A 144,179-nucleotide genomic window follows, 5' to 3' on the forward strand; every position below is an offset into this window, starting at 1 on the left:
ATTTTTAAAAGCACCTTTGAACAAGTTCTGTAGATAGCCTATCATAGGGGAAAACACGGTAGCAGCACTTCAGGTGTTAAGCATAGTATTCCTCAGTATAGCCGCTAGGCCCATATCAATGAATTTGATCACGATAAGATAATCGAAACACCAACAAATCCTTTCAAACTGATATTGTTCGAACTGGATATCAAGGATTAGACTCAATCTGGAGAATGTTATTCTAAAAAAAAAAGAAAAAAAATGATGGAGGGAGCATGAGTGATTATAGAAAATTTTCTAAGACAAGTAAAAACCAAAAAATGTTCTGCAGTAGGATTGATTGATTCATTTGGTTTATTTTGCTTCGCTTTTCTGCCACTTTTGGCTAATCGCGAACATGAGGATGATTAGAATTAAGAGGATATAGTAAGGGAGCAAAATGTAGAGGGGAACAACTGCACCTCCCATGCCCTTCTAATCACCGCCACTGCCAGAGACGATACCAGAGCAGGACGGACAACTCCCTCATCAGCCGATCCGCCCCTGCCCCAACAAACAAGTAAAACTAGATAAATAAATGCTGTTTTAGCCCACATACACGATGTCTATATAGAAAATATATCTCCCCTGCCCTTCTGCCGCTCCCCACGTAGCCTATTATTTTTTGGTGTTTTTGTCGAGTCCTACAACGTAGTTTACCCCCGTCCATGGTGAAGCGATTTCGAAACAAGTTCCAGTGTATTGAAAATCACCAGTCAGCTTCAGGGTCAGTAAATGACGTGCGATATAGCCTATGGAACAAATGGCAGCATTTTATTGGCATTACCGGTTGAAGACAAGGATGGATGTTCAGCGTTGAGGTAGCAGGGAACAATGCACAATCAGCGTACCATTATAAAACACACGAAACAGACTTCGGACTTCGTAACAGTAGCAGAACGCAGAAAACAATGACAGGATTAATCCAGCCTTTGCTACGTGGTATAGTAACAAGATCAAGTTACAAGCACCACTTGACGACTGCAAGGTGTTCATGAGAGAAAAGATTTGAGTGTCGTACCAAATACAAATACTCTTTTTACAAGAAATTGTTATTAACCAACATAGGCGTGTGCAGATCCTCTGATTAGGGGGGCAAAAGCCTGGATGAAAGTTCAGTCGAGAAAGAAAAACCTATTTTTATCTCACTGTTTTAGTTTCATTGCATTGATGGGTGTGTGTCTGTGCGCGCGCGCGTATGTACGTATGTATATATATATTTATATAAATATATAATGCAACAACATAAAGGCATCATAACGAATAAATAAATTATCTCTAAAATGTGTCACGCTCCTTTTCCTCCAAACAATTGTGTTCATACATTTAAGACCAAACTGTTTAGCAGCAAAAGTCTGAAGCACTTAGTAGTTCATTCTCTGGCAATTTAGAATGTACATGTATTACAGAAAACACCAAAATAGCGACCGAAGCGAGCAAGAAAATTTTTAGATACAAATTTTTGCAAACTGAAAACAATATTGATTTAATATAGTACAAAAAAATTAATGGGGCGCCATTTTTTCATCTTGATCGTTTGGCGCCCAGAGCCAACTTCCGCCGTCCCTTAGCTACAGCTCTGAACTTCAGAACACTGTAAGAAAAGAAGGAATTAAGAAAATTTTACGAAATGTATTTTTATTTGTATAAAATTTGATATCAAGGGGGACAATTCCCCATTGCTCTTGGGCGTCTGGAAGAAATAATACAAGAAAGACGTGAAAAGTAATTCAATCTTGAGTATCCTCTTGTGCCCGACCCTGTGGCCGAGTGGTTAGCACATCGCGCTGCGACGCCAAGGGTCCCGGGTTCGAATCCCGCTCGGGCTTGGTTGTTTGTGAATGTCCATTCATCAATTTCATCATTTCATCACTCATCCCCATCTTCGCAAATTAGCCAAGAGGCACAAAACGCGAAGTAAAATAAACTAAATCAAATAAAAAAAATCAAAGTATCCTCTTGTCTTGCTACTCTTAGATTCTGTTAGTCTTGCTTTCTTTTACCTCAATGTTTGCCCCCTAGAATTGATTTCCGTCCAAGGTTGGGGAGTGGCAATGCCCATTGCCCCCCTGTGGTTGCACCACTGCATCCCCATCCCCCGTAGTTGCTTTGAACTTTGAACTTTATACTCAAGGAATGCTTTATACTGAACGCAACGCGATCAGTTGAATTGTCTTCGACTGACATCGCGCATTTTCGTGTCACAAGGTACCGAACGTTTTGCGCGGGACGAAACAAATGAGCGTTGGGTCCACCACATGTTGCCAAACATACTGCAAAGCGCGAGAGAGTTTCTCGGGCAACGATTTTGCCAGCACGAGAAGTCAGTGGGGTGTTAATGGCACAACTGCACACGTGGTCCAACACGAGGAAGTTTCACACGCAAGCACGCATATACACAACTGGCAAAAACAGAAGCACGCTTGGCAACGTTGCTTCGGGAGAGCGATGTGACCCCTTTAGCTTTTACTTCGTAACTGAGTTTGTTGACACCCATCGAGCCACACCCCCCGAAGACGATTGGCGGACAGAAAGGACCAGAAATAGCCGTCAAGGTCAGCCGCCAGTTGGAGTTGCGTTCAGTATAATCGGCTTGAAATTACTTTATTTTTTCTAAGAGTATAATATCGTTTAATAACGGCGATAACATTCCCTAGACTAAATTTGTAGGTGAAAGTATAATAATGAAGGGACATGGACGTCTGGAAGGGGGAGCAAGGATGGTCATACCTCGCCCTTAAAAATCGAATGTCAATCTAAAAGTATATATTTCACACAAATTTGATTTCAGTCATAGTAATTTACGTTAATGCGATAATTGCTAATTGAAGTGGTGATTTTAAAGGGACAACACTATTATCGGGGTAATTACCCCATGGAAAAAATACCTTACTTGTCTCTCCGCGAAAACAAAATTGATTAGGGGGACAATGTTCTCACACAGAATCTTCAATTAAGTTATGAAATTTTCATAACACAAATAATATTTGCTGCAAAATGAAGTAATGTTGAAAGTTACACATTGGGCCCATTATAATTTGGGGGGGGGACTACAGTTTCAGCGCCGCTGGAGACGGATTATATCTTCTCTGTTACGAAAATCCGGGGCAGATAAGCCAGTGGAACGTTAACTCGCCTCGACCAATCGTATTCGTGATAAGTAAACAGCGCATGGCGCAAATCACGTGAGCAGAGGGGGACAAGTGAACATCGATCGGCCAGCTGGGACTTCACTCCAGTTGCTACTCTGTTGCGCTGGTCGCGGAGCCAAGTACTCTCTCCCTGTTGTGCTACACAGGAGAACATGGACTCGCTGGAACGTGTGAACAAGAATGAAACCATCAGGCTACGGAAGCGACACATAGGGTAAGTGAGCATTGCTCTTGTCTTTAATGAGTTAGAAGGAAGACTGTTGCCCTGTGGTTAAATTTAAAACGGTGTTCATGTGTATTCTTAGCTTACGAGACTCTTGTAATGCTTTTATTCTTGTAACCGACATTTGAGAAAATGCATTAAGCCAGAATTCTGACAAAAAATTAGAAGGCTGGGATGTAAAGTGGAGTTGACATTGGTTTGTGGCTGACTTCTTAGTTTCGTTTGCGAGTTTCAATGGGATTGAGCTCTTAAGTTTAGAAGTCAATATACAGGAATTACATGTTTTGAATTTGAATTTTTAAGTCCACATTATGCACAGAAAGGCTAATCGGGACTGGACCCACAGTTTAAAGAGTGATCTGAGCCACTCTGTGCCTCCACCGAGTATCGAACCCGGAACCTCTTGATTACAAGGCGATGACGTTACCACTACGCCATCCAGGAGGTCAATCGTAATTTTTATACGAGGTGTAAGGGGTGACCTTTTGAGAAGGTAGCCACAACCTCACTTCCACGTACCGATAACTGCGATGTTGCGCCGCTGTGGAGGTTTGTGATGTGTCGTCCATATGCGTTAGTTGATTGATATGGTTTATTTTACTTCGATTTTCTGCCACTTCTGGCTGATTATTGCGAGGATGAGGATGAGTGATGATATGATGGAATTGAAGAAGGGACACTCACAAAGAACATTCATGCCCAGGCCGGGATTCGAACCTAGGACTTCTGGTGTCGTAGGGTGATAACCACTCCTTCACGGAGGTGAACCATTTGTGGTGCGATTGTTCCTTGTTCCACTTAATTTTCTCACCATTCATCCCCATCGTCGCGATTACCAAAAAGTGGAAGAAATGCGGCGTTAATAAACTAAAACAAACCAAATATTTAAACGTCAAGAAGGGGGAGGGGACTTTATCATAACAGTTTTAAGTAGCATAATGGTAAACCTAACCTAATTAAGTATTTGTTCGAAGTTTTAGGGGCGTGTTCAATTTACCGCTATAAGGAAAAAGCACCGTCTGAAGTTTCTAATAATAATCTTCTTCATTACTCCGAGCAATGTAATGTTTGCTTCGTCATTGTTACGCGATGCGTATTGCACTCGCTTGGTTAGCCATCATTAAGGAATGGATCAATGTTACTCCAAAAGCAAACGTGAATAGCTTAGCTTGTACTTTAATTCGGAACTACATTACCGCAATGCGCTGCCTTAGGCTGTTTGTAAGCCTTCCCAATAGCGTAACATAACTTTTTAGAATGGTTGGGAGACAAATCTCGGTCTCGTCTCAAAATTCGAGACGAGAACGAGTTGAAACCCTCGATATTTGTCGAGACGAGACCGAGAAAACAAAGAAGTTGAGTTTCTGTTTTAAGTCCACTTTATGAACAGATAGGTTACTCGGGACTGGATCTACACCTCTGCCACCACTCGCCACTTTCACTTATTATACCTTCTCACTCAGCCATCATTTGTCGTTGGTGCTTCTGCTGAATGCGGTATTCTTCGTGTCCCTGGGGTAAAGGATATACTTTGGAGTGGTTAACTATGTTCTGGGAATCTCCGCTTCTACTCAGTTTAAATAAGAAGATAAACGAGTAATATAAGTCTCGGTACCTAAGATAGAACCGAGATGTTTGAAATTAGAGTTTGAGAATCTAGAGAAGTTTTCAAGAAGCATACATAAGTATAATATAGAATAAGATTCATATGATAAATATAAAATAATATATAATAGGAAAAATATAGAGAGAATAATTCAGGGTCCAATAGGGGCCGTAGAAAACTGGAGTGGCCTTCAAATGAAGGCCACCAGGAACAATAGATAGCATGGAATAATATACAGTAAGAGAGAATATAATAATACAGAAAATTTACAAGATGAGAACTGCGGGCGGACCAAGAAGACCCATCACAAGATGCAGAATATAAAATAAAGTGGACTAAAGGCTCTCCCAGAAGCTTAGGGAGTGCCTGGTCATCTTCTGCTGCACAGCATCCACTCGTGTTGGAATCAGGTCTGCACTACGAATCTGCTTCGAGTTCTTCCAGCTGTTTACCTCTAATGGAAGTTATGAAGAAACGTCTTCTTAAGGGAAGTTGGTCCTGTCTCGTAGTACCTGATCTCTTCTTGCTGATGATCTTCCTCAGTGGTCACAGTAATGGCTGATCTCAGTACTCGGGTTGATCTCCTAGGTACATCCTGAGCTGCGACAGTCCTAGGTATAGTAGAGCCAAGAGTTGGGTCACATCTTCTATACTCGAATTCCTCATAGCTTGATATTATATCTGCAAGCTTGTTGACGATAATGAAGGTCTGCTGGCAGCTCGCCATCTGCTGGAATGAGCCTCTTCTTAAATTGGACTGGATCTACAGTTTAAAGTAGGGTCAGAACCACTATGTACTTCCACTGAATATCGAACCTAGCAACCCTGAACAACACTTTGTAAAAAATGGAGGCCGGACGAAACTCGACCTGTACTGCTTGGTTGCATATTATATTCATGATCAGCTCTTGAAGTGGACGATGTTAAGTGTGTGTATGTGTGTGAGGGGGGGGAGGGGATGCTTCTATGTTTATCATGGAGATAATGGGATAACTGGTGGAGTGATTCACTTAAATCTTCATAGCCTGTGGAATATCAACTATTCGCAATTTACAGCACTATTCGGGATAAAATTCCATTCTTAGAGGGTTTGTAGCATCGAAACAAGAAGTGAAACAGAAAAAAAATGTGATAAAGATGTGAAAGTTTGGGCCCTGTTTCGCTGTATATGTTGTTTATCTGTCTTCTATCTATATATCTATATAAAAATGGATGTATGTGTGTGTGTGTATTTGTTTGTTCCAGCATAACTCTCGAACACCTGGAGCAATTTCAACCAAACTTGATACACCTATCACTTGCAATCTGGAAATATATACTGTGGAAGTAAGACACCCCTGGCACCCCTAGGGGTGGAGTGGGAAGGGCTGACATGTAAAAATAATCGAGAACCACCAATATTAAATTCCGCACAGACATCCGTGAATCTATGCAATCCGCATAACGATAGTGTTTCTCGGGTTGTCTAACATTCAGGCTGTGTTGTGAATGGAATCCATAGTTTTCGTGACACTCCCAATGCGGTTCAACTTCATCACCTATCGGCATGGGAGAAGGGGGGGGGGTGAGTGGGGGTAAAAAATAAAATGCCACAAATTACCTAGGTTAGTGTCGAATCCATAGTACGCACTTAGCCAAAACTAAAGCTAGCATATTTTAAGAATGTGAAATCGGGACGTTTTTACTACTCTATTCCTATGTCTCAATGCATGACAGCATGCGCGTGCGCGTACACGTAAATGATACATATGTTATTAATTAATCTACCCTCCGCCTGACTAACATGCAAGAAACAGTTTCTTGCACCTTATCGTTTTCTTTATCTTTCGCAATCAACAATGTTTTGTGGAATATGTGCGTTTGTATGTTTATTGTGACTGAGTAAACACTAGACAATTAAAGAAAAAATAGCTTGCCAAGAAATCGAGACATTTTTGACGTCCCGAATGAGGTCAGGAAAAAGTCGGGACACGGACTGAAAAAAGGGACTGTCCCGACTAAATCGGGACATCTGGTAGCCTTAGCCAAAACTCTAGTTAAATTGAAGCAGAAATTGCAAAAGCGAAAGTTTTCCGCCAGATCTTTGTAGGGTTTACGGAACCGAATTCTAAGATAGTGCCTTTTGAGTAGAGCTACTGGATTCCTTACTCATCGACCTTGAAATGAAACAAGGATAAGAAACCACGTATTATACTAGTAATGAAGCGGTAGATTTTCAGGCTTCAGCAGTTCGCAATCCAAAGTACAGGTCTTGCGTTTTCACCCGATCCGATACGTCTCATTTTTCAAGGGCACCTTTACACAGCAAGCTGAAGTTCAACATAGCTAGTGCTCTAGTGAATTATAATAAAATGAAAGGGGCGATCCTTTCTGAAGTTGCCCAAACGTTAAAACTCTCTTCCACGTATCACAGCATGGATTGCATTCTTACAGACTAAACAGGCTCCCGCGTCTGGCCTCCCAGTCAACAAAAATTATCTGCGAGGTTCATGTTGCGTACTGCCCACGTGAGTTCGTGACGTAATTTCATCAATTTCATGCTGCCACTTCTCACTCCAATCTTCACGATTAGCCAAAACTGGCAGAAATGCGAAATAAAATAAAACAATTAAATTGTTTGTTATTGCCGCCTAAGACAGATTGATATACGGAGTTCATAAGATATTCGGGAAAATCAACACCATATTTTCATTCTCACATTAAAATCTTTCACAAGAAGACCGAGTAAATTTATATTTTTAAATACTTTAATTTTTAAATTTCAATTTGAAGAGAATGACAAGTATAGTTGTTGCAAAATGCAATAGCAATATTTGAAAACAGAAAATTGTTTGTGTGAAAAAATGAATGAGTCATTTTGTTTTCAATACATTAATAGATTTTAGCTGGATTTAATAGCAAGAACACTATATCTGAGAGAGAGTGAATTTCCTTGTATTACATAATATACATTCCTTGTTTGACTCCGAACCTATCAATGTATAGTTTTCCCCTTCCCCAAAAAGCAAAAAGGTCAATGCACCTACTGATCAAAATATGCAGCAAATAAGCAGACACGGAAATAAATTCACTACGTTGATACAAACGAATTCCAAGAGAGGAAGGAGACCAATTTTCAGGACAAAACCAGGAAGTAAAACGAATATGGATATCCGTGTCCGTCGTGCTTTTCTTTTGTCTTTATTTGCGTGATGTCATCTGTTATAAGGCAAATAACGAAACTGGTATTAGGAGCACGTAAGCGGTGTTCACGGCTAATGCGTAGACAAGAGTTCACTTGTTTGTACGGTCACGTGCAAAGGTGTACAGGAGTGGAGACATAAAGCGAAGACAAAGGTGACTGCGATCTGCAAACCGCATAACACAAGATATTTACATGTTAAAAATATGAAAAATATATAGATAAAAATATTTAATTAAATCTGTGTATGCTATATAATTATCTTTAATATTTTTTAAAAAATAATAAGTTTTAATATGACGCCTGTTGTTAACAACTCCAAAGCTCGAATGGAAATTCTTCGTTTTCTATCCATCTCTCCACGAAATAGTCCAAAAATTCAGAAAGTTTTTCATTGTCAGGCACTCTGGAATGTATTTCCAGCCAGCCGTCGGGAACATCCTCAGGCCGAAGAAACGCCAAAGCAGCACACATGCGGATGATCATTCTCATTTCTTCGTTCTTCATATACTCACAAGCAAGTCCCAAACCTAATCTGTGTCCCAAAATGTCCTTACTGAGAGAAAGCGGACCTAGCGGGCGGAGAGGAAGGTTCTGTGGTCATTGCCTCAGGGGAGGGAGGGAGGGAGGGAGAGAGGGGACAGCGGGTCACGCGCAGCTAATAGGCTGGTGGCGATTGTCACAAATTTTAAGCTGGTGGCGAATGACATGTATTCGATACAAATATCGAAATTAGTAAATGTCGATTCAGTGCAGAACAATCAGACTGATACTTATTTATGAGAACTCCCATTAATCCTCAATGGTGGTGTAAAACGACTATCGGAAACGAGATATTATGAATTTGAAAGTCGTTAGTTTTTGAAGAAAAAAGCCTAGAAAAGCAAACTACTACTAACGAGTGCATTTCAGATTTTAACAGAAGCACAGGCCACGCCAGGATCTAAAATCTTTGGGTGCATGTTGGGTACCGAGCTTGCTGCGAGAGAGGGGTGCAAAATTTATATAGTAATTGAAAACACAGGAATTTATATATTTAGTTAACCTCACACAGTGACTCAGCGTGTCAGCGTTATTTATTGTTTGCAGCAATGTTGCACTTAGGCTTGCATTATTGATTTTTACCCTACACACATTAAAAGTATAAAGTTAATATTTATTTGCTTTTTAATTATTAAAAAAGCTAGGAATTATTATTAATTGCTTGAAATTTGTTATTTGAATAACGACTATTCACAAGAAAAGAGTAATTTCGAAAATAATTTATATAATCAACTAATTATATAAAACAGTAACAAAAATCATGTTTTGAAATCGATCGTTTTATGAATAGTAATTAAAAAACAATAGTTATATTTTACAGAGCCTAATGGAGACTGGATTACACTTTGGACATGCATATCAGTCACCTAAATTACTGAAGCAGATCACTTTATTGCAAAATGTTCTGTTGTAAACTCGCTTCCATACATATTCATTTATAATTTTTCTTACTACTGTATTACTATTTAGATGAAAACTAGGGGTGCGGAAGGAGTCACTGACAACGGGTATGCAAGCAGCCCCTCTGACCCCACGCGCCTGCGAACAGGACTATACATATCATACAGCAGTCAGAAAAGGGCATTTGCTTTGATTGATTTAGTTTATTTTACTTTGCATTTTTGCCACTTTTGGCTAATCGCGAAGATGATGATGAGGGATGATGTGATGAAATTAATGAAAGGCCAAGAATCGAACCCGGGACCTGTGGCGTCGGAAAGGGACATTTGCAAACATGTAATAAAAAGGGACCGAGTGCTGGGCCTATATAATTTTTAATGAATGTTGAAAGAAGGTAGAGAAAATACTAAGTGCAATTATATCAGTAAGGACAATTTTAATATGCATTGATCGTTGCTCGTGCATCTTAAATTAGGTTCAGACAAGTTTTATATTACACACTACTTTCGAAACCCCTGAAGTTGAACCAGTTTCGACTAAGTCCTTCGGCAGGCGTTGTTTTTCCTTCTGCAAATTTTTGCAGGCAGGAAGAGTTGATTATATACCATACTCAACGGCAGTTGCACAACAAGCCACTTTCCAAAGCATGATTTATGTCTTGAATTTCAATGAAACTGGTTTTCGTCCATCCAAACACCAGGTAGCGGGTCAGTCCTATGTCTGGGCATCCTCAAATAGATTAGCCTACTTTGCAAAGTGCAAGTGACAAAGTAAAGAGCTTCTCTCCAGACATTAGGAGGCTAACTGAAGTCCACAACATGCACAAGAGAGATTTCATCACCATTGTGTGTGCTAGAGGGGGGAATTAAAATTCAGCAATTTATCCCTGATTTTCAGTGCAGACGATGTACGTTCGATTTTGGACTATGTGAATATAAATTTCGAGTTATAGTCGACGCGCTAGCTACGTTAACGACCGGCTGGATTTGAAGTCCACGGAGCTCGCCCACGAGCTCCAACAATCACATTCAACGCAAAGTGTTGCCACACATCTACTCTACGCCACCTTGTCCCTCCGCGCACAAGCACCTTCCCACGGTCTCCACATTGAAGTTGCAAAGTACGGCAACAGCGTAACCGCAGTCATGTGACTGAGACTCCACGTGGAGTAGACGAGCAGAATGACAGCTGCGCCCATTGGCTCAAGGACTCCACGTGGAGTAGACGAGCAGAATGACAGCTGCGCCCATTGGCTGAAGGTTGAGTGTGATTGGACGAAAACAACTCGCCCGCTATTTATCCCCACCCACGTTTGTGGCGGCGGCTTTCTTCAGTTCTTTGACGTTAACGAAGTAAACGCGTGGACTATAAAATATTCATAAATCAAACAAATGGTGTTGGGTTACCAGCATAAGCGTGCGCAGAACTTCTAATTGAGGGGGGGGGGGGCAAAAACCTTGATGAAAGTTCCGTCAGGAAAGAAAAACCTCATTCCATCTCACTGTTCTAGTGTATTGATGAATACGAAACAGGGGCGTATATAGTGTGTGGCCGAATTCACTGGGAATCTCCTTAGTGTAATTTTAGGCGTATCATATATGTGTGTGTGTGTGTGTGTGTGTGTGTGTATTAAACGCAGCAACATAGGCGACGAATAAACCTGTGAGATTGATTGTTAATAATTATACATTTTCCAGAGAACGAAGCGGGATAGTTCAAGTACGTACATAGGAAATAATGCACACCCTTACCCTGTAGTTACTTGGAACTTTCTTCGGCTTGAAAATACTTCATTTTCCTTAAGAGTATAATATCGTTTAATAACGGCGATAAGATTCCCAAACGCTAAATTTCTAGGTGAAAATATATAGGGGCATGGACGTCTGGAAAGGGGAGCAAGGATGGCCTACGCCCCTGGAAAGTGAAAGTCAACGTAAAAGTATATTTCACACACATCATTTGATTTCAGACAGTAATTTACATTAATTATAATTAATTAATCCATTATAGTGTTGCCCTTTCAAAAAACACAACTTGAGTTTGAAATTATCACGTTCCCGCATCCGCATTATAATAGAGGGCAACATCATAATAGAGGCAATATGAGGCGTTTAACCCCATAGAAAAAATATCTTGCCTGCCCCTCGCTGGAAAAAAAATCTGTAAAATGTCCATGATTAGGGCTGCCTTCAACCCCCCCCCCCCACCTTGCGCACATCTATGGTTACCAGCCAGGTTAATTCTGCTTTAGCGTCTGTTTTGAGCACATCCATTACTTTCATAATCAGGGATGCGCTCGAATTGATGCGCTTGAAACGTTGAATGCTAATGCCAAATTAACCTGGCTGGTAACCCGAGAGCACTTGTTCGAATCACGTTGCCAGGAAAGCTGAAATTCCAACAGTAAAACAGGCCATCATAAAATATTTTAGGGTGAGGCTACGGAAAATTTGGGTAGTGGGCAGTGGCTAAGGGCATGTAAATAAATCACTGTCAAGATGGATGCTGGTTCAAAGTTCGAAATTCTCAGATGAAATATAATCCCAAGTTCACAAGGAATAAGTGCGTATTTAAGCATACATAATTCTTGTCTTTCTTTTTACAGTAACGATCCTATAAGAAAGTGGTGGATGAGCCGAGAGAACTAGGGTATTTCCGGGATACTGTTACATTTTATGTACCCATCAATACCACAAAAATACATATTTAGGCTAATATAGCATATAAATACTTTACCCAGCTTCACTTGTTTGCTGGGAAGGTAAAAGGGTGGACTATAGGTCTTTTCCACTCTTACGGCGGCCGGTCCTAGTTCTGGTAAGGGCAATGGGCAGCGGGGATTACGCCGCAGACCAACAGCAGTGGCGTCGAGAGACACGACGCGGCAGGAAGAAGTACTACGTAAACCTCGTTCTACTGACTGCTGCGTTTCTTATCGTGCTGGATTGGTCACTTCCCCGCCCCCACTTCCCTTGCCACATTAGGATCGGCCACCGTAACAGTAGAAAAGACCTTTAGTCGGCCAGGATTGGAAGTTGGGGAGATTTCAACGTACGTACTTGCCTCCTTGATTGATTTGGTTTATTTTACTTCGCATTTCTGCCACATTTAGCTTATCGCGAAGATGAGGATTGAGTGATGATATTGATGAAGGGACATTCACAAATAACACCAATGCCCAGGCCTGGATTCGAACCCGGGCCCTCTGGCGTCGTAACGTGCTATGCTAATCACTCTGCCTTCTGCCTGGCCTTTTCAGTTATTTCGTGTCATACTTATTTAGTTGTTGTTAGAACACTATCTTGAAGTGAATTTGCACGCACCATGCTTATAATTTTGAAATGTGTGACCTAACAGTATTTTTGCATTCTTTTCCCCCTTGGCAACTGGCATGGCTTTTAACATAAAGATGGGTCATTCACTACATAAGAAGCTTAGAGTCAAGCAAGGTTGTAGATTTCGCAATGTTGGCAACAAGCACAAGCAAAGATCATAGTGATAAATTATCTCGCACACATTTTGTAATATCTTCCTCTTTTCGAAACGAAGCTGCGTGGAAACTTACCGAGGAGAACCTATTTTGTTTTTGTTTACTTGTCTATATCTGTGTCTATTTGCACAGCGTCTGGCAGACCTTTAGTAACATCTACAAAACAAGGGTCTGTAGAACCTGTAAGATAACTTGATGAGTTGATACGTTCGTGTTCTTGAATAATGCCCCTGAACCTACAAGTAATGCTTATCACTCGCATACGACTCATTCTTCAGTTGATACGATCCGTTTCGAAAACGTGAGTCAAAGTTCAGTGGATTTCATAATCACTGTTGATTCAAGTGAGTTGTAAGGATCACTGAAACATTCTACCATGAACTTATCTAAGGTCAATTAAAAAGTACAAGTATCTTACAAGTTGACAAAAAATGCAGTAACCCAAAGGTTATGTGTTGGAGGAAATGCCTAATTCATTATAAGCTTATTGTTCGCTAATCACTTTTCAAATCGCGGAGGGACGGGAACTTCAGAACTTTTTTTTCATTCATTTTTTTAGTAGTGATCAGATTTCATGTCCCATAATACATAACGACAAAAACATTTTGAAATGTAATAAGACTATTTAATGTAGAGCCGAAGCCAATCTCAGTTGAGTAGTTAACGTAGCTGCTGCGAATGCAGGGATCATTCGTTGTTATTGTTCCTTAATCTATTTAATGAATTCACCATTTATCCTCATCGTCGCGGTCAGAAACCGCCGTTAGGGGTGTGCTGCCGCACAGGCCCTCGCGCATCCTACATGTTTAAGGAACGTAAATTTGAATCTGGATTAAGGAAAGGTTAAAACAGAAAAAAAACATGCGTTTTGAAAAGTCTGAAAGATGCTTTCGAAAAATGTTACTACCGTTAAATACCGTTCAACAATGCATGAATTGAGTGACCAGTCGGTTTTTCTGGTAGCTGCTTCTCTCGGCTAGTATCCTTGTTTTCTTAGTGCTCGTAGCGCCGAAACAAGGCATCAACTAGCAAAAATATTTTAATGAAAAGTGTTTGTCTTGTTCACTACACATTTTGAAATTTGAATTGTGGTTCACAGCGAAACCTTCTTCATCGTTGTCTGTCAGTCATATTTGCACTGCAACTTCCAGGCTTTTCGATCTTGCGCCTTACGCTTCAGATCAGTACATAAGATCCACATAATCTATTTTCTGACATCTTCCTCGAACCTTTTTCCCGTTACCCATTTCTTTCACTCCGTCTTTTAGCCGGCGGCGGTTCCTTCATGGCCAGTTTCTTCTTTTGTTTTCTTGATCAGTTATTGCCCCTCTTTCACCAACCCTTTCCAACACAGTGGTTTCGATCCAACTTTGAACTGTAGGCCCAGTCCTGATTAGCATTTCTGTGCATAAAGTGGACTTAGAACAACAATTCAAATAAATTCAAACACAACATCAACACGCTATTCAAGTGTAGAATTTTTATGAAAAATGGGATTTGTCAATATTTTTCACTTTCAAAATGTAAGGACCTAATGTTTTCTGACGACACCCCTGTTATAAGGATTATCTTATCCTGAACCTGGTACAGATATATTAGGATCCCATACACCCAGTGCTCAAAAGTGCAGAGGGATGCAAGGGGATGGTATACCTCCAGCCAGGCGAGAGTTTACACAAAGATCCCCAGCTGTCTTGTTGCCTGGATGTTAAACATAGGAGCACCTCCCCCCCGCCCCAATTAGTCCAAGGACTGGAGCAAACATAAGCTTGCCTACCTAACAATTTTCACTTCGAGCACACTCAAAGTCAAAACCAAAATCGAAGATGTTACTTCACTCTAAATATAATGTTTACAACATGAACTAAGTTTGAACTGATGTTGATTAGTTTTTATCATAATTTTACTGTGCTTATATATATATTTTTTTTGCAGCGGGTCCTGTAAGCTATTCTTCAGGGACAATCCTTTGAAGATTGTACGAGCTGAAGGGCAGTACATGTATGATGAGAGAGGCCAACAGTATTTAGATTGTGCCAACAATGTAGCTCATGGTGAGTTTCATTCTCCAACTTTTAATATTCTCATAACTTTTCCTTTATATTACAAATTATGACACATAATCAAATGGTATATTTTAGGCTTTTGAGGTACACTAACAAATTCATTGCAAGTTCTGAAACCACTTAAAATATTACTAGTTCACTTCTCATTATTTTATTTCTCCATGCACTTTGTTGTGTCTAAGAAGGAAATTAATGTTAAATAATACTGTAATTGAAAATTCTCAGACAGTTCTACAAGTATAAGGGAGTACTGGAGTACATTGTATCACTCAAAATTTTTAGGAGGGGTAAAGAATACCCCATACCCATTCATTCACATTGTATCCCCTGAAAATTTGTCTAGAACAAGTGCACTGCAAATCGTTATAGTTGCTAGAAGTAGATTTTAATTGTATAAAACATGATTATTTTGCATACATTAGCTCCAAAAGCATCAATTCTCATTAACAAATATTATTCAAATTTTTTAAAAAAATGCTGCCATGTTTTCAATACAGAGATTTTTTGAACGAGATGTCAAGAAATGTTAATTTTCAAATGGTGTGAAGTTAGAAAACACTTTGACCTAATTTGAAAGCTAAATAAATGGAAAAGTCTAATAAACCAAAAACATGTTCTCTAGGTTCAGTTTCTGAGGTTATACCAGTATTTTGAAAACAGCAGTCTTTTTAAATGTGTATATTGTTTAGCACGGTGGAGGTGTTCACATGTGTGTGTGTGAGAGAAAGACTTTTTATTCAAGTGAACTTTGTACCTCCTCAAATAGAAAACATCCTCTGCACTATTGCTCTCATATAATGTAATATTATATGTACTACACACACACACAGATATATATATATATATATATATATATATATATATATATATATATATATATATATATATATATATATATTGCAGTAATAAACAATGACTTTAGACATGTACTAAGTACTAAGCACCTTGTAAATCTTTCCAGTTGGACACTGCCATCCACACGTTGTGAAAGCAGGGTGCGAGCAGATGGCAATTCTCAACACAAACAACAGATTTCTCCATGACAACCTTGTGCTTTATGCGAAAAGACTCACCAAGTTGTTGCCTGATGCATTGTCTGTTTGCTATTTTGTGAATTCTGGTTCAGAGGCAAATGATTTGGCATTGCGTCTTGCAAGATCTCACACCAAAAACTATGATGTCATCACATTGGACAAGTATGTATTCTCTCTATTTTGTAAAAATATTTCCTTTTAAATTTAAATAGTGCAGGGGGAAACATCTTCAAATTCACATTTATTTAGAACATACATGTGGAACATAGGTTGATAATATAATATTAATTAGTTAGTAAAATAAGCTTTAGGTCACACAAATTAATCTAACAGTTTTCATTACTAAATGTGGGGCACAGGTTCAATTTCCGTATCTCAGGTTTGGATTTCACCATAGGTCTAACCCCAATTAACCTATCTGCACATAAAGTGGATTTAAAATTTGCTTTGTAAAGATAAATGGGCACTGTATTGAAATCAACAACTGTCATGCTTAAATTTCTGCATTTTGTATTTTTGTTATTTTATGTCGTTTTTCTGCCATTTTTGGCCAATGTAACAATGAGTATGAGTGATGGTAAAATGAAATTGATGAAGAGACACTCATAAACAACATCCATGTCCAAGTTGGGACTTAACTTCAATAGTGAGAACAAAAGTCAACTACTTATTGTGCTCTGCTGCCGAGCCAGTTTTCAATTTTTCTCTCTCTTTCTCCCTCCCGCTCTCTGTCACCCCTACTATTTTCAGCTTAAATGAAAATCCAAGTGCAGTATTATCCATCCAAATGTTATAGTGCAACAACTTGTTTTTGTGTATAAGTATGTATGAGGGAACTCGGTGATTTTCTTTTTGAGTTAGATGAACACCCAAAAATATTAGTCCTGATTACCCGTTTCTTGGAACGTTTAAATTGAAGAATGCAAAGATCCTTGGCTGCTTTGGCCAGTCAGCATACAAACGAGGATCAGTGTAGCACACACACTGGGAGAACTGTATGTCCACAACCATTCAGGGTCTAACCGTTGCACGTAAGCGGCACTGAAGGAGCATTGCATCTTTTGGGCTTGATTCCCAGCGGTATCAATCCTTTGACCAGGTGGAGCTTGGGCCACTGCAAATTAATCCTCCCTGGCAACCTATATAGAAAAACAGTCTTGATGTGACCACTTGACGAATTGGAACCTGGGCCACTCATAACTCTCCCTGGCAACTCCATGTACAAGGGGTCCTTGTAACCAACAGACAAGGTGGAGCCTTGGCCACCGAGAATAATCCTACAAGGCATCAATTTATTCTCTATATAGACACCATCCCCAAACACATCATGTGTCCAGGGATTGCAATGTGATTTAGTAGATCACACACTATCCTGAAGAAGGAGGCAGAATCAGCCTCCGAAACGTTGGTAATATTAAAAATAACACAGTGGTTAAAGGTCCAAAACTAAGAAAGTTTCAGCAAAGAAGTTATTTACTTTTTAATTTCTTTTAAAGTAATATTAATTTGATACTGTTATGTCATCAATCTCTTATTTCAAATATTTTACGTCACATTGGTGGTTTAACATATTGCATACTGGACAATGCAATCTTGCCACCAATGTTGTGAGTGTCCTTGACCATTTTCATCTAATCATCTTTTATTCTCATAATTGCAATTAGCCAAAAGGGGAAGAAAAGTGAAGTAAATAAAGAAAATACAATTTCAAACCAAATAAATATATATTATATAATTTTGAATTTGTGAATGTAATATTAATTCAAATTATAATTTCAGGAAATTATATTTGAGTAATAAAAATCTTTCTAATTTTTTGTTAATTTTTCATTTCAGCTAAATATTTATATCAGGTGAAGATAATGCAGAGAACGTTGCTCAGAGAGAGAGGCACGGTGAAGTGAATTATTCTCTTGCTTGTTGGAGTCAATTTCCTTTGATTTTCAGCTACTCTTTATTATCCCCATTGAAGAATTTAAATGTACTCAGCATTGCATAAAAATGCAAGCTCTATGCATAGTTGAAGGAGATGAATGTCTAAGATCATTTTGTACAAAGTTAAAAAATAAACAAAGATGTGTTTGTATCTCAAAATTGTTAAGAAAAGCAGTTGTACAACTGGCTTAACATTTATTGATGTGTAATTTTGTAACTTGTACGTGTGGGACAAATCAGAAGATCAGAGTCATATTTGCTTCACAAGTGAGAGGCATTCAGAAGTCAGACCACCCAAATCAAAAATGCACCCTGCATAACATGTAAGTTAATCAAATCTCTTGTTGAATTGATATTTTTCTGCAATTACTTTTCTTTGTCAGTAGCTTTGATGTTTAGCATGGTATTTTATTTTTCAGTTACATCTATATTGGATTTAGGGACTGCAAGTGTTGTTCCTTAATTCCTAATTGAATTCTAACAAAAAGTACAGAAAATTGATGATTTAAATCTGAAAGGTATAGAGTGTTCATATACAGAATACTAAAATGTAGGTTTTGAAAATGTCTGGAAACATTTACGGCAAAGAAGCTACAGCTATGTGGAAATTGCAATATACATGCATTATCAAAACTTTGATGAGGATTGTTCTAAATGTTGAAAGTGATAAGGAGTCTGTGAGAAAATTAGATGGGATTTATCATCTGTTTTGCTGAAATATGTGTGGAAAAAAATCAGTAAAATTAAATCTTCTTACTGAATATATACAGATAATACCACATCCACTCTGAGACAGTAACATACAAAAACTACTTTTCTTACATTGTTAATTATTTTTTTCAGTTCTGTTGATTTCTTTCTCATTTCACTTTTTGTGCCCACAAGCAAATATAACATTTTAGAACCTGATTCATAAATATGAAAACAAAATATATCTACTAAGAATAAGATTTTTAAAATCACTGTTCAAATTAGCATCAAAATGCATAATATTTCCATACATATTTGAGAGTGTGTGTATATTTCTTATGTTGCAGGTAAATATATGTATATTTTTTAAAAAATCTTGTGTTAGAAAGAAAACAACATTTGCATATTGTTTTTCTTGTATGTCTAACTTGAAATCTAGTGTTTCTTTTAGGGTTTCATTTTACTATTTCTTGCTAGTTGTTGTGACCAGATCATAGTTCCTTCCCAGGAAGGACGACGATAGAAAATGATTGATTGTAATGCATGTGCACACAAGGACATTCCATGTAAAATATTTTCAGCTCCTAATGGAATTTAAACCTACATGCTCTGTGTACGACTTAAAGAAAAATCAATCTGATATGATATCTAACTAAGTATATTGGAATTTCTTCTAGTGCTTACCATGGTCATCTCTCCACACTCATTGATATTTCACCTTATAAATTCAACCACCCTGGGGGCCATGGAAAACCAGAATGGGTGCATGTGGTAAGTGACAATCAAATTTTAATATTTGGCATTATTTAGTATTTAGCTGTTTTTACATTTTCTTAAATATGATCAGGGGCGGATCCAGGATTCAGTTTTTTTTTTGGGGGGGGCACCAATTTGCAAAAGTGTACACATAAATACTAATGAAGATTGCAGTACTACTTTAAATTAAATTTTACCATGGTGAAACAAGTCTTTTATACTTTAATATTTCTTTAAGTACCAATTCCAGTCATCTGTACATGCAGCCAAGTTATTAAGAACAAATATATTTAAAAATTACATTGTAAAAAAAACAATATATTAAAAATAGCGTATTCCTCATGAACACAGAAACGCACAAGTTACAGAAGTATTTTCATATTAAAAACAGTCTGTTTTACTTCATTTCTTAATTATTTTTTGCTTTATAGTTAGTTTAATGTAGCTCCCAAGTCCTTTTCAGTAACATGCATGATACATGATAAAGCTGCTAGTAATTTGGACACCAGTTTAACTTTTCAATCATGAAATAATTTTAACTTACTAAAGACATTTAACTGACCCTACAAATACTGTAGCTGTAGTTTTCGTGAATGTTTTCTTGCAAATATGTCAATAACCACCTCTGGTTTCACTTCGTATTTGTCTTTATGGATGTTCAGAAGAGCAAAACCATTCAATCGTTCATTACCCATTGTAGATCTAAGGTAGGTCTTGATTTTTCGCAGATTGGAGAATGAACGCTTAGCTGTAGCCGCACACACAACAGGTGAAGCAAACTTCTAATGTTGGGATACAAGGAAGAAAATTCATACGCCTCTGCTGGACTATCTGGGGTAGATTTTTCCAATAACCAGAATTGTCTCCATAACTTGAGTTCCCCTTCTAATGCTGAAATAGGCTGCACATCATCTTCATAAAATTTAGCAGCCTCAATTATACCGTGCGTTCATTTCGATCTTCGGCCGAGAGATCGGGAGAAGCGTGGCGGGCGGCGCTGACGGAGATGCCGACATTTGCGGCCTGTAATGCCCGCTTATTTTTATGGACATATGCAGACATTTATATAAATATTGCAAAACGAGCACTAACCTTTGTTATAAGAGTACGGTTTTAATTTTTGTACCTTAGTGGCTGTATGTGCTGATGATTTTGACATGCCCATCTCCTGTGAAACACGGCGTAGAGGTTTGTTTGGAGAACGTTCTAACGCTGCACCAATTTCATCGAGTTTTGCTTCAGTTAGAATCACTCGTTTTTGCTTAGGTGTTTTAAAATTTAACGATCCAGTTTATCGTAATTTAAGGACAAGATGTCTAACCGTATCTCTATGTGGAGGTGAAACGCTTGGGAATTTATGTACAAATTGCCTACACACTTCCCGACACGAGTCTGTTTTCACGTGTCATACATAAAAATTCTTTGTTCTAAAGTGAAACTTGAGCTGGCATTCCAATCGTCTCACTGACACAACACACACACACACTGCAATAACACAAGTAACGACAAGTAACCAAGAATAACACTCTTGCGCACAGTACGAAATTAACACGCTCTTGGTATACATCTGCTCGCCACTATATTCACAGCTCTGTCTTAATCTAGTCGTGAAGGAACAAAAACTCGAGCTCGGAGATTTCGGATTGCAAGGAAGCTCACGAAAACCATTGACTTTTGACGGTTTCGTCTGCAGGGTAATCTTGATACAGTGTTGCACATTCGAAACCTCCAAACGATCCCCATCGATACAAAACTTTTTCAAGGATATAAACTTAAGCAGGACGTTACTGGTCAAAACTATGATTAAAATGTTTTATTATCTGTGGCTCTTAACATCGTTTCTAAAGCGTATTTATTTGTGTGATGAATTACAGAAGAACTTTTGCGTGTTATAACACAGGTTAGTGCTCGTTTTGCAATATTTATATAAATGTCTGCATAGTCCATAAAAATAAGCGGGCATTACAGGCCGCAAATGTCGGCATCTCCGTCAGCGCCGCCCGCCACGCTTCTCCCGATCTCTCGGCTGCAGATCGAAATGAACGCACGGTATCTTTAGCTTGGTCATCTTCTTCAACAATGAATTTCGGAATTACTTTCTGTAGAGTGCTTAAGACTTCAATCTGGTTTCTTTGAAATCTATAATCAAATTCAGATATTAAATAATCGAGAAAAGGGATGAACACAACACATCTGAAATAATCAATGACATTCTTTGAGGGAATATTTGACCTATGTCTTTGATTCTGTGCAATTCTTAGGATTTTTACATCAACATTCAGCTGTTCAGCAAGTGCTTTACTTTCCTGAAAGACTTTATCAAACTCTTGAGCACTATTCTTTCTTATATCCAATAGAGATGAGTAAACAAGCTGAACCAAGTTTGATGATTGCGTTAAATCCATTTGCTTGCTCTGTAGTTAGATTGAGAAAGGAAGAGTAATGGACAGGAATTTTGCTAATATTTTCAAACTGATCAGAGGCACCAACTTTCAACGATGCATGTAGGCACCAACTTTCAACGATGTTTGGGGACACCAACTTCCAATGGTGTATGGGGCACCAACTTTCAACAATGCACAGGGGGCACCAACTTCAAATGATGTTTGGCACTGAGCAATTTTTAACGATATACGAGGTGCACTACTTTTCAAAAGTGTACACATAATTAATAAGTTTTTTATATAAATTATGTAAATTACATATTAGGAGTATAATTTGCTCGAGTATTTGGGGGGGGGGGGGCATGTGCCCCTGTGCTCCCCCTCTGGATCCGCCACTGCATATGATATTTAAATTCATTCATTTGATGAGAAATTTACATTTTCCTGCATCATACATTCAATCTTCATGGTCTCAATAAAGGTTTATGCTATAATTTTTTTTCTGGATTTTACATTTTTTCATATTTTAAGTTTTTTCATCTTGTTCTTCCTGTAAAACATAAAACTTAGGTTCCATTGTATCACCTTTTATCACGATCATTATTTTCTCACTTTATTAATGCTTATTTAAAGTTGAATAAGCCAAAAGCTTGCATGAAAGTTATTCCTTGTTTCCCATAATGGACAATCAAAATACTTGCACTTAGTATTGAAGTTGTTAGTTAAGAGCAACATACGATATTTGAAAACAGATAAAAGTAATTAGAGAAACAAACAGAAAGGGAGGGGGGCTGGGTGGAAGAGGATTGGTGTTCTTATACTGCTGATGAGATATCTTTGAAATACCAACAGATGTGTTGATACTCATTCAGAAAATTAGCTCTGTATGTATTTTTCAAGACAAATGCCATTGTTTTAAGGAAATACCATGTTGTTTCACAGGCTCCACCTCCTGATTCATACAGAGGGATATTCAGGGATGTGTCACATCCTGGAGAGGATCTTGGAAAGAAGTATGCTGATGAGGTGAAAAATATTTGCAAGAAGGCCAGAGAAGAAGGGAGGACCATTTGTGCATTCATCGCAGAAAGCTTACAGAGTGTTGGTGGACAAGTTATTCCACCTCCAAATTATCTTCGTAATGTTTACAAGTAAGTTATTTGTTTTTTCTTTACAATTATTCAGTGTTGTTACAATTTTACAATTACTTCAACAGGTAACATTACACCATTTTACACAAGTTACAAGGAGTAAGGGGTGATCATCTTGAAAGACACTCATGTGTTAACCTCTCTTCTACACATCATCCTGAAAACAGCTTTGTAGCAGGCTAATGAGACTCTTAACACCCCGACACATAGTTAGTATATAATCATGTGTGGTGTATGTTTAGGGCATTAAGTCAAAATATAAGGCACAATCATTCACACTAGTATCTAATATACAGAGGAAGGCCAAAAAGCTCTTACCTTCATCATGTCGTAAGTATGCTCGAGATTTGTACAAATCAGTCCACACATGGCATGAGCTGTGAACAGAAATGAAAGCAAGATGAAAGTTAATCTTACAAGGATATTTGTAACTAGGGGACTGCAATGTGTTTTACCTTTGAAAATGAAACTTCATATGTAGACTTCTTGACAAAACTGGGCCTATATCCCTACTGCAAATTCTTTTTACTGTTTTCAGTAGATAAATAAGTGTTTTGAAACGCATACTGTTTTTAGTTGATGAACTGTACTGCTACTGTCTTCTACTGTTTTTAGTAGCCCAACTGTGCCTACTGTTTTCAGTAGCTGAACTGTATACTGCTAATGTTTTCCACTGTTTTTGGTAGTCCAACTACTGTATATCTCCTGTCTCAGGTAGCTGAACTGTACTCTTAATATTTTCAGTAACATAATTGTACAACTAACATATTTAATTGGGTTCAGTACATTGCTATGTGAGTTGAGTTGGTGTTTTAAGTCCACTTTATGCACAGTAAGGCTAATAGGGACTGGAACTACGGTTTAAAGTGGGATCCGAACCACTGTGTCATGTTCCTCCACTGGGTATTAAACCCGGGACCCCTTGATTACAAGGCAACGACGCTACCACTACACCATCGGGGAGGCCATTGCTATGTGAAAACAGTACTATTATCAGTAATGAAAAAAAAATCTGATCTATAAAACTCAAAATGCAATGAAAATATTGTACAAACAACTAAAATAAATGTATGGTAAATCATGTGGAATTATTACTTAGGAATGCTCTCACACAACAAGAAATTGAATATAGTGAACACGTTTTTAAGTGTGTAGCTTCATTGTGGTTAACACACTTGTAAAAAATTGAAAACGTACTGTTTTAGACATATTGTTCTTCCTATATTCACACGAAAACAGCAAAAAAATAGTTTAAACAAATGCCTGACCCTAAATGCTTGAAAAACCAACAAGCAAACATTGTCGACTATGTGGATCAAAGATTACTAATTTCTGCAATTGCATTACACAGACATGATAATAACCATGGGAATTCCGTACTGAAGAAAAAAACAACTGATATGAACATATATTCAAACCGCTAACTGCTATAAGATTGAATTATTTCTTAAGAAAGAGTTCCATTAATTTATTCATTAAGATATATATCTGACTTCAGTAGTATTCATTAGAAAAACCAGTTCATGTACAGTTTTTCCAATGCACTTCCAAATCACTGAACATGTAGTGTTAAAAATGAAAGTATATATTCCTGGAGTCAATAAAGTGATTTTATAACATATTGTACCAAGTATTATGTATTATTACTCACATTGTTTTATTAGTACAGTAGCCCTACTGTTGCAGTACAGTAGCTGTACAGTAAACCTACAATTACTTTTCAGTACATTTCATAGTACACACGCATTTGAAAATAGTAGAAATTTCCAGCATGGATGTTTATATTCAGCACTCAAAGTGAAAATTCCTAGCTGGGGAGATGCTTGGTCAAGCTTCGGATAGTGGGAGATTTTAATTTTAATTTGAATTTTATTTTTCTTCCGTTGGCCCTTGTTTAAAAGGGCATGGAAAACGTCAAGATACATAATGAAATAATAATTAGTTAAATACATCATAACAAAAAAGAAGAAACATTGTGTAGTACATTACATCACTACACCAAAGTAAAAATGAAAAAATACACTTCATTACACTACAATAAAAATAAAAAACACATTATCATTGTTGCATGATTGAAATAAGAATACAATTAAAATACATATTTTTTAGTACATTGGCCTTCTATTGTCTTGTTCCATGAATTCTCAGATACTGTAGAGAGCTCTATCTGTCAAATATTTTTTTATTGTTTGTATTTGTTTATCTTTTGAAGATATCAGTTTTATGTCATGAGGCAGCTGGTTGTAGAATATTTTTCCGGCATTCATTGGTGATTGTTTTGAGATATTGAGTCTGTGTTGGTTCTGGTAATAATTATCTTGCTTGTATTGATCAACATGAAGACAATGCAGAATGTGGGAGGGAAGCCTTTGCAAATTATTCCAGCTGGGAGATGCTTTATGAACATTGTCTTAACTGATATATAGCACCCCTCTCACATTCTTTCACTTTGAACACTGTTTATATTTATAAGAAGAGTAACAAAATGGCTATTGAGACATATTGAATCAGTAAAGTTACAGATTATCAGATCTACTGAATGGTGCACAAAAGAGTAGTCCGAGACAGTAGCATATGCTGCTGACCCAGGCTACTTTTTTGTACGTGACCCTGAACCTACATTAACTGACATCAATGGAGTACTCATTAATCTCTCTCATCCATAATAAAAATACAGTTTAAGTATTCTAAAACTTTCACACTTTTTACAGGTATGTAAGAGAAGCAGGCGGCATATGCATAGCAGATGAAGTCCAAGTAGGTTTTGGCCGAGTTGGGCGAAGTTGGTGGGCTTTCCAATTGCAGGGAGATGATGTGGTGCCAGATATTGTAACAATAGGTAACAATCATATTTATATCACTAGGAATGGTAATAATGCTAGAATGCCCTTCTTTTACGCTTTCTTTTTGTTTGTCTCCACAAATTAAATAAATGAAAAAGATATGCTCTGCATCATGCAGGACCAGATTTAGGTACAGTGCCCCACAAATTTGCTGTGACAAAAGTTCCCCAACTTAATGTGATCCAGGTGCTTTCTTATGTTTCGGATATTCTTGTCAATAGTTATAGTGATGGAGAGTTGTTATTTCATTTGGAAATAATATATGGTTTAAGGCAGTAACAGCTCTGACCTTGCCCTTGGAAAAAATAATTATGGCATCCAAGTCTTTATTGCTAAGTACGCCTATCTGTTGTGAAAAATCATTTTTGAAAAGTGGCATTTCAGAAAACCTCTTTCAGTTCCAGCTCTTCGACTAAGAATTTTAGACTCACAGCAGTGTTTTTTCTTCTCCTTGTATCTATTTTGGAGACCCGAAAAAAATGTGTTTTAAGAGTGGTCCAAAGACTGAAAAAAAATATGCTCATTGCAAACCATTTTCTCGTTCATTTCTGTGTTGCATAAAACTATGTTCAAAAATTAGTTTCTCTGACAAATATCTTAATAAACCCTGGCGACTGTAGTTTTTTTCTGTGGCTTGCTTTAATTTCTCCAGGTAAATGTACGCAATCTCTAATGAGGGTTATCCTATGAGTCCTATCATAAGGTCAAACCAATATTATAAATTATCTATATAATTAATCAACTGTTGAACTAATTCTTTAATAATTCACATCCTTACAAAGAACCAAACCAGTGGCCCATTCTGAAAATTTGTCCGGATATACCGCAAACATTTTTATTTATTGTATATATTTATTATATATTAATTAGACATAGCATGTCACAAGTATGAGCTGCTTTCCTTCCCAAATGTAAAATACAATATTATAATTCATGAAAAAAAAGATCTTAATCTATTTTGGTTTGACTTGTAATGGGCATGATAAATAATGCTTTGCTTTCCAGAATTAAATGACCCCTTTGGTCTGTGTCTAACGCTGGAGATGAATAATATACAAGCATTGCACAAAGCATCAACACCACCAATGCATGGGACGATTAAAATGTATGTTAGTGGAAGGAAGTAACAAGGGCAAACATTTTAAATGGAAAAGGGGTCGAGTGGCATCTGTTAGTGTTCTTAATGACAAACTAAACTTGTGGGAAACATTTTTTTTGATCAGGTCTCATAATAAGCAATCAAGGGAAATCAAATTGGACACGAACTGATATTTTTAGATATTGTATTGTCTTCTTCAGTCCTAGAAAAAGTAGTTTGTTACAAACTTGTGTATACAGAAAACAGCTCCCCATACCAACAAATATTTCCTACAAAAATTTGCTTGAAAAATAAGAGACCTATGCAACAAGTGTGTTTCATTTTCTTAAAAACCCCTAAAAGTCGTAGAACAAAATAAGGACAGTGTACCATGAATCACCTGTAATGTCAAATTGCTGAGGAGAATTAGAGATAAAGCATTACGAAAGTTCAAACAATCCGAGTGACTGACAGCATTATAAAGAACTCTGCAACTTTACAACTGCCAAAAGGCAAGAAAAGAAAACCCATCTTACTTTCAAGTTTGGTGGGTGGAAAAAATATAACAGGAATGAACTGAAGCAACTGGGTATTGTTAGCAATAAAAATCTCCCAATAATGCATATTCAGTCATAAGCACTATTGATGATGTAGATGCTACCTAGGTATTATTAATGCTCATTTTGGCTTCTTCTTCTTTGTTTTTTTCAGCCAACTGCATACCTCTGATCTTTTCCCTCACATTCAAAATCATTTTTCCTCATCCCCTTCTCGGGAGAGGCATATAATTTTTTGTAGGAGAGTGATTCATACACAACATCATGTGAATTTTCACCTCCCCCTCCCCTACCACCACCATTCTGGTGTGTCCTTTCTGGGGGATCGCCAAACTTCAAATTTCGTAAAAATAATTTTTTAAAGCTTTGTTCCTGTTGTTCTAGTGAATGCAACAAAATTGTTCTCGAAAAGCATGTACTTGTAATGTAGTCAGTATAGAACAAAACAAGTAAAGTCTTGTAATGCTATAATGCTACAATTAATACTTTCAGAGATACCAAAGTGTCTTTATAGAAAGTACGGAATTTCAAATTTCCTGCTGAAAAACAGCTCCATATTTTGTACAAATACCAGAAAAACAATTCCATATTTTGCACAAATGCCAGGAACACAGCTCCATAGTTTAAGGGTTAAACATTTCAATACAGGGCAACTTGAAAAAAAAAAATCAATGTGAAGGTCAGCCTCAGCAATTGTGCTCTTAAGTCACTACCAAGTTAGTTTGTCAACTACAGATTTTCTTGTTTGCTGGGGGTGAAGGTGATTGAGCTGGTAGTATCCAGCCTATCACGGATAGTTTATGACTTGATTGTTCGATATTTCCACTATCCTCAAGAAACAGGAATGATATTGATAAGTCCAAAATATCAGTTGCCTGTAAGCCATATGTATTACAAAATAATACAATAAATGTTACTTTTAAAGTGATTTTTATTTGAGTAGTGATGTTGCATTCTGGCTTCCCAGAACTTTTTCTATCTTAAACTGCCAGATATAATGGAGATAGAATTTAATAATACTTAACTTTGTAGGAAAACCAATGGGAAATGGACATCCTGTAGCAGCTGTGATAACAACTCAAGCTATTGCGCGAAGTTTCCAAAGTACTGGAATGGAGTACTTTAATACAGTAAGTAACCTACAATATACAAAAATATTCACTGTCCGTGAAAGGAGAGATGATTTTTTTTCTAAAGTTAACCACATGCATCTTTCTATGCTATTTCCTAAAAAAACACTGGCATATATTTTCTTTCTGTGGACACCTTTTAGGTAAAATATGTGGAGCTTCTAGTGAAAATATCCAAGAATGCAACATAATCAGGGTGGCTACAAACATTCCCGTAGCCAGGAATTCTTTGTAGGGGGGGGGGGTGAAGTCAAACCTAGAGGGGGCAAATTTTTAATATATTGTGTCGCATTGGCAGATATGGCAGGGTACACAGAGGCACTTGCCCCTCCTCCTAAAGAGATAAGTAACAGAAAAGGGATGATATCTTGAAACTCCAGGGAACAAAAAAAACTTCGAGCAACATCAAATAGCAATATTTCGATAATGAGCTTTCCAGATTGCCAAAGAACATAAAGTTTAACATAAATAGGCTAATAGGGACTGTATCTACTTGATATTCACAGGCCGATAATGTTAATAGATGATTAATATGTACAAACAGCTTTGGGCCTCTCTGCAGAACTGATTAAGGGAGTCCTTTATAAATCATGCTTTATAATGATTCCCTCTAGTTTCCAGTATGCAAGATATTTATGCACAAAGGAATCTAACGAGAATCCAACAACACCATTGTGTTGTGTTATGCAAGAAAAATCAAATTAATTAAATAATAATGGTTACATTATCTACACTTTGATGAATTGTGTAAATATTTGTAATAAATTTCTTGTAGGCCTACTTGCTAAAACATTAAAACATGGGTCCCTTACTCCACCATGGATTATATTTGCTTCAAATGAAAGACTTGCATCATTACAGACAATGTTTGTCTACTGGTTACGTTAATCATTTTGTAAAATATTGTGTTGTTGAAATACATGTGTTGGACACCCGAAAAACAAACAGGAATCCCTTGATTGATCAATGACTTCTTGGATTACAGTGTCATCATTAATATTTCATATCAAGTTTTATAGAGGGAAATGTTGTATCCTCTTTACATTATGAAAAATACCTTCCTTAATGACTATGGTACGAAACCGAACGATATAAGGGGCCTCCTTCGCCTTACCCCATTTCCGCAACACGAGATCTCTGGGCCGCTTATCGCCACCACTTTTTGAGCAGAAGCGTACAAACCCCAAATATCAGGTTTTTTTAATGCTGATACTGATTTCTGCCAGTCACAGAATGGCTTAAGATATATGAATAAAATTAGGAGAGTCCTCTCGATAGCAGAAGAGTTGACATAATTATTTGTCAAAAAATTATGTTGTGCCTGAGGTACTTTAACAGGCAACGTATGCTACAGGAACAATGTATTGTCATTTTCTTGAACCTATATTCATAGGGTGCTGCCTGATAACACCGACAACTTTCACAGCATGTACAGGACATCAAGGCAAGCAACTTTTCTCAGTCACTATTTGCTCGTCTAATTCTTCTTTCGATGTTACAAGCAATCGAAGTATGGCATCTTCTCTGTCCTTAATGTATGCAATCCCATTGATAGCTTCGCAGTTGCAAATGTCATTTATTTTTACTGTCTTTTCAAATTCTGAGAGCAATATATAAGATGCTATGGAAACAGTCAGGGTTAAGACTTAACTTTTCCTTTATAAAATGGATATCGTAACACACACCTATGTTGTTTATCTTATTTGTGTATGCTAGTGAAGCAAGCAAGAAAATTTTACGAAATGTACTTTTATTTGTATAAAATTTCAAATCGAGGGGGCAATTACCCCTCTGTGCCCCCTGCAAGTGCCCTTAGCTGTCTGGAAGAAAAATCAAGAAACACTTGAAAACTAATTCCATCTTGAGTATCCATTTGTCCTGCTAGTCATGTTTCTTTACTTCAATGTTTGCACCCCCTAGATTTGACTTCCGTCCAAGATTGGGGGGGACAAGGCCCCTGCCCCTCTGTGGTTGCAGCACTGTTTGTGAGTGCCTCTTCATGAATTTCACGTCATCAATCATCAATCATTGTCACGATTAGCTAGATGTGGCAGAAAAGCAACATTAAGTAACAAAAATCAAATATCCACTCCCTCTCTCTATCACATGAATCGCTATTACCAAAAGCTACACTTGGGAAACAAAAAAATTATGCAGTTCAAACTTCATAGCAACACATCCAAGAAAAACATCCAAATACATTAGGCACCTTTAATACAAGACTACTCAAAATGTCACAACTGTTCTAGATACTGAAAATTGCAAAATCATTTCACGAAGTCGAATCTGGAAGGGATCCCCCCCCCCCCAATCCTGATAGGACATTATATGGAATCCCACACACCTTCATAAATCACAAAATCAATAAATGTCTTTGTTATGTTGCTAGAGTTATACAGGATATAATTGTAAAGATTAGTGAGAATTCCAGGTAGGAATGTTTTCTGTATTTTTCACAGGGGGGGCAAAGCAGGCTCTTAGGGGGGCAGTTGCTCCCCTCTAGCTACGTGAGTGGCTACAAACAAGCAGAAATGAAATTCCCTGACTTTTCCAGGTTTTCCAGGACAAAATTTTCATTTTTCCCTGACAATTACAAACTAAACTAAATCGATGTTCTTGCAAATGGAAATAATAAACTCATACAGATCCAGGTATGGATTTGTTAAGTACCAATATTATCTTCTATGAAATTGACAATTTCTCTATTCTCTATGATTTTAATTCAAACTGCAAAATAGTGAATTTGGAAAATTATTACAATTCACAAGGTAGGTAAGGATTATGGAATTTTATCATACGCAGTAAGTTTAAAATAAAATCCTTGATAATTATTTTAAGTTACGACTAAATGAGATTAGAGTGAAGAGTGATTGATTAAGAAATACATTTTATAATTTATCAGTCTTCTTACTTATCCATTCTCGGTATTATATGTTGATATTTCCACTGAGATTTGGAACCCTCTGCTTGCATGAACCATGAGTGCAGACTCATTTTTAGATGCATAAAGCTACTTCTCTCTTCTCTGTAAAGCAAACAACTTAACTCTTGCATATAAGTGAAACAATTGAATTGACAAAAGAAAGTGTCATATTACCTTACATTATCAATGGAATTTCTGCTTTAGTAAGGTATATCCAAGTGAAGTACTGTCAAACTGACAACATGCAGTTATCATGTTATTGCTGACGAAAAGGGTATGTAGGTATTATAAATTTAACACCCGGAATTTATAGAATTGCATTGTATAGGTACCTGATTTAGCGAACCAAACATTAAAACAGGAACACTCAGTTAATAACAGCTTCTGAAAGATCATATACGGGAGGCGTCCTAAAAAAAGCTACAATAGTACCAGCACTAGTGGCCGGAGAGCGACACACACATGCAGGCAGGAGGAACTGGCATGTAGATGTAATCTGGTACAGTCGCAATGCAGCCGTTTTAGGGCAGTTCTAGGTTAAAGATTGCAGCTCTCATACAGTCTCCCACCGACTGCAATGTAGCCTACGTGTAGTAATCAGATTTTTGCATGCTCAGAATTTGGCACATAACCACCGCCAATTGTGTGAGGTGTGCAGACTGGATGTCGTGAGTGATAGTATGGTCAGGCGATGGTGCAGACAATTCACAGAAGGCCAATCGAATGTGCACAAGCCCATACAGCTGAGTACACGCGGGCCCTTTGCATCACTTCAAGTGAGAGATCTTGGAACATTCCCTGTCGAGCCCTGGCCTTGCATGTACCAACTTTCATCTCTTTGTTCAACTGAAGAGGTTTCTGGCAGGACAAGGATTTGACACCTACGCTGTGGTAGAGAGTAGGTTCCAGTCTTTGCTGTCGGATACATATGTCACGGGCATACAAAATTTAGTGCCGCACAATGACAAATGCCAGAACAACGCTGGTGATTATGCTGAAAATTAGGTTAGGACTCAATGTTACTAATGCAATAAATTACTATTATTGTTTTATTTATGCCTAATCAGTAGGGACCTTGATTTTTGTTATTTGTCTTTCAAATTTGTGTATTTTTTTTATTATTCAGTGTTGGAGCATATCTTTCTCGCTCTACTCAAATTCTTCCGCATTTCTTCATTTTTATACCCATTTTTTCTACCAATTCCAAAAATCCATGTTCCAATTCTTGAATGAACAATAAAGCAGACATGTTGCAAACTACCCAGAAAAGTTCTGAAATCTTTTAAGTGGTATTGTCAAAATTATTGCATGCATATTCAATCGTCAAATACAATTTTAAATGTTGAATAAATACATCTATGTATTTAATGTATACAGATTTCATTTAATATACACGTTGGTGTTTGTGTACTCATGCAAACAACATAGGGAGATACATTGCATATTTGACTGTACCGTAGCTTTGAAATACAAACTTACAATTTTTTTTAATCATTGCTTGACACATATGCATGAAATATATTTCACAAAACTATTAAAATGACCATATTTGTATTCATCAGGATCTCATGTTCAGTCATGGACACTTTGAGATTGCAACAGTACCCTTGACTTTCAGTAGAGTCTTTATAACCCTGAGGTGTCCATGAATGAAGACCTAGATTTATGGTTTGGGGATGGAGAGAGAGGGCTTGGTAGGGCTACAGCACTGAGCCTACATCTGTAGCAGGGGAGGGGGTATGCTTTTAATAACATGTGGTAAAAGTGTACTGTGCAAAGTATAACTAACCATCTGACATAACTTAGCCTAAATGCTATAACCAAAATTATATAGGGGCTCCTGCGCATATAAATTCAGGCCTGGATGACTGTATCTACATGTTACATCCTGTAAGCATGTTTATTGAATATTCCATATCACGCTATCTGACCGAACCTGATCTTTGTTTTCTCTCTGTTAGCATAATGAAAATGTATTTCTTAGCAGATTGCTTTTACTAAAGTACGTAGTAGTAAATTTAACTGTAATCTGTTGTTATATACTTCGTGTATAAGTGTGTGAAAACTTTTAGAATGACATAGATTTTTTTTTCCAGTATGGAGGGAACCCTGTCTCCTGTGCCATTAGCAATGCTGTGTTGGATGTGATAGAGAAGGAGAGATTAAGAGAACGTGCAACAAGGGTGGGAAATCACCTTCTGAATTCTCTTCGCCGATTGGCAGACAAGTTCCCAATCATTGGGGATGTCAGAGGAGTCGGTATGTTTATTGGAATTGATTTGGTGAAGGACAAGGAGTCTCGAGAACCAGCAACAGCTGAGGCACAGCATGTGGTGACCAGGTGAGATGTGATATCGTTGAATTTCTTCTAGTTCATATATGTTTGTGTGTGTGTGTGTGGGAGGGGGGGATATGCCATAATGATGCTATTGAATGAAGAAATGCAGAGCTTATCTTCAGCAGTTCATTGTATAATAAAGGAAAAACTTGTCAATTGCAGGGTGGTTTACAGTCAGCTGATGGCCAGTATCATGAAAGATAGTCACAATGGGGATGGGGCAGAGTAATCTGTACTCTATTGGTATCGTCTGTGGTAAAATGACTGATAATTACAATTTTGCCAAACCGATATATCGTCACACATCCTGTAATGTAGTGCAAAATTCTGCCATCTTGTCATTTTTTTTTATGGATATATATTTATTAATATATCTCACTTTTGTATGTAAATGCCTGTAGTTCCTTTTTCAAAGAAAATGCTACTGCAATTCCTTGTTTACATACACACATAAACCATTCATGTTCCTCAAAGAACATTTACAATTTTATATTAGATTGGTAAAATATTGGTTATTTGGCTTTGATAAATTTGGCAAAATTTGATATTGGTCCATCCACAATTCACAAGTTAACCAAACAAAAAGAAAGGAACAATTTATAATTACTTTGAAATGAATAGTGTTTGGATTATAGTTAAAGGACAATACTTACTTCATGCAGAAGCTAAAGAGGAGTGGACATAATGTAATATTTTTCAAATTGTTTTTAAAGAAAACTACAAAGTTGGCAGGCAGCCTGAATTAAGATACATTTATCTGCGACAGTAAAGTAAAGAAGAAAAAAAAACAGAAGTTAAGGATCCAGGACTGTTTATGTACATTTTGTTTACAAGTGAAATATTGTTTGATAGTATGTGATATACAGGGTGTCCTGGAAGGAAGTGGCAATTCTTTGGTAAATGGTAGTATGGGTGATTCTAAGCAAAAAAGTTCATATGAACATGGGTCCAATTTTGAACAAGAACTGAGATATGAACAGAAATAAAAATGCCACCAACAACATCAATGCACTCACATATAGGGGGTGTGGGGGTAATGCCCGACACTTTCTTGACCTAGTCGTGAGTGGGGGTGATGTGGTCAGCAACATGTCCCTAACTGCCTTTGTTGAAAATTAGTCCAAGGTAACAGGGTGCGAAATCATTGAAAACTGGTGGGGGGGGGAGAAAGTTCTTAATCTACAACCCCCCTCTCAACATGTGTGTATTATTAAAAATATAAATAAATTACTCAATTAAAAATATATTATTATTATTATTATTATTATTATTATTATTAATTACATATAGGAAATTAATTTGTTACTTTTATACATAACAGCAGTGATCAGAAAGCTACATTTTAAAAGTAGCTTCGCTACAGCTACAGTTACTGGTCCAAAATGTAGCTTCGCTACAGCTACAACTACATTTACTAGAAAGTAGCTCACTACGCTACTTAGCTATTTTTTTTGCGCTACTTCTGCATAAGGAAAAAAAAAAACTTGAAACAAGCACATGGATATTCAAAAGAAGCCCCTAGTATGATAGTTGTACTTACTAGAAAATACGATCATTATACGCTCTAACTCTGCGGATAGCTGGGGGGTGCTTCTTTGGTATAGCTAAATGAGTGACAGGTGGAGGAGATATGCTTTATGTAAGTTTCCTGTTGGGAATGCTTCCCTGAAGGCACAGTGGAAATGTGCCAGCGACTCTAGATAAGATAATAACAAAATAAACCATTCATCCTCATTGCCGTGATTAGCAAAAGGTACAGAAAAGTGACGTAAAAGTAGAAGAATTACATACATTTGGAAACTGTATATTAACTAAAGAAATTTATCGTTTCTGCAGAAAAGTTAATATCTCGTACATACTTTTTACAATATCATAAAATATATTGAGGAAAGTGGTGTGTAAACTTGAGTGTTGTAAACGTATTGCAGTTTTAAAATTTCTGAAAAAATATTATATTGAAAATAACTGTAATTCCAGAAAGTGTATTTCTATCATTCTTGTAACAATAATTTATTGCTGGTGAGATCCTATATGTTAACAATGATTAATGCTGAACCATTGATTGCTGGCACTATTGCTTTGTCATTGTAGTGGAGACTGGATCACTCGTTTTTGCGCTGCAAGTTGTGTTTTACACAGAGATTAATTACATTTACCTGCCTCTTACACCATGGATATCAACAGGATTTGTTCCTGGGGTGGCGCAAATGAGGTCTTTTTTTTAGGGTTGCTGCAAACGAGGCATGTTTCTCCCCAAAATAGCGATGCAACTAAAAAAAAACGTAGCCATTAGCCAGAATATATTCATATACACCAGTTCAGTTTAGTTATCTGGATATTAGATTTATTCTATACTAATGGAATATATTATGCAGATACCTATAATCTGCGATATCAAGATATTTATAATCTAGATTATAAGTATTTCCATGTATTAGACTGTCTTTATGAACCTCCTCCAAAAGTAAACGTATTGTCGATTTTTTTTAACACTGGTCACTTTCAAATGTTTCCTCATAATGCAGAGAAGAAATGTAGCTGTACAGGAATTTTGTAGCTTTGCTACAGCTACAGCTACAATTTTCAAAATGTAGCGCCGCTACAGCTACCGCTACAAATTTTGTAGCTAGCTACAGTAGCGACGCTACAAGTAGCACGCTACTTCCGACCACTGCATATCAGATATTGCAAAGCAGCTAACTAATTTCTTTAGTAACTGGTAAAAGATGCTAATAAATTATGAAATAGTTGAAGTGGTTTTATTATGTGTAAGTTTTTGTTATGTTTGTGCTTTGTTAAAATAAATCAATTAGATTTCATAGTTATAATTTTCTTGCATTCTTGTTTTACTTTAATTGTGCATATTGATGTAGATTTGTTGATGATCTCTTGAGAGAGAGAGAGAGAGAGACCATTCAATACTCACAACTACACTAATTTGTGTGTGTTTTCGATATTATTCTTAGTAAAGTATATTTCAAATTAAAAGTAATTGCATATCTTTTGTTTGTTATAACAAAAACTCTCCCCCCTGGAAATTTTTGGTGGGGGGGATTATTGAGGCCAAGATTGTTGGTGGGGGGAAATCCCCCATCCCCCTAGGATTTTGCACCCTGCAAGGTATGTTTTTGTTCCACTACATTTTATTTTTTACAAATTGGCAAATTGAATTTATTTACTGGATGACCCCTGTATTATCCATAAATTTATTATCTGCTATGTATGAATAAATATCTTTTATTACACAGAATGAAAGAAGAATTTGTGATAGTTAGTGCTGATGGTCCATATAGAAATATTCTAAAACTGAAACCACCAATGGTGTTCAGCCATGAGAATGCTGATCATTTTGTAAAACTTCTAGAAGAAATTCTATCAGAAATGACAGATGAAGAGGTAAGTTCAGAGGTGTATATGAAAGGTAAAACTATGCCTGTGCATTGCACAAATTTTATTTATATGAGTTGAGGTCATGTCTAGTTAGTATTTCATCTTGCCATAACTTGTTTTCATTATTTAGCATAGAGCTTAGAAATTATATATTTTTTTTTTTAAGACTAAACTTTAAACAGATACACCCAGTACATAAACAAGTTGAAGAAACAGTTTCTTTTTAAAAAGATCAACACTGATATTTCTAACCAAAAACAAACAAAATGGTTTAACGAGGAATTTTATTTTGAATACTCAGTGATACAATTGTATGTTAAGAAACAAAGACAGAATCAATTTGCTTTGTGCTATTTCATCCAAAATTTAACTGATAGAAATGTTCTTTAGAACATTTGAATTTGAATTTTTGTTATTTAGCATCATTAATTGGGACCATGAGAGTGATTGATGATTAGATGAAATTGATGAAGGGACACTCACAAAGAACAGTCATGCCCAAGCTGAGACCAAACCTGGAAATTTTGATGGCAAGATCAAAAGTCCACCAATTAACAAGGTCGACCATTGAGTTGCTGTGCTCTAGAGCAATTCCTTAAAGTAGAGGCTGACCCATGAATCTCTGGTGCGGCGCAGATCCCAATTTTTGTTTCGTGTCCCTTCCTCTTAACATCACATGTTCTACCCTGCTCGCCAACCTTGACCATTGTTGCCAATTGTCATTCCATTCCTGGACACATTCAGCCAAACATCATTGAAAACAATTGAATAACGCTCTAGCTCACGGTTCACACCGTTCGACAGTGATGTTAATGTGGCAGTATAACATGACATAATGGTTGCTTCTTTTATGCATTGCATTTTCATTGGCTAGTTAGTAACTAGTATTGCCAACTGTATTAATGATGTACTATTTCTATCATGGAAGGACAAAGACAAAGTGACTGTGAGTTTTGTTGGATTGGAAGCATCATAATATTATTTTAAGTACTTGACCGGTTTGACGTTGTTTGCGTGTATTGCATATGTGTGTATGTGGAAGTGCATGTGTTTGGTTAGTGAACATTAAATTCCATAATGCCTTCAATACTATTGTTCATATTTCATCACTTTAGAATTGCTCAAAATAAATAAATTATGTGGATGCATGAGCATTTCAACTCTCAGCTACGGCATGTGTTCCTGTAGGAATTATATGAAGGAAGGAAGTTGTTATTTTTGTTGCTTAATGCGATGCATGTTGTTTTCTTTGTTAAAATTGGCATGCTTTGATGGGTGAAAAGTTCATAACAAAAGAAAAAGCCATGCCGCTTATCGTCTGGTGGCAATATATGTACTTGTTATTCTTGTTATTCTTACGGAAGCAGACATCGTTTGTGAATGTACAACAAAGGCAGCCGACTGTCCCCCTTCACAGAGAGGCAATAATACTGCTTAAGGAGGAGTGTTTGTGCTCCAATTGTCGAGGTTTAACACGTTCGCAGTGCAAGTTATTAGTTCTCAAACCAGTGGTAGTGTCACTCATGTATCACATGTCGTTGCAGTATCGGTTCCAGTGTGGATGGGCTTATTGGGAGTGAACAGTTAAAATGCCACCAGGTCCATTAATGCAATGGAAAAATAATACATTGTTTACTTTAATTGAAATCACACAAATAATGAATCACTATGAAGAAGTCTTCTTTGCATCATTTTGGGTAATTTTACTCATGTGTTAGTCCATATTTTAGTCCATATTAAGCAAAGTTTTAGTCCATATAAAGCCACTTGTTAGCACATATTAATCCCAGCCCTGGTTAATACATGGCATTTTAAAACTAAACATTAGATAAAGCTGAGTTCTCTAATTTCCTTGTTCTATGAACAGCTGTGCCTCAGCGCACTGTAACGATTTTTCTATCAAACAGATTAACAACACTGGTTCTCACGTTCTGCTGCGCTGATCCTGGCAGAGATTCGTGGGTCAGACTCTATCACAATACAGATGGAAACAATATATTTATTTGTCAATATCATATAGGTTATCACACTTTTAACCACAGTAATATGTGTATATATAGAAATAGGATAACAATTATACATCTTTTTCTTTTCAGTTGCCAGAAAAGCAGGTGACCATTAGAATTGAAAATGGAGAAAAACAAAAGAAGTTGGAAAATTCAGATTTAAATGATGAACCACACGAGAAGAAACTCAAAAGAGATGAGGTAAATAAATGGTGAACTTAATGGAAATAATATTTATATGCAGTACAGGCTACTTAAGTAATCGATTTTACTAACTCCTGGAAGATAATCGATTTTACTAACTCGTTGAAGATTTTTATAATTAACTAACTACACTAAATCTCTTGCATTCCTTAAAGTGGCAGTTTATTGCCACAGCCACACAAGTCTTCTATAGTTTCCTCATTCTAGGAAAGTTCAAAACAATCTTTACCATTCTTGCCGGTTTCAGGTCTGCCTCAACATTGTCCTTCAACCTGTTACATTGTCCCCAATCACAGTAAAACAACTTACCAATAATTCATGGAGAACAGTGAGATGTTTCAAGCCTGCTCTGAGGTCATCTCAGATGTGGTATAAACTTTGACTCTCTCGATGAATTATCGTAAGCATCTACACTACCTGCCTATTCAATACAACTCCCGCTGATGTTAATGCCGCACAATCTACACACACAAAGGAAATTCAGATTCAGGAGGAAACAGTATTAATCTTAGAAACTTTCCTACAATTACACTATTCAAAAATCATACATTTAATCAACTTACATCATCCACACTAATAAACAACTAACTTCTCCTAGCAACCGGAACAGAAACTTTCAGATTAGTGAATAACCATTTGACTGAATTACAAAATTGCATCAAATTTTCACATCATAATATGCCACAAGCATTTATTTTACATTTTAAACATCGCATTATTATATCACAAGGGGGAATAACAGACCTTTCTCTTGGTGTAAGTCTTGAAGCTTTCCTCGCAACGAATGATGAAAAGATTCTCTCAGGCTATCGAGCAGGGGAGTTGTGGAAAAGATTCCAAGCTAACGTCACTCTTATCTTCAGAAGTGCCATCCTGTGCATCACCCCGGTGTATATATATTCGTGGAGGGGGGTTCCCAGTGAAGATGGTGTGCTAATCGTGTGCTGTGTCTGCTGCATCCATGCTGCTAGTTGACTATCGCTAGCCAAGTTGGTCCAGTTTGAGCCCCGTGTCGCGAACTCAAACTGGACCCAGCTTGGCTAGCGATAGTCAACCAGCAGGAAGGAAGTAGCAGACACAGGACAGCATTTCTGAAGATGAGAGTGACGTTCTCTCTCGAAAGCTTGGAATCTTTTCCATAACTCAACTCGTCGATAGCCCGAAATAAAATTTTCATCTTTCTCTTGGTGTTCTAAGAGTCTCTTACCACCTGGTTTTCCAACATAAGTTCGGTAAAGATTTCTTTCCTTTTGCACGAATTCCACATGGCCTACCAACCAATGTCTCCTAGATTAATTGTTCTAATAATATCAATACGTCAAAATAGATTATGCAGTTCAGTAATATCTATTCTTCTCTGCTCCCCTGTAATTTGTAAGGAATCATGTTTCTCGTCTGTACACAAAATTACTTTTTAGTAGATTTGAACATCTAAAATCTTTGATATTAAATCAGACAATAACAGTTTATGAACTCAAAAGTAACAAGCATCAACTGAATTAAGTCTGTTTAATTTTCTCTAACATATTTTTTAATTATTCAATTGTTAATTTTCTCCTGATGTATTGAACTTGGAAACTGATTGGAATGTTTTTGTCAAGAATCAAGTTTTGATTTTATTATCTAACTACAGACCCAGTAGCGCCAGTTTTGCTCCGGCACTATGCTAAACCTTATCTACAAAGGGAAGTATACTGTCTTTGCCCACAATAGGCTGGATGTCATCTCACATATTGTATCTGTTTTATCACATAAGTGCAATTTTTAATATAATTTTATGATGTTATAAGTCTTACCTTTATATGAGTATTATCTGTCAATATTTCATTTAATATTTTAATCCATTACAGAATACGTACGTATTGTCTTTATATTGTAACCTCAACATGTTTTGCTGGTGTTACTCTTATGTGTAGACTGTATCACTAATACACACATTCTAGCATAAAACTGTAATAGGGTAAGGTATGATTTCATTGTACGAGGGTTATTTTTTAAGTAAGGTCCGTTTTGCAATAAAAACGAAGTGAGTAAATGTTTTTCAAGAAAACATTTATTTCCAGAATTTACATACACTTCTCTATTTGGTACATAATTTCCTTGCTGGTTTAAACATTTATCATAACGAACTATGAGTTTTTGGATAACCTCCTCATAGAAATCATGGATGATGATCTGATCGAATCTTTTAGCTGGGAGATATTTGATCATCCACATACAGTCCAGACCTTGCACCTAGCAGCTACCACCTCTTCCGCCATCTGAAGACCTTCCTGGGTGGCAAGCGTTTAGACACTGATGAAGAAGTGAAAACGACAGTGAGTAATTGGCTATCTCACAGGCGGCAGAGTTCTATGAGGAGGGTATCCAAAAACTCGTAGTTCATTACAATAAATGTTTAAACCGGCAAGGTAATTATGTAGAAAAATAGAGAAGTGTATGTAAATTCAGAAAATAAATGTTTTTTTTTAAAAAACATTTACTTACTTCGATTTATTGCAAAATGGACCTTACTTAAAAAATAAACCTCGTATATTACATTATTTTATTTCATTGTATTAGTACAGTAAAACCTGTCTATCCTGGAACATGATGGTTCCGAGCAAAATTTTCCGTCTTAACAGTTTTCCTTCTTATACAGGGTTGACTTTAAATACAGTATAGAGCACTGCAGGAAATAATGGAAAGACAGATTTACATTTCACATTACTTATAATGTAGAGTACTAATGCATGTACGTACCTGAATAAAAATGCGATACAGTCGCAATAAGCATAGCAGAGATTACAATTATGTAACTACACAACATGTTGGTACACTTTTTACAGTATTGTAAGAACGCACAGTATGTACTTATGTATCTTTTCGAACTGGGGACCCCTGGCGTCGTAGCGCGATGTGCATAGAGGGAAAGAGAAAGATTGAAAGATGAAATAAGAGAGGTGAAGAAAGATTGAGATAAAAGTGAAAAAATAAGAAAGAAACAAAGAGAGATAACAAGAAAAGTAGAAAGATGATGGAAGAACAGAGGAGAAATAGACAAAGAAAGGTGGAGAAAGAGGGTAAGAGATGAAAGAAAGAAATGGAATCGTACAGCTATGAGTATTGTAGCGCATTCTTTTATATCGACAATGTTACCGATAAGCGAGTGGTAACAGAGAGGTGTTCCACTTACAGTATTGCATTGTTTTCTTGCGATCAAAAAAAATAAAGGAAGAAATTTCCGTCTTACTGAGAATAAAAACATCTCGTTGGCCTTTAAATGGTTTTCCGTTTCCATGTTAAGGACATTTCCACCTTAACTCTTTCGCTGCGCTCATTGCATTTATGCACAGCATGCCAGGTGCCTTGCTCCGCGGAAGTCGCATTATTGCGAGTTCATACTTCCACTCACTGCGGTTGTTGCATTTCCGCAGTACATCGCTTTTAGTAGCCTTCAGACATCTGTTGATACTATTTGGAACTATTTGAACTTGTAGTTTTGTTTATATCCGTATAATGTCGCTAATTACTCCTCCGTTTAGAATATGAGCGTTGAGTGCTCTGACATGTCAGTTTCAAATGCATGTTCGAATGTAAACAACATGGCTTCGTCAAGTCGTCAACACTTGTCTGATAATGATGTTACTCAACTGTTGAATCAGAAGGTGAATTAAGTTGTGACGATAATAGCGACAGTTTTTATGAGACTTCAAGTGGTGACAGTGATTGTGTAGTGTCTGATGAAGAATTTGTACCGCCGTCCGTAACATCATGGAGCAGAGTGCAAAGCAGCATTGATCTAGGTGCGGGAAGTTCGACACAGGCAAGTGCTAAGTTACTTGGTGACAGTACAGTATTTAGCACACCATTTTCTTGTTTTATCAAATATTTCCCCCGCTCAGTATTTGAACACACAGCAGAACAAACTGAGGTTTTGCCACCCAGTATCTTGATACTACTTATGAATTTCCACGCCGCTCCACCACTCTGCGTCATCCTGTGTTTTGAGAAATACCATACCATCAGGGACTACAGAATGGTTTGCCAGTGCAAGGAATGACTTTTGTAATTTCTCTATAACATATTTTGCAATGTAATTTTTTAAAATTATTCTTTCTAAATTTTTTTTTTTCAAAATTTCAAAATTTTTCAAAATTTCAAAATTTCAAAATTTTTCAAAATATTATACCACCAGGGACTACAGAATGGTTTTCCAGTGCAAGGAATGAATTTTGTAAGTTCTCTCTCATATATAACGCAATGTAATTGTGAAAATTATTTGTTTATAAAAATTTTTTTTTTCAAATTTAATTACGCAGCCAAGGGATATTGTGTGCCAGAGAATTCCGCAGCGAAAGAGTTAAGCAGGTCATTTTCAGGTATAAAATCTGTCCGTTCTGGGGACTTTTTTCCCCCCACATTTACAGGTTTCCTTCTTATAGAAGTTCCAGGATATGCAGTTTTTACTGTATATTGTAATGTTTGACTGACATGCCCAATATCACAGCATGTAAATGCAAACTTGATTCATGGATGAAATAAATCTAATCTAATCACTTGGTTTGGCCTGTAAACCTGTATTCAGTTTTCTCTGCGATACCTTCCAAACCTTCTTTGCTGTTTTTAAAATAATTTTACTATAATTCTAAATTGGATTTATGTTGTTCCCTAGTAGTGTTAGGATCTTGGATCCAGGGGTGCATATGGTGCGCAGAGCAGAGCTTTCTATGAGGGATGCAATAGAGATCTCATCAGAAGGAACACTACCAATGCATATTTATTTAGTCTTGAAAATAGTAGCTCACAATCAGATTATATTCTTATTCTTAGTCTCATTGTAGAGAGCTTTTAGCACTTTAAAATCACCATTAAATTATTGTGGTTTTTGCTTAAGCATATATGTTTTCTGCATCTGTTATGATGGAACATGTACCAGCTTTTGTGGAACAAGCACAAAAAGAGCGCAATATTACGATTTGCACATTTCATATGCTAATACAACCAAAATACAGAATATGAATGAATGAACGAATAAATGAGTTGAAATTTTTGGGTCCGTCGACATGTATTACCATTTTACACCCTTCGAAGTATATGAGAGAATAAACCTCTTATCCAAAAAATGGGGTGTGTTAGGCTGTAAATGGATTTTCACAGGACATACACAACACATGAAAAAGATAATGAGAGACTAGACTTCCTCATAAGTAGTATAAGAGGCCCACTCTTTTCAAAAAGCTAAAAACATTTGTTAAAACACTGTCATGCTCGATTCCATCACATCCACCACATCGTCTCAGACGAGAGAAGACTGACTATGTAGAATGACTGATCCTTTCTTGGTATTGATAGTGATCTGCCTGGCACATCTCAACTTATTCCACCTATTCCCACTTGCGAATTTCCTGCACCTTTCATTGACCTTTCTCTCACTGCCCTCCCAAATGCAGAAACCCCAATAGTCGAATACCAGTAGCAGTTTTTAAAGCTTCGATCCCAGTGCCCCAATCTTACTGTCTTTAATACGGATGTGTCCAAGTCAGTCGAATCAGTTGGTTGCCCCTTGTTGTGGACTCTGAAAGTTAAAGTTATGCATTACATCCTGCCTTTTTCATATACACAGTAAAACTCCATGGAGTCCTAAAAGCCCTGGACTTTCCAAGGAGTCCTTATTTGACTGATGCAATCAGTGTGCTCCAGTGTCTCGAATTGCAGGCATCCTATAGCACAGTGGCGATGCAAATCTATGGCTCGTGTCCTTATGTGCCAGTGCTGAATTCCATTTCTACTAGGTTCCCCAATCATATGGCCATCAAGTGCAATGAAGCAGCCAAGTCTGCTGATGCAGAAGGCGATGCTCTTGTCCACCTCTGTTAGCTAGAGACCTGCGGAATGTTCAGCGTTGCTTCCTTCCATTTTGATGGTTCAACCTCTAACATCTTCAAATGTCATTGGTGCTACAGCACTATCTTTATTTCTCATGAAACATTTATCCTAGGTCTTTTGTAGACTGAAAATTGCAACATTGAGACAAAATCACAGGTATTTTTGTCAGAGAATTGCCTTCTGGTGAGAAGGTGATAGTTCATATTAGAAAACATAGATCAAAATCAAAGAATTAGGAACTTTCATGTTCAAGGCAAATTACATTTATTTTATTTTTTCAGATCAAACAACATAAAAAGATTTCAACGTGAAGCAAGTTACAGCATTCACTCAAGAAGAAACATTATATGTGTAAAAGTGTATTTACAAAATATATATCATTTATTTCATGAGAATGTTCATGAATTGTTTAATACTATATGTCTGTTAAAAATAAGACAATAGAGATTATAAACATTCTTAGTTTGTCTTACATGAACTGAAATATTCAGTTTGACAGTAATATGAATTGACTGCATCATTAGCTGAATTTATGGATATTCCTGTGATTTTCATTGCAAAGACTCTACAATTGTAAAATGTACAATAAAAGCTTGTAAATTCTTGGAGAAATAAGAATAATTCAGAAGTTAATATCTTAATGGTCATATGTATTGCTTTGAACTACTTTCCATATCAATGACAAAAATATAGATCCAAATTAAAATGGACTTAAAAGTTATCAATTTTTTAAAACAAATTCTAGATGGTACGTAGCATGTACATTTATTGATATAATGCTTTCTTGCTACAAAAGTCGTTACCTTTTTATTTCTATTTTAAAAAAAACTTCTATACAATTAGCAAGTTTAACAGAAAATTCCAAATTTACAAGTGGATTTTAAATCGTAAAATTAAGTTGAAATAAAACTGTTCAAATAAATATGTCAAAAATTCATATTTTTTATACTTAATAGTTAGTGAATTGAAATAATAGGGAATGTTTACATTCTGATATTTTAACACTTTGGAGAATTTATAGTGACTGTTAGGTGCAAAGTAGTTGTCACATTTCTCAAAGTGTTATGTTAAAGTATTATTAATTTTTAAGACAGTGGCTAATTATTCTCTGTCAATAGGCAAGAAGTATAAGTGGGTGAGCAAAAGAGTGTGTCTGTAAGATAGAGTAAATGTGTATTCTTCCCTACATGTATAATTTCTTTGAAATTGAACTTTTAAAATGATATTATCATTTATGATATTTATGTAATTTTACATACTGTAAATATATTTTATTTACTCATAAGGTGAAAAAGTTGGTTTTATATATAAAATGAATGACCATGTGATATATTCAAAATTACATTGTTGAAATTTTTTTTTTCCAGAGCACAAATTGGTTTAGTTTATACTGTTACTCAAAGGCTAAGTTATTGCACTGTGATTTTATGTGCCTGAGCTTTGAAATAAATTTTATTATATTAGAAATACCCTTGTAAAGTCATTTCCTCATGCAAATTTCTTAACCTTCAATTAAGTTACAAGATATTGGTGATAGCGACAATATTTTAAATAATCATAAACATGGGCATATCCAACGAGGGGCAAGGTGGGCACTTGCAATTAAAAAATTGTTTGCCCCTCTGGAAAAAAAAAGGTTTGTTTGCTGCCTCACCCTGGAAAAAATCTGTGCTATGCCACTGTGGGCTCTCCAAATTCTGCCAGAAGAAAAAGTGTGTTCTGTGGATCTTTGGACAAGCAGCTAAGAAGGAGAGTAATGAAGTGTTTCATGTAGAGTGCAACGTTATATGATGCAGAAACCTGGATGCTATGAAGAAGTGAGAAAATGGATGCTTTAGAAATGTGGTTTTTGTAGTAATCGTTATAAAAGGCAAATTGGTAAGTTCAACATGATTTTTTATAACTCCACATTACAAAACAAAACTCCATAATCAATAACGAAACACATCTATCCTTACTTAGCAACCAACACACTGTATCTTTATATTTTCTTCATCTTCTTCTCAATCTCTTGTCAACTACCCCTCCCCTCTAAAAAAAAAAATTGATAGGTCTTCTTACCAAAAGTCACTTTCAGTCTATGTATTCCTTGCTTGTGAAGTGTTCCAGCTGTCTCTTGTTCTCTAGGTCCTGGTGATCTACAGGTTGGGTGTCCCAGTGTAACAAGTGTCCCAGTTAACTGTGGAGCAGGGCTGTGCATAGCGGTAGAGGAGGAGGGTAATCGAGTGGTGAAAGCACAGTGTTGCCAACCGTATGGTCCTGACTGTACATGTACGGAAATTTCACGACATGCTCGGATGTACAGTCCAGACCTTAGTCCGTACGCTAATATGTATGGCTTGTCAAAATTTACACTTGCTGTTTTATGCCTTATATTTCCCTAAGAAATTCTTAAACCCTACGTACAGACCTGGAGACAAAATGCAGTCCATTTGCCATGTGCGTACGGTATTATTATTTTCAAAAGTTTGCAACGATGCCAGAGCAAAGCCTCCAGTCATCCATTATGCAATCCCGTTTCTCTCACTGTTCATTGGTGGAGCCATCTTGCATCACTACTAGTGCAGAGACTTGTTCTCGTTCACCTAGTCTACAATTAGCTGGTACAGGGTATAGGCATTGAAAATTTTCTGTAGTTTTTGCAATGTTTAAGCATCCTCAATGAAATTTTCTGTACATATACATTATGGAATAGGATTACATATGTGCATACAAATTTCACAATATGATGATGTTTGGTCCATGGTCCATATATTCTGTATGACACCATGAATGGAGAACGCTACCTAACAATGTTGCATGGGTATGTCGGTGAAAGTTTGATTGAGATTGCTTAAATATTATAATATCTACAACAAATTTTCAATGCCTAGTTACTTTTGACCCACTCTGTAGTTTCTGAGGAACTTGCAAACACCCAAACATCATCTGACACCTTTTCATTCTTCTTTGCCTTCATTCCCTGATCTTTCCAATTTCCCCTTACCTTACCCACTTGATGTATGTGTAACCTTTTTTATAACTCCACTTTTGAGTTTAATTTCTAAAAGTCTTGATTCCCTGAGCAGTTACAGATTTAGGGGATGGTGATGGAAAATTATTTACCCAAACTTCTTCACTGGCCCTAGGCATTCAAATCTCTTCCTCCCATGTATCATTATCTGGCATTCCTCCATTTGGCAATTGAGTAAGTTAAATATATTTCTAAGATTATAACTCAAAACTCTCTCTGCTGGAGACATCCCTAATTGTTGCCACTTGGAAAATCTTAAATAGTACAGAGCATTCCCTGACATTTGCTACGAGACTTGACGGCAAGCGGCCCAGTAACAGCGCTTGTCTTTCCCAGTGAACGGGGTCCTCGACAGTCGCAAGCTACAGTCTGTTTTTTTTTTGCTCTTCCTGCTTTCGCTCTCTTTCCCTTTCTGTTGACGTTGCAGACTGACGCCAGTATAATCCTCCCTCGGAAGTTGTGTTGTGTCGTGTCTGTGTGTTGAAGATTGTGGCTTAATATGGCAGCACAAAAGTTTACATTACAACAAAGGATTTATCTTGTCGACTGTTACTTCGGAAAGAGGAATTGTGGAGAAGTGCGACGATGTTTTGCAACGAAATTTCCTGGTGTTCCCGTTCCACATAGGACCACTATATTAAACCTCGTAAAAAAGTTTAGAGTAACAGGGTCAGTTCTGAATGAAAGTGTAAAGAAAAATGGGGAAATCTAAAATATAAAGTATACAAAGACAATCCGCACACCATCCGTGAGTTAAAAGAGAGAGTATTGTACGAGAAATCGGGAGAATTACAGTAGACGAACTTGCACGTGTAAATGCCAATTTCCTTCGGAGATGCCAGGTATGTGTTGCAGCAGAGGGACATTATTTTCAACACCTTCTGTAGTCAAGGTTAGTACACAATATGAAAACTGTAATGTTAATAGCCGAATCTAGCGACAATCTCGATAAGATATCTGCTACATTGACTTGTTTAGTATATACAATTGTGCAAGAATATTGAGATAGTGGCAAAGCCCATCTTTGTAAATGTGAACATGCTAATGATGGAATAGCTGTTGTCTGGCCATAAATATATTTGACAGGCAATGAGCTGTAAGATGCTTTCCATAAAGATATTTATGAAATTTCTTAATGCCAGTGACTAATGGTAGGAACACCACTCGAAGCACAATCTTCTGTTCTGGATCATACGGATTTAATATCTCTGCCTTTTGCAATACTTTTTTTGATTCAAAAATTTATTTTTTATATTGCTCTGTCCACGACCACACTGCTCCTTCTCTTAGCAAATAATAAAGATGTGGTATCTTCATAGCAAAGTTATGCATACATCTACCATAAAAGGAAATCATTCCTAAGTACAATTTCAATTCTTTAATATTTGTTGGTTCAGGACAATTCAATATTGCTGCCATGTTTTTCACTAGAGGCTGAAAACCATTACTGAATAACATGTAACCTAAATAGTCTACTTTTTTTTTTGAAGGACTGACAATTGTCAAGATTAACTTTTATATTGCAATATGTCAACCTATCCGAAACTAGCTTTGTATTATTGAAGCATTCTTCTTCTCCATGGCCTGTTATAATTAAATTGTCCAAATAACATTTTGCAAATGGGTAATCTAAGAATACTTGATCATTGTCTTTTGGAAAATCTGAGCAGTCCCCATTTAGTATTGAGCAAGTCTCCTCTAGTAATAACTGAAGATATGCTTTAGTCATGTCCAACACTACATACCTATGTATTCATGCTTAAAGCACATGTTGTGCCCCTCCCATAAAAAAAAATTCTGGATTCGTCTATGTCTGCTGGGCTGTATAGTATATCATTTCTTAACTATGGAAAAAACACTATTCTGATGTTATTTCTTGAATATTTTGAAGCAAAACTGCGGACAATTGATGCTTACAATTGGAATGGAATCCTCTATACTTTGAAAAACTCTTAATTGGTTATTAGTATCGGTGGGAATTGGGAAGAGTATGGGTATCGGTTCCAAGTGGTACCGGCTCAGCCCTAGTCTGTACTGAATATAAATAAAAAAAAGTTAGTACTTTGCTATCACCCTTATGATTCGGAAGATAAATCCTGGATCATTTATTTGTGTGTGAGAGATTTAAGTTAAGTGGCTGTTAGGGTTTAGGCATGATATTGACGAAACTTAAAGCACAGAAGGTTCATCTGGAACACTTCTTGTCACTCAGTATTCAGTCGTCTGCTGCCAGATCTTACCAGCCATCATGCCAGTGGTTCCACCCACTGAGGGTGCTGGAGACAGCACGTGATTTGTTCAAGACAACCGACAGGTAGAGAGCAGGTATTTCTGAAGGCGAGAGTAAAATAATTTACCCTCTTAGGACTTGAACATACTATTTGCTTGCCCTTTCAGAATCTCTTGCAACAGTACAGTCCAGGCAGGCACGTAGCCAGGGGGAGGGCTAAGGGGGCTGAAGCCCCCCGAAATCCTACAAATATCTAATTTAAATGTTATTTCTATTGTTAATAACAGAAATAAAGTTATAACCACAGTAAAAACTGCATTCCATCGAAAAGAAATTAGTGTATAATAGAGGAACCAGGTTATTATTTCAAATTCTACAATTTAATCCAAAGAATGAATGGATTCATAGCTTCCAAAACTTGTAGTTTTCTTTGTGAGAGGTCACAGAATATAAACTTTATGAGTAAAATTTACCACTAACTGTTAAAGCCTTTTTTTTAACGATTGTGTAAAAGTTAATAACAAAATTCAATAACTATGATTTTCAGTACACTAACTACAAAATATAAGAAAATAATGGACAACAATTGCGTTAGATATTTATTGGTACGGTGGATCGAGTAGCAAAGACTCTCCATTTATATAGTAATAACAATAAATTTGGATTGAAATTAGTGTATTTTTAATAACTTATAATAGTTATTGTAAAATAATAATAATTATTGTCATTATTATTTCTAGTAATAAAGTTTTGTCAATGGCCTGAACCCTCTACAAATATTTCTGAGGACGCCCGTGCTGATAAGGGATGACCTCCCCCCAAAATAAAATTCTGACTAAGGGCCTCGTACAGTCGCCAATGCACCAAACATTTGGCAATAACAGTTTGTCTCATCTAGAGTCTCGAAGTGCGTAGTATAAACAGAATATGCACAGCATGTCACCATAGAAACTTTCACAACGTAAGAGGATATTAAAGGGAACACCGTTTTCTAATTTGATGCCTCGTTTCGATGCTACGAATCCTAGAAGAACATAATTTTGTCCTGAACGCTTGCAATCACTCGACACAGGTTCATAACTGTCACCAATGGATTAACTTTGAAATTACGATAAAATGTTTGTGCAGTATCTCTTAATGAACGAGGCCAGTGTCGTCTCATCTCGATTTTACATAGGTCTGTCTCGATCTCTTCCAGCGCTTGAAGTGGAAAATGTTAGCTGGGAGGGATGTTTGGTCGAGCCTTGGGGTTAGCAGGGGCGGGGGTTCTCCTGGTTTAACATGGTGACAATGAAGCAGCTGGGGGTATGTTTTGCAAAAATATTGCTAGCTGTGGAGGATACCATGCCCCTCACTTCGAGTACTGATCTCGTCCCGAAAGGGTTTAATCAAGAATTAACGTTTAATGACACACACCTATTTCCCTCGTGACTATGAAGTTCAAGCATGCATTGGTATGTGGATCGAATCATATCGGGGCCACAAAAACAGACGTTTCTAACATGTCTAACATTCACCAAATAAAATTAGGGATGTGCGGGACACATTTTTTTTTGGGACGGGATCGGGACGGGAAATTTTTTAAATCCCGACATTGGGGACGGGAAAAATTCGCAATTCCCCGAAGCTCTGGAAATCTCGAATTCTACACGTCATTTTCACCTTACGTGATTGTTTTTGATCCAGACATTTACAAGGCAAGAAACGTCGAGAATTAACACTTTTTAAAATGACCATTCGGTATATCCCGACTGCTCGGGATCCCGAAAAGTCGGGAAGTCATTTCACGAAGTAGGGACCGGGACGGGAATTTTTTTCCGATCCCGGTCCCGACTTTTCTGGATCCCGCACACCCCTAAATAAAATTGAAATTAATTACTTTATGACTATGATTTACGATCTTATTGATAACAATGAACCACTGTCGTTGTTCACGAAGAAATTTGTTTACAAAGTTAATCAGTATAAATTATTATGACATAACTTTCTCATTGCTTGGAGCTGTGTTTTGTTTTCTTAAAAAAGGGGGAAATGTCACTGAACGGACTCTCTACTTTCTTACAATATGCCATGACAATAGAAAAATGATTATCCTATGCTGCTTAATTATTTGTGAGTGACAACTGTGGTTAGGTGAAATTAATTGACTTTTAAATAATTACAATGGTTGACGTATTTGATTTCAATTTTATTTGTTGACTGATGCAACAATATTCATAAAAATGATTTTGTCTTCTCTTAAAATCACCTTTAACCAGTTCTTAAAAATCATATTCTTTCTTTCAAATGTGTTGATAGCTGGTTTACAGCATTGTTCATTCTTTTGTTCAGTTTTTTTCCCTCGCCCCTGGCCTTGTTGCAGGCCATCCAACACATCGGTTCGCTGCCTCACTAAGCGGCGGTAAATCTGGTCCGCGGGCTCAACGGAGATAAACATGTCCTAAAGGGGTATAAATTAAGTAAATTGGCTTTTTGTAGCGTCCATACATTACTTCCACTTCTGGAATGGAACTCCGGGAAAAGGAAGGGGGAAATAAAAACAAAGGAATAGCGCCTCTCTTGGTGTTCAGTCAATGTAAAAATTGAATTAATCCTATGACAGAAATTCTATGGTGTGGTTCGTTGGAGCGGCCTAAAGCTTGCAGCTTCAGTTGGTTCGCCGGGCAAAGTCTTCCCCAGACACAATAAAAAAAGAGGGTTTAATTATAGAAAAAAGAATGGGAAATTGGCAGCTTTAGCAAGAACGTCTCAGGAGTTCTAAAAGTTTGGTATGCTAATAAAATCACTGAGGGGAAAGAGATATTTCAGCTGGAAATGTGCTTTTGAATTTCTCGGAAATGGAGACGTTAAAAGGGGCAGCAATAAGTTAAGAGAATCAGCATTCGCTTATCAGGATACTAAGTATATCTGACGAGTCCTGACTAGACATCTGATTCTAGGTTTTTAACCTATTTTTTTTCCTTTGCAGGTAAATAAGAAATAACAAGTTATATCAACGTTTCATTAAAAAACAAAACATCTGACGAAGTTTTATAGTGCCTAAAATAACCTATTTTGCTTGTTAGTGTAAGCCTTGTTTTGTTGTGTGTGTGTTCTTATCTATACATTTACAAGACATACAAACACGTAGGTTCAAATTAACAACGTAACTTTAATACATGGAAGCCATTCACGTACATCTTACACACTGATACTATAACAACCAATCAATAACATGCTATAGAATACATATTCTTCTTCTTCCTCTTATCATGCGTCTATCATCTCCTCCTTGAGTCTCTTTTTGTTTTGTTTTAAGTGCTGGTCTCACCGTATCTATCAGGAGGTCTCCTAAGTCTATTCGATCTTCTGATTGGTGTGTGTCAAGCGTCTGTATATGGTTGGTTTTGGTTATCTCTTCCCTCTGCATCCTCCGGCTGTCCTTCTGGTATCGATTCAAGGTTTGGATCAGGTAGATCTGTTGAGGGGTTTGGTTCACACTCACGTTTTCGTAGCCACCTGACGTGTACCGTTCGTGTCGATCCGTCGAACAACTGCACTTTATATATTAGGCTGTTGCAGACTCTAGACAATACCATTCCTGGTACATGCTTGGGCGAATTTACCTTCGGGGTCTGCACCCAGACTGCATCATTCGGAAGATATGCAAGATAAGTTTTGTCAAGTGTCTTCCTCTCTACTCGGCTCCGCCGTGATCCAAGAAATGGTGGGCGATCCATTCGCCTTTCCCGCTCAGTCATATCTGTTACCATCCACCAGAGTCTTGGTTGAAATCGCAACACGGAAGCAGAAGGCAAACTTTGAGTTTCTCCTAATCTGGAATTTCTCAAAAACAGAAGAACTTCCGCGATCCTCGCGTCCATTTGTAATGAACTTAAATTGGGGTGTTCCAATACTAATTTTCTCAAGTGGTCTTTAACGGTCCGAATATATCTCTCGGCCATTCCGTTACTCGGACTATGGTACGGAGGTATGGTTAAGTGCCTTATTCCATATTGTGAACAGAAGTTCTGGAAAGTTAGGCTACTGAACGCAGGACCATTATCTGACACAATATTGTCTGGTAGGCCTAAGTAAGAACAAGATTGTAATATCCAACGTATGGTTTCCGCCGAATCTAGAGAATGAACTGGCCATATGTCAACCCATTTACTGAATGCGTCGACTAGAATAAGAAATTTCTTTCCTCCGAAGAAAAAGTGGTCTACGTGTATTCTCTCTGCTACGCGTGAAGCTTCTGGCCACTCATTTATAGGGCCTTTTCTTACTTTCCTCCGTTCCGATTGACAAATATTGCAATTATCAACATATTTGTCTATGTCCTTGAGCATCTTTGGCCACCAGTATATTGACGAAGCTGCATCTTTCATAACACGAGATGCTGAATGATTACAATGTAGTAATTTTAATACCTTTTCACGTAATATGGATGGTACAACAATTTTTCCCATCCAGCTAAGGTAATCATCCTCCACAGATAAAAGACGTCGTCGCTCGAAGAAAACACCCAATCCGGATTGAATATCTTCTACAGATAATCTATTTGGCCAACCATGTTTGGCAAACAAAATTACCTTGTTTAACAGTGGGTCTTCTAATGTGGCTTTATTAAATTCATTCAAAGAGATTTTTGAATCACGTGTGTCAACGCTGTTGCAAGTTGTCGCGTCTATGTCTATTGGAGCTTCACTTTGTTGTGGTAACCGACTCAACATGTCCGCCACAGGTACATGCGATGAAGAAACTACACGGTAATTATACCCCGATAAGAATAATGACCATCTTAATAGTCGGTTCGATGTGTGTTTCGAGATACCTCTATCAGGATTAAATATATACTTAATAGCACTGGCATCTGACACAATTTCAAACTGTTGACCCTGCAAAAACTTATGGAATTTCTTAATTCCAAAAATTACACTCAATGCTTCACGTTCAATTTGAGCATAACGCTGCTCGGCTTCTGACAACGTTGTAGATGCACATGCAATTGTTTGAATTTTTCTATCTACTCGATGACAAAGTCTTGCTCCGCATCCATAAGGTGATCCATCGCAAATTAACACTACTGGTTTTGAAGGATCATAAGGTATTATAGGTTGTAGTTCTTTAAGTTCCTGTGATATGTGAGCAAACTCTTGAACGCACTCTTTCGACCAATCCCAAGTTACATTTTTCTTCAAAAGTCCTGTAATATGGCGTATCTTGGCCGAAAGATTAGGGATGAACTTTCTAAAAGTGTTCAACATTCCCAAATATGAACGTAGCTGCGAAGTATTCTGTGGTACTGGACAATTAACCACTGCGTCCCAATTCTTCTCAGATGGAATAATTCCATCTTTACTAATAGTGTATCCGAGGTACTCAACTTGAGAGGCAACAAATACACATTTCGTTAAACTTGCTTTTACGTTATGTGCATCTAATTTTGACAGTACAGCACATGTTCTATTGTAACACTCACGTTCCGAAGTTCCACCGATGATTACATCATCAAAATAAAAGGAAACACCAGGAGTATCTCCTAAGCGAGGATCGCGGAAGTTCTTCTGTTTTTGAGAAATTCCAGATTAGGAGAAACTCAAAGTTTGCCTTCTCATGCGTCTATCAGTTAGAACCTATGTTAGGTTCATGTGCCTTAAATTAAACCATTTTTTAGGTTTTTATATATTTTTTAAGGTTTTACAGGATTTTTATATCTCACAGGGGTATTTACTAGGTTTGGTGGTGAAATAATTCAATGATTGGCGTGTTTGAAAAATGTTTTCTGTCGATTTCCCTCCCTCCAAGTATATGACTTTATCAAAGCATTAAATAAAAAAAAGTCTGACGTCACTGTTATCTGCAGGTAACAGTGACGTCAGAAAGAGGACAGTTCCTCCATACTTTTTACCCCTGCACTATAGAATATACAGGGTGATTCTAAAGGTAGGGTACAAACGAAAACCACAGATACCTCCCATGAAATAGAGACGAAAATGTCCCTTCCACTTTGCCGAGAGATGCCTCCGTGAGGAGCTAAACAACGCCGAAAACGTGTGAAAATGAACTTTACACCGCTCTACAGCCAGTACCAGTGAAGATAGAAAGGCGGAACAAACACCAAAGTCGTCCATCCGAAAAACACCAGGCGGCAGCTGCGCAACGCACGCGCATGGGTTTCCACAAAGGAAATAGGAGTGTCCCGCAAGACAAGTGAAGGGAAAGAGTAGCGATCGACAACGGTAGGGACAAAAGAAGCAATGAAGCATGAAGTAACAATTGCACAGCGGGAAACAAACACCATGACTGAAGCAGAGCAGTCGAGAAAAGTAGTGTGGGGTTGTAGAACCACGGGAGGACGACGCAGGACGAAGAAACACACCGAGAATGCAAGCAAAGTGGTCCGTGACACTCGACAGGCAACATACGCGTACATGGTTCGGGTCAGAAATGGCTGGCGGCGCTAGCGGTGCAGAGCATGGGGTCCCCAAACACAGTGGAGAGACACCGCAGCAAGAACAAAGCACGGTGCAATAAAAGAGAAAGAGGACCGGACGTGGAATGGTATGCGGGACGAGGGATTCCCCGTAGCAGCACCGAGGGGATGTCACACAGAGGTCGTGCGCCAGCAGGACAAACACAGCAACTACGGGCACAGGAGGTTATTGCCAATGAAAGGTGCACGTACAGATAGGACCACGTACCCCGTACAGACGTTGTTTCAAACGTCGTGATGGGGCCCAATTGGCCTCCTATAAATGAAGCCGGAGGCATGTCGCTGGGTGGGAGGGGGCGAAAGGTTGCTGGAGTGTCGTACGGACCCCACCACTCCGTACGGTGGACGACACCAATGGACGAGGTCGGAAAGTGTCCAGCCCGATCACCAGGTCCACCGTTCCCAGACCTGACGCGGCTACTTTCTTCCGAGCCCAACCCCAGTCGAACAACTCGAGTCCCTCCTCGGCCGCAGCCTTCCGCTACGAAACCAAGCGTGGCCTCACACCACCGCAGCCGCACACTGCCGCGTGGGTGTGGAACCGGGCCGAGCGAAGCTGGACAGACAAACTGCGTGGGACAGCCGTGGAATGAAGCTACGTGGGGTATGCACGTCTGTTCAACTGCTGGGTCACCCCACATTGGTGTACACAAACACCACACGATCGTACGTAGTGCTCCCCGTTGGCTCGAGCAAGACGGACGAAGTACGTGTTGTGGGCGAATGGGGCAAGAATGAAGGACGCTACATGTGTTTCACGATGACAAGCCCCCAGAGTACATGGCCCCACCTGACGGCAGTGGTCAGGTAGTGAAGAGCACAGGCACGAGTGGTTCGGGAACGTCAGCTGATTGTACAGTGTCTCTCAAAAGTTTTAGGACAACGACATTTTAAACTAGGCAACCCAAGAATAGATAGAATTTACACAAGCCGTTGGTGGGTTGCGTGCAGAGCTAGGCTCAATTTCAGGGTTGCCACATGCACAATAGATATTTATAAAATATGCGAAAGAAATATAAACAAGTATTATTGTATAAAATTATTAAAAATATCACTATTATATCGCAAATGACAAAATTCTTTCTGAAAGAAAAAAATAGCTTTTTTAGTATGTCATCGCTGATGAGTCTACAGTAAGGAAAAGAGGTGAGAGGAAACGAAAGGTTACAAAGGAGAGGAGAAAGAGAAAGCGAAAGGAGAAGAGGAAAAGTAGAGGAGAGAAGAAAGAGAGGATAGACGAGGAGAGGAGATGTAGTGAGCAGAATGAAAAAAGATTCGAGGAGAGATGAGGAAAAATGAAGAAAGAAGTGAAAAGAGGAGGAAAACGAGACGAGAGGAGAGGAGGAGACGAGAAGAGGGAAGTGAAGAGTAGAGTAAAGGAGAGAAAAGGAGAAGAACGCAAAAGATTGAATAGTGCAGTAGAGTCGGAAATCTAAGACAGGAAAGGAGATAAGAGAAGTGGAGAAGAGTGGGATGGAGATAAGATGCGAGAAAAGTATGGAAGGCGACATGAGATAAAAGCATAACAGAAAGAGGGGAGAGAAGAAGGAGAAGGAACTGGAGAGAAGAGGTAGTTGCAGAAAATATCCTCTGAGCGTCAAGAATGGATGCTTTGATCAAATTATCGACATGAAACATTCAATAACATTTTGAAATGTATTGGAGAATATATTAGATCGGTGCGAAATGCCTTTTGTCTGAGTTCAAAGCAAGTTAAAATCTTCCATGTAAGATCTTTGATTTTACCTGCGATTACACCACTAAAATAATGAACGTAATTTTTAATATTTATAATAATTATTCAATGTTTCTCCACTTCTCGGTTAGTTGAAATGGAGATTTTGTAATTCAATATTTCCCCTCCCCCCATCGTTAATTCCAAACGGAATCATTCCGTTTCACACGGACAATGAACACAATGGGATATGTCTAAAACTTACGAAAATATTCTGTCACCGGAAGGGTTTGAACCTACGACCATTTAGATTGACAATCCTAAGGCTACGGCCAGACGAGCGATATTTACTGCCAGAATTCTGCCGTAAATGTCGCAACTACAATTATGGCAAGTGGGTGGTCACACGGTAGCTGTAAATGTCGCTCTACTCTGCGTTAAATATAGCAACAAAATTTCTGCCCCGGCCAGACGAGCGACATTTACTACGAAAAGCATTGTGTTCAAAACGTGTCTTGAGTTTGCTGAAAGAAATTGCTCCATTCATAGTGGCATGTAACAATGAATTGCCAGTCGAAAGCAGCTCTGTGCTTGCTTCTGATTCGTCGTCGTCGGCAAAAGCGTAAGCGACAGTGGTGGATTCATCCTATTATTAGTGAAAGATCGTACAAAGGAAAGTTTGTGCTTCTTCATAGGAAACTGAAAGACTATCCAGATAAGTTTTTTGAATATTATAGAATGTCTACAAGCTCCTTTGAACTGCTACTTGCAACTGTGAGTGGTATCCTGAAAAGAGAAGGTACAGTTATGAGGGACTGCATAAGTGTGGAAGAGAAACTCGCAGTTACATTACGGTAAGTTTAGTTTAATATTACTGAAAGTAAAAAGGTAATACATACTACACAGACATTGATAAAACTAGAACATAACAAGATAAAATGTTCTCTACAAATCAAAGAAAGATAACACTGACTCTGATTCAACATCTGATTCAACGGTAGTTCTGGATGATGATGATCTGCATGAAGTTTGGGGAAGCAAATTTGTAGGAGAAACTGCTTGAAATGAACCCCTGCGTTCAGCAGCATCATCGTAAGACTTGAGCAACTGCATGACCTACACAATTTTGTTAGGAAGAGAGATGGGTACAACTTTGAGGATACACTTTCATGTCCACTAGAGAGTATACCTGCTCAGGGAACAAGAGAAAATAAAAGTGGTGTTCGGATGAGAGATGCTTTCACTACCTATTTTTGTTCTGATCAAGGATCACTTCCCTGGCAAAACGATTGCTTGTAAAGCTGTTCTCAAAATGTTCAAAACTTTTTCTATACTATGCTCCCCCACCCCTGCATGGAACACACCATTGGCATTGGCTGTAATTATTTACTTTCGTTTAACCCACTTATGAGCATAGTAATACATTATACTATGTTTTCATTTACTATCAATATCATTTCATTTCGTCTTGTTCATTGCAATGTTTGTAGTAAACAAAAATCCTAACCTGCTAATTGACGTAATAGTGTAAAAAATAATAACTATGTACTTTGTATTTTCAATACATTTTGATTCGTTTCAAGTACTTACCTATGTCGTTTCTTTCTTCAGAGGTCATATCTCCCCACTTCTCACCAACCACATCCATTGTCACTTTCATCCACGCATCCATCTTCATGTTTCTGTTCTTGTAGTCCTCACAATTCGTGTCAAACAAACAGGGATACTTTTGGACTTCAATTATTACATGTTCACTGTCAATTTAAACCATAGTTGTACAGTTCGACAGTTAAATTACCGCAGTAAATGTGGCAGCCACTCTCACGCGGCAAATACTGCGGAAAAAATGGGTCCCGGCGCATTCCTTCGCGACACGACCTTGAAGACGCGCCAAACTGGCTACAATTATTACTGCTGCTTCTGGCCACTCCCATTTACGACCTAAGGGTGCATTTCTTCAGCTACATTTACGGCAGAATTCTGGCAGTAAATGTCGCTCGTCTGGCCGTAGCCTAAATGGTAGCCACTACCCTACAAGCTTTAGCTACTTAAACCAGGTAGCAGAACCACTACACCACGCCTTTATCTTCGAATGAAACAACAATTGTTTTTACGTATTCTGTCCCTCCAATATTGTAAATGTCGTTTGGTATACGTGTAGTTGAACTTTTACTTTAAATTTATTTGCTTTCTTGTAGTATAACCGATATCATCGAGAAATAATTTTCGAAGTGATTAAAAACGAGAATATTGGTAGTTGTGAAAATGCGAGTTATTTCTTCTAACTTATTATTGTGATTATTATTAATGGAAAATATCTAGAGGGTTGAACATTACAGGACGATGTTCTTTTCCTCTGATACTGTAACAGACAAGATGCTTGTTTACTGATGCAAGTCTTGTGTCCAGAACAGTCTTATGAAATGTATTTGCTGTTGCGTAAGGTAACACGAAATAATTACACCGTGTGCGAACTACCAAATCTGCGCAACGTTATACATAAACAGGCGGAAAATTTTATTCATAAAATCATCTCACATTTGACAGTATGAGTCAAGAGAGACTCGTGGGACACTGTGTTAAGGTGCTGGACTAAATCCTTCTAATTTTTCTTCCTCGAAGAACAACAATTTCTAAGGAAAAGCAACAGTTATGCTCTTTCTTATTTCTTTTAAATGCTTACACTTTCCTTTAATTGGGTTAAAAATAAATAAGATCATTGCTTGCATTTCTGTCATTGACGTAGACCAGGTCCGTACGCAGGATTTATTTGAGGGAGGGGCCAGACCCAATTATATATATATATATATATATATATAGACAGAGAGAGACAGACAGACAGATATTACAAAATAGTTCAAATAGTGCGAGCTCCATTAAAAAGTCATGATAATTCTATGTTTAGAAAATAATATGTTTATAAATTAAATGTTGCGTACTTAGAATTATTCATAAAATAAAGATCATGTCTAATTGTGAGTTAACAAAAAAAACAATAATAAAGAGACATTTTCGCATCACTATTGCAGTTCGAAAAAGTCGGGACAGGGATTGAAAGTAACTTACTGTCCTGACTAAATCCGTGAATCGGACGTCTGGTAGCCTTGGATCAATGATTATAAAACTAAAACCACCCAATATTGCAGCTTGAAGACTTTTGCGCAAGCAACAGATTCATTTATGCAAGAGCAAAATTGAAATTTTACACATTTCAAAAATCGACTATGTAATTTTCGTATTTATTTATTATTAGGTTCACATTTAAATATTTTAGGGTTCGAGGGGGAGCATGGCCCACATGGCCCCTCCCCTGGGTACTGACCTTACGTAGACAGTGGAAGAGAAATTTTGGAGAACCTTTCTATTAAATTTAGTATTTACATTCACCTTATGCTCAGATAGGTTAAACCGTTTATTGACAATCGTGAACTTTTCGTTTAATAGATAATATTTGGTTTTAAACGACGGGAGAACATTGGTCGAATTTCCTTTCTTGTTCTTTTGGGAGAATATATAGTTCTACAATAGCAATCGCGTTCGGAAACCGTGAAAAAAATGACTTGGTTTTCAAAGGCAGACAAGCTTGGTAGTCTAGCTTGCTCGCGATCAAAGTGACTCACTCACGCTATTCAAGGCCGCTTCTTATCGCAAAACACTGTGCTTCGATGCACAGTGTCTGCACCCAGCACGTTACAAGTGACCAGAGTCGAATTTTAAAGAGAATCTGAAGAATGGTAGATTTCATCAGAAGCGGCTAGGTAGGCACCAGCTCAACATGCAATAGTTTAAGTGATAATTCCTGACAAACAAAAAACCGTATTGAATAATTATTGGATAGTAATACGTGTATCCGCTTCTTTTTAACAATGTAAGCTCGAAGACAAACTGTAATCCATTTATTTATATTGGCAACTTGGTCAACCGGAGGTTATTTTATCGCCTTCGATAATCGAATTGTCTGATCGATTATTTTTTGTTTACCCAGGAACATGCCCCATAGGTGATTTCCGAGACCGGGTTAGGCTACACACTCGTAGCTCCCCAATTTCTTTACAATGGTGGGTTGCTACCGGTCCCATACACAGGCCGAGAACCTAGAGAGTGAGCATAGGTGGACTCGAATCCATGCCGTCCTGCAGTAGGAGTCCAAAGCACAGCTCCTTAGACCGCATGGTCACGGAGGAGGACTTTTCTTATTTTACCTTTGGCTAATCGTGACGATGAGGATGAATAATGAATATAAAAATAAAGAAGGTCACGCACAAAGTAGAGGAAGATCTTCAACCTCTTAGGTGACGAGTTCAAGCCCTAAATGTGAGGATTTCAACCTTAGACGACCTCAATTTCAAAATTATTAACAAAATGCCTACTTACACTAAACTTCTCATAAAGACCAAAATAGTTTGTAACTGTGAAACTACCCCTGACTACAAATTGACATTGTTTTTCCATGTGAGTAAGAATTAAATGTGTGGCATACAGAGATAGATGATACCTTTTGAGAAACAATCAACTGTATTCTGTCCCAGCATCTCTGGAGCAAAGCCGCGCATAGTGGAAGAGAAGTGGAGAGAGGAGAGAGGGGATCTCGTGGACAGAGCGAATCAGTGCACGCTGCTGTGAAGGCTGGTAACTGAAGTGGGTTTCCTCCCTCCACGCAATCCCGTTCCTCTCACGTGTTCATCCCTGCTCAGATACTTGTCTTCGTTCACCTGCTCCAGAGATAAGTGGGACAGAGTGTAGTTCGCATACATGTAGCAAGTAAAGAAACTTATCCCAGAATGAAAATTCCACATAGTTTTAAAACGTTTGTTTAAGCAATGAATGACTGGAAATGAATCACACATAATTCCCTTGCCAAAATCTAGTGGTCGAAAATTAATTTCAAGACATTTCATATCTATTCACCATATTCCAAGTTATAATGAACTATTTCGTAGATGTTCATGAAACCGTTATAAAATTACAAATAAAATATATTCACAAACTTAGATATACTAATACGAAGAAAGAAATTCAGAGTTAAATTTCAAATGCATGTGAATAAAGTAATTCTAGAAGTACAGAGCTATATCTGAGTATTTAACTTCTTTTTTGCAGATGACGTTTACAATATTGAGGCGACAGAATAATTAGGAACTGTAGCTCCAAGAGAAACAAAGGGCGTAGTGTATTGGTTAAAGTTCTTGAAAGCATTGCGGTCCCACGTTCGATCCTCCACACTAGATGTTCCTTAAAAAATATCCCTTCCATTAAACAAGAGCATGGTAACATTATTTATAATAGCAGTATATAGTGGCTACATTGTTCTGCATATGGAATTTATAAAAAAATAAACAAATAAATGAATTGACACACGTTCAACGGGATATTTTTATATATAAGATCGTAAATTTTGATAGTCTAACGATAATTGTGTACTGCTTCCAAGACATTGACAAATATTAATGAAATAACTATTTATATGTGTGGCAATTCAGCACATGCTAATTTTACACCTTTTCCCACTCAGGTTCAATGCAAGGATACCTCCGCAAATATCGAATGAAAAGTTCTCACCATGTGCAATTCTCCATTAAATGTTTTCGCCGAGTCGTACTACTTTCGTTTTCTTTGTTACAAACAATACTTGTTTGCACGTTACATGCAGGAGAGTTACATCTACATTTCTCATTGGTCAGCTCCTTCTACCTGGCTTAAGGAGCGAAAGCTTGTAGGGTAGTGGCTACCATTTAGTATTGTCAATCTGATGGTCGTAGGTTCAAACCCTTCCGGTGGCAGAATATTTTCGTAAGTTTTAGACATATCCCATTGTGTTCATTGTCCGTGTGAAACGGAATGATTCCGTTTGGAATTAACGATGGGGGGAGGGGAAATATTGAATTACAAAATCTCCATTTCAACTAACCGAGAAGTGGAGAAAAATTGAATAATTATTATAAATATTAAAAATTGCGTTCATTTTTTTAGTGGTGTAATCGCAGGTAAAATCAAAGATCTTACATGGAAGATTTTAACTTGCTCTGATCTCAGACAAAAGGCATTTCGCACCGATCTAATATATTCTCCAATACATTTCAAAATGTTATTGAATGTTTCATGTCGATAATTTGATCAAAGCATCCATTCTTGACGCTCAGAGGATATTTTCTGCAACTACCTCTTCTCTCCAGTTCCTTCTCCTTCTTCTCTCCCCTCTTTCTGTTATGCTTTTATCTCATGTCGCCTTCCATACTTTTCTCGCATCTTATCTCCATCCCACTCTTCTCCACTTCTCTTATCTCCTTTCCTGTCTTAGATTTCCGACTCTACTGCACTATTCAATCTTTTGCGTTCTTCTCCTTTTCTCTCCTTTACTCTACTCTTCACTTCCCTCTTCTCGTCTCCTCCTCTCCTCTCGTCTCGTTTTCCTCCTCTTTTCACTTCTTTCTTCATTTTTCCTCATCTCTCCTCGAATCTTTTTTCATTCTGCTCACTACATCTCCTCTCCTCGTCTATCCTCTCTTTCTTCTCTCCTCTACTTTTCCTCTTCTCCTTTCGCTTTCTCTTTCTCCTCTCCTTTGTAACCTTTCGTTTCCTCTCACCTCTTTTCCTTACTGTAGACTCATCAGCGATGAAATACTAGAAAAGCTATTTTTTTTCTTTCAGAAAGAACTTTGTCATTTGCGATATAATAGTGATATTTTTAATAATTTTATACAATAATACGAGGGTCGTTCAAGTCAATCGGGACTTTTTTTTTTAAAAAAAAAATAGAAGAACAAATTTCAAAGTGAGGTAACTGGATTTATTTTTCCACATAACCTCCTGCTACAGTTATACACTTATCCCAGCATTTAACTAACGCCTGGAATGCTTCGGCATAGAAAGATTTATCATTACGACGGAACCATTGTAGGACAGAATTCTTCACTTCATCATCAGTGTTGAAATGTTTTCCTCCAAGGAATTCCTTCAGGGGTCCAAACAGGTGAAAATCACTTGGCACTAAGTCAGGACTATAGGGGTGTGTGGTAATATCTCCCAGCCGATTTCCTGGAATGTGCGTTGAGCGGTATGCTGTCGTGCATTGTCTTGCAAAAAGAGAACACCCTTTGTGATGAAACCCGGACGTTTCTTCCATAAACTCTTATGCACAGCACGCAGAACACTGCAGTAATACTCACTATTGATAGTATAGTATTGATACTTGCAATTTCACGACAGGTTATGCGACGATTGTCCAGGATCAGCTGCTCCACGCGCTGAATGTTCCCAGGAATGACTGGCGTGGGCTGTGATCCACCACGACCGGGATCGTCAGTAATAAAGATACGGCCATCTTTGAAGCGCTTACACCATTCAAATGTCTTACTGCGACAGAGTGTCTCGTCATCGCACTGAGCCTGAAGTCTTCTGTAAATTTCAGCAGGTTTTCTGTCCTCGTTCACTAAAAAACTTCATCACAACACGCTGTTCCATGTAGACGTCCACACTGTTGTCCGCCATCTTGAATAACGGTCTATGCAGAAGCGCGGGAAATAAGCGCCGCCTACCAGTAACAGCACACAGTTGCCAGTTCCTACTGCATACAAAACCTGCAGCCTAGGCGTCTATTTAAACCTGGAAAAAAAATAAGTCCCCGATTGACTTGAACGCCCCTCGTACTTGTTTATATTTCTTTCGCGTATTTTATAAATATCTATTGTGCATGTGGCAACCCTGAAATTGAGCCTAGCTCTGCACGCAACCCACCAACGGCTTGTGTAAATTGGGTTGCCTAGTTTAAAATGTCGTTGTCCTAAAACTTTTGAGAGACACTGTACCACAGCGCCGTGCGGACGTGTGGGCTGCAGGCGTCTGTTCTGCGTACACTGTTGCAGATTGGAAGTGCAGCGTCAGGAAGAATGTCAGTGAAAGAGCCGGTGCGGTGGTGGTGTGCTTGACGTACGACAGTTGAGTACGTTGTTTCGAAGCCGTTGTGACTAGTGTGTGTGTGTGTGCCACCTGTGCACTTCAGTACAGTATTCCATAATTGGCACTGTCCTCACCGTACTATGGAACGCTACACATTTGTAGAACTCAGGGACATGCATTTTGTCTACGGCCTTGCAGATGGCAATGGTCGAGGAGCTGCACGCCTGTATCGCGAACGGTATCCGGACAGGCGACACCCCGACAGCAGGTTGTTTTCGAACGTGCACCGTACCCTTGGTGAATCGGGTGTGTTACGTGCAGGCCATCATGTCGGTCACCCAAGACATGTGCGCACCGCGGCGGTCGAGGAGGACGTACTTGCTCGCGTGGACGACACACCGTCCACTAGCACCCGTAGCATTGCACGTGCAGTGGGAGTATCACAGTCGAAAGTGTGGCGTGTGCTTCATGATGATCTACTGTATCCCTATCATCCACAGCGAGTCCACGCGTTGCTGGCTGGAGATTACCCACGACGTGTTGAATTCTGTCAACGACTGTGAGCGACGATCCCCGTTTCTTGCGCCATGTGCTTTTCACGGACGAGGCATCATTCACCCGTGAGGACATCTTTAATTGCCGAAACAGCCATGTGTGGGATTATGAAAATCCATATGCAGCAGTCGAGGTGCACCATCAGACCCAGTTTGCAGTGACTATCTGGGCAGATATCATCGATGAACAGATTATCGGTCCATACCTGCCGCCACCACGTTTAAATGGCCGCCTCTATCGCACCTTTCTTGCATCAGTCCTTCCAGAGCTGCAAGAAGATGTACCCCTTAACGTGCGACATCGCATGTGGTTTCAATTGGATGGAGCGCCTGCACATTTTGATGGCACAGTGCGAACCCTTTTGCACCGTACCTACCCACAGAGCTGGATCGACAGAGCGGGCCCCGTTCCGTGGTGCTGCTACGGGGAATCCCTCGTCCCACATTTGTTGTCTCCTTGGCAGGTACCATTCCCTGTCCGGTCCTCTTTCTCTTTTATTGCACCGTGCTTTGTTCTAGCTGCGGTGTCTCTCCACTGTGTTTGGGGATTCCCCATGCGCTGCACCGCCAGCGCCGCCATTTCTGCCCCGAACCTTGTACGCGTCTGTTGCCTGTCGAGTGTCACGGACCACTTTGCTTGCATTCTCGGTGTGTTTCTTCGTCCTGCGTCGTCCTCCCGTGGTTCTACAACCCCACACTACTTTTCTCGACTGCTCTGCTTCAGTCATGGTGTTTGTTTCCCGCTGTGCAATTGTTACTTCATGCTTCATTGCTTCTTTTGTCCCTACCGTTATCGATCGCTACCCTTTCCCTTCACTTGTCTTGCGGGACACTCCTATTTCCTTTGTGGAACCCCATGCGCATGCGTTGCGCAGCTGCCGCCTGGTGTTTTTCGGATGGGCGACTTTGGTGTTCCTTTTGACTTCTTTTCTTCCGCCATTCTATCTTCACTGGTACTGGCTGTAGAGCGGTGTAAAGTTCATTTTCACACGTTTTCGGCGTTATCTAGCTCCTCACGGAGGCATCTCTCGGCAAAGTGGAAGGGGCACTTTCGTCTCTATTGCATTGGAGGTATCTGTGGTTTTCGTTTGTACCCTACTTTTAGAATCACCCTGTAAGTAGTGTAATTGGGCCGGTTCTAAGTCATACTTTGTAGGTATGCATTTGTAGCCTCTTTTTTTATCAATTGAATATCACTTTTTGACATATTTTGACAATTTTTTGTCGATGTTTTTGCGTTTAGCGATGTTTTAGTAAAATTTCCCTTTTTTCCCACTCATACTTGGTAGGTATGCATTTGCATCCTTTTTTTTATCAATTGAATATCAGTTTTTGACATGTTTTGACAATTTTTTGTCGATGTTTTAACGTTTAGCGATGTTTTAGTAAAATTTCCCTTTTTTTCCCACCTCACACTTGTAGGTATACCACGCAAGATAGTGTAAATTGATTGTTTCAACGCAGCTCTTTGTAGGTATCCTCTTTTTTTATCAATCGAATATCAGTTTTTGACATATTTTGACAATTTTTTGTCGATGTTTTAGCGTTTAGCGATGTTTTAGTAAAATTTCCCTTTTTTTCCCACCTCGCATTTGTAGGTATACCACGATCTTACGTGATATAACTTAACCTATTTATTTTTTTTTTCGTGCTAAACTACACGAGAGCCTCTACGTGCTTTGACCTACTTTAGAATAGACCCAAATGGACAGTTCACAAACCGAAAGTGGGGATCAAAAATACCTCAAAAACTCACTTTCTCTCCACGTTCCGCGCCTCATTTATTGCGCTGACGATGTTTCGCAGCGAAGAAAACAGCACCAAAACATCAAAAACTCACTTTACTCATTTGGGGTTCCGCCTCGAAGTGAGGCTCGGTGAGGCTCGCCTTAATGGTTTTACGTGATATAACTTAACCTATCTTACGATTTTTTTTACGATCTTCAGTGATATAACTTAACCTATCATTTTTTTTATTTGCACACCGAACTAACTTACATTATATTTTATATAATCTTGTTGATTTTTTTTTTTAGTATGTGGCAATTTTTTTTAGGAATATTTTTTAAAACTGCTCCGTGACCCTCTCGTTCTTCACGTCGTGGACGAAGGACTTCTCTGCGACCAGGATGACGCTGCATAGAGTATCGGCAGGCAGCGCGTCGTGGAACTCGCAGACGATCTTGATGTTGGTGCGATCGTTGACCACCACCTGCTTTCTTTTCGTGGTGTTGATGACGAACATGGGTCTGCGGGTTTTGAATTCGCTGGGCGTGTAGTAAACGTCCACGCTTCCCTCCGTTACGAGCTCGATACGCTCCCGAACGAACGCGGAATCCTTTTTGGGAAAATAGCGTTCTTTGCTCGCGTCCAGGTTGAGAGAATCGATGTACGCGGCCCACGACCACACTTGGTGGTGCTGCTGCTGCTGCTCGCTGCCACCCTCCACGATCTGGTGGAAACGAAAATTATCGGGCAGGATCGTCCGTTCGAAGGTTTTGTACTGATTCGATATTCTCTTTCCCGTCCTCAGGAGGCGCAGAAATTGAGTTTTGAACGCGTCAGTTTCGGTCACGTCCTGGTACAAATCTTTCAGGACGTTCAACTTGTTTTCCAAAACAGTATAATGCAACACCAAGTAATGTTGCAGTGTATGATGAAGAACGTCGGGATGATGCAGCAGAATCGATAGATCAGACCCCAGCCGAGAAAGTAATGCGTGTGGAAACGATGCTGGGTCGTCCACGTGAATTCGTTGAGAACGTGGCCGTCGCAGACGGTGTTCGGAAAGATCGTTCGCAGGTACATGGCCGGATCCTTTTCGAAAACTTTCTCGAAAACGTGACGCCAAGCCAGAGCGTTGATGCAGTCGCTTTTGAAACTAGCCAGCGGAGCGCTGACAGATCGAGCTTCCTCCCCAGATCGAATTGGGTCGCGTGCCTTTCCACGAACTCCAAGTAAGCCTTCGCCGTGGGCCACACGATGCTCGTGACGATCTGATCGACCGAGTCCGTGGTGCGATATCCCGTGTCGAAGTATTCGCCCCCAACGCTTTCTTCAAGATTGTAAGTAAAAAATTCCTCTCTCGCACGTCTATGGCGGTCCTCAGCCCTTTGAATTGCACCTCGTCGCTGTCGGCCAGCTGCACGACGTATTTTTTCTTGGTCAGCGCGAAAAAGTTTTTCAGTACGAATTCGACCTTCACCCGCAAGTTCGGGAACCAACTGCTCGTGCAGGTGATCGATCAGGTTAGCCTGATGGCGTTTCTCCATGAGGATGAAAAGCGAATCCGTGTCCATGTACATCATGCGCGGACGCTGGGGTTCGAGGGGAACTTTTCGACCACGTCCCGCGATTTCAATAAGATGGTTCGCGAGAGAAAAGTAACTAGAGAAGCACAAGCGCGGGGGATTCTTCGAAACGAACGATCCCCCAACGTTTTCCCGTACGGCCTTCGAACGTAAAATTGGTTCACCTGAGATCGAATCTCTTCGGGTATGTTTTTCAGTTCGTACATCTGACCGTACATGCTGTTCATCATCAACTTCGCCGTGTTCTGTTTCGCGTCCATTTCGAGCAGTTTGCCCGGCGGCAAGGTCTTCTCCTTGCAATTCTTGACTTCCTTGGTTTTTTTACGCAAGGTCATGATCTTGCGAATGCACATGGCGCGTTGAGCGTGTCGGGCGAAAAATACACGTGGAGATCTGCGTCCGTGCAGCCGGTTTGGGGATTCGTCTTGCCGCGATAAACGTCGACTTCCGTACCCGGTGGAACGGACGTTTGTCGGTGTGGAATTCACGCCCTTCAACGTGAACTTGGAGTGGCGAGAGCCCCACTGCGACTATGACGCTCGGGTAGAGGGAGCGTATGTGAACCCCGAGAAAATTCTATATAAAATAACATACCTGGAAATTATATTCACAGTATAGATTGAATTTTTGATTTTTGTATTCCCCCGAGAAATTCTATATAAAATAACATACCTGAAAATTCTATTCACAGTATAGATTGAATTTTTTGAGTTTTGTAATCACCTCCAAGAAATTCTATATAAAATAACATACCTGAAAATTGTAATCACAGTATAGATTGAATTCTTGAGTTTTTTTGTATTCGCACCCAAGAAATTCTATATAAAATAACATACCTGAAAATTCTATTCACAGTATAGATTGAATTCTTGAGTTTTGTAATCACCCCCAAGAAATTCTATATAAAATAATAACATACCTGAAAGTTGTATCGCTATTATATACTAGACTTTTTTTTTATTTCTGTGATTTTGGAGAAATCATAATGGCATCCACCACCAGTTTCAATCGTAAAAATGATAAAACTGAATGTGTTACTTGTGGGAAGCTAATCTCAAGGATCAATTTATCGGTACACAGGGCAAGATGTAGCGAAACAGGTTCGAGAATTAATCGTTCGTTACCTTCTAAGCCTTGTGCTCGATGCGGAAAGATGATCAGCATTACACATTTAAGTAAACACCTGAAAATTTGCAAACCATCGACCGAACGAGGAACATCAAAAAGAAAAATCGATGATCCAGAAACGGAAGCTTCCACTTCCAAACAAGTAAAATTATCCGATGAACGCAAACCGATTAGATCTGCATTCAACCGTCATATTCAGGATTTCTCTTTTACTTCGGAACCAGGCTGCGACATTCTTAGTTTCTTGCGTGAAACGAAAACATCCGTGATAAATATTCTAAAAAATAAATTGAAAAATAATTCCATAAAAGTATACGTTGATCTATTTTCCGAATACGAAAAAGTCGACGGTACAACAAGAGTCTTTTATCATCGAACAAAAAACCAGGCTCTTCATTTGGCGGACGTCGATAATTTGGACAAATTTTATTCCGATCTTTCAAATGAACTGGTTAAGAAACACGACGATTTCGAGGCTAAAGGGTCGGGATGGTCTCTGTGTGGAAGTCCTCACACGTTAACCGTTTACGTGAACCGATTCTCGCCTCTTCGCGCTTCCAGCTACGTTCCTCTTCCACCGAACATTCAACACAAGAGGGCTGTGTTAAATATACAGAACAGCGATAACAAGTGTTTTCCTTGGTGTGTGTTGGCGGAACTTCACCCGATTCATTGGTCAAATAATCCGAGTAGTGTAATTGATGATACTACTGGGGCGAGAAAGTATGAGCCCCCCTCTGGCAGAATTGGCCACACTTAAAACAAGCTCAACATGCCCATATGAGCTTTTTGCTCAAGTGTGGAACCCTGTCTAATCCAAGATTTTTGTAAAAATGCCCTCGGGAATTTCCTGAGAAAGTATGACCCCCCTCAGATTGATTTGCCTACACTTACAAAAGGCACTTCTGTGAGATTGTTGTCCATAATCCTGTCAAAAATATGCCCCTCTTGATATTTTTTTGGCCACACTTAAAACTACGCCAAACGTATTAACACACACACCCATATACACACACACCCACCCACACACACACACTGACCTTGACCTTGAGATGACCTTGACCTTGACTATTTTTTCGATTATTTTTTCGATTATTTTTTCGATTATTTTTCGATTATTTTTTCGATTATTTTTTCGATTATTTTTTCGATTATTTTTTTCGATTATTTTGACCTTGACCTTCACCACACCCACCCACATACACACCTACACCCACCCACATACACACCCACACACACCCACACCCACCCACATACACACCTACACCCACCCACACCCACCCACACCCACCCACATACACACCTACACCCACACCCACCCACCCACATACACACCCACACACACCTACACCCACCCACATACACACCCACACACACACACACCCACCCACACATATTTACTTCCGGTCCACTTGTGGCCTATTTCTGGTTTATTTATATTGCATCATGTTTTGCAACAAATTATTACCCAATATTATGCATTAGACATGTGTTGTTTTCTGATTGGTTGGTTATGACATAATGTGATGATGTGTTATATTCTGATTGGCTTATTGCTTCAGATGTTTTCAATGCGGTCCGTGCTTAGGGTATATAAAGAGATTTTGCATTGCATATCAGCCAGTATTGTGAGAGTTGTTGAAGAGTGAGGGTGTGTTGTTGCAGTGCTGCTCATATTTTTTAAACACAAAAATATTGCAGATTTGTATAAATTGAATTACAAATCTATTTGATTTAATATACAGAATTTTTAACAACCTGTCATAGGTTTATTAAGTATAGCGTTTTGATTTGGACCTCAAGAAATTTTATATAAATACCAAAGCTAAAAATATTAACACACATACACACATACACACACACACAAAATATACAAAGCACACTGCTGAACCCAATTGATATTTTTTATTAAGCATAGAATTTTGATTTGAATCCCAAGAAATTGTATATAATAAACAACAACAAAAATGCCAAATCAAAAATATTGTAATCAATGCAAAAAGAATATATCTAGCCACAATTGGGCTAAGCATCAAAAGATTTGTAATCCAGACAAATGCAGAACTCCCACAAAAATATGCCCTAAATGCCATAGAAAATATAATCTGGAATATTTCACATATAAACATAAAGGTACTTGTTCTGCACAGTCATCAACATTGCCCCCACAACCATCTACATCTGGTCTGAAAAGGAAGCATGAAACACCTGTTAATGCTGGACCGGCAAAGCAGCCACGCTATGCACCACCTATCCATAGCAGTTTTAATGGCCAATTAAGGGATCACTGTTTTAAATCAGAGCCAAGATGTGGCATTAAGAATTTTTTGAATAGTATAAATCCTGATGTGCTGGCAATTCTAAATGCACAAAATGGCTCTTATAAGCTGTCCCTCAAATTGTTTACACAATATAAGAAACCAAACGGCACAAAATTTACACAGCCCCACATAACAGAAACTGTACCGGTATATTCAAATGCAAATTCAGACAAAATAATAAGCAGTTTGATAGATCAATTGAATATTAAACACTCTGAATTTGCAGCAAAAGAGTCTGGATGGAGCCTATGCGGTTCTCCACACAAGTTATATGTTAATATTTCTGAATTCAACCCATTACAAGGTTCTACATATCTGCCATTACCTGCCAATATCAAAAACAAAAAAGCCGTGGTCAATATTGAAAATAATGATGAGAAATGCTTTTTGTGGTGTATTTTAGCTGCTTTGTATCCAGTTTCAAGCAATCCTGAGAGAATAACTTATTATAAACAACATGAAAATGATTTTGATGAGGCAATGGAGGGTTTAGAATATCCAATGTCTGTTCAGAATATTGATAAATTTGAAAAAAAGTCCAGGGATATTAATGGTAAACAATTATCTATTAATGTATTTATTTGTTCCACTGGCCGTGACAATTGCTTGATAGATCCTCTCAGAATCAGTACACTTGATGATGAATCTGCAATTCCGATTGATCTGCTCTTAATTAAAGGGGATGGCACAAATCATTACACTCTGATACATAATCTTGAAGCTTTAGTTAGAACACAACTAGATAAAACTCATGGAATATTCAAGTTGTGCAGAAGATGTTTGTCTGTATTTGATGGTCAAAAAATGGTGAAAGGGGTTCGGGAAGAGAATGCAGAAATTGCTAAAAACAAGTTAATTGAGCATCTGAAATACTGTGGCAACCATAAACCTGTTCATATGGAGATGCCAATGCCAAGTGAAAATGCAAAATTCAAAAAGTTTGAAGCCTTGTTGGAACACCCAGCATATATAGTCTGTGATTTTGAATCAAATCTCAAACCTCTTGCATTCTGCAGCCCAGATCCTGAGGAATCTTCAATTACACCATACCAGTTACATGAACCTTCCAGTTTTTATTATGTGGTTGTACAGGATGGTGTGGTTAGTAAAGAATATTTATACATGGGAGCAGATGCCATCAAAGAATTTGCACAAAGAATAGAAAATGAGTGCCATGACATAGCATCTAATGTCTTATTAAAATCAAAACCCATGTTGCCTTTAACAGAGAAACAGATTGAAGATTTCAACAATGCAGAAAAATGCCCGGTATGTGATTCTGAATTTTCAGATGCAAATATCAAGGTTCATCACCATTCTCATACAGATGGTAAATTCTTAATGGCCCTGTGTAATAGCTGCAATATTCAGATCCAGAGACCAAATTTGTCCCCATATTTTGCCATGGTGCATCCAATTATGATTTTCATCATTTGATCAGGTACGAGGGGTTTAACAAGCAGAATTTAAATATTTTAGCTGAAAATGATGAGAAATATATTGCTATTAACAAAATAATTAAAGTTAATGGTGTTTCTATTCACTTAAGATTTCTTGATTCCTACAGAATTTTATCGGCTAGCCTGGCTACACTGGCCACTCAATTATCTGATGATCAATTCAAAATCACATGTGCTTTGTTTCCAAATCAGGACCTGAAATTAATTAGGCGGAAGGGTGTATATCCATATGATTATGTTACAGATTTTTCTAAATTTGATGAGTGTTCTCTGCCACCACAACAAGAGTTTTACAGCAAAATCAGAGCATCTGGAATCACTGATGATGATTATCACCATGCCCAATTGATGTGGAACAATTTAAAATGCAAGACATTTGGTGATTATCACAAGGCATATTTAAAACTTGATGTGACTCTCTTAGCTGATATATTGCAGGCATTCAGAAAATCTTCCATGCAAAATTATAAGCTGGATCTAATGTATTTTTACAGTGCTCCGGGCCTAGCATGGTCTGCAATGTTTTTAAACACTAAAATGCAATTGGATCTGATCCAGGATCAGGACATGTATCTGTTTATGGAACAATGTATAAGAGGAGGCATGGTGCAATGTTCTCAGAGATATGCCAGAGCAAATAACAAATATATTCCTGATTATGATCCAGCACTGCCATCAAATTATATACTGTATGTAGATGCAAACAGCCTGTATGGTTATGCCATGATGCAAGAACTGCCATATGCAGGGCTTGAGTGGGTTGAAGATTTTAACATTGAAGATCTTAAGAATTTTGATGACAGTAATTATGGCCTGTTCTTAGAGGTTGATCTGACAATTCCAGATAATTTACACAACACATTTTCTGATCTGCCCCCAATTCCTGAGGTTAAGTGTTCACCTGGCTCTAAACAGAAGAAATTGATGATGACTCTAGAGCCGAAACAGGATTATGTTATATATTACAAAAACCTCCAGTTCCTGATGAAACATGGTGTTCAAGTGACCAAAGTTGGAAAAGTTTTGAGGTTCAGGCACTCAAGATGGTTGAAGCCATATATTGATACAAACACAGAGCTTCGAACATCTGCAATGAGACAATTTGATAAGACCTTGTTTAAATTGATGGTCAATTCAGTGTATGGCAAAACAATTGAAAATGTCAGAAAACATATTGATGTTAAAATAATTACTGACCCCAGCCGGAGCAAAAAATTGATTGCAAAGCCTAATTTCAATTACAGAAGAATTTATGATGAAAATATGGCACTTTTCAACATGAAAAAAACAAAGATCAAGTTTGATAAGCCTATTTATGTAGGGGCTGTGATATTGGAATTGGCCAAATTACACATGTTAAAATTGTATTATGATGTGTTGAAACCTTTTTATAAGGATCGTGTAAAATTGATGTACATGGACACAGATAGTTTTGTTCTTGATATTCAAACAGAAGATGTTTATAAAAATATGTTACAGCCTGAATTGTTTGAATAATTTGATACCACTGAACATACAAGGATTCAACCCCACAACAAAAAGGTGCCTGGCAAGTTAAAAGATGAGACACTTGGTGATGTTATTGTGGCATTTGCTGGGTTAAGGGCCAAGATGTACAGTTTTGAAACATGTAGTGGTGTTGTTGCCAAAAAGGCCAAGGGCATTGGCAGAGTAACTGTGGACAAAGAGCTTGAATTTGAGGATTACAAAAATTGCCTCAAATCATGTAGCACAATCAGAACATCAGAAAATAGAATTCAGAGTGTGGATCAGTATGAACTTATTTGGGTTCAAAAAACAGGCTATTATGGAGCTGCCAACACCACAACCTTCTTCTGATATGATATCTAAACTAAGTGCTTTGTTAATTATTCATCTGAACAGCATACTTACAGATGTTGATGATGAAACAGGTAAAACATTGTACATATTTAACAATAATTTAAATCATTACCAATTACCTGTAGGTGGTCAATTGCAATTTATTACAACCCCTGAGGGTAATGTCAAGATTTCAGTAGGGAGAAATATTTATAGAATTAAGCACTCAAACATGATTTCTGGCACTGTATATACTGTTTCTGCTGGTGACTGCTTATATATTGAGGTCCCTGGGTCATATGACAAGCTTATACCTTTTTTATAGAATTAAGAATCAGATATTCAATAATAAATAACCACTAAAACAAAAATGCCTAATGATATATTTGGCCATACAAGACATGGAGATCACAGTGATGAGATTCTGATGCTTGATGTCAGAGTCAAGAAATTAAGAAGTGATTTACAAGCTTTACAAACCACACTCAATGCCAGTCTTCAATTAGAAATTACAAATTTACAATCACAATGCATGGACCCTCTTCTTAAAATTGACTCAGAACTTAAATTATTGCTTCAGAAATATACTGACCTGGCCACATTAGATAATTTTCAAAGTTTAGAAGAAGCTGTAGCAGCTCTTCAAGCCAAATTTAAGACCCAGGCCACCAACTCTGAGCAATTGAAACAACAATTGGAAGAGCAGATAAATAATGTCCAGACACAGCTCCAAACAATTGTCAAAAGCATAAAATCACAAGAAGATTTTGATCTAGTGATTTCCACTCTAAAAGAACAGATTCAATCACTCCAAATACCTAATCTGGACCCTGTGAACAATGCCATAGCCGAGGTTAAAGAAAAAATTGAGACACTTGAAAATTTTATGAACAACTTGCCATCTTCTGATGCTTTGAGTGCAATAACTCGGAGTGTTGCCAACATCAAGCTGCAACTTGAAACATATGAAGATGTTGGAAAAATTCAAAGTACCATAACCCATCTTGAGGGTACAATAGCAGCAGTGCAAAGTGATTTGACAAATGTACAAGAATCTCTAGAATCCCGCCTGCCTGGTATTGTAGATACCCTTGTTAATGTCCAGGAACAGATCACAAAGCTTGAAAACCTCAACACTGAATCTGAGCTATCTCATTTTCATCACTTGATTGATGATATCCAAACAAAGCTTGAAATTTTACAACAATCAACACCCACTCAGGCAGATATAGCCCTGCTCCAAAATACTATGCAAAATGTGGCTGATGCTTCTGAATTAAACAATGTGAAATTGGCACTTGAATCTTTGCAAAATACTGTGTCAATTCTGCCTACATCACAGGAACTTAAAAATATTAAGAGAGCTGTGAATCGCATATTGAAATCAGAAGATATCAAGAATATCCAGACAGAGATCAAAGAACTTACTCAGACAGTGGCCACTCTACCAACTAATCAACATATTAATGAACTGCAAGCCCTGTTTGAGGATATCAGAAGACAGGTCCATGGTCTTACTGCTCAAAATTCAAAATTGGCAGTTATTGAAAATTTGCAACAAATTGTAGCTAATATCAAGCAACAGCTAGGGACCATGGAATCCAATCAAGCAAATGCTCTGTCTGTTTTTGCCACCCAGCTACAAGATATTGTGCATCAATACAAGAAACTTGTTGTGGACATAAAAATCAAGCCAGGCCATGATGATGTTGTTAGGACCATCAATGAGCACCTTGAATCTGTAACAAGCAGATTGCTTACAGCAGAAAAAGAAATAACCGGCATAATTGAGAATCCAAAACATACAGTAATTTTTGAATTGTACAGCATCCCCAACAAAGAATATGAATCACCATTTACACCAGGTGGCAAAATATATATGCTGTCCCCTGCACAATTTTATTACCAATTTTTTGTTGGGGGCACACTGAGACCAATCATGATCAAATATTGGCTTCAACCACAGGCACACCACTACCCCACCTTATCAATATCAAATGCTGATAACAAAGCAAAAATCACCAGTGTAGAGTTAGAGGATTTTACAGATCCCAATACATTAGAAACATCTTATGTTGAAGATGATGGCTCTTTGGAATTTAAAATACAAATAGGGGACAAATTATATTTAGAAAATCCTGTAGTATCAGCTGCTGAACACCCCATAGTTGCAATATTCTTGTTTTCATATTATGTCTAGACAAATTATTGTTGATGAATTACACAGACAAGCCAGACATAATTATAAGAGACTGCCAGTAGTCACAAAAGGCATAGATGATTTATGGCAGAGCGTCTTGATTGAGATGGCAAGTGGACAGCTGAAAAACTTAGACAAAATCAACAAGGGCTACAAGTATCTACTCACTGTCATAGACACATTTTCAAAATTTGCCTGGGCTGTGCCACTCAAATCCAAGACTGGAAAATGTGTTACAGAAGCCATCAGGACAATCATCAATCAGAGTGGAAGATCACCGCGCTATTTGCAAACAGATAATGGCAAAGAATTTTATAATTATGTGTTCCAACAATTTATTAAAAGCCAGTCAATAAAACATTATTCGAGTTACAGTGATCTCAAAGCATCAATTGTAGAGAGATTCAACAAAACTCTAAAAAATCTTATGTATAAACAATTTACACTTCAAGGTAATTATAAATGGCTTAATATTCTTCCAGAACTTCTACATAAATATAACAACTCGGTCCATTCCACAATCAACATGAAACCCTCTGAAGTAACTTCATCTGATGAGCAAAAATTGATCAGGACTGTTTATTATCCTAGATACCAGCCAACAACAAGAAAGGCCAAATACAAGGTGGGTGATCAAGTAAGAATCAGCAAATATAAGCACTTATTCAAAAGAGGCTTTACAAGAAACTGGAGCACTGAATTATTTACAGTGGTTCAAATTAAACCTGGGACCCTTAACACATATATAATAAAAGACCACCGAGGAGAAATTCTCAAAGGCAGATTCTATGAAGAAGAACTCAGCAAAACTAAACAGCCTGACACATATCTCATAGAAAAAATCATCCGCAGAAAAGGCAGCAAGTTATTTGTTAAATGGCTAGGACTTCCAGAACACAGCTGGATCGATGCAGACAAAGTGATAATATGAGCACCTGGGATGTTATAAAAAGGCTGCCAGAACCTGAACAGCAGATTAAGAGAAATGGCAAGTTGCTGCCTGAAAATATTAGATGTCTTATTGTTGGGCCATCAGCTTGTGGTAAAACTACACTAATGGTTGATAATTTTTTATTGGCACCCAACTGGTTAGACTGGAAAAACAGGCACTTGTATGTTTTCTCTAAGAGCTTGGAACAATTAAAGTATCAGCAGCTGATGAAGCTATATGATGGATTGGATATAGCCACTTTTGAACCAGATGTTAAGCCACTCCATGAATGTCTCGATAATTCTGTTGTTGTGTTTGATGACATTATACTGGATAATCAAAACAAGGTTAGAAATTTCTTTACACAGGGCCGACACAAAAACATTGATTGCTTTTACCTGGCACAGACTTTTTCAAAAATACCGAAGCAGCTGATCCGAGACAACAGCAATTTTTTATGTGTGTTTCATCAAGATCATACCAACCTCAAACACATAAATGATGAATATGTAGGTGGGGACTTGAGCTACAATGATTTTTCCAAGTTTTGCAGTAGGTGCTGGAACCAGGACAGTTATGGGTTTGTCACAATTGATATGACAAGAAAACCCAATAGTGGCAAATACAGAAATAAAATCAACAATTTTCTAGACATTGAAACATATATAAATAACCATGAAAAGGCCAATCATTGATGATCTTAAATTAAGAGATTATCTTGTAAAAAGATTTAAGGGATGGAAATCACAGAACCGAGGAATTTATGAACAACACAAACAAACAGAACAGCCTATTATTGATGCTATTAGTGAATTAGGTAAAAATATCAAAACTGTTACAGAGCAAAATCAAAATTTGATCACAGAGCTTGTACCTGTAGCTGCAAGGAACATATTAGATTATCCAATCACCCCACTTTCCAGTATTCATACACCTAGTCCTGTTGCTCCTCGAAGAATTGAAGCTACTCAGGATCCTATTGAATTGGGTCTTCTTGCTCAAAAATATTTAAGCACACCTAAAGACAACAAAGATGAGGTCTTTGGCTTATATGCTGACACAGAGCGTGATGGTAGCATCATACATAGAATTGGCAATTTCAGAGTAACATTTATGGGAGATGATATAATTGTATATTCAAAATCTCATCTTGGAGAAAAAGGTGGTTTTGTTAAGTATCTTGGCACACCTGGATTGTGGGAACTGATGACTAGGAAGAGGCCTGGCAGCTATACAGATCAAGATTATGAGCATTACAAGGAAATATTAATAAAATCAGATGCTCTATACCAGAACAATGATCCCACACAAAAAAGAGTCAAGTCTAGCAGTGGAGCAAAATACAATAATTTAATCAAGCCCATATGGTCACAAATTAAGACTGGCAGTGGAATCAAACAATACAACACCCTGCCTAAAGAATTTGTGTGGGTTGATGATGTCAGGAAACTTGTAGATAGGTTATTGGTGATAGCTGGGGAGGAAAATGCTGGCAACCACAATTTTTACAATGAAAAGGTTGGAATTATGGACATGATAAGCACCAAATTGTCTAATTTTATAGTGAATGACACTAAGGGGATTGGATATCTTATAAAAATTATTAATACTCTACCACCTAAATTTTGGAATATTTCTGAGGGCCGGGGGTTGGTTAATGACATTATAAACAAGCTGCCATTTGAACTACACATTCCAGGCTATCAGTATTGTGGTCCAGGTACAAAATTGGACCATAGATTAAACAGAGGTGATCCTGGTGTTAATCCCCTAGATGCTGCTTGTAGAGACCATGACATAGCATACAACACACATTCTGATCTTGAGAAGAGACATGTTGCAGACAAGAAATTAGAAGAGGCTGCATTTGGTAGATTTGTAAGCAAAGATGCTTCTTTGAGTGAAAGAATAGCAGCATTGGGAACCACCATAGCTATGAACACCAAACAAAAACTGGGGTGGGGGCTGTGAATATGTATATAATAAACCTACAATGAAGGCCAAGGGTGTTATGTATCAAATACCTTATGCAGGTCTTAAATCTCTTAAAACTATTGATAGCCTTTTAACCAAAAAGCAGCGCAAGAAAAAAAGCTCTTGTATTGCCAATAGCCATGGTATGAAATTATTACTTAGTACCCCCCAATTAAAAAAATTACAGCAATCCAGGAAAAAATCACATGTGGGGGGTTTCATATTTACTATCCCGGCCATCTTAGCAGCACTTGGGGCTGTTGGGAGCTTGGCTGGGGGATCAGCTGCCATAGCAAAAACAGTAATAGATGCCAAGAAGAATAGGGCAGAATTAGATGAATTGAAGCGCCATAACCTGGCCATGGAGAAACAAGGCAAAGGTGTTAAGAGAGCCATGAATAAGTTTAAAAAAAACAAGAGCCGCTTACAAACCAAGATATTGAAGCTTTAATCAAGCCACTGGGCATAAAAAATTTTAGAGGTGTGTACATGTCTGATTCTTTACCAGAACAACCACTCAACAAAGAGTGTGGCATTGTTAATTTGGATAAGTACAAAAATCAGGGCACTCACTGGATTTGTTATCTTAAATATTTAAAAGATGAGGCATTTGTGTTTGATTCATTTGGAGGTGTTCCACCTGAAAATTTAGTAAAATATCTAAAATCAGCTAATCTTTATTACAATAATGCCCGTGTTCAAAATTTCAAAGATGTTAATTGTGGACATTTGTGTTTATCTGTTCTTAGATATATGTCTCAAATAAATAAACCATCAATTGAAGATTTTCAAAAAGCCTTGTGGTATCTGAAACATCATGGGAGTATTCCATCTCACCAGCCAAAATTCAATATTGAAACTCAAATTACATGATGACATAGTGTATCCCAAAACAATAGCTCTCAGAGCATTTTATGGCATGTACTTGATCCCTAATATTACACACCACAACAACAAAATTGCAGTAGGGGATCAAAAAATTGTCATCACTCCAGGGCAGTATAATCTGTCCACTCTAAATGCTCAATTATCCAGAGGTATAGTATTAACTCAAAATTCTGTCACTCACAGAGTAGAGATTGTATCTGCTACAGAAACATTGGATCTGGGTACTATAGGAGAGCTGTTAGGCTTTGAGAACAACACAAAACTTGAACCAGCCATCAAACACACTGCTATTAATATACCCAAATTCTTAGCCATAGAGACTCTGAATATTCACTGTAATGTGGCCGAGGGTATGATCACCAAATCAAATGGCATAGGCACTCACAAACAAACTGGCATCATTGCAACATTCAAACCTAATTCTGAATTTATGGAGCCAATCATCTACACTCCATCCCCAACATTATATTTTCCTGTGTGCCATAATAGAATAGATAACATTGAATTGATGGTCACTAATGAAAAAGAAGAATTAGTTGATTTTGCTGGAGCCACAACAACTGCAATCATAGAGATTAATATTTAAATAAAAATACATACAAAAAAAATGGAAAATATTGAGAGTTATGAGCTACAATCATTCCCCCCAAACAGGAGGACATTTGCAAATTTAAATCAACCCAACACAGAAATTGAAGTTGATCTTGATGTAGGGGATGGCTTTATACACCCCCACAGAGCAGATCTTTACATCAAATTTGATGTTGTAAAGCTCGATGGAACAGATTATCCGGCAAATTCAAATATAAGATTGGTAGACAATTTTGTGCCGCATCTGTTCTCTGAAATTGAGATCAGAAAGCATGGTGTTGTTATAAACAGAGTGGATTATCCCGGCATTACCTCCACAGCTTTGGCCACACTAAAATTATCCAAAACCGAGGCTTCTTACTACAAAATAGGTGGATTTGAGGCTGGTGATAAAATTATATCTAAAAGCCACACAGTGCTGTTCCCTATGCGCCTGTTGCCAGGATTCTTCTCAGATTACAAATATATTATGTGGAAGGGTGGTTTAAGAATCACATTTAGAAGAGCTGCCAATGATAATAATGCTTTGATGAGGTACAGCACATTAAACTCTACAGGGGAAGCTTTGCCTAATACCCTACCTGATGAAGGCAAATGCATTATTCAGACTATGGAGCTAAGAATCCCGGTTGTTGAGTATGAAGCCAGTTATGCTCTTAAATACAAAGCAGATATAATAAAAAATCCACAGATTCCTTTACAATTTTATACATATCAATGTGTACAGTAACCTGCTGCTGGTACTTATTATGAGTTTGATGCTACAAATTCATTCTCCAGTATACAATACGACATGCCGGATTTTGTGGTGGTATTGTTTCAGACTGGAAGACACAATAATCAGGAAAAAAATTCAAGTAGATTTGATAACTGCAACATCAAGAACATTTATCTTAAAAATGGCAGAAATGAGGTATTTCCTAGAGAAAATTATAATTTAGACATGTCCAAGGATGATTTCCTTAAATTATATGAAGCATTTACAGCATACAAAAGGGTCACTACTGGCAATACTGACATGTATTACACACCAGATGAATTCAAAGCACAGAGACCCATGTTTGTCATCAACACTTCAAAAAGGAAACAAGTTGTGGTTAATGACAGGACAAACATTAAAATTATCTGTGAATTCCACGATACACTCCCCGATGACACCATATGTAGTGTTATTCTCATAGGTGAAAAATCATATGTTTATGATGTAAGAAATGAGAGAGTCACAGAACAATTCTAGAAGAATTTTGCATATTACATTGTGTTAGTACTAGATATATGAGTTGAGGCTGGTGCCCAAATGAACTTAAACCTGAAGTTTGATTGATTGATTTAGTTTATTTTACTTCGCGTTTTGTGCCTCTTGGCTAATTTGCGAAGATGGGGATGAGTGATGAAATGATGAAATTGATGAATGGACATTCACAAACAACCAAGCCCGACCGGGATTCGAACCCGGGACCCTCGGCGTCGCAGCGCGATGTGCTAACCACTCGGCCACAGGGTCGGGCAAACCTGAAGTAAATATGTGTGTGTGTGTGTGGGTGGGTGTGTGTGGGTGGGTGTGTGTGTGTTAATACGTTTGGCGTAGTTTTAGGTGTGGCCAAAAAAAATATCAAGAGGGGCATATTTTTGACAGGATTATGGACAACAATCTCGCAGAAGTGCCTTTTGTAAGTGTATGCAAATCAATCTGAGGGGGGTCATACTTTCTCAGGAAATTCCCGAGGGCATTTTTACAAAAATCTTGGATTAGACAGGTTTCCACACTTGAGCAAAAAGCTCATATGGGCATGTTGAGCTTGTTTTAAGTGTGGCCAATTCTGCCAGAGGGGGGCTCATACTTTCTCGCCCCAGTAGTATCATCAATTACACTACTAATCCGGAACGGGTTTATCATTACAAGCAGCATGAACCTGAACTGGAAAATGCAATGGCTGGCATCGAATACCCGGTGACCATTTCTGATATATCAAAATTCGAAACACGAGCACGAGATGCAGAAGGAAAACGCTTAATCATCAACGTGTATTCCTATACGTTGGATAAACATGTCGTGCATCCCGTCAGGAAAAGCGATGTCGACGATGACGATGCTCGTGTGATTAATCTTCTTCTCATTTCAAACGACAGTGTTCATCACTACACACTAATTCGTTCACTATCACGCTTGGTCAGAAGTCAAAGTACCAAGTATGAACATTGCATCGAAGTTTGCCCGAGATGTCTAACCACGTTCAACGATCGACAACAATCCGATTATCGAAAATACACCGGACGTCAGATTGCTATCGATAAACTAGTTCAACATAAAATATATTGCAGCAACAACAGACCGGTTCGAATGTTGATGCCCGAAAAGAACGAAGTGGAAGAATTCAGGATGCACAAGGCGTTGTTGGAACATCCGGCCATCATCGTTGCTGATTTCGAGGCGTTCCTCAAACCACTCTCGTACTGCGATCCGGATCGCGAAGTTTCTTCCACCACACCTTTCCAGCTTCACGAACCAAACAGTTTCTGTTACGTTGTCGTGCGACGGGATAAAATAGATGAACCGTACGTATACCGAGGACCCGATGCAATCGAACGCTTCTTCGAAAAGATGGTCGAGGAGGTTGGGAAAATTGGATGCATGCTGCAAACATCGAAACCGATGCTTCCGTTATCTGCTATCGAACTTCAAAATTTCTACGACACTGTCAAGTGTCCCGTGTGCGATAACCACTTCACGGACGACAATCGTAAAGTGTTTCACCATTCGCATACGGACGGTCGCTTCATAAGCGGAATCTGTAATGCATGCAACCTCAAAATCCAAAAACGGAAATTCGTCCCCATATTCTTTCACAATGGTTCTAATTACGACTATCATCCCTTAATTAGGAAACTTGGATACGACACTCAAAAAATAGATATTCTTGCTCAAAACGAAGAACGGTACATCTCTATAAGTAAGAAAGTTATGATTCCCGAGACTAAAAATACCATCGAGATGAGGTTTCTGGATTCGTACAGATTTCTCTCTGCCAGCCTGGACGCTCTTGCCAGCAAACTTTTAGACGAACAATTCAAAATTACAAAAGCTAGTTTTCCCAACGTAGACATAGAACTCGTTACACGTAAAGGGATTTATCCTTACGAATATGTTAGTGATGGTTCTAAATTTAACGACGACGCTCTCCCACCTCCAAGAGAATTTTACAGCAGACTCAGAGAGAAAGGAATCACGGACGAAGAATACCAACACGCGCAACTCATGTGGGAGAAATTAGAATGTAGGACACTCGGAGACTACCACGATGCCTACTTAAAATTAGACGTGACGATACTCGCGGATGTTTTTCAAGCGTTCAGGAAAACGGCAACGAATATTTACAAATTAGATCCAGCGTATTTCTACAGCCTACCGGGATTAGCGTGGTCGGCAATGTTATTCCAGACAAAGGTCAAGCTGGAACTGATATCGGACGTGGACATGTTACTTTTCATCGAGAGGGGGATTCGGGGCGGGATGGTACAATGTGTGCAGAGATATGCAAAAGCCAACAACGTGCACATGAAAGAAGATTATGATTCAAATTGAGCATCGAATAACATCTTCTACGCCGACGTTAATAATCTCTACGGACATGCCATGGTACAGAAACTTCCTTACGGGGGATTCGAATGGGCATCAATAGACGTAGAAAATTTCGACGATAGTGAGTATGGCTTCTTCGCAGAGGTGGATATCGAATTCCCCGACCATTTACACGATCTGTTCAGCGATTTACCACCGGCATCCGAGTTCAAATCTTCGCCTCATTCTAATCAATGCAAGCTTTTATTGACTCTAGAGGGGAAAAAGAGATACGTTGTTCATTACTCGAATCTCCGATTCTTGATCGGGAAGGGTGCTAAGGTAGCGAATATTAGAAGAGTCCTCAGGTTTAAACATTCCGAGTGGCTCAAACCGTACATTGAAACAAACACGCAACATAGGACGGTTGCCACTTCCGATTTAGACAAAGATTTTTTTAAATTGATGAATAACGCGGTGTATGGCAAGACGATGGAAAACATGCGGAATCATGTAGACGTGAAATTGGTTTCGGATAAAAATAAATGCATGAAGTGGGTGGCCGATCCTAGATCCAAGTCGAGAAAAATTTAGAATGAGAATTTGGCACTTTTCAATCTAGATATAAAATTGATGAAATTCAGAAAACCAATTTACGTTGGCGCAACGGTTCTCGACTTGTCGAAACTTTACATGTTCGAATTTCATTACGACGTGATGAAACCCTTCTTCAATGATAAGATGTCACTTTTGTACACGGACACCGACAGCTTTATTTACAGCATACAAACACCTAACCTCTATGAAGACATAAGAAATCCTTCCATGCTTGAGTATTTCGATACTTCTGCGTATCCTCAACCCAACAGATTTGGAATTCCTTCCCTCAACAAAAAAGTCCTAGGTAAACTGAAAGATGAATGTAACGGTGATATTATTGTCGAGTTCGCGGGTTTGCGTTCGAAGATGTATGCCATGAGAACAGAGAGTAGCGTCACGAAGAAAGCAAAAGGTGTGGGCAAGAATACGGTGGAGAACAAACTCACCTTCCACGATTACATCGATTGCCTTTACTCACAATCGACGATACTAAGTATAGAACAAAGAATCCAAAGTGTAGACCACGTGATTACAACAAACGAAGTTAGGAAAGTAGCATTAGATCCGCATGACGATAAAAGATGTATTTTGTCTTGCGGAATCCACACGTTGCCTTGGGGACACTATCGTTTAGAAATTAGTAAAAATTGTAGGCAATGCAAATGAAAAAAAAAACTTTAACTGTCTCACATACATAATAAGTAACTAGCAAGGACAATGAATCTTTTTGGTTTCCGAAAGCAAACCAACATGGAGACTGTACACCGCACGACAGATCATGAATTTCTACCTTCCGTGTTAACTAAACTCAACGGTCTGTTGATCATTCACCTCAACAGCATTTGGACTAAATTGGATGAGGACGTGGGCAAGATTTTTTACGTCTTCAATAACAATTTACATTTCTACGAAATTCCGATCGACGGGAAACTTCGGATCACCGTGAATCCGGAAAACGTAGGCGAAATCAAAATATCTACCGGCAAGAACATTTTTCGAATCAAGCACGACAAGATGCTTTCTAACATGGCGTACGATGTCTCTGCAGGAGATTGTTTTTACGTGGAACTCCTAGGAGATTACGACAAACTCATTCCTCTCTTCGTAGAATTACGAATCTTCTATCCTATTATAAATAACCGTTAACCAAAATGCCTAACGATATTTTCGGCAACACCAAGCGTGTAGACCACGCAGAAGAGATTCTCATGTTGGATGTTCGAGTCAAAAAGTTGAGGAGCGATTTGATCGCTTTGCAGGAGACCTTAAACAAAAGTTTAGAGTCGGAGATCGCTACGCTCCAAACGCAATGTCTCGACCCCATTCTGAAAATCGATTCCGAACTGAAAACGCTAATAAAAAATTATGTCGACGTACCTTCTTACGACAACGTTCAAAATATACAGTTGAGCGTGGATTCGCTTCAAAATGATTTGGCCAAATTACAGCAATTTCAATCGAAAAATGAAGATTTGGAAAAATTGAAACTCGAAATCGAAGAACGAACTTCCGCAATAGAAAAGAATTTCTCTGAACTTCAAACCGTCGTGAACGATATTGATGTTGAACGCTTGCATGTCGTCGTTTCCAAATTACAAGAAGAATTCACCAGCACGTTGGAAGAAATTAAATCCAAGTTGCAGACTTTGGAAGATACCATGACGAACCTACCATCGTCAGACGAACTGCAGGTCATCGGTAAAAGCGTCGCGAACATAAAAATTCAATTGGAGGCTTATCGAGATTTCGAACACATTCAAACCACCATCGCTACGCTTCAGGCGTCCTTGGAGTTGATCAACGAAGAAATTAAAAATATTCACGCTGAAGCGAATGCGTTGACGAGTATTCAAGACACGTTAAGCACGGTTCAGCAGAAGATCGAATATTTAGAAAATTTGAACGTCGAATCCAATCTTGCTCATTTTCATCACGTACTGGACAACATAAGGGTGACTTGGAATCGTTACGGACGAGCGTGCCTTCGAGCGAAGATTTGGAAAAATTGAAAACGGCGGTGACGGCACTATCCGATTCGAGCGACATCAAAAGTTCATTGAGCGATCTCGAAAGTAGGGTGGCCAATCTCCCCACCTCCAAAGAATTACACGCTTTGAAAAGGAACATATCTCGAATGCTGAAACGACTGGAAACGGAAACGGCGAACGTGGAACAGATTCGAGACGAAATTAATTCGCTGGTGTCGACGTTGCCCACTTCGCAGAGCGTCGCGGATCTTCACACGCAGTTTACCGAGATGCGAAGCATCGTGAACGATCTTACCGAGAAGAGTTCGAAATTGAATCAAGTCGAGAACCTTCAGAACATTGTCGTCAACATCAGAGATCAAGTTGGAGTGTTGGAATCCACGCAGGAATCGACGCTGGCCTCTTTCGGTGCCAAGTTGCAAGAACTGAACGAAAACTACAAGCAGTTGAACGTGGAAGTGAAAATCAAACCGTCATTTTCTGCCGTAACGGATACCATAGTCGAGCATTTGTTGCCCATCGAAAATAAACTTGGACACGTTCACAGTAATCTGCTCGGCGTCGACACTAAATTCGCCAAATTGTTCACCTTGCAAGCCATCGAAATCAACAGCGTACCCAATCAACAGAGAATCTCCACGTTCGTCGAAGGTAACAAACTGTACATGTTACATCCTTATCATCCGTACTACAAGTTTCTCCTCGATGGCACGATTCAGGTAAACGAATTTTCGTACTGGTCTCACGGCAGAAAAGCTAGCGTTCCCACCATGACCTTAATATCGAATCGTGGTGTCCAGAAAGCAGGAAACATTCCTCTGGCACGTTGGAACGAAACGCGCAACATATATGAAATACACGAAGACGAAGATCTTACTGTTTTCGACGTGAGTGCCGGCGATAAGCTGATCGTTCAAAACACGAGCGAGGTGCCACCCTCTTTGAATCCCATCACGGTCGTGCTTCTCTTCAAACGTAATCTCTAAAAAAAAATATCTAGGCAAGCCATCGTCCAAGAATTGCATAAACCTGCACGCCGCAACTACGAACGTTTGGCTGTGGTAACCAAGGGCATCGACGACCTGTGGGAAAGTGACCTCGTCGAGATGAGTAGCGGCAAGTTAAAAAACGTACATAAATTGAACAAGGGCAACAAGTACCTCCTCACAGTCATAGACACATTTTCGAAATTCGCATGGGCTCTACCTTTGAAGGCGAAAACAGGAACATGCGTCACGGAAGCATTCAAGACAATTTTTCGCGAAAGCGGGAGCAGACGACCTCGATTTCGGCACACGGACAAGGGGAAGGAATTTTACAATGCCGTATTCCAAAAGTTTATTCGGAAACACGACGTTCGACATTACTCGACCTTCAGTGACGTCATAGCCAGCATCGTGGAAAGATTCAATCGGACTCTGAAATCGCGCATGTGGTCACGCTTTACGCTTCAGGGAAGCTACAAGTGGGTCACCATTCTTCCGGAACTCGTTAACGACTATAATCACACGGTGCACGGAACGATAGGCATGAAGCCAGCTGACGTTACCAAGTCTGACGAGCAGCGATTAATTTCTACCGTTTACTGTCCAAAGTACACACCCACGACAAAAAAAGCTAAATACAAAATTGGAGACCAGGTGAGGGTCAGTAAATTGAAGCGAACGTTCGACAGGGGTTTCACACGAAACTGGAGCACGGAACTTTTTACCGTGGTTCGAGTTTTACCCGGGAACCGTCACACGTATATAATAAAGGACAGTGGCGGTGAAATTTTATTGGGGCGCTTCTACGAGGAGGAACTCTAAAACTAAATACCCCGACACGTACCTTATCGAAAAAGTTTTGCGTAAGAGAGGTGACAAACTTTTGGTGAAATGGCTGGGACTTCCGGGAACGAGTTGGATCGATTCAAACGAAGTGATTCTATGAGTACGTGGAATGTTGTGAAACGTTTACCTGATTCGGAAAGTCAAACGAAGAAAAGAAACGGCGAATTGCTCCCCGACGGCATACGATGTCTGATCGTAGGACCTTCGGGGTGCGGAAAGACGACACTGCTCATTGATAATTTTATCCTCGCACCCAATTGGTTAGACTGGGAAAACAGACACCTCTACGTATTTTCGAAAAGTCTCGAACAAGCGAAATACCAGCAACTTATGAAACTGTACGAGGGACTGGGCATTGCAACTTTCGCATCTGAAATCATTCCACTGGACGATTGTCTCGAGAATTCCGTTGTGGTGTTCGACGACATGATCTTGGAAAATCAAAACGAGATTCGTAATTTTTTCACTCGAGGACGTCACAAAGGATTGGATTGTTTCTACCTGGCACAAACTTTTTCCAAGGTTCCGAAACAACTGCTACGCGATAATGCTAATTTCATTTGCTTGTTTCGACAAGACCACACCAATTTAAAACACGCACACGATGATTACGTAGGGGCTGACATAAATTACAATCTATTTTCTAAATTCTGCTCCCACTGTTGGAACAGTGACGATTTCGGATTCGTGACCATTGACATGACTCGAAAAGCAAACCATGGAAAATATAGGAATAAAATAAACGTTTATCTAGACGTCTCAAAGGCTAACAAGAGGACAATTTCAGATTTGCAACAAGAAGAAAAAAATCCAAAAAAATCAAAGGTCGTTAGAATCTAAAAAATAAAATTTGAAAAAACGCTCTTTTTTTTCAAACGTCTGACAAGCATATATAAAATAACCATTACAACAAAAAAGTGAGTGTTAGAAAAAAGTGGATAGTCTCAAGCGGGTGACAGCAGAAAACTACGAGAACCGAACGTATAGGCTGAGAATTCGACGTTTCAGAAACGTTTCAACGTATATAGGAAAATGTCAAAACGTCAATTTCAAGAAGACGAAAATCTCAAGTTGCGGGAATACCTCGTGAAGCGCTTCAAAGGTTGGAAATCCGAGAATCGCGGATCCTACGAAGAGAAGAAACGTCAAGATCAACCTGTGATCGATGCCATCAGCGGTCTAGGTAAAGAAATTAAAAGTGTCACGGAGCAAAATAAAAATTTGATCAACGAACTCGTACCGCTCGCAGCTAAAAGTTACGCTGTACCCACGCCCATTTCGAGCATTCCTTCGACGCCGTTCGAACTGAAGGACGTACCGGCACGGCGTCGAGCCATAGGTAGCACGTCGTAGTCTTCGGATAAGATCGAGTTGGGACCTTTGGCACGAGACTACCTGAGCACGGGGAAATTCGACAAGGATGAAGTGTTCGGATTGTATCCCAGCATGGAGAGCAACGAAGGCGGTGTGGTGTGGAAGATTGGGAAATCGAAAGTCACCTTCGAAGGCAACGACATTAAAGTTAATTTAGGCGAGAAGGATAGTTGGACCAGGTATCCGGGTACGGTGGGACTGTGGGAACTCGTTGCCAAAAAGCAGCCTAAAGATTAAACCGACGAAGATTACCAGAGTTACAAGGAAATTTTAATCATGACGGATGCCTTGTGCCAAAACAACGATGCCTCGCAGAATAGGGTGAAATCGAGCAGCGGCGAGAAGTACAGGAATCTCATCAAACCGATTTGGAACCAGGTGAAAACAGGCAGCGGCGTCAAACGCTACAACACGTTACCCAAAGAATTCGTTTGGGTGGACGACGTGAGGAAGCTCGTGGACCGATTGTTGGTGATAGCCGGCGAAGAGAATGCAGGCAATCGTAATTTCTACAACGAGAAGGTTGGCATCGTGGACATGATCAGCACCAAACTTTCCAACTTCATCGTGAACGACGACAAGGGCATAGGTTACCTCATTAAAATCATCAACACGCTGCCTCCGAGATTCTGGAACGTGGCCGAAGGAAAGGGACTCGTGAACGACATCATCAACAAGTTACCTTTCGAGATGCATTTACCTGGCTACCAGTACTGCGGACCGGGTACCAAACTCGAGAAAAGATTGGAGAGAGGAGACAAGGGTGTGAATCCGTTGGACGCCGCATGCAAAGATCACGACATCGCTTACAACAACACGCAGACGGATCTGGATGCACGTCACGAAGCAGACAGAAAGTTAGAGCACGCAGCTTTCGAAAGATTCGTCAGCAGAGACGCATCGTTGGGTGAAAGAGTTGCGGCACTGGGCACCACCATCGCCATGAACACGAAACAAAAATTTGGGTGGGGTATATAAATAACATACAGTAAAAAACAACATGTCTCGTATAACTGATTTGCCGCACGAACTGCTATGTAAAATATTCAAACATGCAGTAAACGGAGATGTTAATAAACTTTTGATCATAGCAAAAACGACGCCGGATTTTCGCATCCCTTGTGAAATGGCTGTCAAGAATTATCTTCGGGAGATCAGTGGCATGAGGTGCGGTGATCTCGACACTCTTCTTTCGGCCGCAGGGGAAAAATTAAACAATAGGTTAGATGAACTTCACGAGGCGAGGCAGGGAAGAAGACGATACACGGATGATTGGCGCAAGTCTAAACAGGAGACCGAAGAAATCATCACGCACATCATCTTTTTTTCGGAAGCACGAACTTTCTTCCTCTGTGAAAAAAATAATAATATATACATGTCAAAACTTGATATATAAATAACACACATCGTGAGAAAAAAAATAATCTTCGATGAATATAAATAACACACATTGTGAAAAAAAAAATTAAATTTCTCTAACACCCTGAAATTTTTCTCTTCGATATGAGTGAAAAAAAAATGAGTGACCTCCAAGCATTAAAACAAATGCTAAATTTGTCAGTCGAGTATGTAAAAATTCAGGAATTGGAAGTGGATAAACCTTACACGATAACTTCCGGTTCAATCGTTTCTACCCAGTATGGTCCCAAGGTGCGTCTGTTGCTCGACGGACAATACAGTCTATTTTTACCAGATCGATACGCTAACATGTTATCCGACGAGAAGCTATCTATTTTAATCGAGAACAAAACTCGAATCCTGTACAAGGGGACAAAGGAACTTTTTGGTAAGAAAACAAAGCACGTAATAGAATTTGTGTAACGGCTGCACGGAGTATATAAAATAACATATCTTGAAAAAAAAATTACACGAAACAAAAAAAAAATCTCAGAACATTTATATATAAATAACATACCTTGAAAAAAAAATTACACGAGAGGGAAACAAAAAAAAATCTCAGAACATTTATATATATAAATAACATACCGTGAAAAAAAAATATATAGAGCATCAACATGAAGCCCAAGGGTGTCGTGTACCAGATACCATATTCGAATCTGAAAAATCTAGGTGCCCTCGATGGGTTACTCACCAAGAAACAACGCGAGAAGAAACGTTCTTGCTTGACGAAAGGACACGGAATGAAATTACTTCTCAGCACACCACAATTGAGACGCTTGCAGCGTTCGCGGAAACAGCAAAAGATCGGAGGTTTCATATTCAGCATCCCGGCCATCCTGGCAGCATTGGGGGCCGTTGGAAGTTTGGCCGGCGGAAGCGCCGCCATCGCGAAAACCGTCATCGACTCGAAGAAGAACAAGGCGGAATTGGAAGAACAGAAACGTCACAACCTGGCCATGGAGAAGAAAGGGGGGAAGGGCGTGATGAAAAAGTTTAAAAAAAAGAAACAGCAGCACTCACCAACCGAGACATTGAATCTCTGATCGAACCATTACAAATCAAACACTTCAGAGGAGTTTTCATGTCCGACTCGTTACCTTCAACCGTTAAAAATAGAGAATGCGGCGTAGTCAACTTGGACAGTCAAGAAAATCCAGGCACGCATTGGATATGTTACCACAAAAACGACAATAAAGCATTCGTTTTCGATTCTTTCGGAGGTGTTCCACCTACAAATTTAGTTCATTATCTGAAAACGAACAATCCTATATACTACAACGACGAACGCATTCAAAATTTCGGAGACGTGAACTGCGGTCATCTCTGCCTCTCCGTGCTCGCGTTTCTCTCTAAAATAAATAACCCTACGATCGAAGATTTCCAGAAAGCATTGTGGAACCTAAAACAGAATCAAGATGGGCGTGTTCCATCTCACGAGCGAATCTTCGATCTTGAAACTCACGCTGCACGACGACATCGTCTATCCTAAATCCGTAGGTCTGCGTGCATTCTACAGCATGTACCTCATACCTAACGTCACGCAGCACAACAACAAAATTAGCGTCGGAAGCGAACATGTCGTCGTCACGCCAGGCCAATACAATCTTTCTACTTTGCAAGCTCAGTTACCCAAAGGCACGTACCTTTCTCAAAATTCGGTCACGCACAGAGTGGAAATCGTGTCGGCGACGGAGACCGTGGACCTGGGCACCATAGGAGAACTTTTAGGTTTCGAGAACGACACAAAACTCGAAGCTGGCATCAAACACACGGGTGCAAACATTCCTAAATTTCTAGCCATAGAGACTCTGAACGTTCACTGCAACGTGGCGGAAGGCATGATCACGAAATCCTCGGACTGGGGTTGCTGGGAAGTCACAAGCAGACGGGAATCATAGCCACGTTCAAACCCAGTTCCGAATTCATGGAACCGATCATCTACACACCTTCTTCGCCGATCTATTTTCCAGTATGTCGCAACCGCATAGACGACATAGAGTTGGTGGTGACGAACGAGAAAGGAGAGGTGGTGGATTTCGCAGGTGCAACGACCACTGCCGTCGTGGAGATCAACGTATAATAAATAACACACATAGTGAAAATGGAACAAATCGAAAGTTACGAGTTGCAATCTTTCCCTCCCAACCGTCGCACGTTCGCAAATTTGAACGAAGCGAACCGGGAGATCGAATACGACGTGGACGTAGGGGATGGGTTCGTTCATCCTCACAGAGCGGACCTCTACCTTCAATTCGACGTGGTGAAGAAGGAAAGCGGAGAAGCGTTTCCGCCCAATGCAAATTTCATACTCGTGGACAACTTCGTGCCTCACCTGTTCTCGCAGGTGGAGGTGAGGAAACACAACACCGTCATCGACAGAATAGATTATCCAGGCATCACGTCGACGGCAGTGGGAACATTGAAATTATCCAAAACTGACGCGGCATAGTATCAGGCGGGAGGATTCGAAGCGGGGACGAAAATATCGACGAGAAGTCACACGGTACTCTTTCCCATGCGTCTGCTGCCGGGATTCTTCTCGGACTACAAGAAGATCATGTGGAAGGGAGGATTGCGCGTCACGTTTCGAAGAGCGGCCAACGACAACGACGCACTGATGCGATACGCTACTTTGGGTCCGGACGGCACCACGCCGATAGCCAACACTTTACCCGAAGCAGCCAAGTGCGTCATCCGGAGCATGGAGTTGAGAATGCCGATCGTGGAATACGAGACGAACTACGCCCTCAAGTACAAAGCGGAGATCTTGAAAAGTCCGCAGGTGCCGATTCACTTTCACGGTTACCAGTGCGTGCAAAAATTAGCGTCCGGAAGTCACATGGAATTCGACGTGACGACGCAGTTCAACAACATACAGTTCGACATGCCAGATTTCGTCGTAGTGCTCTTTCAGACCGGGCGCGATAACAATCAGGAAAAAGATTCCAGTAAATTCGAAGACTGTAAGATTAAGAACATTTATCTGAAGAATGGTAGGAACGAAATCTTCCCGCGCGAAAATTACAACCTCGACATGACCAAAGATGATTATCTCAAACTTTACGAAGCGTTTTCTGCTTACAAGCGCGTAACGGAGGGAAGCGTGGACGTGTACTACACGCCCAGCGAATTCAAAACCCGCAGACCCATGTTCGTCTTCAACACCACGAAAAGAAAGCAGGTGGTGGTCAACGATCGCACCAACATCAAGATCGTCTGCGAGTTCCACGACGCGCTGCCTGCCGATACTCTATGCAGCGTCATCCTGGTCGCAGAGAAGTCCTTCGTCCACGACGTGAAGAACGAGAGGGTCACGGAGCAGTTTTAAAAAATATTCCTAAAAAAAATTGCCACATACTAAAAAAAAAAAAATCAACAAAGTTATATAAAATATAATGTAAGTTAGTTCGGTGTGCAAATAAAAAAAAATGATAGGTTAAGTTATATCACTGAAGATCGTAAAAAAAAATCGTAAGATAGGTTAAGTTATATCACGTAAAACCATTAAGGCGAGCCTCAAATGAGTAAAGTGAGTTTTTGATGTTTTGGTGCTGTTTTCTTCGCTGCGAAACATCGTCAGCGCAATAAATAAGGCGCGGAACGTGGAGAGAAAATGAGTTTTTGAGGTTTTGGTGATCCTCACTTGATGTTTGTGAACTGTCCATTTGGGTCTACTCTAAAGTAGGTCAAGGCACGTAGAGGCTCTCGTGTAGTCTAGCACGAAAAAAAATAAATAGGTTAAGTTATATTACGTAAGATCGTGATATACCTACAAGTGTGAGGTGGGAAAAAAAGGGAAATTTTACTAAAACATCGCTAAACGCTAAAACATCGATAAAAAATTGTCAAAACATGTCAAAAACTGATATTCAATTGATAAAAAAAAGGATGCAAATGCATACCTACCAAGTATGAGTGGGAAAAAAAGGGAAATTTTACTAAAACATCGCTAAACGCAAAAACATCGACAAAAAATTGTCAAAATATGTCAAAAAGTGATATTCAATTGATAAAAAAAGAGGCTACAAATGCATACCTACAAAGTATGACTTAGAACCGGCCCAATTACACTACTCCTGTATAAAAATTCTAAGCCTTGCCTACTAAGATAAAGTAAACTCTCCTTGCCCCCCCTCTCCCCATTCTCAGTTTTGGCATCCAATCGTCTTTACTGCCTGCGCAGTCCCAAGTGCAAACTTCTGATCAGTGCGGCCTTGCCCACTCTCGTGTCAGTTTGGTCCTTCTTGGCATTCACGCCTTGCGAAGTAATGTTTCAACATTTAAATTTGCACTACTGACTATGTTTCTGTTGAAAGATAATTTTAAGCGCATTAATGTACAGGGCAGTTCTTTCCAAGCTTCCACTATATTACGGACACACTCTACACATGCGCACACGCAGTATCTCGCAAACGGACGGAAGAGCTGTCACTAATATCGAATATACAGGGTATCATTAATATGGCGTCCCCAGACAACAGAAACGTATAGAAATGTAAATGTAAAAATAATCGAAAACGACCGATATTAGTGTGGAATCCATAGTTTTCGGGGTCGATTAGATGATTAGGGACACTCCCAATGCCGTTCAACTCCAAGACCCCTGGCACCCCTGGGGTGGGGGTGGGAATGGCGTGACATGTAAAACGACCGACATTAGTGTTGAATCCATAGTTTTCGAGGTCGCTAAGATGAATAGTGACACTCCCAATGCCGTTCAACTCCAAGACACCTTTGGCACCCCTGGAGGTTGGGGTGGGAAGGGGGTGACATGTAAGACGACTGACATTAGTGTGGAATACATAATTTTCGAGGTCGCTAAGATGAATAGTGACACTCCCAATGCCGTTCAAGTCCAAGACACCTCTGGTACCCTTAGGGGTGGGGGTGGTAATGTGGTGACATGTAAAAATAATAAAAAACGACTGATATTAGTGTGGAATCCACAGTTTTCGGAGTCGCTAAAATGAATAGTGACTCTCAAAGGGCCGTTCTACTCCAAGGTACCCGTGGCACCCCTAAGGGGGGGTAGGGGTGACATGTAAATATAATCGAAAACGACCGATATTTGTGGAATCTATAGTTTTCGGGGTCGATAAGATAAATAGGGACACTCCCAATTCCGTTCAACTCCAAGACACCTCTGGCAACCCTAGGGGTGGGGGTGACATGTAAAACGACCGATGTTAGTATGGAATACATAGTTTTCGGGGTCGCTAAGATGAATAGTGACACTCCCAATGCCGTTCAATTTATTTATTCTTGCTCTTGGAGGTGGAACTAAAAATGTTGTTCATAAATTGTTGTTAAATTTATATTATAGTGAATTTGTAAAAGATATTACTTTATAATTTGATTACTGTACTTATACTTTTAAATGCCTGCTTATAAAATTACTTACATTTTACACTATAGTTAGAATTCATTAAACACCCGGGCAACGCCGGGTAATCAGATAGTAATTTATAAAAATATAAGTAGATTAGCATGTATCATCATAGTAGAACCTGTTAAAATTATATCAGTCCATTATTGCGTAATACAGGATGCAACAATGCTCAATAAATGATCCTCTGCAAGATTGCCTCAGTTACTGGATCATTCGCTTTTCACGATTTCCATTTAGCAGTCCACGTGGAAGTGAGGTTGACAATTGGGTGTACTACGTGGATGAATCACCCCTTCCACCCCGAAGGTAAACTTTCTGAAGTATAGAGAAGAGAATCTCCCGAAAGTTATGAGCAAAATAATATCTGCTGTCTACATTTTCACTCTTCACTGCAAACAAATTACTATGTGAATTGTATTGCTTTCAAAATGTGAAGAAAGTTATGGCAACTATGTTTTTCCACAATAATGTGGGTCAGGCAAGAAATTGTAAAATATACAATTGGAGGGTCACGATATATGCTAACGTTTAATGTATGAATTTTGAACAACATAGAAATCTGTATCAGGATAAAGACAAAATACGCTCAGTCACAGGTCGTCCTGAACGTTGCATGTCGGCAGTTGCTTCTCTTCCACGCCCGAATGCTGCTGCTCACCTCGCAATAGTTCAGTATGGTAGAGCTTCATTTCCTAAAGCTTCCACAAGCTCAGTGTGACATTCCCTCGCATTCCTTCCACGGAGAACTGCTATTTTCACATAAGAACGCTGCTCATGCCGGTACACATTCATCCTGCACGACTGTTAAACATGCACTGACTTCCCACTTCCCTCTGTTCAATGTCTTGGCAGCCACTGCCATTTAGTGGCGTCACAATACATTGCACTGTATATTTTAAAATTTCTTGCCTGACCCACATTATCATGGGAAAAATGGTTGCCATGAATTTTGCTGTAACCGTCGTGTGTGTGTGTGTATGTATATATACATACACACACACACACACCCCTGTTTTCCCACCCTCCATTAAGAGGAAGCTCGACTTTTCACGCCAAAGCGAGGAAGTTTTAAAAGTGCTCTGATTGGACTGAGATTTTTACACGTAATAGAGCTACTCCCGAGGATACCGGGAATCTGGGTGTGGCTGCTATACACTCCACGGAAGTTGAGATATTGACAAAGAATGTGCGGACAAGCACAGCACCCCCAAGAGAGGAACGTGCAAACTTAAGAGTATTGCGAGGAATCGTTATTCATTTGTTCTTTCTTAGGTCACACACTGTGTTGACGAAACGTTATGTAAGAGGAATCTACAAGCACCAAACCCCGAAGCGAGGAACCAACTAAACACAATAGTGTTCGTAAAACGTGAATAGAGAGGAACTACGTGTCACATCATGATCATTGGCGGTTGATTCGAAGCGCGCGCTGGTGTTTGACGGTCATAACTCGGCCCCCATTGGCTGCGCTAACTGTCGGTAATCTGCCGTCCATCACGCGGCAACCCAAGCACCGCCTTCCATAGCAAAACATATGGGAATAAATGTTGCAACAATGTGCGAGAGAATCTCCGCGCCAAAAGGGGTGGAACAAGCTGGTTTCGGATGGCTTAGTAACGGTGCAAGCGGTACGACAGGCAAGGAACGTACGGTGGCCCTTTTTTTTCTACCTCGTAAGGTAGACGTAAGGTGAAAGGAAATAAATGCAGGCCTGTAGCTAGAGGGGGGCAGGGGGGCAACTGCCCCCCTGCGAAATGTACAGAACACATTCCTTTCCTGGTATTCTCACTAATCTTTACAATTATATCCTGTATTACTCTAGAAACATAACAAAGACACTTATTGATTTTGTGATTTAATGAGGTGTGTGGGAAATAAAAGGAAATAAATGGAGAGTTGTATCTTAGGGAGGTAGACTAAATTGTGGTAGAATGAAAAATTATTTTTATAAAAAGAATATATTTGAATTTTCATCACATGGACTTGTTACTTGTTTGGGTTAGTTCTTAACACCGCTTTATGCACAGAAAGGCTAATCGGGAATGGACCTACAGTTTAAAGTGGAAACCGAACCACCGTGCAATGTGCATCTACCACCACCATTGCATGGCATCAGATACTATTATTTCGATGGATATTGCGATGCGTTGGAGGCTGATCGCTGTTAGTATTGTCAGTTGGGATGTCTAGATAAAACTGTTTTAAAATAAATCTTAATTCTGGCCATTTAAGCCATGGTTGAATATTCTTCACTTCCATTGGAACACCGTTAAGTCATGTTGATATTTACTTATATTTATTTATTTAACATAAAATATGTGAACCGTCACGTTGACCTAGAAGATGATCAGATGAGAGAATGAATGAAAAGTATATATGAAATACAGGGTGTTTCACTCGGTCTCGGCCAAGAAGAATCCTGATTTCGGACAGAAACCTAATTTCGAATTTCTTTTTTTCTGCATAACCACTAACCATTTGTAAGCTGCCACTTAGAGCGATTTGATTCAAGATAGTTTTTGAATCCGAACCTGTGCAAGTGAGAAATATTTTCAAGGGTTCGAGACAGTATCGCCCTGTTTCTGGGTATTACACAAACTCTTGTCGAACGATGGAGAGGTGGTCTCGACACATTGATTGATTTATTTGCTTTATTTTACTTCGTTTTTTGTGCCACTTTTGGCTCATTTGAGAAGATAGGGATGAGTGATGATATGATGAAATTAATAAAAGTAAAACATTATCCTAAAGCTGACGCCACGAAAATAGTCCAGTCAAGGTCACACCATCTACCTACAGTTTTTTTTAAAAATAAGCAACAATTTCAACTGAAAGATTTATACGCGATCAAATAGAACGTAAATTATAGCTGTTGTCTACTCTTACGGCGGACGATCTATATGCTGGCAAGAAAGGTGGGAAGCGAGGAAAATTCAGCAGACCAACCCGACCACAGCGTATGCGCCTAGACTTACGACGTCGCGGGAGGAGGTGCTTCACGCACCTCATGCTACAGCAGCTTAACACAAGGCTGCTGCGCAGTGTTGCCAACAACTTGAACGTAAAAGTCGCTAAAAGTCCTTTGAAAATCCTCTAGAAAGTCGCTAAATGAAATGTAAATGCTCTAGAAAAAGTCGCTAAATCAAATGTACTTTTAAAAAATAGCAAAAAGGTGAAAAAATCTAGTACTTGTCTATAAAAACAATATTTCCTCGTTACTTTCCTCTTCCTCTGAACGCTGCACTTCACACTGATTACCGATGTCAGATACTAAATCAGCGAGAAAATGCATTGCAAGAACGTTGTTTATTATTTCTGTGCACTTGGTTTTATGCAGACGAATGCATGCTGCACTGTAGCTGTCACCAAACCTTTTCATACATAATTCGGACAAGTGATTCACGGTTAGCAAAGAACAGTGTTCGGCAACGAATAAAGCTAAACCAGCTTCAGCACTAGAAGTATTTAAATTTTCCGGTTTGAACTGTTTTTCTGCTGTTTTGCAGAACAGAAGTAACCAGATCTGACTTTATGTTTCTGTGTTTCCGAAAAAAAAAATTCAGATCAGTAGCTTTGGCATACAGATAGTTCTACTTTGCAGTACTTACAGTACGCTTTCGCCGTGTCACTATCGACAGTGGCCAACCATTTGTAGAGTTTTCCCCACTCCTTCCGGTAATGTTGCTTGTATTGCGGTTTTCCCATACTGGACACTACCCTGTCCTGGCCTGCGCACAAATCCACACACGAACTTTATAATTTACACTAGCACTTCCTTTGTCACCACACACTACACAAAAAACTCCCATCTCAACCCACACAGGACGCGACCGCGAAGTCAAACGTTCTGTTTTATAATAACTCAGCCGCAACGGAGCCAGGAGGAGTATCGGATAACAATGAGCTGTGAGCAGTGATGTTTACAAACATCACAAACCTTACTGGAAAAGGGGATACGCTTTGCTTCGGTTTCTCTTTGCGCATCAGAAGCGAATTGCGAGGGTGTTTACTTATTTAATAACTATGAAACGGTATTTAGACGTACCTACGCATATATTTTGTGAATTCTCCAGATTAGTTGCTAAAGAGCACACGAAGTAGCCAGAAAAGTCGCTCGTCACTTTTTCACGTCTTTTGTCGCCAACTAGCATTACAAATCCGCCAGGTTTAGCGACTTCTCGCTAGAGTTAACAACACTGCTGCTGCGCCTGCGTTTCTTATCGCGCTGGGTTGGTCGCTTCCCCGATCCCCACTTCTCTTGGCAGAATGTAGAGCGCCTGCCGTAACATTAGACAAGAACTATAACTTGCATTCTAATTGATCACCTATACACTTTCAGTGACAAAAGTTTGTAATAAAATATTCAAATTAATTTTGAAAACAAATAGGCTACAACGTTTTTAGATGTCAGCTATATTTTATGGTTCATTTGAAAGAATTTTGCTGCGCATTGATCTTGCGCGCTCGCTACCTGTGGCTTTTGCCAGGCTTCATTTACTTACTGGGGATGCAAATATTTCCCGTAACTCTACAAAACATTAGATTTCTCTCTTCCACAGTAAGAATCAACACACACACTCTCTCTCTCACTCTCTCTATCTCTGTAACAACGGCGGCAGACGATTAGTCGTCTAGGAGTGCGGAAGGGGTAAATGAAATGTATGGAGTACGATGTTAAAAATATAGAATGCATGAAACCTTTAGCCACTACATCAAATACTAATCAACTTTTAGTATGTTTCTATGAAAATATGTCAATGAAAGTGAAGACTGTAGGAACTAACTTAATTTTTGTATATATGTGTTATTTAGCATCGCTTTTCTGCCACTTTAGACCAAACAGGAAGATGAGGATGAATGATGATTAGATGACATTCATGAAAGGGAACTCAAAGCCGGGATTCTAACCATTGAACTTCAGTGACAATATCAAAAGTCCACCACTTATTGGACTGTGCCATCGAGGAGGCACTTAATTCTTGCAAGTTTTTTTTTCTTTTTACCACAGCCAAAAACCACAGGCTATGAAATTCGAAACGAACAAAGCTTGTTCAAGGTTGGCCATGGTATACTACATTGTGTACAACGCTATAAGTTACAATCATAAAGAACTAAGTGTTGTTTTTATCAACAATACTCAAAAAAGAAAATATACTCACTAAGCTACAGGTAATTATCGAAAGCGACAAACAAAAGAAAAAAAAATCCTTAACAACAATGCTGACGGAAAAGATACAGCAGTCGCTGATCTTTGTAGAGACCGCATTGAAGTAAATGTAGCTTTCTAAATTTTTCGCTGTCTCCAAGATTCTTGAAAATCTTGTTAAGCTTTGCAATGATTATTTTATTTTGCTTTCTAGTGTCCTTTCGGGACGCTTCACTTCCACCGGCTAATGTTCCACACGTAAGATGCTGCTCCTCAATCCTCAATACTCAGTGGCGACGATTGGGTTCCAAAACCAGGGGGCAAGATACCAAAACTGGGGGGGGGCAAAAACAGTATATTTCCCTTTGTAGATAAGATTTAGCATAGTGTGAGGGCAAGAGTGGCGAGAAGTGAGGGGAGCAACTGCCCCCCTCGCCCCCTCCTAATCGCAGCTACTGTACTAATACTAAATAGATAACCAAATAGCCCTTTCACAAAACAACTTCGAAAACGAAACCAACCGCAAACGTACGGTCACGGACACTTGTAGGTTGTAATGATTTACTTGAAAGTCAATGGTATTGTTATAATCGAGAAATGTCCCTGACTGTACAACGTACAAAGTGTCAACTGAGCAGCTTAGAACAAGCGAGGCAACCCTAGAGGGTCAGGGGTATGGAGGAGGCAAGGGGAAACTCCGAAAGCGAGTGTCCTTGACTAGACTATAATTGGCGTCAGCTTTAGTAAAGTGTAATATCACTCATTTAGAATTCATGAATACCTAAAAAATTAGTTGTTCAAACAATGATGAAGTAACTTTCATTGTAAACAAGAATTACAGGCTGTATTATCGATGTATATAAATGCCTGAATTATTGACAATCCATTTATGTTTTGCATGAAAAGTGTTCACAATTTAGATTCCCTGCTGTCAAAAACTTTTCGCCACAAATGGGTAAAAAGGTAAAAAGGTAAAGTGCTACCCTGTGCTTAGCACCACGCCATGAAGGCGTATAGGGGGTGTGGGGGTAACGCCCCACACTTTCTTGATCCGGTCGTGAGTGGGGGTGATGTGATCAGCATCACGCCCCTGACCGCCTTTACCCCCCAGGGTTTCCCCCAGGTACCCATGTTATTCGACGCTGGGTGGGCGCCGGGGCCGCTTCCATCGTTAGAAAAGTTCCCGGATCTGAACCGACCGGGGATCGAACCCGGGACCTTAATCATGGTAGTCAGACGCGTTACCGACTGAGGTACCGCGCCACAAATAGGCACGACAAAAATGTTAATTAAATGAATTTCATTGTTTTAATGCGACGTAATACCCAGAAAAGAATATTCCCTCTTGTTTCTCTGCACTTGATTTTTATTTCTCTAGCGTTATTGCTGCATATATCAGAGAAGAAGCCTCTTGGTTTTTTTTTCCAGAATAATACACGAGCATAATACATCCCGTGGCGTAACAATTCTGCACATGGTCTACATAGATGTCAATGGAAAGTTTAAAGCTTGATGAAAACCTTTTATAGGAGTGTCTTCTCGACATCTGCGATATCAAAGCGTCAAGAATGATAAATAGAAAAAAAATCGACTTTGGTAGTTTTCGTTCCTTTTGTGCGGTTTTGGAAGACAATATGTGTAGTCATAGTTAAAGCCCGCTTATTTCTCTTTCGGTGGAGCCCTATTTCAAATCCGTGGGTTTAGCTGCTTGCACGTAACGTCCATTCCAGTGATAACTTGCACTTCTCCAGCATTCAGCATCCCAAGTTGACCACCGCCTGGAATTTCAGGATGCGGAAAGGGCTGTTGATATGTTGTTTTGACATCAAATAGAACAGATGTATAAATTTTCAGATTCACACAATTTTTGCAAGATTAAAACCTAAATTGACGGTCTGTAAGTTTAAGTGGAAAGTTAGTCTCCTTGGCTGCCCCAGTCGTTACAAAGCTATCAAGGAGCACTTATTGGCGCGAAAGAAGAATCCCTTTTAATTTTATTTTTTATTTTGTGCGATACATGAGAGTGTATAGTTGTGTTTGTCCCATTGCACACTCGTAAATGCATTCTCGTTGTCACCCCAAGACATAAAAAAACAACTAAAATAACTGAAGAGAAAGAGAGTGTCGAGAAGTTTCGACCTTTACAATCGTTGAAGACACGGTGCAACCTAAAAAGACAAATATTGTTAATTGTGTGCATTACCTTGTTTTTGCTGATCGCTGATTAAATTGTTTTTTTACATACTTGTAAAATATTCATTGCATATTGAAAACACTTGTTTTGTAAAAATAAAACCAATCGAACGCAGGCTTAGGCTTGTCCGACCTGTGATGGCATGCTGTAACTGCTGTTGGCGTAAGTGAAGAGATTCCTTCCTAGAGTTTTCTCACTAGCCACTGGACTAACTGTGATCCTATATATTTTATACTCTTAGTCCCTTACTGTTCGAAAGAAGTATGCACACAAAAATTACAAAGCAATTCGAACGTTCAGGATTCGTGATTTTGTTTATTTCCCTTCGCTCTTGTGCCACTTTTGGCTACTTGCGAAGATGAGAATGAGTGGCGATACAATGAAATTGATGAAGGGACACTCCTCACACACACCCATGACGAGGCCGCGGGATTCGAACGCCGAGACCCCTGGCGACGTAGCGTGCTGTGCTAACCATCATCCGCCACGAAGGCCAGCCTTTCAGGATTCGTCCATTACAGTGTGGCGAGGGGGTTTAAACTTTCACGTTTAAAGGTAGGTTCCTGTAGCCAGGAAAGAGATGAGCAGGCAAGCAACGTTTTCTTTCACTGATCCTACTGGTATAAATCATTGTTGCAGTTTAGTGTTGCTATGCGAAGGTAAACTTCCCTCAGGGCCGAAGAATTCAGACAAGATTTTAGGTGAAAAGGGGGCGGCGCCAGGGGTGCGCGAGTGAGTGCTTGCGCGCCCCTTAATTTTCTTCCGCACCCCCTTCAGTACACCCTACGTTCAACTGAAAACACTAACATTAATATGTAATATTATGTCTTGTCATATTGAGCGCCGAATGATAGGTTATTATTGTATGCAACAGGCAAGCACTGAAAGGGGTACCAATACTTGTCTGTACTTGCGGCAGCCTCTGTAAAGATCAGCGGTCGTTTTTCTTCTTTCGTCAGCATTGTTGTTATCAATTTTTCTTCTTTTGTTTCTTCATGTGGTCTGTTCGTGGTTTTTGATAATTGCCTATAGCTTAATGTATTATGTTTTTTCTTTTTTTGCATTGCTCATAACGGTTTGTTTTCCGCCTACTTGTTCTTCCTTACACTGGAGCAAAAACAATCAGGTGCTTTTAAGGTATCACCTCATCAGGTCGTGCTCTGGAAATGATTTAATGCGAGTTGTAACATGAAGGGTTGTTTTCTTCTTAATACGTTCTATGTATTTGTTCCACGTAAAATGTCCAGTAAACGTACCATTTCAAGCTTTTTCAAAGACTGTTAGGAAGAGGCCCAATGCTCACGAAGAAATTTTACAGTTCGTTGTTGGGAATAGTGCGGCAGAAGGGATTTTAAAGATGACACAGTTCCTGTGCCCTTCGCGTTTTGTCTTGTGGCAGACGGTGCCTTCATTGGTTACATTGAGAAGGTTCAAAAATTATCTTTTTAAGGGCAGGATGGATTTATTTTGTATTTCACTACTTTGTTCAATAAGACTGCAACGTGTATCTGAATGTTTACACTGTATGGTATGACAACTTTCTTGGAGTAGAAGACTTAATACATATCATCATGGACGTCCAGGTTGAGGGCACAGGGTGGGGGGTAGGGTAGCATCCTGGAAAATGAATGTCAGTCTTAAGTTATATATTTCACACATGTATTTTAATTTCACTCAGTAATTTATGTTAATCAGTAGCGGCGATTAGGGATGCAGTTGCCCTCCGCTTTTTGCTATTTTTGCCCCTGAACTGTGCTAAACCTTTATCTACTAAGGAAAAGTAAACTGTCCTTATCCCTCCCCTCCCCTCCACAGTATTGGCACCGGGCTCCCTCAGTTTTGACAGGTTGCATGCGTGTTTCATGTTTTCCTTATTTTCAGAATCGCACCCCCTAACTTTCTTTCTGCAACCCCTCAGCAACCCTAGATGAATAATTCTGGCGCCGCCGTTGGTGAAAAGGGATCGAAACTGCAGAGATATTTGAAGATACAGTCGTTGCATATTAAAATCAAGCTGAATGGAGGCACGAATTATCAGTTTTTCATAATTACATATTTCAAACTTCTTACTTGGGAAAACCGTATTTTCTTCATAAAGTTTTGTGATCGTGTTTTAGTTTTTCCTTGGATAAATGGACATTTTTCATAATGCAAAGGGAAATTATACTTTCCACTTTTTAAAACATTTGTTTGTTTTCTAAGTAACAATTTACGGAGTTTCGTGATTAATAATGTAATGAAATCCGAGTGCTCGTGTTCCCATCATCGAGGTTATCAGCTTAAAATGAGTTTGAGTTTTTGTTTTGAGTCCACTTTATGCTCAGAAAGTCTAATCAGGTCTAGTCTTACAGTTTAAAGTGATATCCGAAACAGCATGTATCGAACTCAGAACCTCCTGATTACAAGGTGACGACGTTACCACTGCGCCATCGGTTAGAGGTCTTGGCTTAAAAATCGAAAGATTCCTTGGTAAAGGAAACATTCTCTCTTTCAAGTTTTCATGTCCATGCCTATGTGCGCAATTTAAATGTAAGTACAGAGAAGTTCTCAATGTTTCCTTTTCTCTCTACAAGCTACTCGTGAAGAAATATTTACAATTTTGAGCAAGCCTTTACATGACAAATTGCATGATATGATTACAAAATTTCAGGGTTGTATAAATCAGTTTGATTTATTTAAATTGTGTGATTGACAAAAATCAGTGTTTCATGTCACTTTTAAAATAAAAGAAATATACAATAATGCACATAAGTAATTTGTGGATATCAGAATCACTTGTGGTGAAAATACATTAATTTCTTAATTTCAATAGTTTTTCCTTAAAGTGGGCTTAAAACCAAACTTAAACAAAGAAACAATTTCCAGGGAAAATTAAGTGGACAAATTACTATATGTACTCATGGAGTTAAACTCGTAAGAGTTATGAATTCAGCACTAGCCCCCCCTCCCCCCCTCCGCCTTCTCAACAGATGCATAAAATCAGCTTAAATGTGAACTCCTTGGCATCGCAAGGTGTTTTTTTTTCGTGAAACCTCCTCTCCTTAATTAATTAACTGCCATATTAATGCTAAACTTCGTCACACCTTTTGCACTACTCAAATACTCTGGGTTTTGAGATATTGCATGAAATAGAAAGACGCAAATATTTGCACCGCACTACAGTGACAATGATTCATGGATTACTGACAAAGTAAATCGGCAGGCTTCCTTTGTAACTAGATTTCTCGGAGACATTAGCTGCCACACAACAATCGTAACATAACCCCCCACCTTTACTGTTATTGAAGAGTTTGGCTGGTTGTTTCCATCGCGGCTTCTCACCTTTGACCAAAGCCTTGCCTTCTGAAAGTCCCCCTCCCTTGTTTTGTCTGCTCAAGCTACAGCCAGGGCATTTGAAGCGGTGTTTGTTTTTCGTTACGGGTATTTCGTCTGTGGGCTGCATAGGAGTGCGCAGACACTCCGATTAAGGGGGGGGGGGGCAAAAGCCTTGATGAAAATCCAGTAGGGGAAATTAAAACCTCATTCCATATCAAAGGCCCATACTCCGATTTTTTTAGGGTGGGGGGGATATCCCAAAATGTGGAACAAAGAGAAGAGCCGAAAATGCAGTTGTATTAGTTGAGTTAGATTATTTTACGTCACTTTTCTGCCACTTTTGGCTAATCATGTAATCGTGACGATGCGGATGATTGATGATATGATTAAATTGATTAAAAACACTTACAAAGAACACTCATGTCCAGACCGGGATTCGAACCTGGCGTCAGAGCGTGATACTCTAGCCACTCTGCCACGGTGGTAGGCGAAAAGCTGTTGGAGTATTAGATGTGACCAGCAATGCTATGGTGGTATTGCAAGGAGATATATAATTGTAGAGTTGAAATTATGATCCAAAGTAACAGGAAAAAATTAATTCATCGATAGACACCCCCTCTCCCAACCTGACAATAAACAGCACAGTCGCTCACATACAAAGTCTGTCACACAGCGTACAACTGAGTGATTATTTTTGCACTCAATTCTCAGAAGTATTCTTATAGTACTTTCCTCCGCAAACTGTGTTTTCAATTTTCCATTAATTTTCTTACATGAGCACCATTGAACAACCATGATAATTCTAGGTTTAGATAATAATATATTTATAAATTTAATTATGCGCATTAGCAATGATTCTTCAATGCCCTTATAATAATTAACAAAAATTAGTGTGTCTGAATGAAATTATGTGTGAAATACATATAATTTAAGGTGGACATTCATTTTACAGTGGGGTGTTGGCCTCCCTTGCTCCTGCTTCCGGACGTCAATGGTACCGGTGATTGGATGCCAAAACTTGGGGGTGCAAGGAAATTTTATTTTCTCTTAGTAGACAAGGCTTAGCTCCAAGAGGCAATGTTCCGGGTGCAAAAAGTAGAGGGGCAACTGCCCCCTTGTCCACTAATCGTTGCCACTAATCTGCAGAATTTTAGAAAAAAATGTACATGTCGCATTTGACGTAGTATCAGAATCATTGAACCACCTAAGTATGAAGGAGTGCTAAAAACAAGAAATTTTCCGGAATGTTAATGACAATAAATGTGTTAGAGGATAAAGTGGGAAAGTCCAATTACATAGTAAATAACGTAATTGCTTGGAACTCTCATTGACATGAAAATATTTCATTTTTCTTTAGTAGTATAATATTGTCGATAAGATTCCTCTACACTACATTTCTAATCGGCAGTATTAAGGGGCAACTGCCCCCCCCTGCCCACTCCTATGGTGGGCTGTACTCTTGAGATTTGTTTTACAAATTTTATATATAACTTTATTGTTATAACATATTTTTCATTTGGCATCGAATCGAATACTTATCTACGCTTATCTGATGAAAATCAGCCGAAATAGACAAACTTGACAAGGCATATTTTAACATATTTTACCAATTTCGCGTCTTTACAACGTATTTCTTCAATTTTCTCATAATAAGACATATTTCTGTATAATTTCGTAATTGTCCTGCACATAATCGGTTATTTTATAACCGGATAGTTTATATTATCGATGGTAGTATAATTAAATTAAGGACAAAGAAATTAAAAGAAGATGCGGTTTTTTCTTACCAACTAATACAGAACAATAATACCCCAACCCCCGATTTTTTTGTCCCGCGGCAGTTGATAGCCGTGCGAACATTATTGAGGAAAGAATGTACTCTGTCATTGTTGTGCATGCACAAGACTCATAGTAAACAAGTGTCAATTGTTCTCGTTTGTTTACCTTTTTTTCGCTTCTCACAACAATCAGTCAAAAGCATTCTGTACATTACAGCCCCTTCTCTATCGGCAATCGAGTACAGGAGTTTCAAGATATTTTTCGTTGGAGCCAGTGTGTATACCAGTGTCCTGTGGTGATATCGACACTTGGGGTAGCAATCATGTCGTGCCCAGGGAGGTAGTTGTGGGTCATAATCCCCCTCCCCCTTTAGGGTCCAGTATTCCTAAAACTAGAACGTCCAAATTTCCAAAGAAAGGAAAGGATTGCAAAATGAGGAAGGACTACTGAAAAGAAGCGCGTGTTAATCCCACCTTCGAAAATCCAAAACATGTTGATTTGACTATTAAGCCAGAGATCACGGGTTCGAACCCTTACTTTGCCATGGGTGTTATTTGTGTTTGTTCCTTCATCAATTTTATCGTATCATCTTGACGATTAGCCAAAAGTATAGGAAAAGCGAAGTGAAACAAACCAAATTGCTTTAAAGAAAATGCAATTGGGGTTGGGGTCGAGATACATGTACATTTGATTCCAAAGTGAAGTTATTTATATTCAGACAGAAACACGTATATTGCTGGGTGGTTTATGCTTGATTGTTCTAATTTGTATTCTTCTGAGTTTGCTGTTTTCCCTTTTTTAGCTTAATAGCGATGATTGGATGGAATTTATGATGAGGCATGCCGGAATTAGTACTAGACTCCCGTGTAATAGGTCGTGAGTTGATTATTGAAAATACTTCTCCACCAGAAGCGGTAAATCTACTATTGGAAAGGTTGACGTATCTTCATAAAAATAAATTCACAGTACCATTTATACACGATTTGTATGTTATGAAACGAGTGAATTATGGACAAATAATGATTGCTTATTTAAATCATAGCTTAATCTCAGGGGGTGCTCGTTCGGCGGCGCAGATCGTATGCGCAGTTGTCCGTGGATGCATGACGTCACCATCGAAACACTCGGCACGGAAAAGGCTGGTTCCTTATGCAAATATTGAGAAATTTGACAACGAATATCTTCTAAAATATAGTAGCAAGGAAAAAGTTACAACTTTTACTGTTAAGATTCAGCCTTTCTAATCAATTTATCACAAAGTTGATTCAAATGTGTAAAATGGTTTTCAAGAAATCGTGTTACGAAGGAACCCCTGTTTTGTTCTCTCCAGGCTTCCAATGTAAGGGAGTTTTAACTTAAGCGCGTTGGATACCCCTGTGAAGTTGGCCCGACCCATTCGCGTTGCCCACTTCAAAACTAGTCAGGACGTTAGTTCTTCGTTAGTTCTCGATAGTTCTCATAAAATTTTCGTTAGTTCCGAAAATACATAGAAACTATTAAGGAAATAAATGGGTCGGGCCAACTTCACACTTTTTCGACCCATATTCAAATTCGAACCGAAAACCATCCAGATCGATTGATTTTCGTTAGTTCCCTTTAGTTCTCATAAAATTTTCGTTAGTTCTCAAAATTTATCCAATTTATTCGCCGAACAAAAAATCGAGGTAATTTGCAGTTTTCCAGTTTTCACACGGAAATTTTATCAAAAAATGGTCCGTCTTGGTAGAATGTAGAGAGTATGAGTCAATTTTCTTGAAACTTTAGTCATTTTATCAAATTTATCCAATTTATTCACTGAATAAATGCTTAGACGAAATGTGTTGTCCTGAACGGCCAAATTTCGTTGCCCACCTCAAACCTAGTCAGGACGTTAGTTCTTCGTTAGTTCTCGATAGTTCTCGTAAAATTTTCGTTAGTTCTCAAAATTTATCCAATTTATTCGCCGATTAGAAAATGGAAGCAATTTGAAATTTCCCAATTTTGACACGGAATTTTTCTCAAAAAATGGTCCGTATTGGTAGAATGTAGAGAGTATGGGTCAATTTTGTTAAAACTTTAGTCATTTTATCAAATTTATCCAATTTATTCGCTGAATAAATGCTTAGACGAATTGTGTTGTCCTGAACGGCCAAATTTCGTTGCCCACATCAAACCTAGTCAGGACGTTAGTTCTTCGTTAGTTCTCGATAGTTCTCGTAAAATTTTTGTTAGTTCTCAAAATTTATCCAATTTATTCGCCGATTAGAAAATAGAAAAATGGAAGCAATTTGAAATTTTCCAATTTTGACACGGAATTCTTCTCAAAAAATGGTCCGTATTGGTAGAATGTAGAGAGTATGGGTCAATTTTGTTAAAACAGTCATTTTATCAAATTTATCCAATTTATTCACTGAATAAATGCTTAGACGAATTGTGTTGTCCTGAACGGCCAAATTTCGTTGCCCACATCAAACCTAGTCAGGACGTTAGTTCTTCGTTAGTTCTCGATAGTTCTCGTAAAATTTTCGTTAGTTCTCAAAATTTATCCAATTTATTCGCCGATTAGAAAATGGAAGCAATTTGAAATTTCCCAATTTTGACACGGAATCTTTCTCAAAAAATCGTTCGTATTGGTAGAATGTAGAGAGTATGGGTCAATTTTGTTCAATCTTTAGTCATTTTTTCAAATTTATCCAATTTATTCACTGAATAAATGCTTAGACGAAATGTGTTGTCCTGAACGGCCAAATTTCGTTGCCCACCTCAAACCTACTCAGGACGTTAGTTCTTCGTTAGTTCTCGATAGTTCTCGTAAAACTTTCGTTCGTTCTCAAAATTTATCCAATTTATTCGCCGATTAGAAAATGGAAGCAATTTGAAATTTCCCAATTTTGACACGGAATTCTTCTCAAAAAATGGTCCGTATTGGTAGAATGTAGAGAGTATGGGTCAATTTTGTTGAAACTTTAGTCATTTTATCAAATGTATCCAATTTATTCACTGAATAAATGCTTAGACGAAATGTGTTGTCCTGAACGGCCAAATTTCGTTGCCCACCTCAAACTTAGTCAGGACGTTAGTTCTTCGTTAGTTCTCGATAGTTCTCGTAAAATTTTCGTTAGTTCTCAAAATTTATCCAATTTATTCGCCGATTAGAAAATGGAAGCAATTTGAAATTTCCCAATTTTGACACGGAGTTTTTCTCAAAAAATGGTCCGTATTGGTAGAATGTAGAGAGTATGGGTCAATTTTGTTAAAAATTTAGCCATTTTATCAAATTTATCCAATTTATTCACTGAATAAATGCTTAGACGAATTGTGTTGTCCTGAACGGCCAAATTTCGTTGCCTACCTCAAACCTAGTCAGGACGTTAGTTCTTTGTTAGTTCTCGATAGTTCTCGTAAAATTTTCGTTAGTTCTCAAAATTTATCCAATTTATTCGCCGATTAGAAAATGGAAGCAATTTGAAATTTCCCAATTTTGACACGGAATTTTTCTCAAAAAATGGTCCGTATTGATAGAATGAAGAGAGTATGGGTCAATTTTGTTAAAACTTTAGTCATTTTATCAAATTTATCCAATTTATTCACTGAATAAATGCTTAGACGAAATGTGTTGTCCTGAACGGCCAAATTTCGTTGCCCACCTGAAACCTAGTCAGGACGTTAGTTCTTTGTTAGTTCTCGATAGTTCTCGTAAAATTTTCGTTAGTTCTCAAAATTTATCCAATTTTTTCGCCGATTAGAAAATGGAAGCAATTTGAAATTTCCCAATTTTGACAAGGAATTTTTCTCAAAAAATGGTCCGTATTGGTAGAATGTAGAGAGTATGGGTCAATTTTGTTAAAACTTTAGTCATTTTATCAAATTTATCCAATTTATTCACTGAATAAATGCTTAGACGAAATGTGTTGTCCTGAACAGCCAAATTTCGTTGCCCACCTCAAACCTAGTCAGGACGTTAGTTCTTCGTTATTTCTCGATAGTTTTCGTAAAATTTTCGTTAGTTCTCAAAATTTATCCAATTTATTCGCCGATTAGAAAATGGAAGCAATTTGAAATTTCCCAATTTTGACACGGAATTTTTCTCAAAAAATGGTTCGTTTTGGTAGAATGTAGAGAGTATGGGTCAATTTTGTTCAAACTTTAGTCATTTTATCAAATTTATCCAATTTATTCACTGAATAAATGCTTAGACGAAATGTGTTGTCCTGAACGGCCAAATTTCGTTGCCCACCTCAAACCTAGTCAGGGCGTTAGTTCTTCGTTAGTTCTCGATAGTTTTTATAAAAGTTTCGTTAGTTCCGAAAATACATGGAAACTGTTATGGAAATAAATGGGTTGGGTCAACTTCACACTTTTTCGACCCATATTCAAATTCGAACCGAAAACCATCCAGATCGATTGATTTTCGTTAGTTCCCGTTAGTTCTCATAAAATTTTCGTTAGTTCTCAAAATTTATCCAATTTTTCGACCTGGTGGGCAGAAGCTGTTTATTGATAAATTAGGGTGGGCAGTACAAACGTAAGGCATTAGGTGAGTTTGACTATCACGTATCTACCCCCAGTCTCTCTCTCTCTCTCTCTCGATTTCCCTCTTACCTTGTGTAGAAAGCAATCAGGACATAAGGAATTCATCAAACCTAATCATCGTATCCAGTAATTCGTATCTTTTTTACAGATCATTTGGGCTGTAAGTGTGACCTTTTCGAACACACTCAAATGTCAACCTTCCTCCTGAATAGTACATCCTGTAAACTGTATTCTTGTAGGCAAATGAGTCTCTAGCGCCTGTAACCGCAGTCAAGATAATCCTCTTGGCAGTGCCGGATCTACAAAGTTTGGCCCCCACCCCGCAAAATATTACCAAAGCCCCCTACTACCTACTTGCCTTTACACACACACACACACACACACACACACTATACGTATACATATACACACACACACACACACACATTTATAATGTATGTGTGTGTGCGTGTGTAATTCTTGATCTCATGCTGACTAAGTCACATATAAGGGACAAGAGGGTGATTCAAAAGTCCGTTAACGCCCCCTATAGAAAGGAAAGGAGTTAGGCTGGCTACAATTGGTCGATAGAAACATGTTAGTCTTAGGGGAAACTACGTTGGTGTTTTCCAAGCGGACGTGTGCCATATTGCATTCAACTCAATTTTTTTAAACGGGTGATGTGATATATATATGACACTGTTTTCTAACACCTGGAAAATGATACATTTGTTACAATCATGCAGTCGTAACATCTTCCTGATTAAAGATTTGTTGAAGAAACCTTCACCATTGCATTTTTCCTGAAATTCTAGCTTCATTTGATTCTAGTCTGACTGCTACGCGGGAAAATCTTGGTGGGTGATCTAAGGTCGTAATTTTTCCGGCTTTGTCCCCACATAAAGCGGCTCTATGGGCCACCAAACCTAAAATCAAATGGTACCTGGGGGAAGAGGATAAAAGCGGCCGCAGCGTGGTGCTGATCACATCACCTCCAAGATGATCGAAACATATGTAGGGCCCAGATACCTTCATGGCACGGTGCTATATACACAGGGAACAAAGTTTCTTTCCACCCCTTCCTTCATCATCTTTGAAATTCATGCAAGTTAATCATAAGAACTGCATAACTGATAGTAAAAATTTATATGTTGGAAGAGAACTTGCAAATAGTGCTAGCCACTAATAATATCAGTTCAGTAATTCTATAGATTTTTTCCAAACCTACAAAACTGTTACATTAAAATTGGGTCACCTCGGTATGGTAGTGTTTGTGATTACTCGTTATTAATTAGAACAAATCAAAAATTGTAATTTTAGAAACATTGCATTATTTGAAGATGACAGTTATGCAAATACAACTGCCAGAGAATAAAGAAAGTGACACATCAAATTACCAGGGGAGTGATTATCGCAGTGGGTTATGGCGCCAGGGGTTCCAGGTTCGAATCCCGGTCTGAGCATGGCTGTTTTTATGAGTGTCCCTTCATCATTTTCATCATCATCATTCATAGTCATCATTGTGATTAAGGCAAGGAAAATGCTTTTATTTGTACATTGTTTATTACTTTGATCATACCCAGGCCGAGATTTATGTGCTGGTCCGGTGTTGACAACATCAAGAATTCACTCAAATCTATGCACAGTTTCAGTTAGTCTATAACCTTTAACCCAAGTCATGCCAGATGGTTAGTTATACTTTTCATACTTCCACATTCCTAATATCTTTTTTTACTTCAATATATGGCTGATTTCAAAGCAATTTTTCCCCATTGAAGGCTGGGAGCTGCAACCCTCCAAATCCTTCTAAATCCTGATTAAGTCTTGATCATATAGCATACCTCATAATTGTGAATATCCAATAAAACTTACTAAGCTTGTTGATTTCTTCCAGTCATAGCAGTGTTAAAATAAAAAAGTTCTGATAGTGCTTTTAGCTCTCCAATGACAAAATTAAGGAAGAAGAATGAAAAAGCTTAAATTAATTTCATTCAAGAAGATATTTTCTCTAATCTTTGTAAACTTACTTATTAGACAAAGGTTTCGCCAAATGACAGCAAAGTTTGTTATGGGATGAAACTTTTGAACTCTCGAGTATCTCCAAATTTACAAGTAAAATATACATGGAGTGAGTACCAGCCTATACTTACAGAACCATTTACATTTCCATAATTGTATATATTTATTTTATTTGATTGGGTGGGCAATCGAGTGGGCACAGGAATTTTTGGGTGGGCGTTTGCCCACCGGTGCCCACCCCTGTGGGTGAAAAAAGTGTGACGTTGGCGTGACCCATTTATTTCCTTAATAGTTTCTATGCATTTGCGGAACTAAATAAAATTTTATGACAACTATCGAGAACTAACGAAGTACTAACATCCTGACTAGGTTTGAGGTGGGCAACGGAATTTGGCCGCTCAGGCCAACACATTTCGTCTAAGCATTTATTCAGTGAATACATTGGATAAATTTGATAAAATGACTAAATTTTAAACAAAATTGACCCATACTCTCTACATTCTACCAATACAGACCATTTTTTGAGAAAAATTCCTTGTCAAAATTGGGAAATTTCAAATTGCTTCCATTTTCTAATCGGCGAATAAATTGGATAAATTTTGAGAACTAACGAAAATTTTACTAGAACTATCGAGAACTAACGAAGAACTAACGTCCTGACTAGGTTTGAGGTGGGCAACGAAATTTGGCCGTTCAGGACAACACATTTCGTCTAAGCATTTATTCAGTGAATAAATTGGATAAATTTGATAAAATGACTAAAGTTTCAACAAAATTGACCCATACTCTCTACATTCTACCAATACGGACCATTTTTTGAGAAGAATTCCGTGTCAAAATTGGGAAATTTCAAATTGCTTCCATTTTCTAATCGGCGAATAAATTGGATAAATTTTGAGAACTAACGAAAGTTTTACGAGAACTATCGAGAACTAACGAAGAACTAACGTCCTGAGTAGGTTTGAGGTGGGCAACGAAATTTGGCCGTTCAGGACAACACATTTCGTCTAAGCATTTATTCAGTGAATAAATTGGATAAATTTGAAAAAATGACTAAAGTTTGAACAAAATTGACCCATACTCTCTACATTCTACCAATACGAACGATTTTTTGAGAAAGATTCCGTGTCAAAATTGGGAAATTTCAAATTGCTTCCATTTTCTAATCGGCGAATAAATTGGATAAATTTTGAGAACTAACGAAAATTTTACGAGAACTATCGAGAACTAACGAAGAACTAACGTCCTGACTAGGTTTGATGTGGGCAACGAAATTTGGCCGTTCAGGACAACACAATTCGTCTAAGCATTTATTCAGTGAATAAATTGGATAAATTTGATAAAATGACTGTTTTAACAAAATTGACCCATACTCTCTACATTCTACCAATACGGACCATTTTTTGAGAAGAATTCCGTGTCAAAATTGGAAAATTTCAAATTGCTTCCATTTTTCTATTTTCTAATCGGCGAATAAATTGGATAAATTTTGAGAACTAACGAAAATTTTACGAGAACTATCGAGAACTAACGAAGAACTAACGTCCTGACTAGGTTTGATGTGGGCAACGAAATTTGGCCGTTCAGGACAACACAATTCGTCTAAGCATTTATTCAGTGAATAAATTGGATAAATTTGATAAAATGACTAAAGTTTTAACAAAATTGACCCATACTCTCTACATTCTACCAATACGGACCATTTTTTGAGAAAAACTCCGTGTCAAAATTGGGAAATTTCAAATTGCTTCCATTTTCTAATCGGCGAATAAATTGGATAAATTTTGAGAACTAACGAAAATTTTACGAGAACTATCGAGAACTAACGAAGAACTAACGTCCTGACTAAGTTTGAGGTGGGCAACGAAATTTGGCCGTTCAGGACAACACATTTCGTCTAAGCATTTATTCAGTGAATAAATTGGATAAATTTGATAAAATGACTAAAGTTTCAAGAAAATTGACTCATACTCTCTACATTCTACCAAGGCGGACCATTTTTTGATAAAATTTCCGTGTGAAAACTGGAAAACTGCAAATTACCTCGATTTTTTGTTCGGCGAATAAATTGGATAAATTTTGAGAACTAACGAAAATTTTATGAGAACTAACGGGAACTAACGAAAATCAATCGATCTGTATGGTTTTCGGTTCGAATTTGAATATGGGTCGAAAAAGTGTGAAGTTGACCCGACCCATTTATTTCCTTAATAGTTTCTATGTATTTTCGGAACTAACGAAAATTTTATAAAAACTATCGAGAACTGCCGAGGAACTAACGTCATGACTAGGTTTGAGTTGGGCGACGAAATTTGGCCGTTCAAGACAACATATTACGTCTAAGCATTTATTCAGTGAATAAATTGGATAAATTTGATAGATTGACTAAAGTTTCAACAAAATTGACCAATACTCTCTACATTCTACCAATACGGACCATTTTTTGAGAAGAATTCCGTGTCAAAATTGGGAAATTTCAAATTGCTTCCATTTTCTAATCGGCGAATAAATTGGATAAATTTTGAGAACTAACGAAAATTTTACGAGAACTATCGAGAACTAACAAAGAACTAACGTCCTGACTAGGTTTGAGGTGGGCAACGAAATTTGGCCGTTCAGGACAACACATTTCGTCTAAGCATTTATTCAGTGAATAAATTGGATAAATTTGATAAAATGACTAAAGTTTCAAGAAAATTGGCTCATACTCTCTACATTCTACCAAGACGGACCATTTTTTGATAAAATTTCCGTGTGAAAACTGGAAAACTGCAAATTACCTCGATTTTTTGTTCGGCGAATAAATTGGATAAATTTTGAGAACTAACGAAAATTTTATGAGAACTAACGGGAACTAACGAAAATCAATCGATCTGGATGGTTTTCGGTTCGAATTTGAATATGGGTCGAAAAAGTGTGAAGTTGGCCCGACCCATTTATTTCCTTAATAGTTTCTATGTATTTTCGGAACTAACGAAAATTTTATGAGAACTATCGAGAACTAACGAAGAACTAACGTCCTGACTAGTTTTGAAGTGGGCAACGCGAATGGGTCGGGCCAACTTCACAGAGGTGCGTTGGATTTCTTTTTGCTCTATGTTTTGAAATAAGATTATTTTGTTCTTGTCAACTGAAATCATGCCTAAATGCTATGGAAAGCTGTGAAAACTATTATCAGAAAACTAACGGAAGAAAACTAAAATATCACAGCTTGATTGATATAAAAAATGCGAGATTGCCCATTTTTGTGAAAAAGGCATTGTGCGAGATCTAAAAGCAGAACTTTATAATATTGTATATAAATGTAAGGGTGTAATAAACGTGACTGCTTCCCAGGCACGTATCCAAGAGAGGGGGCTTAGGGGCTCAAGCCCCCCCGAAAGTTTTCGGTTTACACTAGATGAAATGAGATTTTTTGTTTCTTGTGGTGTCAAATAAAATAATGTGACGTTAATTTAAGGAGAGAAATAATTATCGAAGCAAGACGGAGAATATTCTATAACCCTGTTATTGGTAACAGCTCGTATCCAAGGTGGGAATCAGGGGGCTTGACAGCCTTAAACAGTGGCGACGATTTAGGAGATAGTTGCTCCCCATTCTTTTGCCTCCACACTATCACACTATGGCCTCTTAATGCTTGTCTCCTTGTCCACCCCCCACCCCCCCACACATTTTGGAACCCAATTGCCACCACTGGCCTTAAACATACAATTGTGATACCCCTTTAAAAAATGGTGTTCAGCCTCCCCCCGCAAGGAATTCCTGGATACGTGCCTGCTGCTTCCCGTAAAATATCACTGCACTCTCCACGTTTCTCTTCTGTCTTTTCTTTGGCGCCGTCAATAGCTTCAACACGTTGTTTTATATATATATGTCACATATTTGTTTTAATTAGTATTCTGCTCGTTCCGCCACCTGAACGCAGCAGCTACGGCTCAAAGGGCAGTGTAGTTACACCGGAAGAAGGCTCGGAAATGGCAGGCTTCAGAAGTTAACTCATCCAAATTAAATTAAACAGGTATGTGCTCTCTCTAAATTTAAATCATAGTTCACAAATAGTTCGATTAAAAGTTTTAAAAGTATCTGATTTATTAAATAGCGTATTAATTGGTGCATTCTTCTCCAGCATAGCCATAGGCAGTGACCACACTACGGGGAAGGGGAGGGGGGGCAGGAACGCCTCCCAATTCTCTTTCGACAATTTCTCTCTCTCTCTTATCTGCCCCCAGTAAAACGACAAAATAAATAAATGAATGAATGCTCTTTTATCCAAAATGTGCATTTTTGTGTCGTATGTAACGGAATAATAAAAATGATTGCCCCGGGAAAATATGATTTACCCCTCCATCTTTACTATTGCGCCGTCACTAGCTACAACATATTTTGATTTCTATTGTTCCCACATATTTATTTTAATTTTAGTATTGTGAATCATATTCCACTGTGTTACCTCACGTAGCCCCCCCTTCCCCCCACACACGTACGACTTCAGTTGTAAGTTTTAGACTAAGCTTGTCAAATATCCACTTATATCTTTGTATTCTTGAGCCATTTAAAAAAAATCATTTCGCCCCTTCTTCTGGACTATTTCATAGGAATGTTTTCCCACTGGAAGCTCCTTTGCAGATCGAGATCCGGGGCTATAGCCTTCCCAAGCCAGCGTCCCCTCCAAATACTCTCTTGGCCTCATGAATGACAAATATATGTATTTCTACGAAATATTAATTTGACTTGGCAGTTTCTCTTTTCGAACAGGAATAAGTTTTAAATTTTAATAGCTTATAAATTTACCCTATCAATTTTGAGTAAAGGTTTTGCGTAACCCTAAAAGTACATTTAAAGACTGCAAGGTCAACTCTCGATATTTCAGATAATTAATAATTTTCATCACAACATCTTGTAATAATTATTTGTTACTTCAATAACCTCCTCGCATATTAAAACATACATGCCAATTTCTGTTTATTTCCTTGTAATGCTGACCTCCGTGGCGAAGTGGTTAGCACAACGCTTTACGATGCCAAGGGCTCCCAGGTTCGAATCCCCGCCCGGGCATGGGTCTACTTTCCTTTCTTCAATTTCATCATATCATCACGCATCCTCATCTTTGCGATTAGCCATATGTGACAGATAGCGAAGTAAAATAAACTAAGTCTATTAATCAATTATTTTTTAAACTCTTTAATTCTTCTTTAGCATGCCACGTTTTTGTTAAAATTATATTACGATTTGTAAAATGACGAAATTCTAAAGGAGAACACGCAACTTTCTTTGTAGCGCATCGGTCAGAAAGTTTCAGGAATATGGATTTTCAAAATACATTTTTTCACATGTACTTTGCCCCCTTTTAAAAGTAGCGCATTTTCAATTATGTTACTAATCATTAAAAGGATGCCTCAATACCATCTTGGAGGATGACAATTAATATTTCACCCCTCCTAAAAGTAATAATATACTTTCGCTCTCTGAATCTCCCATATAAATGCTAGGGGCCGTCTGCTTCAGCCGAGCTCACTGCTTCTCCAGTGACGTCACGCGTTCGTGCAAGATCGGCAATCTTCGGATGGCTTTACCTAATCTCTATATTCCTTGGCTTAATCTTATGTACTCGTGGTGGACCAATCGGGAGGCTGTTACGCTGCCACGCGGGGCACCCGAATTTGATTTCCAAGGTGGGCGATCTCCAAGTCAATGTTTGAGTCCGCTATATGCCTCTATGGAGAATCGAGACGTATTTGTTCTGCTTGCAAGTTGTTTTCTTGCAATTGTTAACCCGGCAGGACGCACGCTGTGTAATTGTAATTGTTTTAAAGCTTGTACTTAGTAATACCTTTATTGATTAATTTAATTTTATTAATTTTGAACATTTGAATGGAATCACACAATTGATAAAAACGAGAAAAAAATAACATGATGAAACACCAAACTGAAACGTGTGAGCACGTGTTGGGTTAAATTTATCCAGGCAGTTTCTAAGATCCTGCTAACTAACGAAGTAACTCAATGGGCCATATTATCGGTTACGTCACTGGCAGACTGCTGCATTTGGAACGCTTTTTCTCCTTATGCTATACCATTCGAGCTAGATCGCAAGGCAGGGCGGCGCTATAGCTGTGGTGGCGCGTCAGTTAAGATTAATTTGAATGTTGTGTTGCCTCTGCACTAAAACCATCCTTTCTGATATATTTCGCAATATGACGGAATACTTCCTAATTTCGCATGTCATATTTGTAGGAGACAGAGACAGACGCAAGGGGCTCATGGTATTGCAGCATCCCTAAATCCATGAACGAAAAAATAAAAATGTGGGAAATGTTTGAGAGATCATATTTTTTTTTTTTTTGCTCACTACACTCGCAATACAAATGTTTCCAGAAGGATCATACCAAGTTTATACTTAGGCCTATTACTTTGAAAATATTGGCGCATTATCGGTTTGCAAATAAACATATTTGCCAAAAGAAAAAATCGTGCTCGCACTCTAAAACATTTTAGGCATCATCAAATGTTTCTGCCTGGGGTCTCGGGTTTGATACGCGGTGGAGGCATAAAATGGCTCGAATCCCACTTCAAGCTGTAGGTCCAGTCCCGATTAGCCATACTGGTATAAAGTGGACTTAAAACACCAACTCAATAAATCAATCAAATGTTTCTTCTCTTAAAACTAATTCCGACAGAACTAGAAGATTTTTCTTCCTAAAATTGATGTGTGGCGCCGAATTCTTTTCTTGATCGGGGCCCAGGAGTGCTCACAAGGAAGATTCATGGCGTGCCTGAGTCATGGGGATATTTAGGGGGACAAGATTATATAGTTTAGCTACCAATTATACATATCTTCACACAAAAATGTGGGGATCGTTTCGTTTGATTCACTTGTTATTGATTTTTAGTTATGGTTGTTATTATGTACAGTTTTTCTACCTACCTGTGGGTGATCACGGCGATGGGATAGACATGAAACACCCCCTCTTATGCCTTTAGAATCGGTTTGGAAGGGTGGGGGACATGCTGTTCTCATTAATACAAGGTTAGTGAAGCAAACAAACTAACAATGGCAGTGAGACTCAGCAGTTTTGTACGTTTTATGTTAGCAAACATGAAAGTGAGCCGTGCCTTTTCTTTCTTGTGTCTTTTAATTTCAACTGGATCCTGATATCCGGTTCTGATTTTCGGTTCCGGATACCCGATTTTTATTTTCATACCAGATCCGAATCTACAGCTCTAGATTCAGATGTAGATAATTATGCATCTCCCATTTTTTGTTGTATTTTCTTTATACTACTTACGATACTCGTACGTTATGCTTCTAAATTGAGCATAGAAATGAGAGAAGAGAAAAGAGAGTTGTCATGGTTTTCTCTTTCGTCCTATTGTTCGCAAAGTTAGCATATAATTACCGGGAAAAGCAACTTTAGAAGTAAATAATAAACCTGTTACATTTACGTACCTAAAAAGTAACAGAGTTGCAGTTATTCCCTTTGGAAGGTAACTTCGTTACAGTTAGGTACTCGATGAATGTAAGTATTAGTTGCAAACGACGGCATTAGAAGTAACGAATTACTTTGAAGCACTGACCCATCTCCACTATTTACTTACGTACATAGTCTAATCTTCACCTTCCCGTTGCAAATTTCAAACACTTCTGCCTTATAGTGTAAACTAACTAACTAACTCTCTAGCCTTCTTAAACCCGAAGGTTCATGGCTGTCGCAATACAGGCCTTCCATCTGTCCTCATCTTGAGCAAGATCTATATACTCTTTTCCATCCCTACCGATTTCCTTTAGGTCTATCTCAACGTTGTCCCTCCATCTTCGTCTTGGCCTTCCTACAGGTCTCTTACCATCAGGTTTCCCAACAAGAATTCAATAAACTCATCTTTCCTCTCTTATAGTGTAAAAAATATAATAAAATTAAAAGTTAATTTGTAAGCAAGAAATGCCATCTATCCCCACGTGCAATCATACATTCCAGTTTGGTACCTTTCTTGAGGTTACTTTTTAAAAATTGTAAATAAGCGAACATTACACAAGAATGAACCCACCACGACAACTTGCGCCCCCCCCCCCCAATCTTATGACCCTTTGCCTCACAGAGGGTGGTATTGATTATTTTGGGCATCACTACTCGAGCAATATGGTTTACCATTGGATCTGATCCCAACAGATACATGATGCTACTATTGACGGGAGTTGAAAAACAAAATGGTTATGCAGTTAAACCTGAGTTATATGTATGTCAAGGTGAAGAGAAAATAATACGTATAACCATAGGCGCCGACTCCATAGGGCTTGGGGGAAGGGGGGCTTCAAGCCCCACAATATTAACTATGTAGGGCAGAGTCCCCAAATAATTTTGCTTAAGATGATCTAATGTATTATTTTGCTTCTCTTGTAAAGTTTACTCTGAATTGTGCCACATGACCATCAACTTTGTGGGGGGGGGGGCTGAGACCGATAAACCATCAACTCTGGGGAGGCTATGACCAGAGACAGTCTGAGTATTGTTAAAATTTTTACTAAAAAGAGTTTCAAAAGACGATGTGCATGAATTAGGGTAGTGGATGGGACGTTCGGGCTACAAATGGCTCACATGACATTCTGAACGAGGTCATTGATATATTAGGGAGATCTGTCTTGCGCTCCGTGGTAGCAGATATTAAAAGTCGGGAATATTTTGCTATTATGGTTGACGAAACTTGTGACATGTCCATCCGTTGTATATTAATATTCTGCATTGGAACTGTGAATAAAAAAATGATATTTTTGAGGAACTCATGGGCTTTGATTAGGGGTGTGCGGGACGGGATCGGGACGGGAAAAATTTTCTATTTCCCGACTAGGTCGGGAAATTTTCGGGACAGGAAATGTTCGAAATTTCCGGAAGGTCTGAAAATCTCGAATTCTACACGTCATTTTCACTTTAAGTGATTTGTGGATTAAATACTAACAATTTACGATAAGTTCCAGAAATTGACAATGCAGAAAACGTCGAGAAATAACGACATTTTAAAATGAGCATTCGGTATTTCCCGAATGCTCGGGATCGGGACGAGAAATTTTTTCCCCGATCCCGGTCCCGACTTTTCGGAATCCCGCACACCCCTAGCTTTTACGAGATTCCGAACGCTGAGGCCAAAATTTTAAAAAGGGAGAAAGTGAGTCATTTATTAATTTTTTTCAGTGATGAGAGCCCCTGCGTATAACTGAGAATTACTTTCAAATCAGATTTACATAACACGCCATTATTAAAATAAGTGCATATATTTTGAGTCACAACACACAGTATAATACAGGTCATTTCTGTCATAAAGTGATAAATTAACGAATTTAAAAGTTAACAGTTTGATTCTTAAGTACATTACATTTGCCACTTTAATAGTTTTATGTCGATTAGCGTCCACTTCCCGTATACAACTTACTTTCTGGTCAAGCGTGTAAGTTTTCCTCTCTCATGAATTTAATCATATCATTCATATTCATTGTTGCAATTAGCCAAAAGTGACAATAAGACGGTGTTAAATAACAAAAAACAAATAAAATCAAAAGGAAAATAGATTAAAGAGAATTATGTAATATTTCAGGAAACATATAAGCAGCATGACTTTTTCTTTGCCAAAGAGGGGGGCGGGGCGTACTGGACCCTGTGCTCTTTTAGTTATAACTACAACCCGCCCCCCCGTACGCATTCATGGATGTCCTGATTTTCTGTTCTGAAAACCTAGTGTACGTACAAAATAAAATTGTTATCTTGTTCTGAACAACTGCGTCAAATCTCCTCTGATTTCATGCCGCGTGCCGCCTCTGTTTGTTGTCTTCTCTGTGACACCGCCCCGCCGCACTCCCCTTTCTCACAATTCCAGACCGACCGCCGCCATATCCACCTATCCTGTTGCGTATTTGTGTTTTTGTGTGACATTGTTGTAGCTTGGTTACGTACAAATCAACTGTATTTTATGTTATAGGTATAACACAGAATTACCTATAAATGCATTACGTACAAGTAAAGGTTAATTAACACGTTTTAAAATTATATTTTCCCGAGACCTACAGTAATTGACGTATAAAACCGAATTACGCAGAACTGAGTTACGTATGAAGGAATGTGGATCGTGACAGCTACGTTCAGATTGGGTTCGATTGTTGGGCAGAGTAAAACACCCAAACAAACAGGCTGATCTAGAGTAGGATATCATATTGTATCAACTTGATAATTCATAGTTAATTCAAATCACCAAATTTCGTACTTGTAACTAATAGTTTCGAAAATATCGCAACACCAAATATACCATGTGATATCGGTTTGGTGTTTGATTTCTTTTTTACTTAAACCTATCCAATCATTAATTTTACCTTTACACCAAGAACCATTAAAGTGTTTATCGAACCTATTGGTAAACAGCTAATAAACACAAGAAACCAACCAACACAATAAACAGCGTCTAAAATAGAGGATTAGCATAACCAAAACCTCTCTCTTTTCTGTCCGGTTTAATTGATTGATTTGGTGTTTTAAGTCCACTTTATGCACAGTAAGGCTAATCGTGACTGGACCTACAGTTTAAAGTGGGATCCGAACCACTGTGTGCCTCCACCGGGTATCGAACCCGGAACCCCTTGATTACAAGGCGACGACGTTTCTGTCCGGTTTAAGTACTAGGGTATAATAATCGGAGGTTGAAATATTCAGCTAATGAAGGTTTTTCTTCTAATCTGGTAATTCGCTTTCTACTTTTCTAGTGATTAACATTTTATGTTGCAGTTGCAGGTGCATAAAAATACATGTTTGGTTGAAAATATACTTTAACGCCAAAAAGAAAACTTGTGAACTATCGGTCATTCTTATCGCGTCCTCAGGGCCTCCCCGATGGTGCATTGGTAGCGTCGTCGCCTTGTAATCAAGGGGTTCGGGGTTCGATACCCGGTGGAGGCACATAGTGGTTCGGATTCCACTTTAAACTGTAGGTCCAGTCCCGATTAGCCTTACTGTGCATAAAGTGGACTTAAAACACCAACCAACCAACGATTTGTGAAAGTTTTTGATGAATTTACTTACTTTTATAGCTCGTAATGCAAGATAGTACAGTTATTCAAAATTTTCTTGTGAAGTAATACATTTCAAGCCCGATGAGACGCGGCAAGAAATTTAATAAAATTCCAGATTGTTTCTTGCAGACAACAGAAGCCTACTAGGCGTATGTACACAATTTAGATGCGAAGAAAATCGTAAACATCAAGAAGTTTTTACTTGCATTTTGCTATTTATGGTCAAAATTATATGTATACTGGTTAATTGCGGCGATGAGGATGAACTATTAATTATGTGATAAAAGAAACACAATCTTACGTTATAATAGAATTGAATTGTTGTTTTAAGTCGACTTTATGCACAGAAAGACTAATCGGGACTGGAACTACATTTTAAAGTGGAATCCGAACAACTATGTGTTTCCACATGGTATCGAACCCTGGACCAGCGATTACAAGGTGACCACGCTGCCACTGCACCATCAGGGAGGCCCACACAGACCTATTATAAGTCTTGAAGTAAAAATCATATGTTGCAACAAAAGGAAAAAAGTTAATGACGAACTATGCACGCAAAAACAATAGTAATTTCTCATACACACATTCTTCGTTTGGCAACTTCACTCATTGCCATACCATTTCTTCCCTCTAATCTCTTCAACGCTGTCACTTACATTGTACTTAATTCCTAGCCATACAAGCGATTTCAGGATTATTGTGTTTCTGCACAGCAACAACAAGAGAAGAGGGCCTTGGGGAATACTGCACACACTCAAAAAGCCAAAACATAGTTATCAACTGAGCAGACGGTCCCACGAATCACAACTATTGCCACTTTCAGGTGAATGTGGAGGAGGGGATATAAATTATATACGTATACATACGTATATAAACACAACTGCTTATTATTATTATTATTATTTTATTTATTTGCTTACTTAAACGTCCTCGTTGTTCCCAACGGACAGAAAACCAGAACCGTAAATCTTGGTGCGTTGCCAGAATTAAGTATATACAGAGCATTCCCTTACATTCGCTACGAGACTCGGCGTCAAGCGGCCCGGTAGCAGCGCTTGTCTTTCCCTGTGAACGGGGTCCGTGACAGTCGCTGGAGTCGGCTATTAAAATTACAGTTTTCATATTGTGTACTAACCTTGACTACAGAAGGTGTTGAAAATGATGTCCCTCTGCTACAACACATTCCTGGCATCTCCGAAAGAAATTGGCATTTACACGTGCAAGTTCGTTTACTACTGTAATTCTCCCGATTTCTCGTACAATACTCTCTTTTAACTCACGGATGGTGTGCAGATTGTCTTTGTATACTTTATTTTTTAGATTTCCCCATTTTTCTTTCCACTTTTATTCAGAACTGACCCTGTTACTCTAAATTTTTTTACGAGGTTTAATATAGTGGTCCTATGTGGAACGGGAACACCAGGAAATTTCGTTGCAAAACGTCGTCGCACTTCTCCACAATTCCTCTTTCCGAAGTAACACTCGACAACGTAAATTCTTTGTTGCAATGTAAACTTTTGTTGAGCCATATTAAGCCACAATCTTCAACACACGGACACAACACAACACAACTTCCGAGGGAGGATTATATTGGCGTCAGTCTGCAACGTCAACAGAAAGGGAAAGAGAGCGAAGGCAGGGAGAGCGAAAAAAACAGACTGTAGCGTGCGACTGTCGCGGACCCGTTCACTGGGAAAGACAAGCGCTGACGCCGGGCCGCTAGCCGCCGAGTCTCGTAGCGAATGTCGGGGAATGAATGCTCTGTAGAAGTGCTGAGAGGGTGTGGAATGAAATTTAAGGGACGCGGTGTTGAAAATAAAGAAACACGAAACATGCATGCATGTTTTAGCCACTAATTGAAATTCCAATAATATGCCAATGAAAGTGGATAAAACTAGCGAAAGGTGTCCCGGGTTCGATAATTGATGGAGGCACACAGTGGTTTGGATCCCACTTTAAACTATAGGTCCAGACTTACTGTGCATAAAGCGGACTTTAAAACTCCAACTGCTTCACTCTTGCTCGGTTTTAGTACAAGACATGTTTAGAAATTTGATTGATTGAGTTGGTGTTTAAGTACACTTTGTACACAGGAAGGCTAATCGGGACTGGACCTACATTTTAAAGTGGGATCCGAACCACTATATGCCTCCAACGGGAATCGAACTCGGAACCCCTTGATTACAAGGCGACGATGCTAAAGTCCGCGCGTTCATTATATCCCCAGCGGTTAACAAAGGGAGCGGTACTCTTTGTTAAAAGAAACACCCAAGCTGGCGGTTTTCTTTTGAAGTAGAAGCAAGAAACTGGAGTAGGAAAGAGATGTTGCCAAATTGAAGAGATAAAGAGGAAAAGCAGAAGGAAATTGTAAGGAAAAAAGAAAAAGGAAGAGAAACAAAATTAAAGAATATGGGAAGAGAAAATAAATACAGATACAGATTAAAAAGGAAGTGTTTAAGGGTAGGTTCTGGGGGGATTCTGAATTAAACGTGGGGGGGAGGAGTATCCAACTCTAGGTCTTACATTATGGCTGGTATTTTAGTTAGAGGGGGATTGAACATTAAATTGAGGGGGTATCCAATTCTTGTGTATTACTATTGTCTTAGACTGTTGCGGAAATTCTGGTGTGGAGACTGAGAATTATTTTTTTTTGGAGGAAGCAATGCTGTCTAAAACTAGCATGGAAATTTTGGTGTATTGTATTAAATTTAAAGGAGGAAATAGGAAGCTCTTGATAAAGTGTTAAACCTTAGATTGTCGAGAGATTTCTGTAGTGGAGAGAGAGTTCGAACATTAAATTTTGGAGACTGTATTTAGCGATATTGTATGTAGTACACGTATTCGACCCCAAACGTGCCAAAAGAGAAGCTGGAAAAGACAAAATATCTCGGGATCTTAAGGAAGTATTGACACCCCATTAAATTAATATTCTTGAAAGCCTGCAAAGAAATGGGTGGAAACATTTTCTTGCTTGCTTCACTCGCAACCATGTGTTGCGAGAATGCGTGTTTGGCACTTTACTGAGGTGAATGTGAAGTTTCATACTATAGCTGCATTACAAGACACAAGCGATATTCTCGATATTCATTAATAACATCACTTCTTAAAATATAATGCTTAGTGTTGGTATACTGCTTAATGTAAAGCAGGTGCATCATTTGGGACAAAAATATATCGAATCCGTATTTCTAACTTGTCACAGGAAAATTTTAAATTTGCACTGAAGATAAAATCCAAGTAATTATTGTTATGGATTATGGTTTGTTACTAAAATAATTATATTTACCCGAGGAAAACGGCGGGGTGAGGGTTAGTTCTTTGAAAGAGGAACCCTGTTATATTATCGCGTTGAGGTTAAGAATTTCTAGCTAGGGTTTTGTAACGTCTCGTGAAACAAATTGAATCTGCCATACGGCTGGAGCATATTATTTGGTTTGCCAAGGTTGAATTTTCTATCTTTATCTTAAGTTGTGTAACAATTTGTGTTAAATACTCAAATTGAGTTTTATAAACCCAATCAAAAATACTATTTATATGCATATTTACATATTTTAATTTACTACATTTAACCAATCAATGTGCTAGCTTTAAGTTTTTTCGAAAATCGAACAATCAAAAAATATGGACAATGTAACATGGTATTTCATTCAAATAGACATCAACTATTACACATTCATCCAAACTATTTTCGGGGGTTTATGAACGATTTTAGGGGTGGTCTTGAGTGATGGGCACCCCTGTTTAGGGAATAAGGGCAGATCAAGTATAGTGTTCTGTAAAGCTATGAAAAAAGTTACTTTCGGATGACACACTGTCGTAATTAAATACTTTGTGAGGATTAGGATATGGTTTGAGGGCGCGAATGATGTTTTTTGGGGGGGCACATGATATAATCTGGGGGGACGCATGACATGATTTTTGGGGGGAATGCGCCATTGGCTTTGAGGGGGGTTGGCACCTCTGCTCTCCATGAAGGAAATAATATCCTGCAGTTTTGTCTTCATACTTAGGATTTTCACTAGCAGCCGTGAGTGATAACTTGCATTATGCAAAGTCTAAGGAAAAAACTAAAAGCACAACACTATAACAAAGCAACAAAACAGCACCATAACACGACACAACTAGTTAAAAAGAATCAACCCCGCACGTGGTTATGGAGCAAAAATAGAGGCGCCTTGCAACTACAAGAAATGTAAAGAAAATGTGGCAACAACGTCTGAGTGCACGCGCTTATCGGGAGCGGCTTGGCTATTGTTTGCTATTGTTGTCAGTGTTAAGTTTTATAAAAGAGTTGCCGATGGGGACATAATAAACGCGCGGACTGTACCACTGCGCCATCGGAGAGGCCAAAAATTTGAAAAGAACAGCTTGTTGAAGGGAGGCCAATGACACATGAAAAATTGGAAGATTTTTTCCAAGGAAAGGCAAGCAAGGTATTTTCCCACGGGATGAGAGGGAATATGTTTCAGAAAATTGATAAGACACATTTGACTTTTTAGCCAATAAAAAAAATTGAAAATTAAGAATTATATTTACAACCTTTCTCCCTGCATATTTAAATCTGATCACGATCGGACGATTTTTTAATTTTTTTTTGATTTCTTGTTTGGAAAACGCAAAAAAACGGCAGTTTTTTTATTCTCAAGACGACTAAAAATCGAAAATAATTGGTTACTATATCTTAACACAGAATTGAAACAGTCAAATTTTGATGTAACTCGTTTTTATTTAGGTCCACTGATTAATTTTTAATTGGAGTCCAAAACTCGAGTATACATAGCTTTTGATCCGATAGTAGGCAGACAACAAAAACGGTGTATCAACAATGCAAAGGATAACACAAAGCACCTGACACTGAGCTATAAGCATTTATCGACAAACACATACTATTTGAAACATAAGAAGAAACAATTCTTAACAACAATGCTGATGAAAGAAAGACAATGGCGGCTTGCCTTTATAAACTGCCGACAGTACAGGAAAGAAATCGGCGATCAGTGTTTGCCTGATGTAAACAATAACAGCGGTCTCACTTTAGAACGTAACATTCGGCCCTGAATATGACATGAGACAGCATGGCACGCTAAGAGTTGTTGTTGTTGAGTTGGTGTTTTAAGTCCACTTTATGCACAGTAACGCTAATCGGGACTGGACCTACAGTTTAAAGTGGGATCCGAAGCACTATGTGCCTCCACCGGGTATGGCACTCTAAGAGTTGGTGTTATTGGTTGAAAAATGGGTGAGGGAGAAAATTAAAGGGTGCGCAAACACTTCTTCGCACCTACCCCTGGCACTGACAAAGAAAGGGTAGTTCAGAATTGCCAAGCATCTGGTCTGAACGTCTGACCACTCTCCCACCCTTAAACAGGACAGGGAGGGGGGAGGCGGGCGGCGTTTTCCTTTGGTTCGGTTTTTTTTCAAGGGTAGCAAAATACTCATTGCAGTTCATTCCATCAATACTTGCGTCAGTAACATCTCTACAAGCAAAGGACAATTTGATCAAATCTCATACTCTATTAATTAAAGTAGTTAATATTATTATTATTAATATTAATATACATATTCAAACTTGCAAGCAAAAACGTAATTTCAATCAAGTTCAACGTAAGATTCTTTTTAAGTACACTTTATGCCTAGAAAGGGTAATCGGGATTGAACCTACAGTTTAAAGTGGGATCGGAACCACAATGTGCCTCAACCGGGTAACGAAGTCTAGACCTCTTGATTACACTACGTCCTGGAGAGAGAGATTGCAAAATGGCAAACTTAGGTTTCTCAATGGGTTAACACTTGTATTGTAACTGTGAATAGTACAGAGTATACAGAATATGAGAATCGCCTTGTAAACTGGCGATATGCAGAGGAGGTGCACTATACACTGGTTCGAATATTATATTATATAATATGTAATATATTATATATTACATCTTATATATTATATGAAAAACTTACTTTCTGTCCTCCAAAATCTGGGGGAGAGGTTAGTTCAGTGTAATACGACGCCAGGGTTTCCGGGTTTGAATCCCAACCTGGGCATGAGTGTCCCTTCCTAAATTTCTTCTAATCAACACACATCCGCACCGTCGCGGTTAAATAAAAAGGCAGAAAAGCGCCTCCTAATAAAATTATTGAACACTGTGAAAAAGTAATTCACGGACTGTAACTTCTTTCTTAAAATCTGTCAGCCATAATTCTGTTTAATTACTTTGATTTTAAGGAGGGAGCGTAGGGCGGCAGTTGTCCCTCACTTTTAGCCACTATGCTAAAGCTTATCTATAAAGGAAAAGTAAAGTTTCTTTGCCCAATCCAGTTTTGGAACCCAATCGCCGCCACTGTCGACAGCACGCCTTGCAACACACACCACCATCCTGAGCCCAAAGGAAATTTTCCTACCTGGCCACCTTTAGTTGTCTTTGTTAGGCTGTGAAGTGGAAATGGAGACTTGCTACTCCTTGCCGCAGGCCTGTCTCTCATCCTTCCCTCATGTATATGCCAGTGGGCGATGCACTGACCATACGTAGGGGATGATTAGTTGCTGCCACTCGAGAAGAGGGGAAACACGTGCCATATACAGGGAGGTTATTTCAGTCGTTCACCGCCAGCGTGACGGCCGGTCGGCGGGCTCTTCATGCAACAGGTCCCGGCAAATTGCGTTCAGGAAGTCCGTAACAGAAACCGCTTGTTTTGTAATGTTTCCACTTTTCACAATTACAGTTACAATTACAATTGAAATAAGCACGTACCTTGTCGCAAGGATGCTGGAAAAGGTGTCCTCCCAAATACAAATATTTCTGGCATCTTATTTCTGACAGAAAATCTTAGATTAGTCATCGCTACTTTATCCTCAGTTGTCGCGACAGCGCCGGCAGCTTATCGGGGGTTGGGTGAGTTGTCTGTCAGCCGCGAGAAGGCGCTTCATACTGCACGTGTCGGCAGTGATGCCAACCGTAGGGACATGTCCCTAAGTATAGGGACTTTTCACTAAATTTCGCCCGCGTAGGAACGCAGGGACAGATTTTGCCAAATGAGGGAAAACGTAGGTACTTTTTTCAATCTTGGTAAATGACATTTTATGAATTAGTTTATCTGGATACTTTAGCGAAGAGGAGAAAAAAGAACTAACTAACAAATCTCCATGAGAATTTTGGAACATGTTATCGGTTACCAAAAACTTTCAAGGCAAGTTCCTTTTTGAAAACATTTCCACTCTCGCGAAAATAGTGCTAACATTGCCACATTCTAAAGCGGAAACGGAAAGAATATTTTCAATGTTAAGTGATACAAAAACAAAAAAGGGAAATAAAATGGGACCAGAATTGTTCAAGACTGCAGGAAATACAGCATCACCAACCAGCACAGCAGCAGCATGTATGACTTCAAATAACATAATCAACAGTAAACGACTCAACGTTATTCATTAGGGGTCTGCGGGATCCTTTACTTTAAAAAGTCGTTAATTCTCGACGTTTTCTGCTTGTAAGTTTCTGGAACTTATCGAAAATTGTAAGTTTTTATTCTAGAAATGCAAAAACAATCACTTAAAGTGAAAATGACTTGTAAAATTCGAGATTTCCAGTGCTTCGGGAAATTTCGAACATTTCCCGTCCCGAAAATTTTCCGACTTGGTCGGGAAAATGCAAATTTTTCAGTCCCGAATGTCGGGATTTAAAAAAATTACCGTCCCGATCCCGTCCCCACCCAAAACATTCTGTCCCGCACACCCCTATTATTCATTAAGGCAAGAATTTACAATACCGGACCCTTCTGTAATTTCTATGCTACGTCTTATACTCACGAAATAATTAGTCGTGATAATTTATCTCAAGTTAACATGTTGGGGTGAGGGGGAAAAATGTTAATTAACGTGTAAAAGTTGTAAAATAAGCATTTCAATTCTCGCAATGATTCTCCGTATACAAGTATGGTAGCCATATTTGTTGATATGAACAAATTACAATTAGTTACGCTGTCCACAGCGTTGCCACACTGTTGATTTCATACTTGGAGAGCATGGATTGTGTAAGAATAGCGGAAGAGAACAGTAAAAAAGTTGTTAATGTTATACAGATTGTTAGGTGGAGTGTGCAGGAGGGCTAATTAATAAACTTATTCATTTCAGTATATTGCCCAAAGAACATGCTTACATGTGACAGCGACAATCACGATGTAGAAGAACTGATTTGATTACAGGTAAATTTGGCAACATTACATCAATCATAAAATTGCAGGATACGAAAATGGCGTCTTCGATGATGTTAAAGTGCTACGAAAAAAATATTTTTTATCGGTTCGTAATCACAATTACCGCAAAACCATTCAGGAATAGCCCCACTGAGCATTCTCGGTAAGGTTAGGTTAAGTTAGGTTAGGCAAGGCAAACATAGTTAAAATTTGGGCTCGAAAAACGGGTAGCCCAACAAACCATTGACGGATAGCCCCACGAACCATTCAGGTACAAAAAAGGTAAAGTGATCCCCTGTGCATAGCACCACGCCATGAAGGCGTATAGGGGGTGTGAGGGTAACGCCCCACACTTTCTTGATCCGGTCGTGAGTGGGGGTGATGTGATCAGCATCACGCCCCTGACCGCCTTTACCCCCCAGGGTTTCCCCCAGGTACCCATGTTATTCGACGCTGGGTAGGCGCCCGGGCCGCTTCCAGGTACGGTTAGGTTAAGTTAGGATAGGCAAATGTAAATTCGCTCCTTCATTAATTGTGGAAGCACCGAGCAGAAAGATTTGGTAAGTAAATGTGTATATTTTAACTTCTGTTTTGCATGCTCATGAGGTGATAATTTTTTTAGTCGCTTTACTTGGCGTAGGGACATTTGGTCAGTTGTAGGGACATTGCCGAAAAATGGTTAGCAACACTGTCGTCTACCAGACGTAGTGAGTGTACCGTACCCTCATGTTCACTTCTGTTTGCGTTTATCAGTTACGCGTGTTTTTTTATACTGTGTTATTGCTAGTGCTAGTGCTTTATTGTGTGTTAATTGTTATTCATTCATTAGTTATGTCGTTAAACAAATATAGTCTTGAACAGAGAGTTTTTATGTACGATAATTACGTGAAAACGAATTCTTGCAGAAAAGTGGTCAGGGAATTACGATAGACAGGATCTCTTGAACCTAAGAAACGTGTTGTATTGCTGTTAAAGGAGGTCATTTTCAACATCTCTTATAACACAGGAGGTTAGTGATCATCATTATTATTACTTTTAAATATCATTTTACGCTTTCGGTTTGCTTTATGCGCCGGGATGCTGTCTTCCCTTTCTGACAAATGACGATAAAGTAACGATGTCTAATCTAAGATTTTCTGTCAGAAATAAGGTGCCAGAAATATTTGTATTTGGGAGGACACCTTTTCCAGCATCCTTGCGACAAGGTACGTGCTTATTTCAATTGTAATTGTAACTGTAATTGTGAAAAGTGGAAACATTACAAAACAAGCGGTTTCTGTTACGGACTTCCTGAACGCAATTTGCCGGGACCTGTTGCATGAAGAGTCCGCCGAACGGCCGTGACGCTGGCGGTGAACGACTGAAATAACCTCCCTGTACTAAGTTAAATACAATTGAGTCGCCGTAGTTTTCTGGTTTTCGATATCATAGTCTGCTCCAATTGTTCTCACGGTGCCACTGGCGTAAGCAGGATTTTTGTTCTGGAGGGGCTGAAATTGTAAAGGTGTATAGTATATAGCTTTGTTCTAGAATTGTGGGATACCGAATAAAATATATAGGCTATCGTACATTTTCAACTTTTCACTATTAAAACTGAACTCGAAGACAGAAATGGTTATCGGGTGTCATTTTAACTTTAAGGGAGGTTTGCGTTTACATCTTTCCTTTCTTTGAGTTCTTACAAATTTTCATTTAAAATTTGGATTTTCTTAAAATTTCTGGTGGGCAGTAGCCCCATCAGCTCCCCCCTGCGTACGCCAGTGCAAGGTGCTATGCCCCACAGGTAATCAAAACCTTTATTGCTTGCACAAAATCATGCGTGTGGTGTCGTTTCAGTGTGAAATCCCCATGTAACGTGCTTCTTGAAAACAAAAAATTTGAACTGAAGCGACACAAGCTGCATTTGTAGCTTGGACTGGACTATGTTCTCAATACGGTGCATCGTGTCACCTGTTTCTGTTGTTCCCGCATACGCAATGAATCTTTTGCATTAGATTGAAGGGTCTCGTGTCGCTTGTCGCTTGGGTGTGAAATCACCATGTCTCTCGGGCCGTGCATCAAATTGACTTGGTCTGTTCACTTGTGCGCGGTGTATGTGTTGCTTTAGTGAGCTTTTACATGTCGCTCGAACTGGGCTCTTCTCTCATTGAGAGATTTCACATTGAAGAGACACGCGGTGCTTGAGAATCTCACCAGTCGAACTCAGTCTTCTGGGGCTACCGGTAAGGTGAGAAACGTTGATATTGATTGACTAGTTCCGAAGCGACATGTGTTGTGTGTCGCTTTGGTCTGAAAGCTGCTTGGCATCTCCGTGTTGCTTGTCGCCTGTAACTTTCAGACCGAAACGTCAAGCAACACGTGGATTTCGCTCCAAACAGCAAGTGCAAATGACATATGTCGATTGGAAACGCGTCAATCCGCAGCAACGTTTCATAACATAGCGGCAGGCATAATAGGGCTCAGAAACTTGCGTTGGATTGGTGAAATCCTCAAGCAACACGTGTCGCCTGTAAGTTCGGTGTGAATTCTACCTTACTTTAGAGACATGTATTACAAAAAATATTGAAATGTTAGTGAAGAACCTATTCTTATTAATATTTAACTACGTATTTTGCCATTTTTGAACATACGCATCTGCATTCTAGTGACGAAAGAAACGTTTTAAGGGTGGAAGGTATTTCGGGAAGGAGATTGAAGTCGTACTCTTAAATACGCCACTGTCACCACAGAGGAGGAGCAAATTTTTAACGAGTGGAGTAGACGGAGAAAACGAATAGTTAGACCACATTTAAGAACGTAAATATGTATGTTGTTTTTGTACTATATTGTCCTGCATCTGGCTTTTGTGCTTTAGTTAGATTAAGCGCAATCATTTCCAGTATTCTAGCATAGGAACTCTGGTTGAATATTTTGTTAATTAATACAAGAAGAAATCCTACTAGTTTGCTTTCTTGATGAGGAAATACACAAGCATTTCCTACAATATTCTTTGCTCGCTCCCACGCACCCTCCGGCAGATTGCTACAATTCTTCCTTGATATATATCTTTTCCGAGAAATACGAGACATAATTGCCCAAGCTCAAACCGATATATTAAATACGGCTACTATCACACAACGAACCCTCTCAGAACGCAATCGTGAAGCGCCGATAACATTTCTCATGTAGGCAATGATGTAGCAACGCTGCATTCTCCAGCGTTGCAACTTATGCAGCACTGCGAACAATGCAACGTTCAGAGCCGTCAGTGAAAAATGCTGAGTCATGTAAGTTGAGGGGGAGATCCGACAACGCTGTTCTCTGCAACCGCAGGCCCCACCCCCTACGATCTTCCTCGCTCCGCCTTGACGTCACCGCTGATGTAGTTCCGCAATTTTTCACACACTGCAGATGTCTCTGGCGTCGCACAAACGACACACACGTTGTGTGTAGGTGATAAGCACAGAGCCCCGTTGAGAGGAACCGATAAACACCTGATACACACGTACAGGCACAATGCCCCGAAAAGAGGAACCAGAAAAATGCACTGTTTTGTAGCATAGCTCCGAGTACAATTGTCGGACATTGTTCTATCTTTTATCAAAATATAGATCTTGGTCCCCTTCGTCGATTAATTCCACGACATTAAATTTTCCTTTGCCGGTTCGGCCATAATATTAAATAATGTGTTTTCTCGTTCCGAGGAACCACCAAAATTACCTCACAATGAAAAAGTCCCTCTTAATGCTGGTAATTTTTCTGATCTTGTTCCTCCTAATGACGGGTATACCAACGCACACACACACACACACACACACACACACACCCACACACACACACACACACACACGCACATTCATATACACTCCTCACAAAAAGTTTGGAATATTGTTATATTAGGCACAACAAGTTTTGAATATTATTATGTTTGGCAATATGTGATAGACAAGGTGGCATATGTCGGCGGAAAGACAAGAACGTTCACCAGACAAATACCATGTGTTATTGCATTCTAAGGCCGTGTATATCACCCATTGTCTAATTTAACAATATTCCAAACTGTTTGTGAGGAGTACAGTAACAAGGGGAATGGCCAATATTATCATGCTGTACTATTAAAGACTCTTATTTGGAACTGTTGAGAGAGAAGTGGAATCCTTATCTCCTCACTTGCTTCTGACGTCAGTGTTAGAGAAGAGGTAACTGTTCAAAAACGCGACTTTGTGCGTAGACTCAGTTGGTATTTAATCATCAGACACAAACACGTAAATGAAAAATCATGGAGGTTTATTTACAAGACTGATTGCAATTGCATTATATTTATACATAAAGAAGGAAATAAAATGGAAAGGAAACTCTGAGATGGACAGATTTTTCGACAGTAATTGACCCGAAATTTCTCTACAAAGAATTACGGTAGTTTGTTGTTTAACGAATCCCTACAAATGTGTTCGCTATTTTAACAAATGCAGTTCCCATTATCTTTTCTATATAAAGTGACAGCTGATTCAAACATTGTCTCATAAGCTCTCTATTTCTTCTTCCTCTGATTCATAAAGTATCAGTCGATTTCTCAGGAAACGAAGCTGGCCTACTTTGATTATGTTCTTAAATAATGTAAGGAAAACATTTAGCTCTTCTTCGGTATCTAGGAAGATGCCATCGTAAACGGACATTATCTGTAGTTTCGGCAAATCTTGAACCTTACGTAGTTTCTCCAAAAAATCATCCTGTCTCTGTGTTATATTAGCGATTTCTATCATGTTTAGGTTTGGTGCGTTACATATGATCTTAAACAAAGCTTCAGCTGGTACATTTCCATTCAAAGTAATGTCCTTGAGGTGCTTTAGTGTAGAAGTCGGTAGAATATCTCCCCACTTAAAATGTGTATTCCTGTAATCTGCGTCGATTGGACTACCCAGTACAAGTTTCTGCAGTTGAGGGAATTGGGAGAAGAAAATGGACAGCATATAGGAATTGGTTGTGAATTTTAAATTGAGTACCTTCAACCTTTCGCTTATTTCTGGGTGGAGTTTGCAGAAGTCCTCGTCTTTGTACAAATTGCGCATGCCGAGAATGGTTAAGTCCTCAAGGAAATTGAAAGAGTTGAAAGCCTGTATTGGCAAAGGACTACTGCTCCTCCTAGGATTGTAACGTAACTCGACAATGCCAGGACAAGTTGACTTCACCAAATCGAATATTTCTTCGCTGGTGGTGTCGATGGACAATTTTGTCAGTTTCAGCACAGGGATTTCGTCACGATTTGTCTCGTTCTTCATCCATTCCTCTCGAAGTCTTTCAAAAGCAACGCTCATGTCCACGTCTCCGATGGTTTTCAAATTTGGAACCAGTTCCAGTATCATCAAGAGCCCTCTGAACGCCCTATTCTTAAACCAACTGCAATGCACCAAGGTCTGTAAGGTCTCACAGAGAGGGCTCCTTCTCCTCTCGTAGCATTTCTCCGACTCCCCTGGCGGTATGAGTTTCTGCAATGGCAAACAAACGTGCGGAATTCCCCACGACGAATCATCCCATTTTGCAGCATGAACGTCGGTTGCATCAGGGACTCGGACCATGTTCTGGGTGAGCCAGTTGAGTCCCTTTTCCGACACCGCAGAGTTTGAAATATCGAGTCTTTGCAGACGGTGGCAGTTCTCTCCGACCAACTTCATCAAGTAGTTGGTGCCGAGCGAGGGCAGAGCCAGGGTAGTAAGTTGCTTAGCCGTAACGAAAACCTTAGCGAAACAGTCATAGCAGATTGGATCCAGCTTGTATTCCATCAGGAACGACACCCCTTTGAATTCTAAGGAAGTGAGGCCACTTCCCACCTCGGACATTAAGTGCAATAAGGCATGAAAGTCATCTTCGTCAACATTTATCATGAGTGGGATGCTAATACGTAAAACTTGAGCCGGAAATAGGAGCTTCGAGACATGAAGAACCAATGC

The 144,179-nt window shown here is 38.9% G+C and overlaps 1 protein-coding gene across 2 annotated transcripts; it reads left to right on the forward strand.

Annotated features, from left to right (window-relative positions):
• Window positions 1-3,230: 3,230 nt before the first annotated feature.
• Window positions 3,231-46,936, forward strand: LOC145994775 (5-phosphohydroxy-L-lysine phospho-lyase). Of its 2 annotated transcripts, XM_083131029.1 has the most exons (11): window positions 3,231-3,387; window positions 15,052-15,170; window positions 16,144-16,378; window positions 19,519-19,612; window positions 22,924-23,132; window positions 25,844-25,971; window positions 28,643-28,740; window positions 33,760-34,004; window positions 37,250-37,397; window positions 39,488-39,598; window positions 45,751-46,936. In XM_083131029.1, the coding sequence occupies exons 1-11, from the start codon at window positions 3,326-3,328 to the stop codon at window positions 45,778-45,780; spliced, it is 1,479 nt and encodes a 492-aa protein (XP_082987155.1). In that variant the 5' UTR covers window positions 3,231-3,325; the 3' UTR covers window positions 45,781-46,936. The 2 variants fall into 2 exon arrangements, with proteins under 2 accessions (XP_082987155.1, XP_082987156.1); XM_083131030.1 differs by lacking the exons at window positions 3,231-3,387; window positions 15,052-15,170; window positions 16,144-16,378 and adding an exon at window positions 18,055-18,474.
• The last annotated feature ends 97,243 nt before the right edge of the window (window positions 46,937-144,179 follow it).

This window comes from Lepisma saccharinum, chromosome 11, assembly GCF_977018435.1.
Source record: "Lepisma saccharinum chromosome 11, izLepSacc3.1, whole genome shotgun sequence".
NCBI classification, from domain to species: domain Eukaryota; kingdom Metazoa; phylum Arthropoda; class Insecta; order Zygentoma; family Lepismatidae; genus Lepisma; species Lepisma saccharinum.

What these genes read in the sequence shown, in the direction of transcription:
- LOC145994775 (XM_083131029.1), top strand. Translation starts at nt 3,326, where the DNA reads ATGGACTCGCTGGAACGTGTGAACAAGAATGAAACCATCAGGCTACGG. An exon ending in GCCAGATATTGTAACAATAG is followed by an intron (nt 25,972 to 28,642) that starts GTAACAATCATA and finishes TTAACTTTGTAG; the next exon opens with GAAAACCAATGGGAAATGGA. An exon ending in AGAAACTCAAAAGAGATGAG is followed by an intron (nt 39,599 to 45,750) that starts GTAAATAAATGG and finishes TTATTTTTTCAG; the next exon opens with ATCAAACAACATAAAAAGAT.